Source organism: Phyllosticta citribraziliensis, assembly GCF_038025025.1.
Source record: "Phyllosticta citribraziliensis strain CPC 17464 chromosome Unknown J3D65scaffold_14, whole genome shotgun sequence".
NCBI classification, from domain to species: domain Eukaryota; kingdom Fungi; phylum Ascomycota; class Dothideomycetes; order Botryosphaeriales; family Phyllostictaceae; genus Phyllosticta; species Phyllosticta citribraziliensis.
In genome coordinates, this window is record NW_027117351.1 from 513807 (window position 1) to 636685 (window position 122879).

At 56.4% G+C, this 122879-nt stretch overlaps 40 protein-coding genes across 40 annotated transcripts in view; 23 read left to right on the top strand and 17 right to left on the bottom strand.

Annotated features, from left to right (window-relative positions):
• Positions 1 to 1947: 1947 nt before the first annotated feature.
• Positions 1948 to 5009, top strand: J3D65DRAFT_688100 (altered inheritance of mitochondria protein 21; the record flags this gene model as incomplete). Its single annotated transcript, XM_066803862.1, has 3 exons — positions 1948 to 3026; positions 3089 to 4906; positions 4993 to 5009. Exons 1-3 carry the CDS (start codon positions 2063 to 2065, stop codon positions 5007 to 5009), a joined length of 2799 nt encoding a protein of 932 aa, XP_066650549.1. The 5' UTR covers positions 1948 to 2062.
• Positions 5010 to 5553: 544 nt separating this feature from the next.
• Positions 5554 to 8265, bottom strand: J3D65DRAFT_579477 (subunit 17 of mediator complex-domain-containing protein). Its single transcript, XM_066797695.1, has 2 exons — positions 7901 to 8265; positions 5554 to 7848 (listed from the first exon to the last, which is right to left on the bottom strand). Exons 1-2 carry the CDS (start codon positions 8191 to 8193, stop codon positions 5856 to 5858), a joined length of 2286 nt encoding a protein of 761 aa, XP_066650550.1. The 5' UTR covers positions 8194 to 8265; the 3' UTR covers positions 5554 to 5855.
• Positions 8266 to 8452: 187 nt separating this feature from the next.
• J3D65DRAFT_152664 (IMP-specific 5'-nucleotidase-like protein 1) lies at positions 8453 to 10173 on the top strand. Its single transcript, XM_066794102.1, has 7 exons — positions 8453 to 8504; positions 8557 to 8567; positions 8623 to 8643; positions 8698 to 8712; positions 8761 to 8911; positions 8964 to 9709; positions 9754 to 10173. The coding sequence occupies exons 1-7, from the start codon at positions 8480 to 8482 to the stop codon at positions 10051 to 10053; spliced, it is 1269 nt and encodes a 422-aa protein (XP_066650551.1). The 5' UTR covers positions 8453 to 8479; the 3' UTR covers positions 10054 to 10173.
• Positions 10174 to 10175: 2 nt separating this feature from the next.
• Positions 10176 to 11296, bottom strand: J3D65DRAFT_640831 (acyl-coenzyme A thioesterase-like protein 13). The gene is made up of 7 exons (XM_066801829.1): positions 11183 to 11296; positions 11116 to 11128; positions 10894 to 11002; positions 10766 to 10837; positions 10648 to 10713; positions 10512 to 10590; positions 10176 to 10454 (listed from the first exon to the last, which is right to left on the bottom strand). The coding sequence occupies exons 1-7, from the start codon at positions 11260 to 11262 to the stop codon at positions 10370 to 10372; spliced, it is 504 nt and encodes a 167-aa protein (XP_066650552.1). The 5' UTR covers positions 11263 to 11296; the 3' UTR covers positions 10176 to 10369.
• An 86-nt stretch (positions 11297 to 11382) lies between these two features.
• J3D65DRAFT_640835 (putative TFIIH and nucleotide excision repair factor 3 complexes subunit) lies at positions 11383 to 13084 on the top strand. Its single transcript, XM_066801830.1, has 4 exons — positions 11383 to 11609; positions 11668 to 11755; positions 11803 to 12247; positions 12298 to 13084. The coding sequence occupies exons 1-4, from the start codon at positions 11486 to 11488 to the stop codon at positions 13057 to 13059; spliced, it is 1419 nt and encodes a 472-aa protein (XP_066650553.1). The 5' UTR covers positions 11383 to 11485; the 3' UTR covers positions 13060 to 13084.
• Positions 13085 to 13983: 899 nt separating this feature from the next.
• On the bottom strand, positions 13984 to 15522 carry J3D65DRAFT_607383 (uncharacterized protein; the record flags this gene model as incomplete). Its single annotated transcript, XM_066798501.1, has 1 exon — positions 13984 to 15522. The coding sequence occupies one exon, from the start codon at positions 15520 to 15522 to the stop codon at positions 13984 to 13986; it is 1539 nt and encodes a 512-aa protein (XP_066650554.1).
• Positions 15523 to 16210: 688 nt separating this feature from the next.
• Positions 16211 to 18177, top strand: J3D65DRAFT_640838 (uncharacterized protein). The gene has a single exon (XM_066801831.1). It carries the CDS (start codon positions 16302 to 16304, stop codon positions 18114 to 18116), a length of 1815 nt encoding a protein of 604 aa, XP_066650555.1. The 5' UTR covers positions 16211 to 16301; the 3' UTR covers positions 18117 to 18177.
• Positions 18178 to 19217: 1040 nt separating this feature from the next.
• J3D65DRAFT_640841 (uncharacterized protein) lies at positions 19218 to 19483 on the top strand. Its single transcript, XM_066801832.1, has one exon. The coding sequence runs from the start codon at positions 19296 to 19298 to the stop codon at positions 19467 to 19469; it is 174 nt and encodes a 57-aa protein (XP_066650556.1). The 5' UTR covers positions 19218 to 19295; the 3' UTR covers positions 19470 to 19483.
• Positions 19425 to 21204, top strand: J3D65DRAFT_640844 (alcohol dehydrogenase). The gene is made up of 4 exons (XM_066801833.1): positions 19425 to 19703; positions 19773 to 20557; positions 20684 to 20779; positions 20837 to 21204. The coding sequence occupies exons 1-4, from the start codon at positions 19573 to 19575 to the stop codon at positions 20968 to 20970; spliced, it is 1146 nt and encodes a 381-aa protein (XP_066650557.1). The 5' UTR covers positions 19425 to 19572; the 3' UTR covers positions 20971 to 21204.
• A 747-nt stretch (positions 21205 to 21951) lies between these two features.
• Positions 21952 to 24900, bottom strand: J3D65DRAFT_672100 (uncharacterized protein; the record flags this gene model as incomplete). Its single annotated transcript, XM_066803448.1, has 5 exons — positions 21952 to 22121; positions 22177 to 24007; positions 24053 to 24651; positions 24698 to 24802; positions 24855 to 24900. 5 exons carry the CDS (start codon positions 24898 to 24900, stop codon positions 21952 to 21954), a joined length of 2751 nt encoding a protein of 916 aa, XP_066650558.1.
• Positions 24901 to 25608: 708 nt separating this feature from the next.
• On the top strand, positions 25609 to 33067 carry J3D65DRAFT_152750 (CCR4-Not complex component, Not1-domain-containing protein). Its single transcript, XM_066794103.1, has 5 exons — positions 25609 to 26371; positions 26424 to 26748; positions 26820 to 31810; positions 31859 to 32749; positions 32799 to 33067. Exons 1-5 carry the CDS (start codon positions 25769 to 25771, stop codon positions 32859 to 32861), a joined length of 6873 nt encoding a protein of 2290 aa, XP_066650559.1. The 5' UTR covers positions 25609 to 25768; the 3' UTR covers positions 32862 to 33067.
• A 5133-nt stretch (positions 33068 to 38200) lies between these two features.
• J3D65DRAFT_607388 (S-adenosyl-L-methionine-dependent methyltransferase) lies at positions 38201 to 39216 on the top strand (the record flags this gene model as incomplete). Its single annotated transcript, XM_066798502.1, has 2 exons — positions 38201 to 38301; positions 38358 to 39216. The coding sequence occupies 2 exons, from the start codon at positions 38201 to 38203 to the stop codon at positions 39214 to 39216; spliced, it is 960 nt and encodes a 319-aa protein (XP_066650560.1).
• A 171-nt stretch (positions 39217 to 39387) lies between these two features.
• Positions 39388 to 40371, bottom strand: J3D65DRAFT_152857 (uncharacterized protein). Its single transcript, XM_066794105.1, has 2 exons — positions 39475 to 40371; positions 39388 to 39424 (listed from the first exon to the last, which is right to left on the bottom strand). The coding sequence occupies exon 1, from the start codon at positions 40133 to 40135 to the stop codon at positions 39611 to 39613; it is 525 nt and encodes a 174-aa protein (XP_066650561.1). The 5' UTR covers positions 40136 to 40371; the 3' UTR covers positions 39388 to 39424; positions 39475 to 39610.
• On the bottom strand, positions 40372 to 41374 carry J3D65DRAFT_152846 (uncharacterized protein). The gene has a single exon (XM_066794104.1). It carries the CDS (start codon positions 41283 to 41285, stop codon positions 40608 to 40610), a length of 678 nt encoding a protein of 225 aa, XP_066650562.1. The 5' UTR covers positions 41286 to 41374; the 3' UTR covers positions 40372 to 40607.
• Positions 41375 to 43627: 2253 nt separating this feature from the next.
• Positions 43628 to 48082, bottom strand: J3D65DRAFT_640865 (von Willebrand and RING finger domain-containing protein). The gene is made up of 6 exons (XM_066801834.1): positions 47603 to 48082; positions 47057 to 47479; positions 46322 to 47003; positions 45346 to 46272; positions 44983 to 45287; positions 43628 to 44928 (listed from the first exon to the last, which is right to left on the bottom strand). Exons 1-6 carry the CDS (start codon positions 47814 to 47816, stop codon positions 44036 to 44038), a joined length of 3444 nt encoding a protein of 1147 aa, XP_066650563.1. The 5' UTR covers positions 47817 to 48082; the 3' UTR covers positions 43628 to 44035.
• Positions 48083 to 48478: 396 nt separating this feature from the next.
• Positions 48479 to 48893, top strand: J3D65DRAFT_640867 (uncharacterized protein). Its single transcript, XM_066801835.1, has one exon. The coding sequence runs from the start codon at positions 48590 to 48592 to the stop codon at positions 48824 to 48826; it is 237 nt and encodes a 78-aa protein (XP_066650564.1). The 5' UTR covers positions 48479 to 48589; the 3' UTR covers positions 48827 to 48893.
• A 223-nt stretch (positions 48894 to 49116) lies between these two features.
• On the top strand, positions 49117 to 50086 carry J3D65DRAFT_640869 (uncharacterized protein). Its single transcript, XM_066801836.1, has one exon. The coding sequence runs from the start codon at positions 49222 to 49224 to the stop codon at positions 49717 to 49719; it is 498 nt and encodes a 165-aa protein (XP_066650565.1). The 5' UTR covers positions 49117 to 49221; the 3' UTR covers positions 49720 to 50086.
• Positions 50087 to 50573: 487 nt separating this feature from the next.
• J3D65DRAFT_607391 (uncharacterized protein) lies at positions 50574 to 51338 on the top strand (the record flags this gene model as incomplete). The annotated part of the gene is made up of 1 exon (XM_066798503.1): positions 50574 to 51338. One exon carries the CDS (start codon positions 50574 to 50576, stop codon positions 51336 to 51338), a length of 765 nt encoding a protein of 254 aa, XP_066650566.1.
• A 663-nt stretch (positions 51339 to 52001) lies between these two features.
• J3D65DRAFT_672104 (uncharacterized protein) lies at positions 52002 to 53960 on the top strand (the record flags this gene model as incomplete). The annotated part of the gene is made up of 4 exons (XM_066803449.1): positions 52002 to 52177; positions 52307 to 52528; positions 52588 to 52862; positions 52909 to 53960. 4 exons carry the CDS (start codon positions 52002 to 52004, stop codon positions 53958 to 53960), a joined length of 1725 nt encoding a protein of 574 aa, XP_066650567.1.
• An 801-nt stretch (positions 53961 to 54761) lies between these two features.
• On the top strand, positions 54762 to 55902 carry J3D65DRAFT_152920 (uncharacterized protein). The gene has a single exon (XM_066794106.1). It carries the CDS (start codon positions 54864 to 54866, stop codon positions 55710 to 55712), a length of 849 nt encoding a protein of 282 aa, XP_066650568.1. The 5' UTR covers positions 54762 to 54863; the 3' UTR covers positions 55713 to 55902.
• Positions 55903 to 55940: 38 nt separating this feature from the next.
• J3D65DRAFT_662623 (uncharacterized protein) lies at positions 55941 to 57137 on the bottom strand. The gene is made up of 2 exons (XM_066802637.1): positions 56820 to 57137; positions 55941 to 56796 (listed from the first exon to the last, which is right to left on the bottom strand). Exons 1-2 carry the CDS (start codon positions 56938 to 56940, stop codon positions 56264 to 56266), a joined length of 654 nt encoding a protein of 217 aa, XP_066650569.1. The 5' UTR covers positions 56941 to 57137; the 3' UTR covers positions 55941 to 56263.
• A 2170-nt stretch (positions 57138 to 59307) lies between these two features.
• Positions 59308 to 60083, bottom strand: J3D65DRAFT_672106 (uncharacterized protein; the record flags this gene model as incomplete). Its single annotated transcript, XM_066803450.1, has 2 exons — positions 59308 to 59939; positions 59993 to 60083. 2 exons carry the CDS (start codon positions 60081 to 60083, stop codon positions 59308 to 59310), a joined length of 723 nt encoding a protein of 240 aa, XP_066650570.1.
• Positions 60084 to 63394: 3311 nt separating this feature from the next.
• Positions 63395 to 68481, bottom strand: J3D65DRAFT_640882 (uncharacterized protein). The gene is made up of 5 exons (XM_066801837.1): positions 68083 to 68481; positions 66936 to 68031; positions 66666 to 66888; positions 64325 to 66617; positions 63395 to 64270 (listed from the first exon to the last, which is right to left on the bottom strand). The coding sequence occupies exons 1-5, from the start codon at positions 68325 to 68327 to the stop codon at positions 63586 to 63588; spliced, it is 4542 nt and encodes a 1513-aa protein (XP_066650571.1). The 5' UTR covers positions 68328 to 68481; the 3' UTR covers positions 63395 to 63585.
• Positions 68482 to 68591: 110 nt separating this feature from the next.
• Positions 68592 to 70811, top strand: J3D65DRAFT_640885 (actin-domain-containing protein). The gene is made up of 3 exons (XM_066801838.1): positions 68592 to 68657; positions 68721 to 70161; positions 70212 to 70811. The coding sequence occupies exons 1-3, from the start codon at positions 68628 to 68630 to the stop codon at positions 70697 to 70699; spliced, it is 1959 nt and encodes a 652-aa protein (XP_066650572.1). The 5' UTR covers positions 68592 to 68627; the 3' UTR covers positions 70700 to 70811.
• Positions 70812 to 71407: 596 nt separating this feature from the next.
• On the top strand, positions 71408 to 72891 carry J3D65DRAFT_648417 (fumble-domain-containing protein; the record flags this gene model as incomplete). The annotated part of the gene is made up of 4 exons (XM_066802389.1): positions 71408 to 71647; positions 71712 to 71994; positions 72051 to 72567; positions 72618 to 72891. The coding sequence occupies 4 exons, from the start codon at positions 71408 to 71410 to the stop codon at positions 72889 to 72891; spliced, it is 1314 nt and encodes a 437-aa protein (XP_066650573.1).
• A 4104-nt stretch (positions 72892 to 76995) lies between these two features.
• Positions 76996 to 77927, bottom strand: J3D65DRAFT_640898 (uncharacterized protein). The gene has a single exon (XM_066801839.1). It carries the CDS (start codon positions 77553 to 77555, stop codon positions 77193 to 77195), a length of 363 nt encoding a protein of 120 aa, XP_066650574.1. The 5' UTR covers positions 77556 to 77927; the 3' UTR covers positions 76996 to 77192.
• A 1913-nt stretch (positions 77928 to 79840) lies between these two features.
• On the bottom strand, positions 79841 to 80901 carry J3D65DRAFT_648418 (NADP-dependent oxidoreductase domain-containing protein; the record flags this gene model as incomplete). The annotated part of the gene is made up of 2 exons (XM_066802390.1): positions 79841 to 80251; positions 80305 to 80901. The coding sequence occupies 2 exons, from the start codon at positions 80899 to 80901 to the stop codon at positions 79841 to 79843; spliced, it is 1008 nt and encodes a 335-aa protein (XP_066650575.1).
• Positions 80902 to 81944: 1043 nt separating this feature from the next.
• J3D65DRAFT_672112 (HAD-like domain-containing protein) lies at positions 81945 to 83369 on the top strand (the record flags this gene model as incomplete). Its single annotated transcript, XM_066803451.1, has 1 exon — positions 81945 to 83369. The coding sequence occupies one exon, from the start codon at positions 81945 to 81947 to the stop codon at positions 83367 to 83369; it is 1425 nt and encodes a 474-aa protein (XP_066650576.1).
• Positions 83370 to 85775: 2406 nt separating this feature from the next.
• Positions 85776 to 89388, bottom strand: J3D65DRAFT_561344 (armadillo-type protein; the record flags this gene model as incomplete). Its single annotated transcript, XM_066797512.1, has 10 exons — positions 85776 to 85933; positions 85983 to 86100; positions 86155 to 86318; positions 86366 to 86911; positions 86975 to 87106; positions 87158 to 88347; positions 88399 to 88583; positions 88640 to 89106; positions 89153 to 89231; positions 89299 to 89388. The coding sequence occupies 10 exons, from the start codon at positions 89386 to 89388 to the stop codon at positions 85776 to 85778; spliced, it is 3129 nt and encodes a 1042-aa protein (XP_066650577.1).
• Positions 89389 to 89852: 464 nt separating this feature from the next.
• On the bottom strand, positions 89853 to 94044 carry J3D65DRAFT_640913 (NUC185 domain-containing protein). Its single transcript, XM_066801840.1, has 5 exons — positions 91264 to 94044; positions 90919 to 91216; positions 90669 to 90859; positions 90439 to 90618; positions 89853 to 90390 (listed from the first exon to the last, which is right to left on the bottom strand). Exons 1-5 carry the CDS (start codon positions 93970 to 93972, stop codon positions 89890 to 89892), a joined length of 3879 nt encoding a protein of 1292 aa, XP_066650578.1. The 5' UTR covers positions 93973 to 94044; the 3' UTR covers positions 89853 to 89889.
• Positions 94045 to 94232: 188 nt separating this feature from the next.
• J3D65DRAFT_640918 (replication fork protection component Swi3-domain-containing protein) lies at positions 94233 to 95566 on the bottom strand. The gene is made up of 3 exons (XM_066801841.1): positions 95226 to 95566; positions 95089 to 95167; positions 94233 to 95037 (listed from the first exon to the last, which is right to left on the bottom strand). Exons 1-3 carry the CDS (start codon positions 95462 to 95464, stop codon positions 94414 to 94416), a joined length of 942 nt encoding a protein of 313 aa, XP_066650579.1. The 5' UTR covers positions 95465 to 95566; the 3' UTR covers positions 94233 to 94413.
• Positions 95567 to 95703: 137 nt separating this feature from the next.
• J3D65DRAFT_153255 (THO complex subunit 1 transcription elongation factor-domain-containing protein) lies at positions 95704 to 98234 on the top strand. Its single transcript, XM_066794108.1, has 5 exons — positions 95704 to 96227; positions 96277 to 96474; positions 96525 to 97139; positions 97192 to 97673; positions 97726 to 98234. Exons 1-5 carry the CDS (start codon positions 96003 to 96005, stop codon positions 98117 to 98119), a joined length of 1914 nt encoding a protein of 637 aa, XP_066650580.1. The 5' UTR covers positions 95704 to 96002; the 3' UTR covers positions 98120 to 98234.
• Positions 98235 to 101205: 2971 nt separating this feature from the next.
• J3D65DRAFT_153243 (uncharacterized protein) lies at positions 101206 to 103630 on the top strand. Its single transcript, XM_066794107.1, has 4 exons — positions 101206 to 101888; positions 101956 to 102093; positions 102157 to 102854; positions 102903 to 103630. Exons 1-4 carry the CDS (start codon positions 101347 to 101349, stop codon positions 103286 to 103288), a joined length of 1764 nt encoding a protein of 587 aa, XP_066650581.1. The 5' UTR covers positions 101206 to 101346; the 3' UTR covers positions 103289 to 103630.
• A 4087-nt stretch (positions 103631 to 107717) lies between these two features.
• J3D65DRAFT_153352 (uncharacterized protein) lies at positions 107718 to 108969 on the bottom strand. The gene has a single exon (XM_066794110.1). It carries the CDS (start codon positions 108775 to 108777, stop codon positions 108067 to 108069), a length of 711 nt encoding a protein of 236 aa, XP_066650582.1. The 5' UTR covers positions 108778 to 108969; the 3' UTR covers positions 107718 to 108066.
• Positions 108970 to 109909, top strand: J3D65DRAFT_153346 (uncharacterized protein). The gene has a single exon (XM_066794109.1). The coding sequence runs from the start codon at positions 109163 to 109165 to the stop codon at positions 109850 to 109852; it is 690 nt and encodes a 229-aa protein (XP_066650583.1). The 5' UTR covers positions 108970 to 109162; the 3' UTR covers positions 109853 to 109909.
• Positions 109910 to 110608: 699 nt separating this feature from the next.
• Positions 110609 to 116131, top strand: J3D65DRAFT_640936 (translation initiation factor 4F, ribosome/mRNA-bridging subunit). The gene is made up of 4 exons (XM_066801842.1): positions 110609 to 111644; positions 111735 to 112094; positions 112344 to 115627; positions 115678 to 116131. The coding sequence occupies exons 1-4, from the start codon at positions 111051 to 111053 to the stop codon at positions 115805 to 115807; spliced, it is 4368 nt and encodes a 1455-aa protein (XP_066650584.1). The 5' UTR covers positions 110609 to 111050; the 3' UTR covers positions 115808 to 116131.
• On the top strand, positions 116132 to 117055 carry J3D65DRAFT_640938 (uncharacterized protein). Its single transcript, XM_066801843.1, has one exon. It carries the CDS (start codon positions 116495 to 116497, stop codon positions 117026 to 117028), a length of 534 nt encoding a protein of 177 aa, XP_066650585.1. The 5' UTR covers positions 116132 to 116494; the 3' UTR covers positions 117029 to 117055.
• A 1444-nt stretch (positions 117056 to 118499) lies between these two features.
• Positions 118500 to 119634, bottom strand: J3D65DRAFT_153415 (ClpP/crotonase-like domain-containing protein). Its single transcript, XM_066794111.1, has 3 exons — positions 119358 to 119634; positions 118627 to 119307; positions 118500 to 118568 (listed from the first exon to the last, which is right to left on the bottom strand). The coding sequence occupies exons 1-3, from the start codon at positions 119497 to 119499 to the stop codon at positions 118519 to 118521; spliced, it is 873 nt and encodes a 290-aa protein (XP_066650586.1). The 5' UTR covers positions 119500 to 119634; the 3' UTR covers positions 118500 to 118518.
• A 171-nt stretch (positions 119635 to 119805) lies between these two features.
• Positions 119806 to 121274, top strand: J3D65DRAFT_640947 (rer1 protein-like protein). Its single transcript, XM_066801844.1, has 4 exons — positions 119806 to 120135; positions 120198 to 120315; positions 120380 to 120676; positions 120730 to 121274. Exons 1-4 carry the CDS (start codon positions 120067 to 120069, stop codon positions 120807 to 120809), a joined length of 564 nt encoding a protein of 187 aa, XP_066650587.1. The 5' UTR covers positions 119806 to 120066; the 3' UTR covers positions 120810 to 121274.
• Positions 121275 to 122879, top strand: part of J3D65DRAFT_640949 (uncharacterized protein) — a 3191-nt gene continuing 1586 nt past the window's right edge. Inside the window, exons 1-3 of the mRNA XM_066801845.1 lie at positions 121275 to 121916; positions 121982 to 122512; positions 122558 to 122879. The exon at positions 122558 to 122879 is cut by the window's right edge and continues 193 nt beyond it. Of these exons, the coding sequence (XP_066650588.1) occupies positions 121521 to 121916; positions 121982 to 122512; positions 122558 to 122879 (1249 nt within the window). The 5' untranslated portion in view covers positions 121275 to 121520. The remainder of the gene's footprint in view (positions 121917 to 121981; positions 122513 to 122557) is intronic.

A 122879-nucleotide genomic window follows, 5' to 3' on the forward strand; every position in this document is an offset into this window, starting at 1 on the left:
GGATTAGGAACCTTACTACTTTAGTATTTCTTACTACTTAAAGATAAAGTAGAGGTTTTAGTAGTAGTTTCCCTTATATAGTTAGGAGGAGGTCTAAGAGTCCTTATAACTCTACTAGTAGAAGGATCTTAAGAGAGGGTAATAGGTCTTAAGTACTAAGCTAATAAAAAGGGCCTAATATATCCTTCCCTTAGAACTTCTCTAAGTCTATTAGTATAGTTTAAGAGCATTTACTTAAGAGCCTAGTTTTACCTTTATATATAGTTTAGTTACTACTATACTTAAGACTTATTTAAGGATGCAATCTTAGATTTAAATTAATTAATATCTAAGCGCGGTACCTTTATAAATGCCTCTATAACTAGAGCTTAAACTGTATAAGTTAACCCTAGGTCTTAGGTATATTCTTTTACCTCTACTACTAGGACTAAGTAGAAATTATATAGGAGAATAGGGGTAGGTCCTCTCTTATTATTATTTAATAAGTATCTAGTATTATATAAATCTTTAGTTCCTTTATATAAATCTTATTAGGTTAATTAACTAGTACTAATACCTTTAGTAGTACTAGATATATTAGCTTTATTCTTAGCTATACTATCTTTATAGTCTTCTACTTAGAATGTCCCTTAAGTAGGTTATAGATAGGACACCTTCTAAATATTTATATACTACTCTATAGCCTTAACTAAAGACTTCTATAGTTAATATATACTTAATACTCCTTAGTCCTTAGATAATACTAATGCACCTAATAAAGACGACTTAGATTTACTAAGGAAAAGTAATAAGTAGTCTTATATAAGACTATAGCTATATATAATATTACTTAGGTTAAATATTATAACACCTTTATAGGTAAAGAAGTAGGATAGAGCTAAAACTTAAAATAATCTTTTATATCTATTATAACTTATAGATTTCTTATTATATAGGTAAGAGCTAAAGGTAAACTACTAGAGAATATATATATATTTTAATTAAATCTAATAAGTTAAAAGAATAAAATATAAAAGATACTTACTACCTATATATTTCCTAGTCCTTCCTTTATACTATTCTACCTCTTATCCTTTATATAAGGGTCCTTAGTTATTATTAGGTAAGTTATAAAGGTAAGGTATTAATAGGCTGTTATATAGTATCTTCCTAAGGCTATAGTAGCTAGTACTAGGCTGTAGTAGCTAGTACCAGCCTGTAGGTTTTAGCCTAAGCTATAGTAGGCTGCTACCTAAGGTGAGGCTTATACTTCCTATAACTATATAATACTAGGTTCATCTATACTAGCCCTAGTGCTTATATAGGCGCGTGTATACCTATTATAATATCTAGATAACTTAAGTTCTTACTAAAATAGGTTATAAGGGCCTTAATACTTAACTAATCTAGCTCTATAATAATAATAAGAATGCTGTCTAATTTACTAATAGTATAGAGTTTAATACTGCTATAAAATATATTAATCTATACTACTAGTATATTAAGTAGGTAGTTATAGATAGAACTATAACTATCTCTTATATCTCTACTAATAAGATAATTGCGGACAGGCTTATTAAAGTATTAGTAATAGTTAAGTACTACTACTTTTATAACCTTATTAGGTATAGACTAATATAGTAAGTTTTCTATTTAGTTAATATAACTACTTATATATCTACTCTACTATAACTATCTCTTTTCTTATCCTAGGGGGTATATTAGTAGTCCTATATAATAATACTAAGTAGTCTCCTATTATATCATCTTAGCTACAGTTTACCTAGATAACTATAGCTTATCTAGATAATAACTTACTACTTTAGTTAAGATATACTTATCTATTAGCTTCACACATCTTAATGAGTTTAGGACTTATCAGCAGTTGGTACTAGCTACTGCTCCCCCTGGCAGTTTTAGCAGTATATAGATAGCTCTTAGAGTAGCCTTGAATAGAGTCTTCAGTTCTCTCATCTTACTTCATCAGTCATTGCCATCCTCCAGCATTCGATTCCCTTCATCTCAGCTGTCTTTGCAACCCGACATTTATTCCTCTAGCATATAACCCATCATCGTCACCATCATGGCTGCCCCGACCATCCCTCCTCGTCCAGCTCGCTCCACGCCTCAGCAGCAAAACCCCAACGCCAACGCCAACGGCAACGGCTCGACAGCCATGCCCAGCATCCCTCCTCGTCCCAAGCGCAGCACCGAGCGCTCCATCTCCCCCAACCGTGACAACTTTGCCCGCTCGCCCCTCAACGACCCCTCGTTCATCAACGGCTCGAGTACGAACCACAGCAAGCGCCCCTCCGCTTCCGATCTCCCAGCTCGCCCACCGAGCGTCACATTACCCACCATTGGCCAGGAGGGCAGCGAGTATGCCTCCTTCGACACACCGCCCATCGATGAGAATGCCCCGCAGCAAACCAGGGATGCCGAGGGCCTGAAGCTGTACGCTCCCACGGCGTCGCTGCCGCAGTCGACGAACCGGTCGAGGATTGCCGGCGTGACGCGCGCCGACTCGGCCCAGGTGGCTGCTGCTGGCCTGGGCAAGAAGCCGTCCGAGCCCGATCTTTTCCCCGGCGGCCACTCTCGAGGCCACTCGAGGAGCGGCTCGTCGACGGGCCGCAGCTCGCGTCCGACGTCACTGTACCAGCAGGACGAGGAGCACGGCATCCCCGAGATTGGCTTGCAGGTGCCCATGTACCCGAATGCGGGAGACGTCCAGGCCCCGACGCCCTCGCTACATAGCAACGCCCCGTCGACGGGCGTCGGATATTTCAACAATGGTGGCAGCAGCAGTGCCAAGCTCCATGGTCGCCCCTTTGCGGGCCCGCCTGGTAGTTATGGCATGCATGGCCACGGGCTGAAGCCCACGGATGACCTGGAGAGGAAGTGGTATGCCACTCATCCAGACGACGCGGCGCGGGAGGCGCAGGGCGCGTATGGCCCGGCCATACAGGAAAATAGAAGGGAGTGGACCCTGAGCAGCGAGCAGTTGAATAAGCTGGTGCAGGAGAGTGCCAACAAGGGTGTTGGAATGGGTACGATCAATATTGATTCGGGTCGATCTCGACCTCTGTCCAAGCTAATCGTCTGCATCTAGGCGCGTCCCCGGCTGTCACGGCCACTCCTGGCGAGGAGATTGGCTACATGGCTTCTGAAGAGTATGCCTCGCGCATGACTTCCCCTCGCCCGCAATCCGTGCCGCCAAAGGAGCGCACTCGCAGCTCCCAGACGCACGCCGAGTCGCCGCTCCGCATGACCAAAATGGTGGCCGAGCAGGCCCTGGACGGCGGCGACGACGGCAGCGCCATTGAGCACGACGACGAGGGAAATGTCATTCACATTGACCCGCCCGCGCATCCCCGAAGTGAGATGCACGGCCCTGGCATCGACTACGACGAGTTGGGTCCCGAGGGTGGCAACGGCGAGGAGCACGGCGGCTTCATCACCGAAGACGGCCGCGGGACGCCAGTCCTCGCTTCCGACGAGCTCAAGAGGCATCAGACGCCTGGCGGCGAGTACCAGCAGCCGGCGGTGCCGGCCGAGCTCGAGCATGAACGTAGGATTAGCCAGGAGGGCGGCGAGTATCACCGCCGGTCTGGGAGCAGATCGACCAGCCGGCCCACCAGCGTCTCGCGCTGGAGAAGCCAGGGCGATGCCGAAGACCGCTCAAACACTCCTCTTGACGGCGTCAAGGAGTATGAGCCGCTTTTCCCTGAAGAAGAGGACGAGAAGCCTGTAGAGAAGCCGCTCACGGCTGCTGACAAGTTGAAGCGCCCGGAGCTAGCGCGCCACCATTTCCCCAGCCAGGACGTTTGGGAAGACACGCCGAGCAGCTTGCAGTTGCAGGCGGAGGTCCAAACGCCCGAAGTGCCGTCTCAGCCGGCCTCGGGCACTGCGTCGCTCGAGTCGTCACAGGTGTTTGAAAAGCCTGAAAGGGAGCAGCAGCGCAAGGCTGATGCGGCGCCCAAAGACCAACCACAACAGCAAAGTTTTTTCATTCCTGACCAAGCCAAACGCCTTGCTCACCTGAATAAGGATGTGCTCGCAGACATGCCCTCGCGACCCGGCATGCAGCAAAGATTCCCCAGCCGCGACATTTGGGAGGACACGCCCGACGAGCTGAAGCTCGTCACGACGGTCAACGCGCCGCAGGAGCAAGAGTCGCCGTCTGAACCAAAGTCGGCAGTCAGCGACGCCCCACCCAAACCGCAAATACCGGCGCGACCCGCGCGCGCGAAGCCCGGCGAGTCGCCCGTTGAGAAGAAAGCAGCGCCTATCCTCCCCGACCGCCCCAAGCCCCAGATTCCAGTCCGCCCGGCTCGCCCCGCCCACAAGCCGTCTGACGAAGCGGTCCCGTTGTCCAAGGTCTCGTCGGCCAGCAGCAATAACACGGCCACGGCCGACGATGCAGCCGCTGCCGCCGCGCCGCCGGTCACCAAACCCAAACCCCCTGTCCCTTCGCGCCCTGGCGGAAGTAAGATTGCCGCCCTCAAGGCAGGCTTTTTGAGCAATTTGGAATCGCGTCTGCAGCTGGGCCCGCAGGGCCCGAAGAAGGAAGAAAAGGAGGACGAGGTCAAGGAGAAGGCGCCGCTGGCTGATGCGCGCAAGGGCCGTGCAAAGGGGCCGGCGAGGAGGCGTCCAGGTGCTGGTGCTGGTGCTGCGGCTTCTGCGCCTGCGGAGTCGACCCAGAAGCCCGTTGCGTTGTCGTTTGCCAAGGCTATCACTGTCTTTGCGATTGATGAGGACGGCGCGCTGGATGTCCCCGAGTTGAGTGCTGCGCGTGCGGGCGAGGAGAAGGATGGCTCGGCGGAGGCGAAGGAGATTGCGACGCAGGTGCCGCGGGACCCGCAACCGGCGCCCGGTGATGTAGACGGCGAGACGAAGCCCGTCGTCGATGTCAAGCCGAGTGATGAGGGTGCGGATGACGCCAAACCCGCCGAACCAGCAACGAGAGAAGAGCAGGACGAGACGCGCCCCGCTGCCACCACAGCCGCGCCGCAGTCGTCGACACAAGCTGAATCAGAGACAGCGGCAGGCGACGACGAGCCCGTCGAACAATCTCCCCTCCTCGCCAAACAGCCGACCAACGCCACCGCCTCGTCGACGTCAGACTCGACGACGCAGACGGGCCAGCAGGACATCGTCGTGCCGCCCGCTGCTGCCGCCGCCGCTGCCCCTGCTGGTGCAGAGAGCGAAGGCGACAAGGCGACCCAGACGACCACGGAGAAGATCACGGCGTACCTGGGCGGCCGCGCGCAGGAGGACGGCAGCGTTGTCGTGCGTGAGGTGCTTGCTGGCGAGGGAAAGGGTGAGAGCCGTGCGGTTGGTGAGGGGGAGGGTGAGGACGGGGGTGAGGGGGACGGTGAAGCGGGGCGCGACGTCTTGTTGCGGGAGGAGTTTGTTGGCGGGGTGGGCGAGGGCGGCGTCGTTGGCGAGGCGCGCGTGCAGAGGACGGGGCATGGGATGTAGGGTTCGGCTTGGCTGGGCTGGTCTTTTTGAGGGGTGTGGTGGGTGGGGATGGGGATGGGATGGTGATGGGGAGGTAGATTGTGTGGTTGGACTGCGTCTAGCGAAGGGGAATATGGTGTTGCGCGGCGGTCATAGACGTCGATGGATGGTTGGACGGACGGACGGACGGACGGATGGGATAGGTGGTGGATCTAATCCAATGGAGTGCTCAGTTTGTTTCGTCCTTTTATGGCTTTCGTGTCGTCTCGCCTTAGGCTGGCTACCCCTCACCCCTTACCCCCTTAGCGTCTGTGTTCTCTCTATCTGTACACACGCCACGCACGCCCCCTTCCTGACCATACACCACCAAGAACGCAGACGTTGGAATTTCGATTCCTACCCATCCCTCATCCCCTTCACATCTCCATCTTCACGTGCGGCAGCCCCGCCGCTTCCGCCGTCTCCTCTTTCCCCTTCTGCTTCTCCTGCCGCCGCTGCTTGTCGACCGCGTCGACCGCGCGCCTCGCCGCAAACGCCTTGACGGCGTCGACGAGTGTCGTGCTGCTGCTGCTGCTGCTGCTGCTGCTGCTGCTGCTTTTGCTGCCGGCGGCGGCGGCGGCGGCGGCGTCGTCCATCCGCCACACGGCCGTGTCCTCGGCCTGCTGCTGCTCCAGTGGTGCGCCGCCGCCCCACCACCGCACGCCCAACTCCCTGTCCGCCCACGACAACCACGTCGACAGTTTCGTCTCGGCCGTCGCTGCGTCTGCAGCGTTGCTCTTTTTCCTCGCAGCACCACCGCCACTACCGCCACTACCGCCACCGCCACTCCTATCAGCAGCGGCCGCGTGCAGCAAGCAGACCTCGGCCGCGCGCTCGCTGGGCACGGCGACGCGACCGGGCGGAGCGGCGGCGTGTGGTGCGACGACGGCGTGCGCGAGGTGCACGACGAGGGCGTGGTCGAGGAAGTCGGCGAGGTCGGCGAAGGTGTCGAAGGAAAGCGAGCGGGGGCGGGGGTGTGGCGACGCCGGCGTTGTTGTTGCTGCTGTTGCTGTTTGGTCTGGGTACAGCAGCGATGTCAGTGAGGGGGGCAGCGTGGCAGAGAAGTCGGTGCCTTGGGTGGGTAGGGCGACGAGCGTGCGGAGGGTTATGGTGATGGGCTGGTGGTGGTCGGCGGCGGCGGCGGCGGCGGCGGGGGGTTCTGATTGTGAGGGGTACGGGAGGTGGATGGTTGCGCTGGTAGAGAGCGGGCGTGACAGCGTTGAGAGGAGGGCGTCGAGGACGGGGATGCTGCAGCCGGCGGAGGTGGTGGGTATGGTCGTGAGGGAGGAGGGGAGAGAGGCGTGGGCCGGAGTCAACGCTGTGCTGAATGACAGCCCAGCGCGAGACATGGCTTGCCCGAGGCCGCCGAGATATGCTCGGAGCGCATTGGTGGCCATGTAGTGGTAGACGTAGTGGAGGAGAGTGCGGATGATGGGCGCGGGTAGGTCTGGCCGCTTGCGATCTGTCAGGGGAGGGGGAGGCTGAGAGCGCCGCTTGAGCCGCTGGTTGTATGCGTGTGTGAGCAAGAGGCGGAGCGCCAGAGCAATGTCTTCTGCCAGACCGTCCTGAGAATGGTCTGGAGATGTTTCGTCCAAGTCTTCCAGGCCGACAAGGTCAATGTGAATTTCCTTTTGCGGGCCCTTCAATTCGTCTGCTTGGGGCGACTTGATGGGCACGATGATGACGCGGTCTCGAAGACGGACGTTGTGCGAGAGTAGATGTCGTGATTCCATGGTCATCTCTTGAAAGAGCTCTTGCTCAAACAACGAGTCTCGCGCACGTCTGATCAAGTCTTCGATTTCAAGGTCGCTTTGTGGGGCAAGCAGCAGCCGGTTCTGATGTGATGATCCCAGCGTCTTGCCCTGTTGGACGATTCGGACGCGAATTGCCTTTGGTTTCTGCACGAGCGCCTCATCCAAGATGATGGCGCCGTCATCCTTGGCTCGAAGGGGAGCGAAGCCGCGTGCTTTGAATTGATCCGTGGCTTCGGAGAATCCAAATTGGACGCCCAAGGTCCCTCTTTCGCGAGGAAACCTGCGAAGCGACCAGCCTCTCCCGGTGATGGAGAGTATTTGGCTCCAGTATTGTGTCTCTTTGCGCACCTCCTTTTCCAGCCTCGTGGCAGCTTGCAGCAGCGAGTCTGCCGATGACCCAAGGCCCTCCATAGTCCAGCCCTTAGCCACAAGATCCCGCTGTTTCTTCTCACGCTCCTCCGGTTGTTTCAATGGCCATTTGTCGTACGAAAAAGAGCCTTCCGGCACGCCACTGGTTTTGAGGGCAGGCGATAGATAATTTGCGCCGCGCGGACTGTCTTTGGAGAGTAGGAGGCCGAGGAAATCAATGGTGAAGAGGATTTCTTGCTGAGCATCACTGGGATTTGTGAGACATGGTCGTGTGTACAGTGGAATACTCGAGGACGTACTTGATGTGCCTGAACATGTCGGCCTTGACCTGGCGAATGTGCTCTATCCGCTTCTTGACGTCGTCGGCGTCGTCGTCTTCTTCATCCTGCTCTTCCGACTCGACGATGCCAGCCTCTTGGTTTGCTGCCATTTGCCTGAGCTTCTCCTCGTCCATATGTCTGTATTGCCCAAACTGCTGTGAAATGCGCGCGAGCTGCGACATGAGCGGTTCTTCCTGGTCGCTTTCGGAGGGCAAAGGACGCAAGGCCAGTGGAAAGCTGCCATGGCTGCCAGACAGATCGGAGTCACCCATGGCGGCGCAGACGAGTTTAGTGAAGGGGCAGGTGGGCGGCGCGTTGGATGTCGAGGTGGTGTTGAGAGCGCGTCGTGTCGTCGCAAACCAAGACCAGCATGCCCGGCTCCCGCTAGCGACCAATCTGATGCCTATCGATAAGAGCTTTGGCGCTCGAGGTCAGGGGTGCACCGTGCACCGACACGATCCCTGCGCGTGTGACATCGGTGCCGCCCGATGGGAGAGGCAAAGAGACGTCGACTTCTGTCAAACCCCCCTTCTCTCTCCTCCTAACCACCTTGCCAAAATGACGACCAGATACAGAGTCGAATGTGAGTTCAATTCGCCCTGCGCTATGCTCCGCTGCTAATCAATCCCATTCAGATGCTCTTAAGGTCCGTATAGCTGTCCTGTCCGCGCTTGGCCGCACTGTGCTGATAGTACCGACAGACTCACCGACGAGACCAACTGGTACCTATTCTCTTCCCCCACGCCTCAACACGCTCAATGCTAATCCCTTGGTAGATTGAATGGATCAAGGTGCAGTGCCTCTCAACCAAAAGTTGCGTGTCCTAATCTCCGCCTCAGGGTCTGCTGGCTGTTCCATTTGTGCTGCACTCGCAACCGACCGCCGTCTTTGACCCACACCATGAGGGCAGCACCGACAAGATGGCCTCCATTGCCCATCGCAGATATGCCGAGATTATGCGCGACGTCGAAGAGCTCATCAACGACCACAGTTTGTCCCCATGACACCTGTCAGGTGCTACTCTTTTCTAAACATTGACTAGTCAAGCACCAACGAGCGGGGACCGAGCAAAACTCCAAACTCAAGCTGCTGGTCCCAGCAGTCTCCAAATTCTTTACGCCGCTGCTCCTCCACGATGCCTTCGTCTACCAAGACACTCGACGTTTCATCAGCCATCGCCGATTTGTGGCCCCTTCCTTCAACGACGTCCGCCTCATTCTCAATACCGCCCAGGTCATGTCCTTGGTGCGGGCCGGGCCGCTCGACCTGATCACCTTTGATGGTGATGTCACCCTGTACGATGACGGGCAGAGCCTGACCCCAGACAACCCCGTGATTCCCCGCATTCTCGAGCTCATGCGCAAGGGCACGAGGATCGGCATTGTAACTGCAGCAGGCTACACCGAGGCTCGGCGCTACCACGAGCGTCTGCATGGCCTCCTCGAGGCAATACAGCAGTCTGACATGCCGACCGACTACAAGCAAAACCTAATTGTGCTCGGCGGCGAGAGCAGCTATCTTTTCAAGTACTCTGGAGTAGAAGAGCACCTGCTCAACTATGTGCCAAGACCGGACTGGATTCTCGAAGAGATGAAGTCGTGGACCGACGGTGACGTGGCAGAGCTGTTGGATGTTGCAGAGTCTGCGCTGAAGGAATGTGTCAGGAACATGAGGCTGCCCGCAGACGTGATACGCAAGGAGCGCGCTGTTGGTATCGTTCCTACTGCCGGAAACCGCTTTGCTCGTGAGCAGCTGGAGGAGACTGTGATGGTGACGCAAAAGATATTGGTACGGTCCATGACCGCAATCTGCGCCTCTGCTAATTTGGCCAGGAAATGTCTCCTGTTGGTCGGCGTCTACCATTTTGCGCATTCAACGGCGGCAACGATGTCTTTGTCGACATTGGCGACAAGTCTTGGGGTGTTCTCGCCTGCCAGCGATTCTATGGAGGCATCGAAGGAAACAAGACGCTCCACGTCGGCGACCAGTTCCTATCGGCAGGTGCCAATGATTTCAAAGCTCGCCTGGCCTGCACCACGGCTTGGATTGCAAGCCCAGCTGAGACGTGCAATCTGCTGGACGAAATCAGCGAATTGGATTCTATTGCGCACAGAGCTGCGCAAAGCAAGTAGGGGCAGCTTCTCTTGATGGATCGGCATGATTGCGCTTGGGGTGAGTTGGTCTCCGAGGATATTTGATACCACATCACAGTGGGTCTCGAAAGCTTCCATCTTTCTATTCAATGCCTTGGTTTCTCGTCATATTTCAAAATCACATCTTTTGTAATGCTATATTGGTGGTTTGCTTTTGACTTGTCCCTGGCTGAAAGTTCTGCAAGTGGCACATCAGCATATCTGTATCTCTTGTCAGCATGACGGAGAGAATGCATTTGTTCTCTCAAATAAGCAAACATTGCATCCAGTGCTCTAAGTCTAGTTTGCACACACTCTACTGTTCCTTCTCAGGTTCTGCCTCTGCCGCTTTGAGCTCATTGACCTTGTTGGCTTTGTCCTCCCAAGCCAGTTCCACGTACCTGCATGGCAATCAGCATCTAGCATTCATGAATCTTCCATCAATTTCTTGGACTTACTTGGTGTGGCTGCCCCTTGCAAACACTAGGTTCTTTTCGTTGGTGAAATGGACGGTGGTAAATGCAAGCTTTCGACCGACTGTTGCCATCAAATTAGTCAATCTCAATTCCATCCAATGTCTTTTTGGAGACATACTCTTGTCGCAACGCGCCTCTCCCTGGATGAGTTGGCCAATCGTTCCACCAGAGCTTGGATACGACACTGAGAGAAGTCAATCTTCCCCCATTCTATGGTCGTTACGCTTGTGGCTCACCATTAATGTCCGTCGAAACGCCTGTTGCGAAGAGGCCGCGGGATGCCACTGCGAGAGAGCCGCCGAGATCGACTGTAGGGCGAATCTTTAGCTTTTGACCAGCTTTTGAACTGCTTGAGTATTGTTACCCATGCTGGCAATAGTTCCTCCGTGCAGTGTCTTTAGACGGTTCGTGTGCTGCTGCTCAATCTGCAGTTGAAATTGAACACAGCCCAGGCGGGCGCCGGTGATTCGGAGCTGTTAAGGTGTCAGTCACCTCTGTAGTGGGATACAAAATAAAATGAAGGACAAGCAGTTAATGGCTGGGAGCATTCATCTGATTGTCAAAATGAAGCATTTCGGTTACATACGTTATTCAACAGCCTGTAGGCGCGCGATAAATCAGTTCGCGTCTTATCAATCCAAGAAGCGTCCTACCGTGGCTCAAGCCCTGAACCGGACTGGAATGACCGCCAGACAGATTCCACAAAGCCTTGGATTTTTTGGTTGGATCGCATTTTGTTGTTTTGATGGAAATGGTCAATGGTGTTGAAGGGTTAGACGTCATGGACCTCGGGACGGCAACCGGCGAGGGGAGGGCACGCTAGTCAGGGCACTGCTGGTTCAGCCCTACATGGCGTTGATCCTGGCATCCAGCTCGCGCATCTTCCACCACCTCTCTCAGCCAACGATGATCCCAAGCTAGCAAAACACTCTGAATGAGTTCGCCGTCCCACCGCCATGTCGGCCTCTTCCTCCCAAGCGCTCGAATACCTCGAGCAGCAGCCTGGCCTCACCCACAAGCGGCTCTACCAGCAACCATCCACGGCATTGGCCGTCTTCCGCCGCATGCTGCCGCATCTAGGTCTGTCGCCGACTTGAAAATGCTCTTTTGATGCCAGAGCTGACAGGTTTCTCTGCAGCCAAGACGATCGTCATGGCCATGCTGTACATGACGGGACCATTCTCAGCCGCAGAGCTCGACAATTGGATTCGCCCAGACTCCAAAGGGTTCGTCTCTTGTGCCATAGCATGACCAGATCGCTGACAGCTACCAGAGAAAAAGACAAGGCCATATCCGTTCTTGAAGCCCTCCACATTGTCGCCCAAACTCCGGAGCCGTCTGGTGCTCGCGCCTATCGCCTTTCCAGCGGCTTCCAAAACTCTCTCAGACAAGCCCTCACCGGCGGAGGCAACCATCGTTCATTCGGCGTACCCTGCGATACAGCACCCCACCATAGAATATCCATAGAGGAACTAGACCAATACGCGCGGCGGAAATGGGAGGCCATATTGTATTACATGGTTGGCAGCACCGGGACTGGCATGGCGGGCGGCAGTGGCATCAGTCAAGGCACCAAGACTCTTCTGGAAATGGGGACTTTTGTCGAGACCAAATTCGGTCGCACCGTCATCACAAAGGCTGGGTTCTCGTTCTTGCTCCAAGAGGTCAACGCGCAGGTCTGGAGTCTCTTGATAGTGTATCTGGACTCTGCACCAACGGTACTTGTGCCATCCGTCTCGATTGGCCATGTTTGCTAACGAATGAACAGTTGAAAATGGACCAAGTCGACGTGCTGTCGTTCCTCTTTATGCTAGGTAGTCTTGAGCTGGGCCAGGACTACAGCACCGCACCTCTCTCCCCTACCCAACTCCAAATGCTCGACGATCTCAACGACTTTGGCATCGTCCTGCGTCCCAAGAACCAACCACGCTTCTACCCGACCCGCCTCGCGACGACGTTGACATCTGACGCGGCGGCCCTCCGCAACACCGAATCCATCTCGACCGCGCTCACGGCGTCATCCACCTCGGATGTCACCAGCTCCAGCGGCGCGCCCAGCAAAGGCTACATCATCATCGAGACCAACTACCGACTCTACGCCTACACGTCATCGGAGCTGCAAATCGCCGTGCTCAACCTCTTCGTGACGCTGGAAACGCGCTTCCCCAACCTGGTCTCGGGCAAGCTGACCAAGGAGTCGGTGCAGCGCGCCATCACTTTGGGCATCACGGCGGACCAAATCATCTCGTACCTGGACACGTACGCGCACCCGCAGATGCAGCGGCGCAACCCGGTCCTGCCCCCGACCGTCGTCGACCAGATCCGCCTGTGGCAGATCGAGGGCGACCGCATGCAGGCCATCGACGGCTTCCTCATGAAGGACTTCAAGGACTGGGACGAGTATCGCGATATCAGAGACTACGCCAAGGCCATCGGCGTCCTGAGCTGGGATAGCGATGTTAAGCGCTTGCTCTTCATCACGAAGACGGAGCAGATTGGCCAGTTTATCAAGAATAGGAGTAGGCGGTGACCCTGCGGGGTGGGGCCGGAGGGGGGGAAGAGGGAAGGGGGATGCTGGTTGGTAGACCGTCCTTCTTCTTCTTCTTCTTCTTCTTCTTTTGCTTCTCTTCCGCTTCTTTTTCGGTGTCGTGGCGTGGGAGTCTTTGCTGGTGCTCATTGGGACTGCTGCGGCTTGGGCGACAGTAGCATGGCGTTTTTGTTTGGCGTTTACGAGACGGATCTGCCTGACATGTGGACGGATGGACGGGCGGAGCAGACCACCCGCAGTAGCCGGGCTGCGGCGAGGGTTGCCCCTTCGATGCCCGCGTACCTTGAATAAAAAAAAGCATCCTGCTAGATAGATACCAGACAATGGAGTCTTCGGGCAATGTATCTTGAACAACCTAAACCCACCTCACCTCATCCCATCTCATCTCACCTCACCACAGCACAGCTGATCAGACCAGAGAGAAGAACAGCATATGTCATGTGTCATACGTCGTTTACTCAAAGTATCTACCTGTGTATTTATTTGTTCGTCTTATCTGTGTGTCCGTCCAATAACATACGCCATCCGATCCTACCTGTGTATTCCCACGTATGACGTACCGAAAAGCCGATTCTGCTGTTTGTCTCTATCACGTACTGTCGATGATGTCGGTTATCAGGGGCTCCAAATCGAACCAAGAAGGAAAGCAAGAAAGGAACAAAGCGAGACAGACAGAACAGAGAAAACAGAGAAAAGAAAAAGAACGACTGACACGACAGACTGACGCTCCTTGCCAAAAGCATCCCCTACGCGTAAGAGAGAGGGAGGGAGTCAGAAACCTGCCCCCTCAAAACACCAACACACCCAAAAACAGAAACAGGGACAAACAGTACCGTCGCGTCGCGTCGTCCGGGCCGCCAACAAATAAAAGACTGCAGGCACGGCACGCACGCCACAGCCGCCGCATCAAATAGCGACGCCAATCGGCATCGCGGCCGCCGCATACGCCGCGCTCTCGCCCGCGTACGCGCCGCCATCACCTCCGCTTTCTCCACTCGCATACGGCGGCCGCACCGACTCACACGACAAGCGCGCGCGCGACGGCAGGTGGAAAGCGGCGGCGGCGGCAGCCGCCGCCTGTGGGAGCGTAGGAGAGAGAGACTGCAGGGGCGGGGACAAGGACAGCGATGCGGGACGTGAGGAGTGGCGGGTTGTGCCGTGCTGCTGCTGCTGTTGCTGCTGTTGCTTTTGCTTGTGGTGCGGCTGCCGGTTCTGGTGCTGATGCTGGTGCTGGGGTGCGCGAGGATTGGCGTCGTGGGGAGGGGCGGCGGGCATGGGCGACGACATGGGCGCCTGCCAGTGCGCGGCGAACGTGTGCGCAGGGCTTGGCCACGACACAGTGGCGTCTTCGTCGTCGGCGTCGGCGTCGTCTTGGTCGAGCGCGGCAGCAGAGTCGCGGCGGAGAGCCTTGGTGGGCCAGGGGGCAGACTGGCGGGCTGTGATGGAGGCTGCGGCGGGTGTCTCGCGGTCGAACGGTCCGTCGTTGGTGTAGGCGTTGACGACGTCGTAATAGTCGGGAGTGTCGTCGTCTGGAAACAACTCGGCGAGCGGCGTAGGCTTGGGAGGCGCGAGCTTAGGTGTTGGGCGTCTTCGCGTTGACAGGCGCCGGCGCTGATGCGTCGGTACAGCCGCCGTTTGCATTGCGCTGCGCGGAGCTGCCGGCGCAGGCGGCGGATACAGTTGGTAGTGCCTCAAGCGCCTGACTGGCGACGGCGACGCGGAGAACTCCTCGCGGAACACGGTGCGGTGCGGGACGGTAAAGTGGTTTGCCTTTTGCGTCTCGGAAATGGTGCTCAGCAGGTTGGGCTGCGTGTAGGAGCGGAGAGGCATGGGGCTTTTGGCGAGGCGGCGCGGGGCAGGGGGTGAGTGGTTCAAGAGCCAAGGGGGCCGGATTTCATCTGGCGGTGTTGCTGTTGAGGCTGGTGGGATGGGGGGAGGGCTTGGTGCGGGCGGAAGATGGCATTGGCCCTCCGAGGCAAACTCGTTGGCGTAGGGGAAGCTGGTGAGGGAGCCGCCGCGGCGATGGTGTCGGAGGGGCTGGCGGCCAGGCGGAGGGCTTTCTCGCCAGTCGGCCTCTGCGACACGGCTTGCCAGCTGCGTGATGTCGTTGGTCGTATGACTTCGTGGAAGACCGCCAGTGATGGGGTGTTCGGACCATTTGAGATCGGGCCAGTAGTCCCCTGATGTGGCAACATCAAAGTCGGTGAAGCTCAGCCGCGAGCGGTCTGGCACAGGAGATGGGGGTGAAGGGGGAATCGATTCTTGCTTGGCAGCTCGACGGTAGTGGTGGCTGCGACGACCAAAGGGATTGAGTGGGCTGGTGCGAGAAGCAAACGATTTGAGCTGCTGGAGCTTGCTCTCGCGAGATGGCGTGGTGGGTTGCTTGTTGGAGCTTTGCCTTGCTCCCCATCTGGCTTTGAGAAGCTCGACGGCGTGTACCAACATGATTGAAACGAGTGACTGGAGTGAGGTTATGCAGACGACACGAGAGAGGAGGAGATGGGGCGAAGACGATGATATTGCAGTTATACATGTAGACAGAGAGGAAAGCGCGTGTGCGAGAGCCCTGAGGGTGGACGTTTCCAGGTCTTCATGAGCACGTTTTGGTGCATTTCAGCCATGGTGGAAGCAGGGACTGGACATGGGGATAGTGTGGCATCGCGGCCATGTGGAAAGGGCATTTGGGCGCGACGTGGATCCAGACGGGGCGTGGACTGGCGCATTCGAAGCTTCTTTTGTTCCCAGCTCTTTTTGCATTCTTGCTTCCAGAAGGAGACGTCTGGGCTTCCTGTCATTCCCCTTGAGGCAAGACTGATGTCTGTTAGCGGCAGGCCGAGTTCGTCAGGGCAAGAAGCAGAAACAGCGTCGGCCGATGGATGAATCGAAACGTAATGTTTGGTGGTTGCGAGACCGCATGGCAGCTCCGTCTGTAGCCACCGGAGCGGTATCGGATGGAAAGGTCGCGGTGCCGACGTCGGGCTGGGCCAGTTGGATGGTGGTGTTGATGATGAGGTGATGTTGGTGGCTGACAATCGGCCGCTTGGTGTATGGCTGGCCGTCTTCACAAGCCTAGGGGTGCGCGCGGCGATCCCTGCAACTGTTTTCAGCGAACCTCGGCCGCGTCCGCAGAAATCGTCATAGCGCATTTATCCATTCTCCAACCCACGGCATCCACCTGCGCTGCGACTGATGCTCGTGCCCGGAGCTCCTCTGCACTTCTCGTCATGGCTTCCAGGATAGCTTCGTCGTCGCTCTTGCGCCGCTCCCTCGCACCAGACTCGGCCAATGCCCTCCGCTTCGCTACAAGATCCGCCGCATCAAGATCAGCGCCCGCCACATGCTCGGCTGCAAGATGCCTCTTTCAGTCCTACAGGCCCGCCCTCCGCATCGCTGGCCAGAGGAGGGCCTTTTCGAATACTGCCCGCGCCAGACTTGCCGACGTCGACGAAGAATTCGACCCCAGCTCCATCGACCGTGAAAGCGACCAGGTCGATGTCTGCATCATCGGTGGTGGTCCCGCCGGACTTTGCGCCGCCATACGGCTGAAGCAATTGGCCAACGAGGCTGGCAACGAAGACTTCCGAGTCCTCTTGCTTGAAAAGGCGGGCGAAATAGGGGACCATATGGTGTCTGGCAACGTCCTGCAACCCAGCGCTCTCGATGAACTGCTGCCAGACTGGCTCTCAGAGGACAACCCGAACCGCTTCGAACATGCCACTCCCGCCAAGTCGGAAAAGATGCGCTTCCTGACTGAGAAATACAACGTGTGGCTCCCGGTGCCCCCTCAGATGAACAATCACGGAAACTACATCATCAGCTTGAATCAGCTCGTAAAGTGGTTGGGAGAGCGGGCTGAAGAAATTGGTGTCGAAATATACCCGGGCTTTTCTGCATCCGAGGTGCTCTACAACGCTGATGGATCGGTAAAGGGCGTCGCGACAAACGATCAAGGTGTGGGTAGGGACGGCAAACCCAAGGACTCGTTTGAGCGCGGCATGGAATTCCACGCGAGATGCACCCTCTTGGGTGAGGGTTGCCACGGCAGCTTGACCAAGCAGCTCATCAAGAAATTCGACTTGAGACGGGACTCCGAGCATCAAACATACGGACTGGGGATCAAGGAAGTCTGGGAAATTCCGCCGGAAAAGTTCCAAAATGGTCTCATCGCGCATTCTCTCGGCTACCCGCTACCATACGATACGTACGGAGGTGGATGGATGTACCATTTCGGTGACAACATGGTCAGCATAGGTCTTGTCGTAGGTCTGGACTACCCGAACCCATGGCTTTCTCCGTACGGCGAATTCCAGAAGATGAAGGCGCACCCGTTCTACCGGCAATACCTCGAGGGCGGCAAATGTATATCCTACGCTGCTCGCACGTTAAACGAGGGAGGATTCCAGTCTATTCCCAAATGTGCTTTCCCGGGTGGAGCCCTCATCGGAGATACGGCTGGATTCCTGAATCTGCCAAAGGTCAAAGGCACTCATACAGCAATGAAGTCTGGAATGCTTGCTGCCGAAGCCGCCTATGATGCCCTTAGCGCAAACTCCGATGAAGGCTCGATATTTCTTTACAACTACGAGGACAAGCTGCGCGAGTCGACAATTTGGAGTGAACTGAAAGAGGTTCGCAACATGCGGCCGTCGTTCCACACGCCTCTCGGTCTTTACGGCGGAGTAATGTACTCCGGTCTGGCGGCCTTTGTGCTGCGCGGCAAGGAGCCGTGGACCTTCAATCACGGAAAACCGGATCACGCTGCCACCAAGACTGCCGACGAGTGCAAGAAGATTGAATACCCCAAGCCCGACGGAAAGATCACTTTTGACATCCTGACCAGTGTCAGTCGGTCCGGCACCAACCACGAAGAGGATCAACCGGTGCATCTGCAGGTCAAAGATTGGGATAAGCACGCCAAGATGGAGTGGCCCAAGTACAAGGGCGTAGAGAACAGGTTCTGTCCCGCCGGTGTGTATGAGTATGTCGAGGACGACAGCAAGGAATTGGGCGTCAGGTTCCAAATCAACGCCCAAAAGTAAGTCGAGCGATCCAGTGCCTTCTGCGCAATACTAACATGACTACAGCTGCGTTCACTGCAAGACCTGCGACATCAAGGACCCAAGCCAAGACGTCAACTGGACCTGTCCCATGGGCGGCGAAGGCCCCAAGTACTACATGACCTGAGCTATGAACTCTACTCCTATTGGGCTCGTCGATACACACCACGCCTTATTCGCATTCTGCACATTACAGGCAATGGTTTCCCTATTCTTCCATCTGTTCTACATAGCGCATAGCGGCCATTTGCAGCGCTTTCTGGGACCGACAGAACACACACTTAATACCCGCACTGTTTGGGCATTATAGAGCAAACAACATCTCATTTCTTGGTCTTCCTGCCCGGGAGCTGCGAAGCTTCGGGCTCCTGTTGGTATTTTCCTGCACCCCACTCCTGGTTTTGTGCGTGGTCCGGTCCGCCTTGCAGTCCCGCGGATCTTTCGTTTTCGGTACATGTAGAGGTCTGCGTTGGAACGGAGTTGAGACGGAAAGGATGAGCAACTACCTACTGGAACAGTGGAGTAGGCTCGTGTCGGTGTACTTGAGTGCCCAAAAACAAGTTCAATTTCTGCTACCAACGACATTTTGGGGAACTCCGTTCACGTCCGCTGACCTTCCCATTCGCCCTCTCTTTTCGACTGGTCGTCCTTTTCAGCGCCCGCACTTAACCACCCAGACAGCCAGCAAGACAGGCCCCTTTTCATATGCAGTAACCATGCAGGCAGAGTGCAGATCGACTTCCTCAAGGAACCTCTTTTCCACTTGTTGCTTACCCCGCGTCCACTCCACTCTGCAGAACCTCACCACAAGGAACCCTGCCTCAACAACATCAACAGCTGTACGTACTTCCCTATCCCTCCACATATGTTGCAGCACACTGGATACGGCTCCAGCACCCTGTGCGATAATACCGGTTCCAGTCAAGGTGGCAGATTAGCGCAATCGTACCATAAACCCAGCCCCACAAGAGATACAGGACGATACCACAGCGGCACATCCTCATGTATCGATGTACAGCTACCCATGCCGACTCGGCAGCGGGACGCCTCCGAAAGCGCCACCCCCGGCGCCATCCGTCAGATCCGTCAGCGAGCAATCAGTCTCCTCACACAAAAGCGGCCCCGGGGATATCCCCTGCTCGCCCCACAAACTGCACAAGCATGGCTCATGGCATCCTTGCCGCTGCGCCGCTGTTCGACGGCGTAGTGCTTGCTTTACTCCCCTTCGACCGAGATGCGGCGGCGTTTATATGGTCTGGTTGCGTCTCTTCTTTGTTTGGATTGAGTGCTTCTGAGCTTTTGGTCTCTTTGCTGCCCGTGGCTGCTTGTGGATGATTCGTATTGCTCGATATCGTCACTGCGATTGCAAGAGCTATTTGTTGAAGTTCATCTCGGTCTAGCTGACGCCCTGAATTGAGGAGCATTCGTCTGCGTCGCTATGGCGCCAACGACGGAAACTATGAAGGGGCTCGTGTACAATGGTGTGGGCAAGATTGCGATTGAGGAGCGGCCGGTGCCTACGATCAAGAAGCCAGCGGACGCGGTGGTGAAGATGGTATACTCGACCATGTAAGTCATACGGCCTCCTTCTCTTTCTCAGAGACAGCGGCAAAAACACGCACTAACTCCAAACATCAGCTGCGGCAGCGACCTCCACATCCTCAAAGGCGACGTGCCCTCCGTTCCGCCGGGCCGCGTCCTCGGCCACGAAGGCGTCGGCATCGTCACGGCCACCGGGTCCAACGTGTCGCGCTTCGCGCCCGGCGACGCCGTGCTGGTCGGCTGCATCACCGTGTGCGGCAGCTGCGCCCACTGCCGCCGCGGCATGCACTCCAACTGCACCGCCGACGACAACGACGGCGGCTGGGTGCTCGGCAACGCCATTGACGGCACGCAGGCGCAGTACGTGCGCATCCCGCACGCCGACAACAGCCTGCACCGCGTGCCGGCGGCATCGTCGTCGTCGTCGGCAGCGCACCTCGACGACGAAGACCACCTCAAGGCGCTCGTCATGCTGAGCGACACGCTGCCGACGGGCCTCGAGTGCGGCGCGCTGAACAGCCGGGTCACACCGGGCAGCAGCGTCGCGATCGTAGGTGCCGGGCCCGTCGGGCTCGCCGCGCTGCTCACAGCCCAGCTCTACAGCCCGAGCTTCGTCGTCGTCGTCGACCTGGACGCGGAGCGGCTGGCCGTGGCGCGCTCCATGGGCGCGCAGCACACGGCGAAGCCAGACGAGGCGGTGGCGCTGGTGCAGCGGCTGACGGAGGGCCGCGGCTGCGACGCCGTGATGGAGGTGGTCGGCGTGCCGCAGACGTTTGCGCTGTGCCAGGAGCTCGTGGCGGCCGGGGGCGTCATTGCGAATGTGGGCGTGCATGGCGAGAAGGTGGATTTGCACCTCGAGAAGCTGTGGAGTAAAAACATTGGTACGGTCGTCAAAGCCCCTGTTCCCCTGGTCTTTCCACCCCTTCCACTTCCCGGTCCTGCTTCAACCCAGACCTACAGTAGAGCGGCTGATTGATTGACTGACTGACTCGTCCCGATGTGAACAGCCATTACGACGCGCCTCGTCGACACCGTCACGACGCCCATGCTGCTCAAGCTCTTCGCCGCCGGCAAGCTGCCGGCTGAGAAGCTGATCACGCATAGTACGAACCCCCCTTCTCCTGACAAACCCAAGCCCACCGCTAACACACTCACGCCAGCCTTTCCCTTCTCAGACATCATGACCGCGTACGACACGTTCAGAGCCGCAAGCAAGACGAAAGCTCTCAAAGTCATCATCGATTTCGAGCAGGACGTGCCAGGCGCTGCTGGGGTGCGGGGTGCCAGGTTGTAGGATGGAGGATGGCGTGGCTGGGGTCACCCTTTCAAGCGCGAGGAGTGGAGGTTGGATATGAGGGACATGATGGTGCGAGGAAGGAAAAAGTATTGTTGGTCGTTTGCGAGCACGTAGGTGCCGTCTACGTGCAATGTAGTATTGCGATAGTGCCATCCAAGCAGTCTTGGAAACCAAATCGACCATGTCAAATACCTCCCCACGCTTTCAAAATCGCAGCACGCCATTGGCATAGTCTTGTAGTCTTGAGGCGTGATGCTCAGCTGCCACTATCCCAGAATCTCGTCGTCCAAGTTACGCCACTATGAAAAGGTTCTCGAGCACATCTACGGGCAGGAAAAGCAGCACGATGACGCTGAACGTAAACTTCACATGGACGGCAAGCACCAACCATTCCCGCTTCAAAAGAGCCACGCACATTCTACGACCATCAAAGGAAATCTGCTACACCGACTGCCTTCCACAACGAGAGACAGTCAAGAAACTATGTAGGTACCACGAAGGCAGGCGAAGAAGGAAAAGAGGCGAGAGAGAAAAGGGGAAGCAGTAAAGCAAAACAATCTGTCAACGAAAGCACCTCAACTCCCACCACCCGCGACGACCAACCAGGCCGTCCATCCACTGCACCACTTAACCAAAAGCTCGAATCAGGGGGAATCAAACTGAACACGCAATGGGAAAAAAGAGGGAGGAAAGGAGACTCGTCCGCCAGCCCGCCGCCCACCCGTGCAAAACCAAAAATGCGCTCTCGCTCGAAAAAGTTTCAACAGGAAGTGCCCGCTCGTCGCTGCGTGAAAGCGTGATGAAAAGGACCGTCGTGAATGTGCTCGCTCGCTCGCTCGCTCGGAAACGATGGTGTGGATGGGAGAAGAGTTGAGTTGACGAAGGGGGAAGGGAGCAAAAGAGAAGAAGAGGAATATGAGACAAACCGAAAACGGCGCAAGTGCCGCTATTGCACACCTACCGTGTGCCCAGCGGCATTCAGCAGTTTTGCAGGTAATTGCTGGGCACGAGGCCAAAGGCGCCGGGCTGGCCGACTATCTCGGCGGCCCACCAGCCGTCGTCTTGCTCTTTGATGACGGCGAGGATGTCGTGTTTGGCGAAGCTGAGCTCCTCGGGAATCTGCGCCGCGTAGGGGTACATGGCGCGTGCTATGGCGCAGTGGTGTTAGCAGTGCAAGAAATAGGACAGAAAGGCTCAACTCACCGTAGTGCAGCACTCTTGGGTCGGGCTGGACCATTGTTTGCGGTCGCGCCTCGGCCACGCTCTTGCTCCTCACACGCGTGCTCAGTGCTCCTCCGGCGTTGCTGCCGCCATAGCTACTCATGGGCCTTGAAGCTGGAGGCATGCCTCCGCGCTGACTGCCGCCGTACGTTGATCCACTTGTTGTGGGGGTCAGCTGCAGCGCCATGTCTCCTCCACTGCTGTGGCTGCTGGTCGGTCGTTGAGCAAAGTGTGGTGCAGGAGAGGTGGCGCCTCCGCGGTTTCCTGGACGCGAGAATTGCGGGTTGGGCGACAAGGCACGCGGCACATTTGTGGGAGCATTATTCATCCAGTATGCATCGTTGGGGCGGCCTTTGATTGGGCTGGATGATTGAGCACGAGGTCTGTTTGCGGTAGGCGCTGCAAAATGGTTTGGCGAGGCTCCACGGTGGATCTGCGCCTGCATATGGGGAGGGGACCGCATTCCTTGCTGAGCCTCATGCAGTCCAGGACGAGGGCTTGTACCGCGGTTAATTCCTGGGCTGAGTGCACGCGGGATATCGTTGCTGGTCCGAGAAGCGGAATGGGCCGAGCCGCCTGATGAGCGCGGAGTGAACATCTTTTGCGTCTGGCTGACGTACTTCTGCGTTGTTTGTTGCATTTGCTTGGCCGTGTGGGCACCCGGAGGAGCGCTGAGCAAGCTGACTGGCTGCTCATACGATGGAGGAGGTGTTCCACTTTTTGCCGCATTCAAGCCTGCCTGACCAAGCACAGGAGGTGGATTAAGATCAGGCGCAGGGGTCCTTACGGGCGTTCTGGTGATGCCGGCGTATCGGTCTGCTGTAATGCGGCTTGCGGATTTCTTGGAGCCTCCTCCTTTGAGCTCAGCCAGAGCCTGTGCTAGAATATCGCCGTCGTCCTTTGGAGGTTTTGTAGGAGATTTCTTCGGCGAAGGCGCGACGTCAAACACATTCTTTCCAACGTTGAGCTGGAAGTTCGCTCTTGGGTCGACCGGATCAGGGTCTGGGCTCGGAGATGCCCGGATATTGCCCGCAATCATCGATGCACGAGTTTGACGACTGTAGAGCGGCTGCTGTGTAGACCAAGTGTTGCGACTGTTGGTCACAGGGGCTGGCTCGGGTTCCCTGTCCTTTTTCTTGAAAGGACTGCGGCCTTGGAAAATCCCACTCCTCTTCTTGAGAATCGAACGATCGCCTGGGCCAGCCGGGATAGGATCTTCAAGTTGCTTCACCGGCGAGGGGGCGCCACTGAAGGGTTCGCCGCTTGTGTAAGAGTTTGGATTGGAATAATCGCTGCGAGAGTCTCGACTGTCGGGCCGCACTGGGCTTGGTACAACAGAGCTTCGTTCCGACGGAGGTGCGATGCGGCAAAACTGTGTCATTCCGTCCGTGGGGTAGGCATTGTGAGGAACAGCCGGAATGTCTCCGTATTGGTTCGTGTACTGCTGTTGAAGCGCTTGCGCCTGGCTGTATGAGCGTCTCGAGGGCTCCTGGGCGGGATGGGGTACAGTGCCATGCAAGTCCTTGTGGCCTAGCTCTCTGGCCAGTGGGTTGTTCGGATCGTGGTGAGATTCGAAGACAGATGGCTGCGGCGATGAGCTCCGGAACGCGGGATTCATCGTTCTTTGAAATTGTGCCACGGAGTAGCTGTTGTCTTCCGACGTCTCCGAAACGTCGTCTGCGTCTCCACGACAAAAGTCTATGAATTTGGGTGCATCTGGTATTTCCTGCCCGGTCCCACTGTCCTTGATGAAGTTGGTAATGTCTTTTTGCACGTCGCACTCTTCGAGGGAAAGACGTATCCTTTCGAGAGCCTTTGAATCGTTAGCACTGGATCCACATCCTGGGCGGCTACTTACAGAATCGTCGATTTCGCAGACGGTCGAGGAAATGTTGGCAAATTGCCACAGACTGCTCTTCATAAAGTCAATGCGCTCTTCTTCGAGGTCTTGGAAGCCATCACAAGCTTTTTTCCACTCCCTGTTCCATCGAACGGTGGTATCCTCCAAAACTTTGACAGCCTGCTCGTACTCCTGGCTGCTTGTCGATATTTGTATCTTGGTCTTTTCCAGCTTGGCTTTATTCTTCCGTTCCTCCTGGCCCATGACCATGTGTCCCTGCGCCAGGTAGCCCTTGATTTTCAAACAATCCTGCTCATACCGGTCCCGCGATTTGTTGACGGCGCTTGTTTGCTGCATTTTGACTTTCAAAAGCTTCTCGATTCCAGCCTGGATAATCTTTCGGCGTTCCTTCATGCCTCCGGCAAAGGCCGATAGCTGCTCTTCGAGTTCCGACTTCATTTGACTGGCGATTTGCTGGTGCGCTTTGCCCATGGACTCCATTTCGGATCGTACAGATTCGAGCGACAATTTTAGTGTACCGCATTCGGACGAGCCGAGCGGCTTCCGGGCTAGGTTGAGTAGTTTTCTTGCATAGTCCTCTTCGATTTGAGCGCGGGCTGCAACTGTTAGTTCAGGCTCCGGGCATGGGGTACAAGTACGTACCGGTGTAGAACGACTTCATCTCATCTCCCGTCACTTTGGCGTTGTGCATGCGCTCCAAGAGCGGCGAGACACCAGCATCATCTTTTCCCCAAAAATTGTTGGCAACTAAAAGACGGAGTTAGAGCAGCTGACGGCAGTTCACGGAAAGATGGCGTACAGGAGAGCGTCACGGAGGGCGGATCAGTGAGCGATGTCCCAGCCATGGTGCCGGGAGCTCACGCGGGAGCTTTGGAAGCGGCGCAGTCGAGGTGGTGGGAGGAAAAGGGTAGGAGAAGCAGAGATAGCAAGCTCGAGGCCGGATGACAAGGACGTGGCGTGAATAATTTCAGAAGAGTTGCTGAACAGGTGTGCCAGGTAGAGTGGGCAGCAAGGTGGGTAAACATGCAGCGGCAGGCGTTCGCTGGGTAACGGGACCTGAGGCAAGGAAGTGGCACCGCCACAGTTACCCGGCGTCTCCAGCCACAGTCACGTTGGAGCCGCCACTCCACCGCCACAACACCAGGGCAATGGACGGGAATCCCCGACCACCGACTACACGTGAGCTCGCCCTCCTCGCAGCCCAGGCGCACACCACAAAACACCGCCAGCGGCAAAATCGACGCTCCCGGGGGGCATTTGATTGCTATCCATCTCGAGGCATGTTTGATGCACCGCCAAGGGTCACGGGGCCCATGGACGCGAGACGCGCAATTGAGTTCCAGGCGACGTGGTTGGCCCGCTGTTGCTGGACAAGCCGCCGTCAACTCTGGAACGGGGCGCAGTAGCCGTATACACGGGGCAGCGACGCCATTTGATGGACAATGATAATAAATCTGTAAACGTAGTTCGTGTAGAAGTAGAATACAATGGCCGGGCGTGGAGGTGGTAGCCGTAGCTCACGTAGACTCGACCGTCGGCAGCTGCCGCCAAGAGGCCCGCGCAGCCCGAAGCCAACCTTGCCGTGAGTGAGCCTTCACCTTCCAAGACACATACGCTCCTCATCATCATCCTCCTCCACCATCACGTCCCCCGCCTTCGCCTCCCACCCTTTCCCGTGTCGCGACCTTGCCATCCGATGGAATAGCTGTCTAGATGAGCCAGCAATTCCCCTGGGGCACCTCAAGTCAGCAACCCAGCGGACGCCGTGGCCTTGCTCCCATATCCACTGCCTTCAACTCCTCCAGCAGACCCAGCTCCTCGGCTGCCAACTCGCCCTCACGACCCGCCTTTTCTCCCATCAACCCACCCTCTGCTCAGGCCCCCGCCTCTTCCTCTCGCCGCATCGTCAGCCGCACCTCGTCCGCCTCGTCGACGACCTCGCATTTCTCCCCGTCGCAACCCGGACAGCAGCAGCATACCCAAGGGCCGCTGCTGTCTTCCGCTCGCCGTCCAACCATAGCTTCATCAGGCGCCTCCCAATTCGCTTCCTCCGCCGCGGCTTTGCCTTCCGCTTCGCAAGGTGGTGGAGGTGCGTCAAGCACCAGCGGCGGAGGGAGCTCCAAAGTGGCTCGGGCCTCACCCTCACTCTCACAGCCAGGCAACGTTGGTTCGCCTAGCAGCAACTCGGCTGCATCGGCTCCCTCGGACCAGTCCCTCTCCAGGATCGTCATTGCCCAAGTCTTTCTCCTGCTCAGCTCGCTAAAGGAGGACAAGGACAGGACCAAGTGGGAACAGCAAACCGACCAGATTCGCAAGGTATGTTGTCACGTCGCGCCTCAATTAGGCGTCGCTAACTCGTTGGGTGAAGCTGGTCGACTCGAACGGCATGGAGGTGTTTTCCAAGTACTTCCGCCGCCTGCTCCAGGGCAACGCGTCGCAAATATTCCCTGGCTCTGCCAAGAGCAGCGACAACACCGGAAGCTACCCTTTGCTCGTCGGCGAAATGCAAAAAATCACACAAGACCCCCAACAAGCATACAAGATTGCCGAAGCCATTGACACGACAGAGGGTGATTTGTACAGGGATTTCGACTTGTCCACGTTCATGGAGCACTTCAAGTTGGATCCGGTGGGAAAGACGACTTTGGCCCTGGCGTGCAAGACGACTTCAAAACCCGATTTGCGGACCAAAGGCAAGCTTCTCATCCCTTCCCGACCGCACAAAACTATCGCTTCCTGACCGCACAAAACTAATTCCATCCAGCCGACGCGATTTTGTCCAACAACTATCAAAGCTTTCTCATGTCGCTCGTCAACTCGGCTCCAGAGGCCGTCGAAGACATCCCGCCCAACATTCTGGCCTCCGTAATCGACCGGCTCGCTCAAGACCCGCCACGAACTTGGAACGACGACAGCAAAAACAATCTGCTCTTCGCCATACGCGCCAAGTATGACAAGGCCACGGGAATCGTCCCTTTCGACGTACAGGCAGCTCTACACCTGTTCGAACTGCTGGAGAGCCCCAATACTCTGTTGCGACTCGTGCAGCGCGCAGGCCCTCGAGGAACGTTGACTGTGGACGCTTGCAAGGAGCTAATGGCATCGGTCGACGCACGCGATGTCCGAGACCAGCAAGTCGCGAATGCGCTCCTGTTCATGGCCATCACGCAGAATGGCCAAGCATACAGCGCCAGCAATTTTGTGGCTGCGGTTCGCGAACACCGGGCTGGACAACGCCTAGACTGGCAGGACGTAATCCATTCTTTCGACCGCGAAGGACTCAAGGTCAACTCACAGCAATTCCTTTCCCTGTACAGGGCACTTTTACCACTGGCGCAGGACTATGAGAATTTCGACATTCAGCTACTGTGGGGAGGATCTTGGACGCACCAGGACACGCAGCTGTCCTTTGTCGTGTCCTTCCTCTCTTGCAGCCCGGAGGACTTGGACGTCAACCAGATCCCACGACTTCGGAAATCCTTTACCCTTGAGCTTTTTGCCGACGCTTCACCCGAGGTGAAGCAGAGAGCGCAAGAAGTCACAAAGCACCCACTCGTATCCTTGGACGCAACGACCGCCCTCTTCACCATCATATTCCGCTCGCAGGACACGTACGGTTTTGCTCAACGTTTGCACATCCCCCAAACAGTGATTAATCAACACACGGACATTTTTGTCGTGGCAGCTGCTGCTGTGCCCAAACCGTGGGTGGGTTTGCAAGAAATGGCGATGCGTCAGCTATTTGGTCCATTCGTCGAAAAACGAGTGCACGTTTACAGCTTTGCGTTGCACGGGCTTTGGAAACAGGACAACATTTGGGTTGCCGGCAAATTCCTTGACCTCTACAACTCGAACCCGCTGTCCCTGTCAAACATCTTGGAACACGCGTCGGAACACGGCTGGATCGCCGACCTTGTTGCCCTCAACTCGGACATGAGCTTAGACCTCGCTGCGCTGGCACACAAGGAAGGTCTTTTCGACCTCGATACCTGGGCCCAAGACACCCTCCGCCGGATCCCCGTGTTCCCAAGGGTCCTGCAGACCTTTCTCCAGAACAAGGCCGAGACGGATCTGCAAGCGCAGCGCGACGGCGCGCCACCTGTCAACGTTCCTCTCGCCGTCAAGACTGTGCATCCGCTACTTGGCTTCCTCCAAGGCCATCTTCCAGACGAGGAGCTTGTCTCCCTCCAGAGGATCTGCATCGGTGCTTATCCGAGGTTAATCAACTACGGAGAAGGCATGGACGAAATCATCGACGTGAACGGCAAAGACGGCAATGCGATCTCTCCCGAAGCTGATCGGAAGATGCAAGAGCACTACAGGAACATGTATTCGGGCGACAGCGACGTCCGGAAAATCATCGAGGAGCTTCAGAGGTACAAGTCATCTGAAGATCCCGCCGATCAGGACCTCTTCGCCTGCATGATTCATGGCCTTTTCGACGAGTACAACTGTTTTGGAGAATACCCAATCGAGGCTTTGGCAACCACGGCTGTGTTATTTGGCGGCATCATCCAGTTCAATCTTCTGCCTCGGATTCCTTTGCAGGCCGCGCTTGCCATGGTTCTCGAGGCGGTCCAGGATTACCCTCCAGAAGCATCCATGTACAAGTTTGGACTGCAAGCTCTCATCAACTTCTCGAACCGTTTGCCTGAATGGCCTAGATTCTGCGATCGTCTCTTGCGCGTTCCTGGTCTTCAAGGTACTGAGGTTTGGACAAAGGCGGAGGAGATTGTCAGGCGGCAACGTTCAGGCGAGGTCAACGGCGAAGCCGATGGGGACATTCAAGCTTTGTCCGTTCGGCCCAATGGAAACTCGCAGCCTGAACAGCCAAATCGACCCTTTACTTGCCTTCATGCAGACCCCCCATCTGCTGAGGACTACGAAGATCCCGAAGAGGAGGTTCAGGACAAGGTTCTCTTCGTCCTCAACAATGTTTCGGAGCGTAACCTCGATGAAAAGCTCAAGGACCTGATGGAGGCATTGGAAGAGAAACACCACCAGTGGTTTGCAAGCTACTTGGTCGAGGAGAGGGCAAAGATGCAGCCCAACTTCCAGCAGCTCTACCTGGACATGTTGGAGCTCTTCAACCACAAAAAGCTGTGGGCTGAAGTCCTTCGCGAGACCTATGTGTCGGTCATTCGTCTTTTGAACGCCGAGACGACCATCAACTCATCGACGGAACGCACCCACTTGAAAAATCTTGGCGACTGGCTCGGGTCGTTGACAATTGCCAGAGACAAGCCCATCAAGTTCAAGAACATTTCCTTCAAGGACCTCCTCATAGAGGGCCACGACACTCAGCGGCTGGTAATTGTGATTCCGTTTACTTGCAAGGTTCTCATTCAGGCGAGCAAGTCGATGGTTTTCAAACCGCCGAATCCATGGCTCATGGAGATTGTCCGGCTCCTCATTGAGCTCTACCACTTTGCAGAGCTCAAGCTCAACCTCAAGTTTGAGATTGAGGTCTTGTGTAGAGGCTTGGAACTGGACTACAAGACGATTGAACCCTCCAACTGCATCAGATCTCGGCCTCTCCAGGAAGAGGAACTCATCGCTCAGGGCGTCCCAGATGGCCTCGAAGGTTTCAACGAGCTGTCTCTCATGGGCCTCAACAGGGCCAGAGGCATCAATGAACGTTTCTCGCCCGCCGCCATTCAGGCCTCTCTGCCCGACCTCAGCCAGTCACTCGTCTACCCTCCTGCTTCAGGCAACCTGGGAGCCACAACTCGTTTGCGACAAATCTTCCACGCGGCCGCTCAGTCTGCCATTGCGGAAATCATCGCACCGGTCGTGGAGCGGTCAGTCACGATTGCCGCCATCTCAACTTCTCAGCTCGTCACCAAGGACTTCGCGATGGAATTGGATGACGTCAAGTTCCGCGAGGCAGCCCACAGAATGGTCAAGGCTTTATCGGGCAGCCTCGCGCTGGTAACTTGCAAGGAACCTCTCCGCATGAGCATCATGAACAACATTCGCATCTTGGCCCGGGATTTGCCTGAGCAAGCATTGCCGGAGGGTCTGATTCTGATGTTTGTTAATGACAACTTGGACACGGTCTGCAGCATGGTCGAGCACGCCGCGGAAACTCAGTCTGTGGCCGAGATTGACGTGCAAATTGAGGGTGGCCTTCGCCAGCGCCGCTACCACAAGAGCGCTCAAATACGCGAGCCCTTCAATGACCCTCCAGTCAAACACTGGGCTGGATATATCCCCGAACCTTACCGACAGAGCCCAGGAGGCCTCAACGCCGAGCAACTGGCCATCTACGAAGACTTCGGCCGCCAGACTCGTGGCATGACACACGCCAACAACAACTCGCAGGACAGTGGCCGTCAACTCCCCGAGGCCATGCAAGACCCATACCCGCAGGTCCCCAACCTCCCCACTCCTGCCGAAGCTCCTGCGATTCCGCGTCCAGGCTCGCAGGTTCCCTCTCGTATCCAAAACGCCCCACCGATGTCTGGCACGATGCAACAAGCCCATCTCAATGGATTTGTTGACCCGCAAACAATGGCTGACAGGGCTCTTGGCTACCTAGTCGACCTGCAACGGAGCCTCAAGGAGACTGTAGAGGAGCACGTGGAAGAGCTGCTTCCGCAAGCACCAACGCGAGAGATCTACGAGCAGTTGATTCACCTCGTCGAGTCGTCGGGCGCACAGAAAGACAATCTCTCACTGGGCATTGCTGGCAAAGTGGCTAATAGCCTCATAGCAGAGGTGGATCGTCGTCTCGAATTCGAGGTCATGGTCCAGCTGCTGCTTGTCTTGTGCCACCAATCCTCCCAGACTGCTCGGCAGATTATGATCTGGCTGTCCAACCTCGAGCCCGAGAGGCTCCTCAACGCTCACCTTGCGGTTTGTTTGATTCAGGCCAATCTGATGGATCTTCAGCGCTTGGACATTACAATTGCCAAGGTAATTCACGCGCGCAACCCCCACGCGCTGGACAGCCTCTCTCAGCTGCTTGACGAGACGGTCTTGGGCACCAACGTCGCCGCCTTCCGGACAGACTTTTCCCGATCCCTCGAGGCTTTGACGCAGTGGTTGGTCGAGGATGTTGACCTCGATGCTGGAAAGCAAATCATGTCGAAGCTGCAGGTCCCTGACACTGCCCTTCCTACTCCTTCCGACTTGGTGCAGAGGGAACAGATTGAATACGTGTTTGAGGAATGGCTACGTTTGACCCGTGCAGGACAACCCCAAGCCCCGTCTCAGCAGTTGATTGGCGCTTTTCTCGTCCAGTTGCAATCTCGAGGCTTCATTCGGTCGCACGACTCGACAGCCCATTTTCTTCACGTGCTCATCGAGGTGTCGATCGAAACCCACGAGCAAGAGATGCGTTCGCCATTTTGGAGTCCTGAAGCCGCCTTCTTGTGTGTCGACAGCCTGGCCAAGTTGATTGTCTGCTTGACCATCTACCAGCACGAGATTGTTGACAAGCCAAACAAGGCAGAGTACTTTGACAAGGTGCTGAGCCTTGTTATTGTGGTCCTCATGAGCCACCACAACACTCGCGGTGAGCGTTTCAACGCCAAGGTGTTCCATCGCCTCTTCAACACCATCATTTGCGAGCTCCATGACAGCAAGAGCCTCCTCTCGACTCCTGGACTCGAGACGGCTTTGATGATGGCCTTGGGCAAAGCGTTTACGTTTTTGGTTCCCAAGCGCTTCCAAGGCTTCGCTTTCCAATGGCTGGCTCTCGTTTCCCAGCGCTTCTTCATGCCCGTGATGCTGAGCTTGGCTGATGACAAGGTATGTGGAACAAGCTGCTGGAAGACGAGTCATCTAACAATATCGCAGCGCTGGGATCTCTACACCGAGTTGACCGAGGCTATGCTTGCGCACGCCGGCCACCTCATGAAGCCTATCGAGCAGGACAACAATGCCAGAGTCTTTTTCCGCGGCGTCCTCCGCGTCCTCTTGGTCATCCACCACGACTTCCCTGAATTCTTGGCCGAAAACCACTTCCGCCTGTGCAATGCCATTCCTTCGCAGTGCACCCAGCTTCGCAACCTGGTGGTCAGCGCCTTTCCATCATCGTTCCCAGAACTCCCCGATCCCTTTACGACTGGCTTCAAGGTGGATCGCCTCGAGGATGTGAGGAAGGCGCCTGCCATTCGTGGCGACACTGAGGAGCCGCTGCGTGAGCACGGAGTCAAGAACGCTGTAGACAGCTTGCTCAAGACATCGGAGCAGAGCGCGGACGACCTCCTCAGGGTCATCGACGCTGCCTACAGCCCCAAGCGTGAGGAGACTGGTTTTGGGTTCGCTCCCGTTACCGTGGATACGGCCTTCCTCCACGCTCTTGTTCTCTACATTGGCAGCAGCGCCGTGAGCGCCACCAACAAGGGCCCTGTATTCAACGCGGCTTCTCCACACGCCAAGCTTCTCGAGACGCTTGCTCGGGAACTCCGTCCCGAAGGCCGCTACCACCTGTTGAGCGCCATGGCCAATCAGCTGCGCTGGCCCAATAGCCACACGCACTACTTTTGCTACGCCATTCTGCATCTGTTTGGCTCACGCGGCGATCAGACCAACCTCGATGTGCAGCAACAGATCACTCGTGTGCTGCTGGAGCGTCTTCTCGTCCATCGTCCGCATCCATGGGGCTTGATCATCACTCTGCTCGAGATTCTCAAGAACCGCGACTACCAGTTCTGGGACCTGCCGTTTGTCAAGGCTGCTCCTGAGGTAAGGTTCCGTATTCCATTTCGCTGAACATTGACTGACTCCAAGATAGGTGGAACGTTTGTTCGGTGCCTTGTTTCAGCACATCAACCAGAGCCCGCGGGCCGTCTCGTAAATGCGCCACGTCTTGAAAACTCCAGGCGCATAATCTTCGTCTTGTCGCCACGTCCAATTCCCATTCGACCAAGCAATTTTGGTACCCTGCTGCCGGCCGCAGTTCGGCCGCCAGCATCAAAGAACCAAGACTACACGTTGGTATTCCGTCAACAAGTCTTGGTAAACGTGAGACCGATTTGCAAGCTGGCCAATCCTCCAAAGAGCCGGAGAAACCGGCCCTTGGCCCTCTGGTAGATTATGCTTCTCCGGCTTCGTCGACTGGCTTGGACCACCATCGCAACCTTCGATTCTACCAACGTTTCGATTGATCGATCGTGGGTACTCTTAACACCTTCTCTCGCATGCTTGCACGACGAATGATTTGACACGACACCAAGAACATAGAGGGGCTTCGAGCGGGGCTCACAGCATGCGACCGACAGGTGGACTGGAAGAGTGTATGTGTGTCATCACTAGGAAGCGCACGCCATGCGCAGCTCTCATCCATTCCTCCCCTTCGTCTCATCCGTCTCTTTGCTTTTGCTTCGCTCACCAAAGCCCCACAGCATCACCTTTTACTGTAAAAAGTTCTCTCACACTGGCACTGCGAGGCGGGTCGTTGTTCATGCTCTTTTTCCCTCTTCTTCAAAAACCTTTCTTACATGCTCTTCTCTCTCTCTCTTCTCCAATCAAGCAGTCGGTCGAATTCATCATGACATTTGCATTTTCAGTGCGCTGGGAGCTAGGGAGCTGGTGGGGCGGGCGTGTGTGTGTCTCAACAACTATACAGGGTGGGTGGGTAGGGGGGGAAAGGGAAACTTGGTTGGGTACTACTGCCGCTCTTACCTTTTTTCAGTTTTCTCTCTTCTCTTCATCTCTCTCTCTCCAAAACTCCTCCCTTTTCGCTCTTTCTTTCTCTCTAAAACACTATGGGAATGGAAAATTTTTAATTCTACATGGGCTGTTTGCGGGCCGTTTGCGTTTGTTGGTTGATTGTCGTTGGTTGTCGCCGCTTTTGCTTCTACTGCTGGTGCGGCGGTGGCGGTGGCGGCGCGACTGGTCTGAGGCCGAGCGGCGATGTTGGTGAGCGAAGCCCGTCGTTGTCGTTCTTCAGGAGGGCATGCTGATGGATTGAACGACGATCTGAGTGGTGTACGGGGCTTGGTCAAGCGGTCTGATGAGCGGCAGCGATGATGATGACGATGTTCTCGTTGTCATTGTCGTGGAGTACCATGTGGAGGACGACACCACACGGTGGCAGGAATAATGGGACGGACGGATGGATGGTCGACTTCCTGTCGCAGCGATCTTGATTAGAGGATGCCCGCCCGGCCACCGTATCTAGCTTCTTTCCAGACACGAGCTTGCTGTGTCTCTTTCAGCGGCTTTGAGCGATTTAAAGATTTCTTCATTGTTCGACTTTAGTATGGAAAGGGGGTTTGAGGAATGTGAGTGCTTGGTGATGTGTTTGTTGGTCTTGCTCCTGCTGCTGCTGTTTTTGTGCCGGCCTGCTCTGCTATATGTTGTTGGGGTATGTGGGCACGCAAACTGGAATCGGGCATATGCTGAATCTAGGTGCTTGGGTGCTCAGCTGCTTCCGCGAGTCCATCATGCCTACCTATTTAAACCTCGACAGACAGCCGTTCGTACAGGGCCTCTTCTCTATCCGACGGTCTCACTCAACCTTGCATCTTTGAGGTACCACAACAAGGTTACTGTCGCCGGGTTGGGACCATTCATTCGGCTGCACTGATCTTGTCAGCGCAGCGCCTGGTAAAGTTAGGAACTGTTCTTTCAGGTTAGGCTGTCAGTAGGAAAGCAGAAGGATGGGCATCATTGTAAAGTGATGCAATGCAAATACATCATAACATTTTTGCAAGTGTACAAAGATGCTGAGACTCATCAGTGCGAAGTTTTGCCACAGTCCTTCTTCCGACTTCTCTCAAGGTCAAGTCGACCAAGCGACCTTGGCCCCAAAAGACAGGAAGAAGAAACAAGTAAGTCAGTTCCGGTGTCGACGTTCCCCACCGCCTCTCTAGGAAGAAGTTCTGAGTGTGAGTGCAAAGATTGGAAGAGCGAAGTGTTACGGGCTCTTTGTACCTCCTCCAGTCAGCGCGATACCGGCAAACCACATGTCAGACATGCGCGCGAACAGACGCATTGGCACACGTTGCTGGCAACAGGTTGACGCGCGTGATTGCTCCCTGCGCCCTCACTGGTCGTCAAAGCACGTGACTGCTCCAAGCCATCGCGCGTATATAAAGGACCTGGCCTTCCCACTTTCCTGCCAGTAAGTCAGTCAGGAGCGAGTCTTCTCCAGGAAGGGAAAGAAAATCCTGCCAATTCTGACTGGGCTGAACAGCTCCAGTCATCGACTACTTTTGTTTGGTTTGGTTTGGAGGAGTACGGACATTTTCTGGTCTACGTCAAAGATTTTGTTCGTGGCGCCGTCATTGCTGATCAGTGATGAAGGAGGATGTGGCATCTTTGCTTCTTGATGGCCAGCATCATTGCCTGCCGTAGAGGAAACGACGGCGCCACCGCTCACTCGGGCTGGGGAAAGGAGACAGGGCAGAGCGGAGCCGCCGCCACAGTGGGAACTTTTCAACCAGCGCTGGCCCGGAAAAGCCCAAACAGTTCATCCCTGCCATGGTGGTAGTAGTCGAGAGTGGCGAGGGCACTTGAAGACAAATCTGCCAGACGCGAGAAGAAAAGTGGCTTTTATACCTCGCTGAGTCGGCCAAAGCGCCTTTCACAAGCCTGGAGTCACTTGGCTGGCTGTTGCATGTGTTGCATGTGCTGCGGGCTGCGCGTGATTCGACACGCCTCGCCTCTCCTCATACCCTCTCTCGCTGTCCAGATATAAAAGACGGCTCTTTCTCGCCAGAGACTCAGACACTCCACCGACGTCTTCCGGCCTCCCAAGGCCGTGAGCCTATGAAATACATCAAAAAGCGACTGCTTTGACTGGAGGAGACAGTCGGCACTTTGTTCTTGTTCCTGGTCCTGGCAAGTCACAGTCCTCAAAGTGACCAGGCTGACCAAAATGGCCTTCTGTTCTCGTGTCGGCATGTTGGACGTTCCCATCATCTCATGCCACACGCCCACAGCATCACTGCTTCCTGCTGCATTCCTCGACATGACTTAACGATGAAGAAGACGCTCTGTAGACAATCGAAGCGTCAGAAAGGCCGAGAGAAAGGGGGTCGCGCAACACGGCCGCAGAACGAGTGTGTCGCTGAGCTTGTCTCTGTGAGAGAGCAATCGTTGGCTACATCACGCACTTGCTGCGAAGCTGGCTGGCGTGAGAGAGAAAGAGGAGAGGAGACGCGAGCGACGGCGCAGTTTATATATCGCGTCCGAGCCGTTGAGCGGCTCTCCAGACGACGGAGCGGCAGCACAAGCTTCCGTCGTCGTCCTCGTGCTTCCTCTCGTGTCATTGCACCCCAGACAGCTGCCCTCCGTCAGTGAGAAGATGTCAACTGTCAGTCAAATGTCAGTGAGCTTGACACGGGCAGAGCCGCAGCAAGCAACAACACCCCTTCTACAGCCTCTCCCCTCACAAACCACAGCAGCAAGAAACCAGAACAAAATGAACTCACTCGCTCAACGCAAGTCCTCCACATGCTCACCCAACTCACCCAACCCATCCAACCACCTCTCCATCTCCCCATCGCAGTGCACCAACAAATCGCCAACTAAGCCAAACCGCCCGCACCTGCGCTGCGCCTAGACGGCAGACACGGCACGGAACGTCGCGGGGACGGCGACGGCGCGGAGCGACGCCCCGCGATGCGATACTGGCGTCGGAGCAGCGAGACCGCCATCGCCGTGTTCGCCGCCCGGGACGCCAGCCAGACGGAGCTTGATTGGGTTGGTTGGTTGGATGGCGGGCGTGATAGTGGCAGCGGGAGCGGCGGCGGGAGCGGCGGTGGTGGCAGTGAGTGGTGCGGGAATAAGACGGACTGCCGTATCTTTTGTCGTGCTATCTTTGTCTGTGTGTGGTGGTGTAGGTTAGGGAGCGGGTGGCTTGGAATACCCCCGGAAAAAGCACAGTGAGTGAGTATGATGGGCGCGCTGGGTTGTTTAGATCAATAGAGGAGAGGGAGATGAAATCCTGCAGCTGCTGCCGCTGCTGCCGTGGGAGAAGAGGAAGACGATGCGATTGATTGTGTCTTTGTGCGGTCCACATGCTCCCTCCGGCGCATTAGATTCTTGTGATTTGACGTTTTCGACACCGCCGGCACAGAGTTGACTGCATTGTACTCAGTTGGTCTTTGATCTGTACGTAGCCTCCTCGCTACAAGCGCCAACCGCGAGCAAACCTGTTCATAGCTCAGCAATTCATCAGACCATGGCAAGAAACAAAGATAACCGGCAGCCGCCCCCGTCTCGTACGCTTAACTCACATTGAACGAGTTGACTTTATCTGTTGTGTTTCAGCGCGAGGAAGCTCTGGAAGTAAGTCGATGGGGTGAAGACGGACTTTCTTTCCTTCGGACACAATTGCCACTTGGACTCGAGTGTCAGCAGGTGGATCGAACCGAACCCATTCGTAGCACCAATGGCCAACCAGCCAGCCAGCCAGCCGTGGTTAAGATAAGTGCGCCCGCCTGTCTGGCAATCGAGACGGACGGACGTGCTGTACCGCGGGCAGCCCAGCCCAGCCCAGCACAGCACAGCACAGCACAGCCCTCCCGTCCCTGAGCAAACGCTATATTCCCTGCGCGTCGACCCCGCCCCCGCAATCGCCTGTCTAGTCTGTTGCTGCGTCAAGGTGCTAGCGCTCACTGTCAGCTACCAGCTGTGCTCGAAACAGCAACCAAGTCCTGAACACTAAGGCTAGCTCGCATCTACATTGTACAGTTCAGTACGTAACTGGCAACTGAGATAGCCACACACACAGACACGCGCATCGCCAGCAAATCAACCGCAGCCCCCCTGGCCGGGTGCTCCCCAAGCAGTGCCCGCGGAGTCGCGTCCTAGGGCAGACAGACTTCCCGCGTATCCGCGCAAGGTGGGATGGCGAAGCTTGAGCTCCTCTGCCCAAGACGAGCCAGCGAGCTAAAGCATGTGCCGGGCATTGGCAGAGAGCTGCTGCAGTGGTGAGCTAGTTTGGACGCATTGATAACAGACCCCGTCGAACAGCGGGCGGCGGGGCGGGAGAGAAGTGGGAGGAGAGGGGAGGGGAAGACGGGTTATAAACCGCTCATTCGGTCCCGATTTCTAATCACCGTTATTCGTTCTCTCTTGGTCCCATTGGATTGAAGTTGACGTGCGCAGTGGACAGCAACAGAAGAGATCAGAAGGAAATACCCACCGCTGTACCGCACCGCTTCGACTCGAGGACCTCTCGTCATGGCAGCCAGAGCCGACTCGCCCACGGGCATCCAGGAACACGTCGACACGAAGGAGCGCGGCTTCCACGACACAAAGTCGCCGTACTGTCTGCCAAATGAGTAAGCCAATTCCTCTACCCACCAACCGAACCAGCATGCACTGACGCGCCTCACAGCTCCGAAGAGCACGAACGCCTCTTCTCGCAATCCAATGGCGTAGCCGCCATCTTCGGCGGCCGCATGTCGCACGCGCCAATCTCGCGCGATTCCAAGCCTCCAACCAAGATGCTCGACATTGGGTGCGGCACGGGCAGCGTCAGTCTCTACCTCGGCGAGACGTACCCAACCGCGTACGTTTACGGCCTGGACCTGTCCAAAGTGCCCGACATCTCGCAGCGCCAGGCAGCCGAGAAGCAGCGCAACGTCAAGTTCGTGCGGGACAACTACATGGAAGCCGTCGTGGGATCGCCGGGGCCGACGGACGAGGCCAAGGATCTGTGGCAGCCAAACAGCTATGACCTGATCTTCGGCCGCGCGCTGATCCTCGGCATCGAGAACTGGGACCTCTACTTCCAGAAGGCGTTCCAGCTGCTCAAGCCCGGCGGCTGGGTCGAGGACCAGGACGTCGATCAGACCATGCTGACGTACCCGGACCGCCGCAATTTGGAGGATGAGGAAGAGTGGGAGTGGCTGCGCGTGCTTCGAAAGTATGAGACGGAGGCGGGCATCGATGCCGATGCTGGGAAGAACGCAGCTGAGCGCATGCGCAAGGCGGGCTTTGTCGATGTCCGCGTCGAGAAGTACGTCTGGCCGTTTGTCAAGATTGAAGAACTGCCTGAGACGTGGGCGCTCGCTGAGCACTGTCAGCGCACGCACAAGGACATCATGCAAACCGCCTTGAAGAAACTTATCGAGGGCAAGCTGCCCAAGGAGAAGGTTGACAAGTATGTTGCAGACCTTGACAGACTCATGTTCTCAGCGCCGGGCGTTCACTACCCCTTCTACGTCACCCTTGGCAGGAAGCCGGACAAATGAGCAGCGTACGTCGCGAAGGTGAATTGTTGACCCGAGCTTTGACTTTGAGGGGTCTCAAACCTGGTAGCTCGGCATCGTTGTTGGGCCAGTTGGGCGATCTATTCCACAGTTTAGCTTTCTCCATGGAAATAGATCTAGAAAGAAGTTTGAGTCGTCTCACTTGCGCTGCCCTTAGCAAATGCCGGTACCTGTTCCTGTCCAATTGTTTCTGTTGAGATGAGCGACTGTGAGACACTTTTCGAACCCTCGTCAAAGTACCTTTGACAACATGCCACTGCCGAAAGCTTACCAGTTGAACATCACCAATACATCTGCGTCGATTGCCTGGTATGTCGACTGATGGTTGCCATCAAGCGCTCGTAGTAGCAGTGCAACGAGACGCCACGGCGTCAATTCAGAGCCCGAGACATGGAGAAAGTAGCACAGCCAACGGCAAGAACGCCACCAATCCGATCAAGAAACGAGTACCACGTGGAGCGAAGTAGACGGGCAGCAGGTTTGAACAGCTATGCTTGGAGCTGTCGACGAAGAATCGCAGCTGGTCAATAGAGCAAGCAAAAATGGCTCCATCGCAAGGAAGCCGTCTCGAGCCCCTTCTCCAGGAAAACTGCCTGATTGGGAAAAGTGCCTCGGCTATCTGTATGCTGGCTGAGAACTTGAGATGCAGGGCAAGCATCGACACCCTGACACATGTTCGACGCAACCCTGCGTAACAGCAGCACAGCGCCGCGTTGCCCGTGACGCTCTCGCCGCAACAGCCACGCAATCCTGTAATGAAGATGGGCAGGCCGTAAGGCTGGGTTGACCCAGGCTGACGCCGTTGGGCTAGGGCGCAGGCATGGAGACGGTAGTGGCGCTCAGCATCAGCACCAGCAGGGCACCAAGCCGAGGCAATTTTCACCACCATCTTGTTCAACATCGGTCAGTTTTAATGACGGCGAGCGGCGAGAGCCGCAATCACGACGACACGACTGCTGGGCGACGCAAAGCGGGCAAAGGAAGCGAGCGGTCTTGCTCAGCGAGATGAGCTGCGGAGAGCGAGCGGACGATCACGACGGCGCCGGCCAACGCGGAGAACGGGACGTCAGACACCAGAGACGCGACGGCGACGGCATGCCGTGGCGAGCGGGAAGCGAGCGACGGGGGGCCGCGGACGATCGCTCGCTCTGGGCTGGGCCGGGGAGAAAGAAGTGCCGGTAACGGTGGTGATGGATTGAAGGTCGTGATGGTCTCGAAGGGGGGAGCGGAAGGACAGCGTTTGTTCCCCGGCCGGCCGTCCGCCGGGCTCATGGGCAGGATTTGCAGGCCGAGATGATGACCTGACCATCGCCCCCAAGAAGGAGAATCCGCTTAGGTCCTCTGGTCGCTCCGCTGCGTCTCCACATTGTTAGTCATTCTGCCAGTGAGAGGGATGGAGGAGTCAGCTTGACAGCGACGACGACGACGACACGGTCTGCCTTGGCGGAGACGACATGGTGATGTGCAACGCCTTCTCTGCCGCCCAGAGCGCCACACAGGCGCAGCAACAAGTAGATGTGCAAGCGGCCAGCTGCAGAGGAAGAAGACAGAAGGAAAAGGACTTGTGGGGCCAGATCCACCACCCCGAAAGAGCGGTTCCTGGAAGACACGGTTTTCTCGTTTCTCGGTTTGCTTTGCGGACGGACGACGCGCCGAATGATGGCTTCACCTTGGGCTGCCACGAGCACGGCGAGAAAGAGGACGAACGGCGAGGCGTGCGGCGGCGGCGACAACGACTCGCTCCCCGTTTCATCAGCCGCGGGCATTGAAAAGAGACAGGGAGCTGGCCGCTGGGTGATGGCGATCTTCTCTTGCTGCGGGGTTACGCAATGCCGCTGTGGCTGCGCAGCTGGGCCGCTCTGCCTGGGTTCCTGTTGGCCAAAGCAAGCAAGAAAGGCGTCTTCTTGTTTGCATCTCGTCGTCGGAGCTCCCGAGGCCAAGGCGACGCTATGCTGCTCTGGCGACGGATGATGACGGTCTGCAGCTAACGAAGTAGTCGTTGGTGGTGGTTTTAGGCGTAGCCTTGCTGGGCTGCGCTGTCTGTCTGCCATGAAGCCGCACTCGCAATGTGATTCGCAGAACGATGACAAGGCCGCGCTGCTAGAGCGATTTGAGCAGCTGAAGGACGAGCAACAGCGCCGTCAAGTCGAGGTGCGACGACCGCGGCCAGCGTAGCGCGAGAAGCGAGCTGGTCGAAAGGAAAATGCCTGAAAGGCCCGAGGCCTTCCTTCAGCTCGATGGCAGGACCTGAGGTGACGAACGAAGCGCCCGCTCATCGAGGCAAGCGTTTTCGCCATCGTCGCCGTCGTCGGCGCTGGGCTCGAGCAAAAAAAGCCACATCAGCTCACACATGCGATGCGACCACGAGCATGGCGGGCGGCGGCGACCCGACAGCCAGGAAAAACGACCAAAAGCAAAAAGAAAAAACTCCACCACCACCACCAAACCAACAACGCAAAGAAAACCAGGGCCGCGGCTCCGACCCGAGGCGGCGTATGCGTACATAAATCCGTCCCAAACGAAGCAAAACGACGCCCACCTCGAGCTGCCTGATTGGTTGCTTCACCACTGCGAGCTGCACGACTGCGGCGAAGACGACGTCTCTCCACGCACGCGAACCCGCCGTGTCGGGTGCCAGAAGCAATTGTTTGGTTCATCTAATGCGTAGATTGGTATGTACCTGTGCAGCTTTTGACCCACTCGTCTCTCCTCTCTCTCGCCGTCCCGGGAAAGACGGTGCTCTGCCTGCTTTTTCGCGCGCCCGCCCGCCTGCCCGTCTGCCTGGTCAGCCTACGCCTCCTTAGAATATGCGTGTTTACGCATGATGGGGGGGTTCAGAGTTCAGAGGTCGGATGCTGCAGCCAGTCACTTTGGCATTTCCCGAGGGCCGACAGAACCAATCCACCTATCCACCCAGCCATCCGGTCCATACGTGATGCAGCACGCATGAACATCACTCAACAACAACCATGTCCCGCCCCTCCCCATCCCTCTTTTCTTTTCTTTCTTTCTCATCTTTCCTTTCCTTTGTCTCGACCGACCGACGGCCCGCCATCCGTCGTCTGTCAGGAATCCTGAAACACGGCCACTTGCCTGCATGCCGAGCGCGTGCTTGCTTGCTTGCTCGAGCCCTACCCTACCCACCCATGCAACACACTGCCGTCACGCTCCATGCATGCATGCATGCATGCAGGCGCAATCCCTCGGAATCAGATAGAGTACCCGTAGGCAGGCAGGTATGTAGGCAGCATAGGCAGGCTGACTAGTTGGCTGTGCAGTATAGGAGGCAGGCAAGGTACTGCAGTGCTCGGCTTAGCCTCACTATTTGCTGCAGTTGACCAATCAACGGATGATGGTGAGGGGAGAAACATGTGCTTTATTTTAGGGATGCGTCTTTTGCTCTTGATGATGCTGCTGGATAGATGGCGATAGTGTACAGGAGACAAGTTGAACAACTCCCCCACAATCAACCAACATGCCACTCAACCTCACAAGGCAAACCTCGCTCCCCTCCTCGTGTCTTCCGTCCGCGGCGCGGAATTCTCTGTCGCCCTCCCTACGCCGTCGCAGTCGCAGTCCGTCTCACTCTGCATCAACGACGCGAGTCAAGCACGTCGCCAGGCGAGCAGCGTTCTGTCTTGGCGTTTCAGCGACAGCAGCAGGAGCAGTTCTGTCCGTCCGTTCGTCTGACTCGGCTGCCGAGCGCCGACTGCGGCTGCTGGCAGGCAGTGGACGCGATGGGAAAAGGTAGGAAGGTTGGTTGTAGGTTTGAAGATCACCCGCGACATGTCGGTAGGACTCAGGGTTTGTAGAATACATTAGCGAATAGTGGTAAGGTCGGCGTAGCGTACGTATGCGTACAGGTACAACTATAGATACAAGTACAGCGATGGTAGAAATGAACTGAAGGGGGGGTGCCTGTCGACGAGATGAGGTGAGGTATCAGCAGACGACGCCAGACGTGCGCAAGAAAGCCAACTATGAACAAAATCGAAACATTTGGGTTGGGGAAAGACAAGAAGACGACGCAAAGATTCATAAAGACAGATGAGATGGAAATGCGGCGGCGGCGGCTAGCGTGCCAACCAGCCAACCAGCCAACAGGCCGATTAAGAGAGAATTACGGCGGTAGTAGCTCGTCATCAGTACCAGTCAAGTCACTCTTGGTGTCCACCACACACAGTCCAGTCCGCCCAAACTGTACCACAAAAGACCCGCCATGCCCTTCATCCATGCCCACCAAATACCAACCAGCCAGCCAGCCAACCAAATAAGACAATGCCGCCTCCTTACATACCAAGCCTATATATGTTCGTCCGCCCACCCACGTATGAATACCACCGCCTTACCTACAGACCAACCAAACCCAGTACCGTCCTTCCTTCCATCTATCCATCCATGGCCTTTGAGAGTGATGACTCGTCAAACAGTACAAAGGGACACCAACCAGGGTATAAGACATGCACGAAGCAAAAGAGAAAAAGGGAAAAGAGAAAGCAAATTTTCCCACCCGTCGAATCAAACAGAGGAGGTCGTTGCGCCATGGGACCAATAAAGGGGGGGAAAGGAAAAGGTTGATGTGCACAAATGAGAGGAAAATACAAAAATGCGCGTGTTAAAAGATTCCAAGTGACGTTTTGGGCAACGACGAACAAGAAGAAGAGGGACGGGCAAGACAACAAGAGAACTCGTCCACAGTCGTCAAGGGGAAATGGGATGGGATGCCAGACAGTCTACGACAAACAAAAGGGGGAAGAAACAATCGGGGAAGGGGTAAACGTGCGCTTTACAAGCAAAAGATCTATGCCTCTTCCATAAGGGCTTCGTCGCCAACCTCGCGCCACTCGCGCGAGCGGTCGGCAAGACGTTTGATGCCCGTGATGCGCTGCGCCCAGAGCGACTCGGCGGGCGTGCGGAAAGTGTAGCCGCGCTGCGAGCTGATGGTGCCAATGGCCTGCAGGACTGCCTTGCGCGAGTCGCGCCCAAAGACGGCAGGGTGGTTCATCCACTCGAGCGCAGCCTCGAGCTCGGCGTCGAGCGCCGACATGGTGTTGGGGTCGATGCCGGCGGCAGGGTGGAAGTTGCTGTCCACGTGAGGAGAAGGCAAAAGGGAGGGGGTGTGTGGCCTGTTTTGCACGTCCGAGGGAGTAGGCGAGGGCTGCGCTGGGGTGTCGGAGCTAGGGTTGCCGGGTGTGGGAGGCAGGCCGGATGGTGGCGGACCAGGCGGTGGCGGCAGTGGCGGGAGTCCACCCTTTGCCAGACCCTTCAAGATACTCCTCGTCTCGCTGAGCAGGTGGTGGGCGCGCTCGTGCTGACCGCGGGACACTAGAGTAAGCGCTCGCGTGAGCATGTCTGACGTCAAAAGCTCCATCCGCCTCTGGACGACAGAGGGATGCGGCGGGATCGGAGGTGTCGCAGGCCTGTTTTTGGAATGTCTCCGAGAAGCGGGAAGAACCGTGATAGCCAGAAGAGATGGCCTTGGAAGGTGAGAAAGGGTGCCATCTCGCATAATGTCGCCAAAGGTTAGATCCGCTTGAATCAGAGGCACTTCTTCCACACTTAGGCTGCGCTGGTCATCCTGGTCAAGCGGGCCTCCGAGTGCCTCGAGTCCAGAAACAATAGTTTCCCAAGGATCCTGAGGGACGTGCTCCGGCGTGCTGTTGTCGGGCGTTATGGCCAACTGGACGAGAATGTCTGACCAACGTTAGCTGCGAGTTGTGCATGCGCTCAGCCCAACGGCCAACTTACCCCTCTTGTCGCCAAAGCGCAGGTCGCCAAGGGCTGCTTCCGCATCTTTGCCAGTTGCTCGCTTGGTTATCTGCAGAGCCCCGCTGATTTTTACAAACTTGGCCGGGGATCCTTCGGGTAGCCGCAACTTGAGCTTGACGTTTTGGTGGGAAACGGTCTGCAGCGAGCCGAGGGTTCCGGCGACGCATTCGCGCAGCATCATCCAATCCTTGACGTACGTGTAGGACGCTTTGGTGCGGGTGGATAATTCAATCATCGTGTCGGGCTTGTGGGTCAACCCCAGCCCAAAAGAGTGGATGGTGACCCTGGAGAATGTCAGCGCGCTATTCCTTTCGAGGCAAGTCGGAACCAGGGGTGACCTACTTGGCGGCTTCTGCTCTAGACACGACAAAGTCGACGCTCTCGCCATCCGACGTCGAAGAGTCGCTAATCAGCAGGATGCTGGCGACGGGATTCGACGATCTCCGCTGCATGAGTAGGTCCATGGCCACGTTGGCGCCTTCGACCACGTCGGCGCGCAAACTCTTTTGACCAACCGGCCTTACGGAATCCAGCACTTTGGACCATCCGCTCCATTTCTTCGTTGTCATGCCCACCATTGGCACCCCTCCACCACTGGACCCAAACGAGACGAGGCCCATGCGATCTCTGTCGCCGAGATTGGATACTAGAAATCTGAGCGCATCCCGCAGCAGCGAGATCTTGAGGCCCTGCATGGACGACGAGACTGGAATGACGACGACAATGTCGATCGGGACATGGGGCGATGCGGGTACTGCGCCTTCTTGGAAGCCTGCACGCGAGCTCGTGTATTCCGTAGGTGCGGTAATTGTCGAACGGGCTCCAGCATACGAGTTGACAGATGACACCCTCCTCTTGGTCGACCGGTAGTCTTCATCGTCAGTGCCCGAATTTTCTTGATCCGCGTCTTGAATGCGCACTTGCGGTTCGCTGTGAATTTCGATCAAGGCGCGCTTCCACAGCTCGAGTTTCTTGGGATCCTTGAAGTGCAGGTGGAATGCGGGGAGTTCGGCAACGGACAGGGACAAGGTCAAGATGCCGTCTTCAGGGAAAGATTCCACGTGGTTCAAGTGCTTCTTGATGAGAATGGAGCCCTTTAATGTGCATTTTGCGCGCTTGCTGTTGGAAGGGTCGTGTCCATTATACGAGTGGTGCTTCTTCTCCTTGACGCAAATGAGCATGTCAGAGAAGAGGTAGCACTCCAAGTCTTGCCAAGCTTTGCGGTCTTTGCCCACGCGAATGTGGCCATGCAGACGGAGCTTCCCGAACCTATGCTAGTGAGCATCATGCATCTCATGAAGAGTAAATTTAACCATACCTGGAGAAATCCAGCCCATGCCAGTTGTCCACGCGCGCGTGCAGCTCTTCGGTGGCATCTTCGAGCAGATCGGGATTTTGGTAAATCGGCTCGCGCGAGATGGTGGGAGTCTTGCTGGCGCGTCCATAATCGGGAGCCCGCGGAGAAGGCGTTGGCGGGACGTTTGGAAATTCTTCCGGGTCAGCCCTCCACTTGCCGCCCGGCACCTCGACAGTTACTAAACATGTCAAGCTCTGCTGCTGGCGAGAGCGATTGACGGTTGGAAATTCGCTGCGCACAGTGACGGTCGGCGGAGGAATCGGATTCTTGATGCCCGAACGCGGGCTGAGGGTGCTCTCCATGGAATGTACATCGTAGTCGTGTCGCCGTCCTGCCGGGTCGTAGGACTGTTCCGCCGATGAAGCCACACCGGTTGTGCCACTGTCGCTCCTTGCGTGCGCACGCGAGCGCGACCTCATCGGTTCTCGCACATCTCGGCTATAAGAGCTGTGGTGTCTCCCCACCGTGTCGGCGGTTTGGGCAGTCTGGGCGGTGTGGGCTGTCGCAACGGTTGCGGCGGATGGACGGCGGTCCCCAAAAGCGGGTGGTAATGTTTGAGCGTCCCATGGCGAGGGAGTGATGGAGTTGCTGCGAAGGCTCTGGTTGTCCTGTTGGGCGGTACGGACTATGGAGCTCAGCTTCTCTGCAAGGTTGTCAGCCACAAACAGGTCCAAACAATGACGCAGCAGGTCGTACCCAAATCCAGCACGTTCCCACCGCGACTCGTGTCCAGCGCCAGCGGCGCATTGCAAGTCGGGCAATATTGCGAGTCGAACTCGCGGATGTATTCCCAAAAGCAAGCCTCGTGCGAGACGTGTCCGCAAGACAGCTGCAAAATGCGTTCGCCGCGGAGAGTGTGCTCGAGGGGTTCTTCGCATACGGCGCATTCGGTGCCGACAAAAGTTCGATCACGACGGGTGCGATTGCGGTCCATTTCGAAGACGCCGGCCATGTTTCTCGAGGAGCGCGCGGGCGGGAGGTCCTGCAGGTACACAGGACCGGCCGTGCTTACGGGCGTGGAGAGGGAGCGGACCGAGGCAGAGGAGGGCGTGGGAGCAAAGTCGTCGATTGATGGGCGAGAGGAGCGGCTTTGACGGCGCGAACGGGGGCGCGAGGAGGCTATGCGAGACCACAGGTGGTGAGCCATGGCCTGGTGGATTGTCGTGGTGGCGGCGGTACGGGTGGTGGTGGTGGTGTTGTGGGGGAAATGTCGGGGGAGGTGGAAGGGGGAGGGGAATATACTTTTGAGGCCGAGAGCAGAGATGACCGTGGTGAGGGTGAGCAGCGAGCGTCTGTCGAATGGGTGGGTATGGTTTTTTCGTTTTTCCCTCTGGCTGCAGATGGATTGGCTTTTTGGGATTCCTTGACGGGAGGCCCAGGTCATGCAGGAAGGGTGGTGGAAGGCCTGTGACACGGCGGGACGTAAATAATGGCAGTGGTTTTGAGCAACGGACATGGACCTTTCAGTAATGAATGCGACGCACTGGGATCCGGCTTGTTCGCTTCGTCAGTGTGCCGTTTCAGCGCTGAGGTGGGCTCTGCGCCGGGGAGGGCGACGGGCACGACCAGGGACGGGGACGGGGACAGGGACAGGGAGCCAGCGCAGATGCGGACAGCGACGGCCATTAAGCTCGTCACGAAACCGTTTCACCAGCCAGAGGACACAGGCCAAGGACCGTGGCATGGCATTTGCCACGGCCCGCGACGAGACGAGACGAGAACAGAAACATTCCCATTGATCAATGAGGTTGTGTGTACTCCAGCAGTACGGTAGCGCAGCATAGGGGTCGCGATTGGCAGCCAGCAGGCCCGGGAGCCGACAGCCAGGGCAGGCCAGGGCAGGCTAGGGCATCGCCAGGGCGAACACGTCCAGGGCCAGGACCAGGGCCTGCCAGCTCAGGGCACTGCAGTTCTCCGCTGTGGCTGTGGCTCCTCCGGGCCCTCTCGCTCTTCGCCCACCGCCCACCGCCCACCGAGCAACCTGACCTCACCACAACACCACACCCGACCACACCACACCGCTAGCTTAGCCGTCGTCATCACCACCTTGCCTGTGCTGCGCTACACCCGTTTCCGCCTGGCACTTCGCCTGGTCCGCCTGGAGATCCACCAACCCCGTCTCAACCTTCCCATCCTTCTCGCGACCTTTCCGCCTTTCCGCCTTTCCGCCCTACCAGCCACGCTTCCGCTTCTTTTTCCGTCCATGAGCTTAACAGCTTTGCCCCAGACATGGTTTGCCGCTCCAGAAACCTGCTGCCCATACCTTGTGTTTGTTTCCTCGCTCCTCAGCTGTCTACTACACATGTCCCTCTGCGACACCATATGCCTGGACTTCGTCCCATTGACGCACCACGGCTGACGCTTTCCGCTTCTCTACTTCCCGCTGACCCAGATCTACACTCCCGCCGCCTCTTCTTCCAAAACACTCCGGTCCGCCCATTCGGTTTCTCGTTTTGCCTGTGGTAGAGTCCAATGCTCCCGTACCCCTCGTGTCATGGCGACGGCCTGTTTAGCCGCCAAGACAACTCTGTGCAGCCAATGTTTGGCATGTTCAAGACCACACGGCCTCTTGCACACTCGCGACTTGTCCAGGAAACGCCAACATGCACCATGCGTCTAAATCGAGACCCTGTCATCTCACTACGGACAACACCAAAAGTCCGAACAGGGAAAGCAATCGTCGCCCCGCAGCCTAGCTAGGCATCCCTTGAATTCGACGTGTCCCAAAAGGGATTTATACTCAGCCAGCAGCAGCACAATGGTTATGTTAAACACGTGCCAAGGTGTACCTGGGAGCATAAGCGCGCCAAACCAAGGTCTCGCACACTTAGCAGGCAACACTTTATTGCTTTCCACACAAAATGACAACGCCTGACGTTGTGGATGATCCAGGACATGTCATGCATCACCTCAGAGGTTTCCACGGAGCAGTCCTTATCACCACAAATGCTCCCACGTCGCTACCACATCTCTTGACACCCGTTGTGCCATCCCCGCAATTAAAGGTACCCCTCGCCGAACTTAGCAGTTTCCTAAAACCACACCATTGCCATATTTCGCCAAATACTTGTCCTGTCTCGGCACTCTCGCCTGTCTTGGAACGACAACTCGCTCATTTCAAGTCCGCCAAACTCGGTCAAAAGCTCAGTCCAGAGCTGCAGTCTCACGGGCAGCTGCGATTGCGTTTGAATGCTGCGTACTATCTTACTACGGCAATGACTGTTGATAGACTGTCCATGTCCATGTTCATCGTCGTCGCTGTCGCGACAATTACCAGTTGTTTTGCCGAACTTTTTTGGGCCTTAGGCGCTGGACTACGCCCACTTCACCCCATATCTTCAACACTCAGGTGGAAATGAACGCCGACTTCAAGACACGACAGCGACCTGTACTGCAGCACTAGCACAAGGTTGATCTATGCATGTACAACCATTGACGTGCGCGACGTCTCGCACAGGCGTGTAGGGCTGAGCAATAAAAGCAGGGCTGTCTAGCAATGCTCATTTCTGCGGGCTTCCAGGCCATGCTTGATCATCTGAAACTTATCCTGGGACTTATGAGCATATCGCCAACTTACGACGAGGATGACGTGGGAAGCACAAAGACATGCAAGCAATTCCACGCTCTTGGTCCAATAGTGTCGCCGGTACAGAACTGGGAATAGTCCTCCTTTTCGCCAGTCGCGTCAGGAACGACTCCGCTATTTCTTTCTCCTGTTTTTACGCCACAGTCGATGAGAAAATGGATCGCCGCAGAAATTCCACTTTTGAGGTTTGGCACGCCGAATAGCCGTCTCTGGAAGCGCCAAATGCTTTCAAGGTCCGGAGATTTCAAAGCCCGCTGATCATTGGCACGTCCACGGTGGGGATGCAGACAGCGCGATGCCTTTCGCCGGATATAACGGGGCATGTTGCACTTCTACTTCCGGTTCCCAGAATGTGGTAGGATACACGGATACAGACACAGCACGCGCAAGGAACCGAGACAGCCGTTGCCACGCTCAAACCTGTTGTCTCTGGTTCAACAAATCTCAACAGAGCTTGGGACAAGAATTTCCATGCCCTGATCTGCCCTTGTTGACCATACCACAGCCCTCCACTTTCAACGATGCACTCTGCCCGCGCATCCGTTTTGACGATCTCGCTCCCATCATTCTGACCATCGCTCCATCACCATTCGTAGCGTTTCAACTCGGCTCCCACACCTGCTCTTCATGACGAACCGTCCGTGGATCCCGCCGATCAGGGACCTACGGGCGGTGAGCTGCAACAGGCAAGTCGTCGTAGCGGTGGAGATTACACCACCTTCTGCAATGAGCATACACCAGTTTGGATCAGCGCTTTTGAGATTTTATTCTTGGATCAGATCTGCCCGCCCTAGGACCACGCTTACGCTAGAGTCTACGTGTGCAGCCTACGCGCTTCCCATCTCCACTTTCCGATTTACGAGTACGCAGAAGGGGAACGGCATAGCGTGGTGGTCGACGATAGGTACGAACAGGAGGCTGCTCACAGAAAGGAGGCCCGAGCATCCCCCGGCTATGCCATTGTTCTACCGCGTTCAGGGCAAGTCGAGCTCAGGCAACAATCGCAGCCGTAAGGCAGAACAACGTGATCGGGATAAACGGAAGCTCCGAAGGCCCGACGACAGAGAGGAGGCTGACCTGGACCGTCAGCCTGGCTCTCCACCACAAAATGTCCCATCAAACCCCGCCAGAATGGACTCGTCGGCGCATCGAGAGTCCCCAGGCAGCGCGGGCGGAAGTACTGCTTCGCCCGCCGATACCATAGCGCATAATCATGCCGCAGGTGCCTTGGTGCGCGCATGCCGGAATTGCGCCGTGGCCAAGACAAAATGCGTGGCTAGGGGCGCGGACTCGGGCGGTGATTGTGAACGGTACGCTCCATATTCCTTGCTCCCGTTCGCATTGAGCACCTGTGCTCCTCGTGGGAGTGGACTGGGCGTCGGATGTCGCTAATCTTGCACGTTTGGTTTGCTCGGGCACAGATGTCACCGCTTGAAGAAAGCTTGTTCTCGGGATACGGCAAAGGTGAAGAAGAGAAAGCCTCCGACGGCAAAGTATGTTTTTTTGTTTGACTTTGTCCTCTTTTGGTCCGTTGTCACTTATCTCGCGCGGCTGCAAAAGTCGATGCGATTCACGCGTCTCTTAAAACTTCGAACAATGCTTGGTTATTTCATGTCGTGACAAAGTCACATGACTTGGACACTTCACCAAAGAGTCGACATCTTTTGATTCAATTTCTTCAGTGAAGATCAAAGATTGGATCGGGACTCATGCTATCTCAGAAATGCGCGACTCGAACAAAAGTTGGATCAGTTGGTCACACTGCTTGCCAATGGCCACCACCGCCAATCTTCATCGTCCGCCACACCAGAGGCGCAACACATTATACAAAGTATTCGACCGACCCCGAATACTCCTTCAAGCGACCATGACGTTCGAATACCGCCCGAAAATCGGGAACCAGTCCCACCCTCTCAACCACCTTCGACACCTTTTGAACCAATAGATCTTGACCCAGAAGATAGAGATGTAGCCACCCGTCTGCATCACTACCAGACCCACCTAGCACCACAGTTTCCATTCGTTGTCATTCCTTCAGGTATAACAGTGGCTCAAATGCGGCAAGAAAAGCCATTTCTGCTCCGGGTCATTGTAACTGTGGCGTCTATCCAAGATCTCGTTCGCCGAAAAGCGCTAGGGGAAGAAGTCTTGAAGGACATTGCCCATCGACTTTTGTTCCAAGGGGAAAAGACTCTCGATCTACTGCAGGGAATACTGGTTTTTGCAGCATGGTGAGCGACATTCCGACAGGGACCGGTTTTGACGTCGTGCCAACCGTCAACGTTGTAGCACAATTGACCGCTAGCCGCCAAGTGGCTGCACCTGTCTATATCTAGAGAAAGCTAACAGCTTCAATGCAGGTACCACCACCATCTGTTCACCAAGCCTCAGATGACCAATCTGCTGCAGCTCGCCGTCGGTCTGGTGATTGATCTGGGACTCAAAAGGTCGGCGCGTGCATACGGAAACGACCGTCTTGAGTTGTCCATTGCCCGATCTGCTCATGGAGAAGAGTCCAATTCGGAAATCTCCACATCTGAACAGAGACGGGCACTCCTTGGCTGCTTCTACCTGACCACCATGTGCGTAATTCCTGACAAATCTCGCTGCCCCTGGATTGCCCGCTGATGCAAGATCTTAGACTGACCCAATGGGCCAAACGCTACGATTCGTTGCGTTACAGCGCCCAGCTCGACCAATGCTGTCGTCAAATCGAAGAAGCACAAGAGTACTCGTCGGATCGATTTCTCGTCCAACTTGTGCGTTTGCAAAGGATAGTGCAGCGGATCGAGAGAAAAGTGCCCATTGATGACCTCACGCCCGAGACAACAATCCCAATCGCAATGTTTGTAAAATCACTGCATGGAGAGCTTCTCGAGTACAAGAAGTCCCTGCCGCCGGACATGGCCAAACATCGTACGTCGAACCCCCCGATTCCATGACACTTGTTGACGGTAAACAGCATCCATTCTCCTCCACTACGACAGCGCCGAAGTCTACCTCTACGAAATATCCCTCTCATCCCTCCCCTCCACGAGCCAGTATGGCGACTACACATACCGCCGCCTCGACCTGCTCAACGCCTGCATGCTCTCCGCCATCAAACTTCTCTCGCACTTTACATCGCAAATCCCTGCCGCCCTCTTCGCCCACATGCCCTTCCTGCACTTCACGCACTTCACGTCGACGGTCGTGGCCCTCTCCAAGCTGATGCGCCTCGACTGGCCCGGCTGGGACAAGGCGTACGCGCAGTCCACCATCTCGCTATCCGCGCGCATCGAGGAGGCGGCGCAGCGCTTCGACGCCGGGCGCGCTGCCGCCGCCGCTGCCGACGGCCCGCTCGCCGACAACCCGTTGCTCACGGTGCTCGGCCGCAAGATGCGCTTCGTCGCGCTGTGGAATGAGTGCAAGATCAAGGGCATCGAGCACGTCATCCCGGCCCGCGGCACCATTGTCGACGATATCAACGCGCAGGCTTGCGCCAATGCTGTGGCGGAGCTGGTGCGCAAGTTGGAGTCGCGGGTGGAGGGCGCGCAGACGTTTTTGGAGCAGCAGCAGCCCAGGCTGCAGACGCTCATGCAGGGCGTTGGTAGTGGTGGTGGTGGCGATGGCGAGATGCAGCAGCAGCAGCCGCCGCAACAGCAACAGCAACAGCATCTCACGCCTCTCCCCCTGACCCAACAGCACCAGCATCAGAACCAGCATCAGCACCAGCAAACCCAGCCCTCAAATCCGACACTACTAACCCAACACCAACAACCTCCTCCCACATCATCGTCCACCGCAGCCGACAATTGGGCCGTCCCGCAAACGCAACCGGCCGTCCCCGGCGCCTTCGACATCATCGACCAGCTCGACCCGGCTTTCCTCGACTCGTTCGTCATGGGCGACATCGACCTGGGCGACTGCTGGGACGTGGGCATGCCGTCGACATATTGGACGCCCGCACCGCCGCCGCCGCCGCCGCCGCAGTCGACGAACGCTGCCGCGGATCAACGGGAACGCGCTGCGTGAGTGGATGCCTCCGGTGGGCGTGCCGAGGCAGATGTAGAGGCAGTGGCAGAGGTGATGTGTCTGGTGGGTAGGTATATAGACTGGTATAGAGCGCTGAAAGAATGGATTCTGCCTGAGCTCGAACTCGAACTCGAACTCGAACGCTGTGCCAAATGCATGCCGCGTAGATTGGATCGTGGCGTCGATTGGACCGTCCGAGAAGTCAGTCGCAGCGTCGAATGGCTCGGCTTCTCTCGCAGAATGACTTCCTGGATAAGGGGTGTGAGCTACGCACCTGTCGCGCGCGCGCGCACGCTGGCCTTGAGGTCATGGCCATGGTGGCTGCGTGCTTGGTCGTCTGCGTCTGCGTTGGAAGGGCCAGAGCCACGAGGCTGGCTACAAGGTCCTGCGGCCACGCTGCTGTCGCGCGCGCATGCACGCTGGCATCGAAGTCAGGCTGTTTCTTGCGACAAAGGCTCGCGCGAGCCACGCGCCTGGCGGGCGTGTCACACACCCCCTGATAACGTTGCTTCCCCTGATACGCCGAAAGGGCGCGCCTGGTGCGCTGCCCCCTGACGCGTCGCCGCCCCGTTGCTCGCGTCGTGTGGTCTGTCTCTTGCGCACGACTGCACTCGTTCGACGGAGGTGGCCAACCGCGCGGTCACCTTGGTCGTTACCTTGAGACCAGCGTGCGCGCGCGACAGCTGCGTGGCCGCCCATGTGGCCGGTCCTGTGGCTCTGGCCTTGGGGTTGAGTCGGCTTGCTTCCTGCGCTGAAGGGGGCGTATATGATGGTGCCTCTGGCTTCCTCTTCCCTCCTCACTTCTCCGCTTCACTTCTTCACTTCACTTCTTCACTTCACTTCTTCACTTCACTTCTTCACTTCACTTCTTCACTTACATCTACCGACAAACCTTGATTCGACATGCCTTACTACATCTCCAACACTCTCCCTGGCTTCGACCCGAGCGAATGGGACATCCTCCCGCCCTCCTCCCTGGTCCGACAAAACGAGCTCCCTCCGGGCGTCGAAGCCCTTGCGTTCTCCGTCGCCGCACAGGTCCCCGGCGGACGATACTACACCACGCAGCTGCTTGAGCAGTCGCCGAACTCATGTCGGGAAGCCGAAGAGAACCTACACCATTTGACGAGCCGTGAAGACCTCGAACTGGTGATCTGCAGCACGAATGCTTCCGGTGCCTGGTCATTCAAGAGATTCAAGAACGAGCTGGGACCGTGCCCTGTCCTGGTCATGCGCAATGGTGGCTGGCGCGCAATGATCAAGAAGATCATGAGGGTCGACGTTTACTTGGATCCGTTGCCGGGGTGGGGGATCGAGGCCGACCCGGGACAACGACGCATCTTCCGCGAGCGCACGGCAAACATGACCATACCGGCCATTCCCGCACACGGTCGCCCTCGCTCGCAGTCCCTGTTGGTTCAGCAAGTCGCGCAAGACTACGCCGAACAAAGAGTTGATCCCCAGACGTACCAGATCTCCGACTACGACATCAACAAGCTGGTGCGGTACTGGAAGCGAGACGTTGATGCTGGGAAGTATCGACCGCTGCAGTCTTGGGTTTTCCACTGGCATGGGTTCTTGTCGACTTTGACGCCGAGCCAAAGATCGAGGCCTTTCGATGTTACGATTGAGGGGCTGGACAGGTTGCAGCTTTGGGGGAAGTGGGATGCGGAATTTTTCGATCGATCTGGGGGGTATCCGATGATTGCGGCTATGAACTTCCCGGGGAGCATTCACTTCGTGGAACAATGAGGCTGGATAGAAAGGGGAGCGAAAGGGGAGTGGAAGGTGAATGGGATTGACAAGGGAGTTTGAGATTGGCTTGGTCTGCGAGTGGCTTGGTCTGACACAGTGGAATGGATTCTGAATTGATCATTGACGTGGTGTTGACGATGAAATCAACATGCTGGATCAGAACTCAACGCCTTGACTCAGAACACATGACGATGGTGAGAGACGATAAAATGGGTAAAACTTGTTTCTGACTCTACCCGAGCAGTACCGTCATTTTTGATTCAAAAGCTGCCATCCTTCGCAAAAGCTTGTGTTCCAGTCAAGTCACACTCGCGGTGCTCGCGCCTCAGGACTTTGACGCGGAGGCGGGCGAAGTTGTCCCCATTGATCTTCGCCGCTTCCTCCCGCTTCTCTTCCTCAACCTCGAGGTCGACTGGAGGATGTCTCAGGAAACTGAACCGGGTGAGTGAAGAGGGAGCTCTAGTCTAAGAGGAGAAGCGAGTGGCACGGCTGACCATCCGTGGCGCGTCCCTGAGATCGAGTTGGCGGCTGCTTATAAGTACGGGAGCCTAGTGGACGGAGCGCGGCAGATGGGGAGCAGCCGCGGCGGCGGAGAAGATGGGGATCTGTTCTTGACAGGAGAACCCCAGGACTCTATTGCGCCTCAGGCGTGCCTTCTCGAGGACGCTCTTCTCCTGAGCCTTGCGAAAGGCATCGAGGCGGCCAGGCAAGGTCTTGTCGCGGTGCTTGCCCTCGAGGACCCGGACAAGCAGACGAGCGAAATTGCCTTCGTTGATGGGCTTCACCTCGTCGGCAGGAGCAGCAGGCCCGAGAAACCCGAACCGAACAAGCGAAGGGGGGCATGGGGCATGCCGAGCGACTGTAGGGGCAGGGGTCAGGGGAATGGGTGCCTGGGAGGAGGGCGAAGGAGAGCCAGGGCGACGGGGAACTGAAGTAACGGAGGCGGGACAAGCCCGGGAACGACTGGATGCGGTCGACCGCATGTAAGAGGGAATTGCAGGCTGAATGACGGAGCCGGCAGAGGGTCGCTGACCTTTCAAGGCGCGCAGGACGACCCGGTTGGGTAGAACAGCGAGTGAGACTGGAGGGCGTGGGTCGACTGACGGGGAGGAAAGAGAAGAAACGGAGCGTCAGCGTATCTTGAGAACCGGGCTTCGACAGCAACGCCCGAGCAAAGGATTGTCGTAAGGAGGTCGAGTAGCCCCTTCAGGCTGAGAGGATCCATCTTGGCCGAGGCTCGAAAGGGTGTCGCAGAAGTGTTCCATGGAGCTCGATCCAGAATTTGCGTGTGCAGACGCGGCGATGTGGGTCAGGCGCCGGGACCAACGGAGTGAGGTGAGGAGGCAAAGTCTGCGACTGAATCGGCAAGACGGTGTGCCTGGTGGGCGCGAAGAGACAGGAGAAGACGCCAGACGAGAAGCCGTTTCGCGAGGCAAAGGGAGGACAGGAGAGAGGGTGAACTGATGGCTAGGTAGACGAGGGAAGTCAGTAATTTGCAAGACCTAGTCGAGATTCCAGTACTTGCCAGTCACATCATTTGTGTTGAAGGTCCAGCTGCGGCGTTGCATTTGGAAATGAGCGTAAATGCGGAAATGCGAGCATTTTGTCGGTAGGGAATCGAGGCAAGACTCAGAAAGTGGTTTAATAGATGAGGCCGGAGCTGCGCCAGACGAGGACAAGTAGAGAAATGGAGGTTGTGGAGAGAGTGCATTGGAGAGAGAGAGAGAGGGAAAATGACAAGGGATGGGGAGGACCGCCTCTATATCACTGCGGATCGAATGCGACAGCGCGGCAATAGCACCTCCGGTCGCAAGAACCAACCCGAGAAAGAGGCTGTGCACTGCCCGGCTGGGTAAGAGCCTCGGGAAATCTGGCGTCAGGATCCTGCAGCAGGCACCCATTTCTTCAGAAAGACCGTCGAGGGCTTCCTTCGGGTCCCGACATTGCTTCCCAAATTGGTGATCTGCCGACGTATTTGCTACCCTTAGCAAGTTCCCTGAGGGAGTTGGTCAGGCAACGAAGGCGTCACTGGGGTGGTAGACAAATGCTTCCAGGGCGTCGCGAGATGGCGGATGACTGCTCCCACGGGCGAAGCAGAATTGCGACTTTGATGGTTTGATCACTCAAGCAACCTGGCACATATGTACTCAGACACAACTCTGTCATTACAATGCTGTAGTCTACAATACAATGAACAAAGAGCAAACCCTACCGATGATGGGTATCCACCGAAGACTCGGCTGAATAAAGTGAATGACGTCTCTGCGTTGGCCAGGACTTGCTTGTCCTGTTTCCAGCCGACACCACGAGGAGGTGCAGAGTCCGATTTCGTCGGCCTGGGCGAGAGGAAGGTGAGGAAGCGAGCGTGTGTAGGAAGAGCGAGCGAATGAAGGAAAGGAGGGTAGCGAGTGACGAGGACCGAGCGAGCGAAGGAAGGAAACCAGGCCAGAGGACAGAACGAGCGAAGGAAGGAGACCAGACAACGAGTGGCCAGAGCAGAGGACAGAGCGAGCGATTGAAGGAAACGAGGCAATGAGTGACCAGGGCGGGAAGGAGAGCGAGTGAATGAAGGAAAGGGCCAGCGAGTGACAGGGCAGAGCGAGCGAATGAGGGAAAAGGGGCAACGAGTGACAAGGGCAGAGACCAGAACGAACGAATGAAGGAAGGGGACAACGAGTGACAGAGTGCCAACGGAAAGAGGAAAACGAACGACCCATGCCTTGCCTTCGACACGAGCGAAGCTGCACAAAGCGTGAGCGCAAATCAGGAAGGGGAATGAAGTCATGAACTTACCACAAGCATGCAAGGACCCCGCGTTACCACCGCTCCAGCACCAACACTCGCAAAAACCAACCCAAACGAAGCTGGAAACGTGTTAGCAGTGGGCAGTGAGCAAGAGACGGCGAACTTACGACGACCAACCGGTAACGAGTGACCCCCAATACACCACCCAGCTCCCACGAGCCTTTTTTAGCCTCCGCGATTATACCTTTTGAACTTTTTTTGGTGGAAACCAGAGGCTTCCGAATACCGATGACCAAGCGTTTTAGAGGAATGGCCATCGGGTTGAGCACGTTCGGCGAGTGTCGAAGAAGTCCTTGGGACGGTCTGCCAACCGATGAATTGTCGGACTTCGACGACGAGGTTCCGTAACGATGCTCGATGTGCGCCGGGTTGAAGGACGGGCACGGGAGTTGTGACAAGACGCCAGGGTTCCGTTGCTCGGTGGCGAACGGTGACTTTGCGCCTGTCGTGACGAGGTAGAGGACACGCCAGGGTTCCGTTGCTCGGTGACAACGATGACTTTGCGGCCTCTAGAGGGAGGTGACGAGACGCCAGGGTTCCGTTGCTCGGTGGCAACGATGACTTTGCGTCCGTCGGGATGCCGTGGATGTCGAACGGCTGAGGGAGGAGAATGTCGAGGATGACGAGACGCCAGGGTTCCGTTGCTCGGTGACAACGATGACTTTGCGTCCGTCGGAATGCCGTGGATGTCGAACGGTGAGGAAGGAGAATGACGAGGATGACGAGACGCCAGGGTTCCGTTGCTCGATGGCAACGATGACTTTGCGTCCGTCGGAGGCGAGGGAGCTCAAGCCTGAGAAGAGAAGCGGGTGGCAGCACGTCTGACCATGCGCGGCGCCTCCGTGAGGTCGAATTGGCGGCTCCTTGTGAGTACGGGAGCCCAGCGGACGGAGCGCGGCGGATGGGGAGCGGCCATGGGAGCGGAGAAGTCGAGGATCGGGTCTGGTGAGATCTCCAGGTCGTCCTCGTGCACCTCGCGTGCTTCGCCCACGACACGCGCCGCGTCTTTCTTGATGAAAGCGTCGAGACGCCCTGGCAGCTGCGGGTCCTCGTGTTCGCGCTTGAGGACCTCGACGCGGAGGCTGGCGAAAGTCTCCCAGCTGACCTCCCCCTCCGGTTCCGAATGCTTGCGCTCAACCGGAGGATCCCTGAGGAAACCGAACCGAGTGAGCGACCGAGGTTTCGGGCGACGGGCAGGAGCAGGGGCAGGAGCAGGGGTGGGAGGGCGACGCAGAATGGGACGAGGCTGAGGACGGGGCTGAGGGCGGGCTGGGAGATGCTGGGGCTGGGACTTGGGCTGGGGCTGGGGCTGGGGCTGAGGACGGGCAGTGGGCTGTGACCGGGCCACACTGGAGACCGTTGGGCGGGCGTACGAGGGAACGGCAGGCTGGGTAACGGAGCCTGCAGAAGGTCGCGGAGCTTTGCAAGGTCAGACGAGTCAAAGCAAGACATGCACGCGACAGCATTCATACCCTGACCAGTCTTGCGGGCGCGTGGCAGCACGCTCGCTCGGACCGGTCGGGCAGAAGCAGAGGACGAGGACGAGGTCGAGGAAGACGACATGATGACTGTTTGCAGGTAAGCATCGCTGTCTGTACTGTGAGAATGGATTCTGATGTGAAAATGTGTGTTTCATTGTCTACATGAATGTGCTGGTGTTGGGAGATGCTGTTGCTGGGGGATTGCTGTGTGGTGAGCGTGTGAAACAAAGAAACTCAACAAACCAACCGTATGTCGCTTGAGAGGCGGACGGGTACGGTCGGTCGGATCGACTGAAGAGTCGAGTGCTCGCAGCGAGATCAGAGGCTTTCGAAGCTGGCAGGCGACGGAAGCGTGATCGGATCGTGATATCGTCAAGAGCAGGCAGCAGGCGACGATGAGCGATGCGAGCGGGAGGAAGAGGAAGAAGAGAGGTCGCGGCGGGGGGAGAGGAGACCTTTATATACTCAGAGGCATCGGCACTACGACCGAAAGAGAGTAGCGTTGAGAGAGCGAACTACGGCTCGTTGCGTAAGAAAATCACAAGATGAAGAGGAGAGAGGGGGTTGGGAGAGCAAACCACGGTTCGATGCGCAAGAAAATCACGAGATGAAGAGGGGGAGGGGGCGTTGTTTCGTAAGAAAATCACAAGATGAAGGAAGGGGCTGAGCGTTGGGAAATCAAACTGCGGTTCGTCGCGTAAGAAAATCACAAGACGAAGAGGGGGCTGGTGCGTTGAAAAGGCGAGCTGCGGTCTGTTGCGTGATAATAAGGTAGAATCATAAGACGAATAAAGGGAGTGGAGGGGTTCCGACTTGCCGACCGGGCTGGAGTCATAAGGACACCAAGGGGTATGGTTCCGCAGGCGCAGACTCCCCGCACTGAACAATACCCATGAATGTCTCTCCGAGGGCTGGCCATAGACATGTGCTTGCGCAACAACTTGTCAGAAGTTGTATGTTCGAGGCGTCTTTTCTCCAGTTCGCAATTTGACACGTTGTGCAAGCGAAGGTTTTCCATGAGATTGTTGCGTCCAAGACTGTGAGAATAGCAATGGAATGGAGAAGAGAAGAATGAAATAAGGTGACATGAGCCAGCATAAAGCAGGAAGTTTTTCTTAGCTCGAAACGACTGTGAAAATTGTAAGTGAATTGTCGAGAAGAATGAAAAGGAAAAGGCCTGAAGATGGCGCTTGTCGAAGCAATGAAGATGAAGTCCCGGATGACCACAAGCCGTCGGATTACAACGGCTCCAGGATTCGAAGATACGGCAGTGCAATCATCGAGAGCTCTTTGATGTCTTTGCCACGCTCTGGTCCGATTGATCATGGAAAGGCGCCGTTCTGCCAGCGTTGTTCCGAGAGTCGCAGCATGCTCGCAATTTCTGCATTCCGGTTGCCGCCGGTCGCATGTTGCTCAGTGCTCGTAGTCCGCGACCGTGGGAGCATGGAACACCAAGGTAGAGGTCGAACGCCCACAACACGACGTCTTTGGGCGTGGAAGGAAAGCAGAGAGTTCACGATACGTCGATTCAAAGTTTGGAGAAACTCGCTTACGTGCTATTTTAAGAAACATCCCCTGCAAGTGTGACGCCACAACCGAGCCGGCCGCTGCATTCCTTCCTGCTGGCCCGCCAAACGACGCCTTTGACCAACTCTGATCCAGCATCTCTAGACCCTGTTTTTGTGCACCTCTCTTCCAATAAGGTCTGCGAAATTCATCGCGTTCCGACCGGCTCGAGACACGTTCCACCGAGGAGTCTTCTCATACCCTGCGACCTTACAAGTCGACGGAAGGATGCAAGCGGTGCACTATCGGCTACAAAGCACAGAAACTACGCCATCCAGCGTTTCTTTCTCTTCCTACGTCGAGATCGCATTGCTACCGAAAATCGAGGTCCTGTTCCACAAAGCCAGCGTGGCCGACCGTCGGTCTCAGTCGACGCAGACAACTCGACAACAACGGTGAGCAGAAAGAGTCGTGTCGTAGGGCTACCCTGTCGATGATGATTACGAGATTCACGTTTTGCGGCAAGTCCAGGCCGTCTCATCTCGCGATTGACTAGCAACGATGACCACACTCGCCCTCCGCTCGAGCCTCATCTCGTCACCAGAGTCGACGTTCACTCGCCATAACACTGCGAATATGACGACCGCGGGACGACGTGTAGTGGCAGAGCGAGAGTTCGCGTCCATGACCTAAAGGAACAGCACTAAGGCTTCATGTCCCTCACATTGGTGATGACAGGACGGCCTCAGGCTTCAAACCCTTCGGAATCATGGTGACGCTTCAATACATGCCATACTCATTTCCACTTCGCGGAGCGTTGGCCTTATGCCACTTTCTCTTCACTGCGTGCAATACACACGCGCTGCAAGTAGACTTGTATCCCGTTGCCATGGGAACCGGACGTATTGGGGACGCTTGCCCCTTTTCCGAACCTCACCTTGGCTGCGCTGCACGAGTCGTGCAAGTTTTGATGTGATTTTTGGAGTTTTTCTGATGTGAAATATTCATGGAGATTCGCCTATAATTATTTGATGCATTGGATGTACTTTGCAGGGTGGAATGTTGCGTTGTAAACTTTTTGAATTTTTGTTGCAAAACTTGGTAGATTCAGAAATTAAAAAAGATCAAAGAATACTAAGCATCAGCACAACGCGCTTCAGGGGATGGAAACTGCTGCGAATTCGTCTATATTTAGATTACTAGAGAATAAATAAACAAGCAGCTACTTGGTCATCAGAACTCTGCGCCCAAAGCCTGTTGTACATCAATCACCCGGTAGCAAGATGCGCAAAAAGCCCATAGAGTGACGCCCCTGACCAATCCAACCATCTGCTCCTGCCATATCCTGCAACTACCAGTCTACCATGCCTCTCAGTTGTCTCAGCGATACCATCAGCGCAGTCAGCCCACGGCACCATCTGGTGCTAGATCCTACACTCTACCGCGCACCCACCGCATCCCTTGAGGCCCCATCGAAGACCACCAGCATCACCACTTCCTCCACCACCAGATTACGAATCTTGTCTACGCTCCTCACATCGCACACGAATACGCGTTGACGAGCGAAACTCGCACGTTCTGCGACTGCTGGCAATAGGGCAACATGGTGGAGCAACGCCGACGAAACAGGCGTTGCGGTTCGATTATTTCGCAATACGTCACGGGTGTCCGACATCAGAGAGCGAGGACAATGGACTTGCATGGGCGAAGGCAACGAGCGATTTTGAAAGGTGCAGGGGCATCTAGCATGGCCAACTCGTCTCGTCTGCTCGTCTCAGGGGGTAGCTGAAGGCACGCAAGAAGTGCCGCGCTCATGGGTAAGCTGGGACGAACACAGGGGCTTACGGCAAGACCTGCAGCGCAGCAACAACGGCAAACAGCTTGCATCCAGCGAGAGAGAATCCGTCGTTTCTAATACATCAAACGCAAGCGTCATCTACCTTTGCCTGGGCGAAGCCAACCCACCACATACATACGCACCTCACGCGATCGCAAGGAACCAGGGAATCACAAAACCAAATCGACAAGTCCACGCCGCACCCTCTCACCGTCGCACCGACCACCCCGCAGCGCTCAATCTAGATACTGGCTCTACGAGGCGCCATGGTGCGCCTCAGCCTCTTCTCCTTCTCGCCCTCCTCCGCAAGGCCCAACGTGCCCTCCTCCCTCAGACGCGCCAGAAACTCCTTGCCATACTTGTACCCGACGTCGTAGATTTCGTCAAACTTGGCAAAGTCAAGGGTGCCGTACGCGTCGATAGGCGGACGCATGTAGCGGCAGCCCTTCATCGTCTTCGCCTTTTCGAGCGCATCGACGGAGCTGACGTACGCGAGGCGCGCCTGGATGTCGGAGAGGGTGGGCGGGTTGGGGTACGCGGAGAAGGGGTTCCAGCGGTTGATCAGCGCCCAGAAGCCCGAGAGGCTGTCGCCAAACGCCTGTGGTGTGTCGTCGTCGAGGCTGCCCACGTCGATGGCGAAGATGATGTCGGCGCCCAGGCTCTTCATGTGCGACACGGTCAGGTTGTCGACGTAGCCACCGTCGACGAGCATGGAGCCTTCGTCGCAGAGCGGCGGCAGCAAGCCCGCTAGCGTCATCGAGGCCCGCACGTACCGCCACACGTAGCCTGAGTTGTGAATCTCGGAGCGCGACCGCGAGATGTTGGTCGTATTGCAGTAGAACTCAAGCCAAAAGTCTTCGATTTGGCTGTTGCCGAACGTCTTGAAGATGCCGCGGTTGAATTCGTGACCGGTGGTGTACGAGGCGCTGTGGGTTTGGTCAATTATCTGGTCTTGGAAGCAGAACTGATGAAGTACTTACGAAGGATAAGTCAGATCCAGGGCGAACCGCCACATACTTCCCATCCGTCCGGCAAACTTCTTTGCCCTGCCGTACATGGGCACAACGTCTGCATCCCAGGCATATAGGGCGCCAATAAAGCTGCCAATGCTGGTGCCTCCGACGATGTCGATCGGGATGCCCGTCTCTTCCAGCGCTCTGATGATTCCCACGTGGGCAATACCTCTTGCGCCACCGCCGCCCAGCACCAAACCCACGCTCTTCCCGCACAGGCGGCGCGCAAGTCGATGAAAGTCGCCCTTGAACGGGGTTTCGGCAGAGTACAAGGGTGTCTGGCGCATGCGTTTCGAAGTGTACTTTTGGATTTCTGCCTGCAAGACTTGGACTCTGTGTTTGAGGGCAGTGCCGAAGCGTCTATGTGTCGGATGTACAGGTTCTGGTGCCGTTCGGAATGCCATTTGAATGTGGTGATGGCTGCCGTTGATCCACATTCGATTGCGGAGCCATTTGCGCGTGAGACCAGGGGGGCAGTACCGCTCGGAATGCAATAGTACGAGCTCTTTTCTTGCCGTCGTCTTGGTTGTGAGGAGAAAGCGTTCGTATTCGCCAATGGCTGGTGAGCTCTCTGCCAACCCGACGATGAGGATACAGTCAGCCTGGCTTATGCAGGTTTGCGTCCAGGGCGACTTGACATTGGTGTCAGCCACGTAGAGCACCATGCTGTACTTCTCTTCAAGATCCGCAAGGTACTGAGAGAGTTTGAGCTTTCCCATTCGACTAAAGGCATGTCTGCCCAGGTGATTGAGGATCGCTGCTTGGTTGAGAGAAACAACTCTGTTCGGAAGGCCTATTTGCTGTAGCGCATTGACAAGTCGGCCCGCAAAGTCTACGACAGGAATGCCCGTAGTCACAGGCAAAACAGCCACAGTGCGAAGGTTGGCCGTCGAAGAAACATTCGTCTTCAATCCGGCTGTCCGTTCAGCTGCTTGCTCATGTGGGTCTTCCATCAGCTTGCGCATTCGACTTGCGATAATCTTCGAAATTTTGATGGTGATGCCCGGATGCTCCAGCGCGAGACTGTTGAATAGCGTCTTGGGGAATTTGGCCACCTCGGTGTCACGGATAGCGTGGAGAGACGCCGGGCGAGTGGATTCAGTCAAGACCTCGAGCTCACCCACGCTGTCACCTTGGCCATATTCTCCAATGACCGTCATGCCCTTTTCCTCTGTTTCCTTGATGGCTCGTAGACGACCATTCAGAACAATGTAGATCGAGTCGCTCTCGTCGGCTTGATTGTAGATGATTTGACCTGCATTGACCTGCACCCACTCAAGGGCAAAGTCAATGTGCAGAATCAGTCGAGGAAGCAAACTGGTCAGGCGTTTGGCCATCGTCAAGAGAACAACAGGATATCTGTCCACGATGCGCTCGATCGAAGCGCGCGGCAAGAAGCCAACGTACACATCTGTCTTTGCAGTAACATCGACAAACGATCGATAAGAGGAGACTGTCCCAAGGTAGCCAGCCAGACCACCGGGCTTGGTGAGGAACAGACTTTTTCTTGTCTGCCTTTTTTTCTTGTGGTCGGGGTGCTTTCCAGTAGAGCCAATCGACGATCCTGTCGTCGTCTTGTGTAATGCTGACCCAAAGATATCGGAAGAGGTGACTCCAGAATGTCCGGCAGCGCTATCGTGGGAGAAAGTGCCAAGGATGTCGTCGTTATTCTCCCCTTCGACCGGCATTCCCACATCCAAGAATCCATCAATGACGTAGTATAATCCGGGATTGCGCTCGCCTTGTTCTACAAGAACAGAGCCTTGGGGGAAAAAGACGATTTCGACATCATTGACGAGCTCTTCGTGAATGCTCCGCGAGTCTCTCATACTCATTGATGAAAGCGGCACCGATGCAGCAGACTCCGAGTCACCATCAACAGATGCCTCGTAAGGGTCGATGAAGCCAAACGCATTACTAAACGTCGCCCTTTGTCGCTTCGAATCAAATGAGACGAGACGAGGGGACTGCTCGACCGAGTCGGCCTTCATTATCGGATTCTTCGTGTTTGTCAACCCTATTGCTTTGAGCATGCACTCGAGGACAGATTCGCGGAATATTGCATCCTCATCGAGTGATTCCTGGCGTTGAAGAGGCATGCGGCTTGGAGCGGCGACAAAAGGATTGAACTCGCCGCCAGTCAGGGGCGTGTGGGCCGGCTTACGGCCAGGAGCAGGAGAGGTCCCAGAGGGTTGTGACAGAGTCGTCATTGGACTGATTCGACTGCTTCTTCCGCTCGACAGATTCGTCAAGAGGTCACCTTTGCAAGGTCAATACATTTCTTACATGATTGGATTGAGAGACAGACCTGCGCTCACACCATGTCGATCAGATTCTTGTGGGCTCATCGTAGCGCTCCGCCGCACAACTTCTGGCGTAGAAGCCAAGCCCGTCGATGGACGTGGTTGAGGTCGGGATGAGGCCAAAACATCCTTTCTCAGTCCACTGCTGGATCTTCGCCTGCGAACAGCCCCTGGGTTGTGAAGAGCAATTCCGTTCGTCCATTCCCCATCCCCGAGCCGCTGACGTTCCTGCAGGAATCAGCATAATCGATCATATCCACAGGGGAGTGACATACCCTCGCAAACTTTTCTTTCAATCGTTGGAGAGCAGCATCCCGCAGAAACCCCGGCAAATCATAGGTGGTGTACTTGTTCATGAGTCTCTCTGTTCGAAGGACTTCACTAGTCAGCCCCAGGTAGGTGTGACCTGTTGAGAGAGTCACGCGTTGAAGCCTTGTCAAAATCACCTGCACAATATGCGCAGTTGCCCTTGGGTACAAGCGTGTCAAACGTTTGAAAGCACTTGCGGGAATGACGGCGATTGTTGTGTCGACAGTAGCTCTTGCGACAATATCCGGATGAGCAGACTTGAGTTTCCTAGTGCGCGAGTCGGATGTGGTCCTCTTGTGCCTCATCGGCTCTTCTCCATCTTGAGCCGTGTCCAAAGAAAGGGACGGTATTCTTGGAAGGCGGCCACCCACAGTCGGACTGGCAATCGAGGATGCGCGCGTGTGTCTATAATCCGTTCTGGGTGACATGTGAGGACTTGGATGACCTGATTGTGGAGTACTGGCCCCGGTTTCGCCTGGTTGTTGAAAGGGAACACCGCCGGCAGTGGTCGGCGTTGAGTCTACTCCACTGTCTTCGTCATGTCGAAGTTTTACATCTTCGGTGAACAGCGAGAGTATCGAAAAGAGCGAGGACATGGGCGCTCCGTTCTTAACCTCGGTGAGAAGCTGATAGCCCTGTTGGTGTCCCTGACCTTTGCCGTCATCCTCGTCGGAGCTCTCTGATCCAAGGCCCGAGTCCACTGATGCGTCGTCGCGATTCGATTTCACAAAGATTTGAACCAAGCCGTCTACAACCAGGCAAAATCCCTTTTCTTCCTCTAGCAAAAGTGTTTCTCCAGCAATCAACTTTCGTGTTTGCATTGTTCTCGTCAATTCATGAAAGACGGGCCGTTCGAGATAACCAAAGACCTTGATGGCGCTAAGAAACTCGTCCAAGTAATTGGACAGTCCCCGCTTCGAATCTCCCTCTTGTGTATCCGGAAATACTTCGACGTGGGGCTCCTCGCGTTGCGGCTCGGGGGGCAAGCGGGTGTACATGTTGAGGAAACGATAGCGGACGATCCAGCTCACGGTGGAGCCAAAGGCGAGGAATATCATGACCCTGAGGAGAGGTTAGAAGTGTCACCAGAAGAAGCAAAAAAATCGGTCTCACAAGGTCGTAGCGTTCATCGTCACAGTTAGACTCATGGAAGCCACGGTGAAGATCCATGTTGGCAAAGTGATGGTGCCAAAAGTAATGATCCAGAAGAGAAGGCCAGGGATGACTTTAAGGATAGCGAGGAGCAAGCGGCCGAGGAGTCCAAGGCTGGACGACGAATTTTGAGCTTCGGCAATAGCATTAGTCGCAGCGGTGCTGGTCTGCGCCGCGAGGGCAGACCAGTTTGTCGACGCGTCCATGTCCGAGACGGTGCTCGAAACGGGGCAGAGGCGGAGAGTGAGTATGCATCAGCCGGGCTACCAGGACAGCAAAAGAAGAGACATGACTGTCAGAATTTGGCGGGTTTCCTGGAGTCCAGAGCAGCTCCCACCAAGGAAGCCGGACGGAGCTTGGTGACGGCGACGCTCACCCCGGACTAACGTGCTGGCGCCTCCATGTGGCCCGAGCTCGGAGGTCGACTTTCCAGTCCGTGGCCGCCGACGCGTACCAGTAGCTCTCCAACAGCACCGCGAGCCTGCATTCAATTCTTAGCTTTCACCATGCCGCCATTCAAGGATGACCAGCTCATCGTATGTGTCGCCGCCTGAGCGCAACCACTCGCCTGTTCGATCCGACTGACAAGCGCGCCGCAGCTCATCGCACCAGGCTCAGAAACCACCCTCGCGCAGCTCGGTCTGCCCGAGTCGCTAACGCCTGCGCGCCTGCGCATACGATCGCGCATGTTTCCGGCCGAAAAAGAGGGCGAATTCGAACCGTACAAGGTCCGTAGAAAGGGCGGCGACAAGCCAACATCACAGCCGGCCGGAGACACCAAGGAGCAGGACAAGAAGCCCGACGGAGCAGAAGAAGAGGTTGAATATGAGGAAGACCACAACTCCGAGGAAGGCGCCGTCTGGCCAATTGTTGGAGGCAGGATTGTCAACTGGCCATGCTTCTACGCGCTCATGACGCATGTCTACAACACGCTGAACCCGCCGTTCCACACACCCATATTACTAGTCGCGGAGCCCGTCTGGACGCCCAAAGAAAAGGAACGCCTCACACAGTTCTTCTTTGAAAAGTTCAAGATGCCGGCTTTTACAATTGTCGACTCGGCAACGGCCACAGCGTACGCATACGGTACGCACACGGCAACTGTAATAGACGTGGGACTGCAAAAGGCAGACATTACGGCCATTAGCGACTTCATCATGCACGAGACTGGCAGGTCAATATCAGTCCCGGACTGTGGGGGAGACTCAATGACACGACGTCTTCAGGAGCTTCTAAAATCCAAAGGCTTCTCGTACGAAATGTGCGAACAATTGAAGAAGAACCCCATCTGCGAGGTATTACCGCCTGGCACACCGCTTCCCGGAGCTGGAGAGGGAGCAACAGAACAAGTCACGAATCCAGCTGCGGCGGCATCCACTGGTGCGACTGGGTCAGGAGCCGAGGCCGCTTCCAACATCACACAGGCTCCTCGAGGGCCAGGTGCCGACACCGAGGTTGGCGACGAAGGTGAACGGGATGATAATGAGGATGGTGTCCTGGATGTCGCCAACATTGTTACCAGCGGAAAAATGAGCGAATACCTGGCCAAAAAGGAAAAGGAAAAGCAAGAAAGGGCTCTCAACAAGAAAAAGGGGCAGGACGCTGCCAAGGAGGCTGCCGCGAAACCCATTCGCCAACCGAATGCCAAGCGGGAAAAGACTACTTTCATGTACGAGGACCACGCACTGCTCACTGCTCTGAAGGACATGAACATGGGCGAGCAGAGATTAGCAGAAGCGCAGGCTGCCCTTGACGAAGGCCCTGCCAAGAGGGGCGCTGACGGTGAGATACTTCCCGGAGAGGCCATGGAGGGCGTCGAGACAAACGGAGCATCCTCTGCCATCCAAGGGCAAACGACTCGGGGTGCTATCCGGCGTGAAATTGAAGTTGGGACCGAGCGTTTTCAAGCTGCGAGCGGAGGCATACTTGAGCGCATTGCAGACGCCGTATATCGAACCATTTCGTCTGTCGATGAAGTCAACAAACGGAGCGAGCTGTGGGAGTCGCTCATTATTGTCGGCAACGGCGCTAGACTGCGAGGTATGACAAACAATGACCATGGCAGTTTGCGGTGCTAACAAGACCAACAGGCTTCAAGGAGGCGCTTGTTGCAACTCTTCAATCCAAATACCTCATCTCCCCGTCATCCGCCACCATCTTCACCTCGGAGCTTCCTTCAAACCTCTCGACGCCTGTCGGCACGGGGGCTAATACTCCCCAGCATCCGGGCATGCAACCCATGGGGCCCAGTGGAGTGAATCCGCTCTTGTATGCAGCTACCACGGCTCAGAACCCACAAATGATGCACGCCGGAGGCACGCCAGGCCCGATGGGCAGCCTGCACTCTCACAACACGCACTCTTCGCACGGCCAGTCTCCGACCAACATCAGGCTTGTCAAGACGCCCGAATACTTTCCTGAATGGAAGGAGGTGGGTATGGACGAGGCCATGTTCTTGGGTGCGCAGGTGGCTGCCAAGGTGCTTTTCATCGTAGACCAGGGTCTGGGCCAGGGATACATGACGCGGACGGACTACAACGATCAGGGTCCTTCTGGCATCCGCGACGTTTGCATATGAGAGCGCGGGACGGACGGACGGACTGGTTGGAGTTTTGGATGGAGCAATGGTCAAAAGTCCACGGATTTGATTGGTCTCAGCTAGTTATTGGTCGTGTGCTATCAAGACAATCCTTTTATGAATGATGGTGTTGCAGTGGCTGCCCCAACAAACAGTGCAATGCCCATTGGCCGCCGAGTGGAACGGGCTCTCCAACGGCGGAGGATCGGATATTTTTGGGGTGATAGCAACCTAGAGCAGCAAAGAGTCGGGGACCGACAGAGGGCGTCTGATGAGCCGGCGGTAGTTTTGGCAGCGGCGGACGAATGGAGTCGAGGATGGCGTCTGCAGGCTGACGTCGGGTGTCAGGAACACAGCTTCAACTAGGCGCTTTGTCGACCCTTGGCGCAACCCGGCTCATCAGCGCTGAGAGGCGCCCGATGCCACGCCACGGCCATTCCAAAGGCTCCGCAGCAGCTCCAAGTACAGTCCTGTCCAGTACAACAAATGCCCGCCATGTCCGGTCGAAGGGAGTCGTCGCTGTTCCTTGTCAACCCCGAAACCACATGCGACTTGCGGCCTCGGTAGCTCCAACGCTAGACAATTGCTCCGCCGTCCGTCCAGTCGCTCCGCCTGGGCTGCTCAACCTCGACTCCGCCTCGACCTCCGCCGTCTGCTCAGTCCGCAATGGCGTCACTGCAGCAGCACGGCGACCGCGACGCCCTGACAATGAACACGCAGACGCAGAAATTCCATTCCGTCGGCCCAGACGACGACAGCGACGCCGAGGAGGTGAACCGCACCATCAAGCACCCTGGCAATGTCTACATCAATGTTCAAGGCGCCTTCATAGTCGACGACAATGAGCCGCGTACCCCCTTGACTCCCAACAGCGACGACTACGACTACGAGACCAAGGACATTCGCCTGCCAAACCACACGGCCGTGGTCAGCCATGTCGCAGTCGACGTGAGTCACTCTTGGCGCCCCAGCTTCCACCTTTCCCTGGCTGACTCCAGTCGTGCGCTCGCAGATTGGCGGCTCGCTCGCGAAGCTCGTCTACTTTTCGCGCGACCCAACGTCCAAAGAGCTGGGTGGCCGCCTCAACTTTCTCAAGTTCGAGACGGACCGCATAGACGAGTGCATCGACTTTATGCGCGAGCTCAAGCTCAAATACCAAACCATAAACGGCTCCCCCCCGTCTGACATTACCGTCATGGCTACCGGAGGCGGTGCGTTTAAATACTACGACCGCATAAGGGAAGCGTTGGAGGTGGAGGTGCTGCGAGAGGACGAAATGGAATGTTTAATCATTGGTGCGAGCCGCCCAAGCTGAACCACTTCACAGGCGGAAGCTGACCCTTTCCGCCAGGCCTCGACTTCTTCATCACCGAAATACCCTGCGAAGTCTTTACATACAGCCAAGATGACCCAATGCACTTTGAACAAGCGCGGCCCGACATCTATCCTTATCTCCTCGTCAACATTGGCTCGGGTGTCTCCATGGTCAAAGTCTCTGGGCCACGGCAATACGAACGAATAGGCGGAACCTCGCTCGGCGGCGGCACGCTCTGGGGCCTGCTATCGCTCCTCACGGGCGCCCGCAATTTCGAAGACATGCTCAAGCTGGCGGACGCGGGCGACAACACAGCAGTGGATATGCTGGTAGGCGATATTTATGGCACCGGCTACGGCAAGATTGGCCTCAAGAGCACCACCATCGCAAGCAGCTTCGGCAAGGTGTACAAGATGAAGCGGCAAGCGGAGCGCGAAGCCGAGGACAGTGGAAACCTCAAGGAAGTCCCGGGCGAGAATGGTGATGCGTCGACCACGTCGAGTCGCTCATTCAGACCCGAGGACGTCAGCAAGAGCCTGCTGTACGCTGTCAGGTAAGCTTTCCTTACCCTTTCGAAAGACTGCAACCTAATTCCCACTTCAGTAACAACATTGGACAAATCGCCTACCTCCACGCTGAAAAGCACAATCTTGAGCGCATCTACTTTGGTGGCTCCTTCATTGGCGGCCACCGCCAAACCATGAACACGCTCTCGTACGCCATCAAATTCTGGTCCAAGGGCGAAAAGCAGGCCTACTTTCTGCGCCACGAAGGCTACCTGGGCGCGGTCGGCGCGTTCCTCAAGCGCCAGCCGCGCAACTGGGGCCGCCGCAACAGCATCGATGGCCGCCCCGTCACGTCAGACTCGAAGGCGTGAGCAGCGCGCGAATCTTGCGGCGCGAGGGGCGACATGTAAACGCCAGGACAAAAACGTTGGAGAGGGCGCGCTGCGGCGGCGTGGGGTCAGGGGGCGGGATCGGAGCGGCTGAGGATGCTGGCAAGCTCCCGCTACCCTCTCCGTTCCTCCAATCTCCCCCTGTCCCGCGGGAACACTCATAGCAAGGACTGGCCCTCAAGTCCGCGCCAGCTTCTCGCTGCAGCGTCGCTCCCTCCATTGCGTCGGCTTCCGCCGAGTTGCCGATTCGTTGGCACTGGGAGAAGCTAGGGAACATGTGTGCTGTGCAAAACAGCTCCATCGTTTGAATACGGCTTGTGTGGGTTTGAAGCGCTCATGCAAGGGTACATCTACGTCTACCGACGAGGAGAAGGTCTTGCCATGTCGTCGGTGTTTACATCTATTCGGAGAGACGAAAGCAAGCGAGCAAGGCAAATTCGTCGTAATGTCTCAAATGCTTGACGCAGTGAGGCAGTCAGCCAGCAAGCTACCTACCAGCTACCTCCTTTACCATGTAATTCTGTACGCAATAATGTAACCTGGTAGCCATTCTGTTCTTTTGTGGAGCTGCGTCAACCTGCTTGCAAAAGCAAGGAGGCATGATGCTTTGTTGATGGCCGCACCTTAGGTAGAATGGTGCCGAAGCATGTACGACCTGCGGATGACATCCAGGCCGCGACAGACACCTCCATCAGTCCCAAAACCAACACTAACGCATCCTCTTCCTCTTGCATCTCTCACGTATTGCCACACAATCCAGGGCACTCCTCGCGTTCAGGGTATTGCGTCCATCTTCTGCACTGGCAGCCATCTTCGCACCCTCCTGTTCATGCCTTTTCCCCTCAACTTTTCGGCATCTCCACCTTCTTCTCTTGCATCGGTGTTACCGCCTTGGTTTGAGGAGATGTGGGTCGGATCGCAGGGAGTCGATAATATGGAGGCAGTGGCCCAACCAAGCAACATGTTTGGTAAGTCGAAGAGTGCGTAGCAAGGGAATCGTCGTCTTGCTTGTCTGGTGATTCTACAGGGCGACTGAACACGAATTGTACCATGGTACATTCGAAGCGACGTCCTCTGCGGTTGCTGGGAGAGTAGGGTTATGGAACCACGCATCTTCCATCCCTCGCTGCCCTTTGCTATAAACTTCCACTTCACTCTCTTTTCCATTTACCACCGCTTTTATCTTCCAAGATAATCCGACAATGAGGACGCGCCTGCAGTTCTTCGCCCTGTTGGCCGTACTTGGCCACCTCGTCTGGCTCTTTGGAGGTGTGTCGGCCGCGCCTGTGGCCGTCAGCGCCTCGGAGTCTGAAAATTTTGTTGGCAACTACTCTCAACATGGAAAACGCTCTGGATCTTCTCGGCCACAAATCGAGACCACCCCGGAGGATCAATTCGTTTCCAATCTCGTCAAGCACCGGGAGGAACCGCTTGCCTCTGAGCGGACCGCTGCTCACGCGTTGGACTCCACAACCTTTGTCCACGACGGCTCTCACGTTGGAAAAGACGCTACATCTTCCCCGTCGCCAATCCAGATGACGCGAGAGAAACATGTCTCTAGATATGAGAAGCGCGAGGCGGCGGCGAAGAAGAAGGAGAAGAAGAAGAAGAAGAAGAAGAAGAAGAAGAACGGCAGCAAGAACGACAAGGAGAGAGAGAAGAACGACAAGGAGATAGAAAAGCAGCAGGAAGAGGAGGACAGAAGAATCGCGGCATCTCTACCGGACACGGATCACAAAGCGCCAACCCCGGAGCAGACGGAAGCGCTCTCGCTCCTGCAGAAAGAATTCATCGGAAGAAACCTGACGGCGAGCGACGAGCAATTCATCAGCGGGCTGCCGCCGCACCAGCAGAAGGGCGTCATCGACCGGATCGTCGAACTGCGGCTCGCCAAGGCGCTCTCGTGGCTCACGGACGCCGAGAAGAACGCCATCCTGATCGAGATCCCGGACGGGCTCGAGGAGAAGCTGTTCCTGGAGCGGTTCCCCATGTTCGCCAACCCCTCCAGCGCCATCGGTTCCACGCGGGAGCTCAGCCCGCGCGCGCTGGCGCTGTGGAACCGCATCCACGGGATGGTGGCCGACGACGAGTTCTTCCTCAAGCACAAGGGCAGCCAGGGCAAACACCCGCGCTGGCCGGACAGCATGAAGCCATCGAATATCATCGGTTGCTGGGCTTTAGGTAACTTTAATTGCATACCACCTTAGTTGCAAAATTCAAGGCGACGCAAGCTGTCCACCTACCCACCGCCCACCCCACCTTGCTGAGTGCCAACGCAATCAATCATGTGGGTAATACTGCGTTGCACTGGTTGCGCTGATGGCACCTAGCCATGTGCCCTTTGGAGGTGATGGCGGGAAGTCGTCGAAGAAGAACGAGCCGCGGTCTGTGTGTGGTTCCGCCCCCAGGGAATGGTGGGAATGTGACGGACCACGGTGGTGGAAAGCCAAAAGAATGAGAAGGACAAGCCGAAGAAGGAGGGAAAGGGTTGTCTCGATGGCGAAGGCAGACCGGAGTAGAAACACACCAAAACGTAAAAGAAAAGATGGACTTGGCTACGTTGGCTTCACACCACGCTATCTCACAGAGGATGTTGCAAGGAAATAAGGCGGACCTCCTGGCAGCGCGAGTGCACTAGGGAGCAGACATCCATTGCCGCAGCTAGACCCAAGGAGTCTCATTTCTCTCGAAGCCCACCGTGATAGCATTTCCGCAATCGAGTTTCCTCGCTCTTGAAACACAGTATTATGGCAAAGTGACGCCCTGTGGAGGACAAATGGGATGCAGGAATGGGCAAGAGGAGAGTTTGGGTTTGAGTGGTAGAGATGGGTGGGCTACAGACGGACAGAGACAGAGATAGGTGAGCGAGGTACCAAAGTACATAGGTAACCAGTAAAGTTGTATAGATTCGCCGTTCATAACGCAAAAGCTTAGTCCAGCATCGTCTGCCACGGTTGACCAGAAGGTCGTCTTCGCAGCACCATGACAGACGTCGTGGACCGGCTGCGTATATCTGTAAGCAATGCAATCATAGTAAACAAGTCAGGAGAAAGTGATCCGTCATCCTCCTCTTTCTAGTCATAGAAGCAAGCGAACGGCGAGCTAATGACCGACAGATAGACAGGCAGCCAGATGCTTGGATGGAGTGCCCAACCATTTAGAAGCACAGAGGCCGCAACGGAAACTCAGCGCAGCATATCATGGTACGTCAAGCTGCATATGCACGCCGTGCAGATTTAGCTCAAGTGCCACGGCGGCAGCGCCGCCCGTCCGTCCGCCCGCCCGCCTGCCGTGCGCCTCGAGACGAACTTGTCTGCGCTGGGTGGCTGGCTGGCGTCGTGGTTATCTGTATGCATGCATGCACGTATGCAGTAGCAGCGCTGCCGGCGTACAGTACATAGGCGTATAGTGTGTGGTGGGATATGAGCTGAGCCTTGCGTCTGGAAGGGAGAGCGGCACGGCAGCTGCAGAAGGACAGACAGACGGATAGATAGACAGGTCCACGCTGTCAGATGTCAAGAGGAGAGGTAGAGTGCTGTGTAAGACCATGGTACAGAAGCTTCTCACCATCCCCTACCACGCTCTTCACACAACAAAAGAATAGACAGACAACCAGCCAAAAAAGCGCCAACGCGAGTAATAATGCCGACGCGCTCGTGCCTGCGCCCTGTCAAGCACCTCAGGAGCGTCAGGTTGCGTCATAGGCTGGCTGCATGTGAGAGAGAGAGCTTGGCTGCCTGCGCCTAGTCAGAGTATGAATTGAGTTTTTGCTAATCGATGGTGTCGTCAGCGCCACCACCACAACCATGACAACCATGGTGGTTCGTGAAAATTCTCAACGCTTCTTCCGGCACTGGCCTTGTCTTTGCCCAAGCAATGACGAGGAGGCGGCGGCGGCGGCGGCGGTGATGGCTTTTGGCTTCTGGCTCAGAGACACTGCTGGAAAGTTAGAAGAGATTGGGAAGATGTGATGGGCCGAGGGAGTTGGTTGATTAGTTGGTTGGTTGGGAATGTCCGTTGAGTTGATGGATGGACGGTTAACGGTTGGCGGCGGTGGGTGTGGCGGTGCGGTCGTGCTGTGGAATGGGAAGGAAGGGAAGGAAGGAACCACAGCACCAGGCACCGGTACAGTAATATGAAATAAGCCGTACTGTGCGCGTTTTCAGCCAGCTTTACCAAACCAACCCAAACCAAATAAAACTAGCTCTCAGGTCCCTGCAGACGTTAGGCTCGACAGCGGGCAGGCAGGCAGGCCGTCTTCAGGCTCCGTCAAACTAAATGAATCAGCGGCAGCCAGGGCCACAGCAGCCAGCCAATCGAGGCATTACTTGGTACCTATCACTGCTCTTGTCCAAACCAAATGAGAATCTCTCTTCCGTGTACGTACCGAGTATGTACCTAGTGCGGCATTTCTGCACACATGGATGCCGCTCGATGCCTCCCCCGGCCGCACGTGCATGAGCTAGGTATAGTATCCATCTACAGGAATCAACGGACGCGGTCCAATGGCCATCGATTGCGGAATCACTTCTGAGAAGTGATGGAAGGACAGGCGGGCGACGTGGATCCTGGCGCTGACGGCAGGCAGGGAGGCAGGCAAAACAGCCCAACCAAGTTGCAAGGCAGACCAGACCAGAGACCACCATGGCGGCGGCGGCCGCCGCGGCCGACGACACACGACATGCTAGCAAGGGAAGGATACATGTACAACCCGCACATGTACCCAGGCACCTGTACTCTTGCCTAGGTAGCTGTGCCTAGCTGACAGCCTCATAGCTACCTATCAGCCAGACGCGGCCCGTAGCGGAACGCCTTCAAACCAAAACCTCAAACCGCTGAGGACAGGGCGCCTGGGGGTAATCCAACCAACCGTCCAGGCCTCGGCCTAGATTTCATTCTGCATATTGTTTCCCGAGTGCTGACGCTGAGATGGTGCGTTGTGATGGGTATGTAGGATGGGATGTGTTGGCGAGTCGATGGCGGGTGTGTCGAGTCGAGGCACGTAAGCCACGCACGAGGCGAGGCAAGGCACCCATAAACGACACGCACTCGGCACGCTTTAGTCTGCCTGTGTGTACGTCCGGGTAGGCATCGTTTTTCGCTCTTCAGGGTCTTCGTCTGTGGCACCCCCCCCCCCCCCCCCCCCCCCCCCCCCCCCCCCCCCTTCCACCTAATCCCGCATACATACATACATACGTATCTGCCCGCCTGGCCTCCGCGCACCGCGTGTCGTCTTTGCTGCTGGTACCACACACTCCTACCCACCTACCTAGACGTCCCGTATCCTCCCGAAGCGATCGCCCACCGCGCATCTCGATACACAGGCGCCGAATCGAATCGGTGGGCCGACATGCTTGGCTGCGGCAGGGTGATTGGCTGATGCGCGGCGGAGCGGAGTGGAGAGCGACGAGCGACGAGCGACGACTGACGAGTGGAGAAGCGACAGGAGTGAAAGCAGAAAGGAGGAGCGGCAGCGCGTTCGAGCGGGTCAGTGAAGGGTCTCGGATGAGCTGTGGCCCAGTGAGGAAGCAACAGGAGTGATCCATTCGTTGGAATGGGGTCCGTCGTGGTGGTAGTGGTGGGTAGTAATGTGGTTGGCAGATAGGTAATCAGGGCGCGCTGTTTGGTCGACGCCTCAGGCATGATGGTGCCCCCTTGCCCTCTCCACCAGGGGGTAATATCAATCCGCAAGGAACCTCACCTGAATCCACCTGGCCAAGTAGGTATGCCTGAAAAAACCATGTCGTTTTGTTTTGTTTCGTCTCGTCTCAGGCAGTACGTAGGTAGGTGTCCCACACTTAGCATTCTTCGTCGATGCTAGTCAGACAAGAGCTGCCCACTCGTCCAGACAATTCTTACTTGCCCTGCGTGCCCTCTACGTATCCACACGCCTGAAGCCGCGCACCATGACGAGGGCGCAAGAAGCGCGCTCCTGACACCTTGCCTCGCAGCAAGCAAGCAGTACTCCTACGTTGGTCCGAGAGACTCTCAAAAACCCCCCACCCGCCAGGCGCACACAGGGGCCAATGGATAGACAGGCGCCCCACGTGCCGGCCCCACGCAGCCCACCCACCGCACCTCACCATCCATCGGGCCAATGTGCTCGACCAACGGCGTCATCCGTCGCTACGGATGCCGTACGAGTTGAGTTGAATTGGACGACATGCATCCCCCCTCCTCTCTGCCTCTTTTTGTGTCGCTGCCTGCACAGCGTGCACAGCACAGATCCCGTCGTCATGATGAAACGAGCGATGCGTGCATGCATCCCAGGTATGCATGCACACACCCACATAACACAAGGTATGCACCCATTGCGTTGTGCGAGTACGACGACGTCGTCTTTGTGCCGAGAGACCGAGCGAGTGAGGTGGGTTGGTTGGTGCCATGCATGTGCTGCCATGGATGCTGCAGAGCCCCCCAGCCCATCGAGGGGTCGTCGACCCGAAAGAGGAAGTGTGTTTTCCGTGCCCCTCCATCACGTGTCGTTGCTGGGGAGCCTGGGTGGGCTGGACAGACAAGGACGAGGAAACGGGCGGGACCAACAGTGTCAAATAAATGTCAAGGTGAAAAAACAAATGGCACGCACTTCACGACGAATGGAATCAAGCGGTTGCGAAAATTCGCAAGGAGCGTCGCATGTTGATGTTGCGACTGCGGCATCGCGCCGACGTCGGACAGGAACACCACGCACCCCGCGCGTACAGCCAGCAGCAAAACAGCAGGAAAGGACGCAAGTCAAACATTCGTGGCGGCATTTCAGCAGTCTATTTACAATGAAATCATGCTTCTCGTCGTTTGTCTGGATATCTTCATTATTGCTTCACCAGGAAGCCCTCTAAACAACTCGCTTTTGTTGAATATCCCCCCGCGGGAACGGAAAGAAACTTTTCTCGTAGAAAGGATAGTCTCCGCATTTCGGAATGGCCCCCATTTAGGCAATCGAGGTGCCGGCCTCGCGCGACTCCTCGGGCCAGACGTTGTAGCCAAACGTGTCCTTCATGTTGACGAAGCGCGTGTGGCGGCCCTCGGCGACCTTGTTGACGGCCTCAAAGTCCTCGTCCGACAGGTTGGGGATCTGGAAGTTGCTCTCGATGCGCGAGGGGGTGGAGCTCTTGGGCAGGACGACGTAGCCGCGGCGCAGGCCCCAGGCGAGCAGGACCTGGGCGAGAGTGTGGCCGCTGCGGTCGGCAACCTCGTTGAGCGTCTTGTTGGTGCGGACCTTTTCGCCGGTCGTGGGAACCTGGTCCTGCGAGCCAAGAGGAGAGTAGGCGGCGGGCAGCACGTCGTTCTCCTGGCAGAACTTGACCAGAGCCTCGTTGGGGAGGAAGGGGTGGATTTCGACCTGTGGCTCGGGTTAGAAACTTGTCAAATGACCGGGGAGCAGTAAAAATTTACCTGGTTGACGGTAGGCTTGACCTTGGCAATCTTGAACAGCTGCTGGAGGCCGGGGATGGTCCAGTTGGAGACACCAATGGCCTTGGCCTTGCCCGAGTTGTAAATCTCCTCCATGGCGCGCCAGGTGGGCTCGGGGTTCTCGGTCAGGTCCTTCTTGAGGATGTACTTGCCATCGGGGCCGATCTTGGGCATGTACTCCTCGTTCTTCTCGGCGGCAATGGGCCAGTGGACGAGGAAGAGGTCAACGTAGTCGAGGCCAAAGTTCTTGAGCGAGTTCTCAAAGGACCACTTGACCTCGTCGGGCTCGTGCAGGTGGTTCCAGACCTTGGTGGTGATGAAGATGTCCTCGCGCTTGACCGAGGGGTTCTCCTTGAGAAAGTCGCGGACGGCTTGGCCAACCTCCTCCTCGTTCTTGTAGAACCAGGCGCAGTCGAGGTGCCTGTAGCCGACCTTCAGGGCGGCGATGACGGCATTGTAGGACTCGCCCTTGGAGCCCTCGTTGGCAAAGGTGCCAAAGCCAAGACCGGGGATCTTGACGCCGTTGTTGAGGGTGAAGGTGGTCTTGTTTGAGACGTCCTTGAGCTGAGTGAAAGGCATGGTGGAGCAGAAGGATCTGACAGGGATGGTGGAGGGTTGAAAGCGTGCAGAAGATGGAACAGCGGTCAGGATGCGGTGGGAGTCAAAACGGGCAAAATGGGACGAGAAGAGACGGGCACGAGGCAGCGCCATGGCTGATATAGCAGGCAGGTCGATGAGGGCAACGGCGGGCGGCGGATCGGGTAGCAAGGTGCAGTGCAGTGTACGGAGAATGGTTGGCCTCCATCGTGTTGAGCTTGAGCACCCACCAGCGGCCGATTGTCTGCACAAGCGACCCGACGTGACGCCCGGACAATGGGGCGACCAGGGGGAGGTGATGTCACTGGGTGGATCGCTCCGAAGTGCTGGCGGCAGGAAGCCCGCTTTTCATGGTGGTGACGTGACGTAAGAGGGATGCGAGTCAGACGGAGGGAGAGTGAAGAGGGAGAGGCAGCGAGAAGAAGAGTTGTGTTTTCTCGCGTATGTATGTATGTATTGAACGACCTCAAGGTTTGTCGTACGTAACGAATCCTCGGCAGGGATCCGATGGGATGGGCGCCACCACCGCCGCGCCGCCTCAGCACCACCACCTCACCGCGTCCATCCCATCCCGACATCCCTCACCGTTGCAACACCACAACCGCACCTTGGTCCTCCTCTGCATTACTCTGCGGACGCTCTTCGGCCCCCCTACGTCAGCCTCCTATCGCCCGCTGAAACTCATGCACACTAGTCATGACGAAGCGTCCACCGCCCCGCCCCTCAGGGACCTGGTTCTGCCCAGGACCAACCACCGCTCCGCTATTGGTCCCGCTTTTGGCTGACCAAGGCCCTCCGGCGAGGACCCTTTTTCGTGATACGGCACGATGATGTCGCTGGTGGGCCATGGCTCCAAACACTGCCGGAGCTATACGGAACCGCCCGTCGTCCCTCGAAACTACACTCGACCGTCAATATATACCTCGTCCGCGCCTGCTCTGCCGTCCGTCTTCTCCACCTGACGTATCCCTTCACACTACCTCGTCTCTTCTCCTCTCCACCTCACCACTCTCACCACCTTCACCATGCCTGCCGAGGAGCAAAAGAACACCAACGGCGAGAGCCACCTCGCCATCCCTGGCGAGAACAACGATGGCCCCATCGAAGTCCCTGCCACCAGGTCCTCCATCTCCGAGGCCTCCAAGTACATGCACACCCTCAGCGCCGCTCCCTCCATGAAGGATAGGAGAGGCTCGCGCAACTCCTTCGGCGTCTCCCTCCCCATCCCCAGATCCAAGAGGCAGTCGAGGCTGTCCTCTGTCCACTACCCCGATGGCGAGCGCCCCGCTAGGCCCGGCATGCCCGTCATCCAGCCTTCCCGTGACCTCCTCGCCTCGCAGGTCCAGTCTCTGTCGCTCGACAAGGTCAACAAGGCCAAGAACATGGCTTTCGCCTTTGACATTGACGGTGTCCTGGTCCACGGCGACCGTCTGATTCCCGAGGGAAAGCGTGCCCTCGAGATTCTCAACGGCGACAACGAGCTCGGCATCAAGATCCCCCACATTTTCCTGACCAACGGCTCCGGAAAGCCCGAGAAGGCCCGTTGCGACCAGCTCACCAAGATTCTCAAGAACCCCGTCTCCATCGACCAGTTCATCCAGTCCCACACGCCCATGCGTGCCCTGGCCGAGTACTACAACACCGTCCTCGTCGTCGGTGGTGAGGGCTACCGCTGTCGCGAGGTCGCCGAGGAGTACGGCTTCAAGGACATTGTCGTCCCCAACGACATCGTCGCCTGGGACCCCACCATCGCCCCCTACCGCGTTTTCACCGACGAGGAGCGTGCCACCTCGAGGCCCCGCGACTTCTCCAAGGTCAACATCGAGGCCATTCTCGTCTTCTCCGACTCGCGCGACTACGCCACCGACATGCAAATCATCATGGATCTGCTCCGCAGCGAGAACGGCCGCCTGACCACCCTCGCCAAGGACCCCGTCTCGCAGCGCATCCCCATCTACTTCTCCCAGGGCGACTTGCTCTGCCCCAGCGAGCACTGGTACCCCCGCATGTCGCAGGGCGCCTTCCGCGTCGGTTTCGAAGCCATGTACAAGGCCCTCACCGGCGTCGACCTCGAGCGTGTCGTCTATGGCAAGCCCGAATTGGCCACGTACAAGTACGCCGACGAGGTCATGGCCTCGTGGATGGAGCAGCTGCACGGCGAGGAGAAGCTGCCCCAGAACATCTACATGGTCGGCGACAACCCCGCGTCCGACATCATCGGCGGCAACATGTACGGCTGGAACACGTGCCTTGTCCGCACCGGTGTCTTCCAGGGCGGCGAGAACGACGAGGAGAACCCGGCCTCGTTTGGCGTCTTCGTCAACGTGCTCGAGGCCGTCAAGACGGCGCTGCGCAAGCAGCTCGGCGACGACTTCAAGTTCGAGTTCGACGAGAAGAGCATCAACCCTGTCCTTCACGCCGAGAAGGCCGCCGCCTCTGCCATCGAGTAAGCAAGAGCCTTGCTCTCGGCTTTGCACCCGTTTGGTAGTGGCGCGCACCGCTGCGCGGTTTTGCCGCTTTCTTGGCTTCTCCTTTCGATACCCAGCTTCCTTGTTGGTCGTTGCTCTCTCCCTCCCTCTCCCGCTGCCGGGCTGAGCCTGGCACTCGAACCGCACACCCACACCTCTCAATAATGTCGCGCCGCCGCCGCCGCCACCACCTCGACCACGCGCAAGCATTCGACGAAACACGCAAAAAAGAAACACGATCGGGATTGATCGACGCAACGAAAATCTTTTCTCGTTCGATTTTATCATCATTGTCATGATTGGCTGCTGTTGTTGCTGTTTTCACGACACACACGCCGCAGCTGCAGAGGGAGGCGGGGGACAACCAGAAGAAAAAAAATGCATTCTAGACTGATAGACTGTGTTTGGCGTTTTTTGTTGTCCGTTCTGGTTCTAACGTCTTTCCGTTGTTGTTTTTTCTTTTTCATCTATACCACACGCATATCCACCTCACCGACGCACACGCCGCTTTCGGTTTTGGGGCAGCAGTAGAGCCAAAAGTCTTGTTCGTCCAGGACTATTACTTATCTAGATAGAATTGGAATCAGAGATGGTCTCTCTCGAGTAAACGTGTGTTCTCTTTTGATTGGTTGATTGATTGTGCGGTTGAGTCGATGTGTGGCTTGCTGTCTATCTCTCACCCACCTCTCTGTCTCCGTCGCCCTAATGCTGTCCGTGCTGTCCGTACCTTCTCTCGGAAGCTCGACGCGCGCCGCGCTGTTTGGAAATAGAGACGCGTCTGTTGGCAAGCGTTGGTTTCGCTTGATGCTGATTGACAGACTGATGAAGTGATGGACTCTGGTGGACCAATCACAGCGTCTGCACTGGACGAGAGAGAGAGAGAGTAGCTTGATGGTGTGGATACATCTTGCACACTACAATACAACAGCGTGACGGTGGTCGTGTGTGCATTCTGCCTGTCTGTGTGTTGGCCTGCCTGCCTTTGAAAGCTGTCTCTAGGAATGGATGGTGCTTTGACGCGACCTCACCACCACGCTCTCGTGTCGTGCCCCCATCTCACCCCCCCCGCAACAACCCATCCATCCAATCAATCAGTCAGTCAACGAAGCATTCTCCCGCCACTCCCACGCCTCACTCTGCGCTTCCTTCACGATCGCATATTTAAACCCGTCTCCATCTCACACTCAATCAACTATCCCTCATTCTCACGTGTCCTGTGCTGTCATATCCTGTCCCATTTCCTCGCCGCCATACGTGCGTGCATGCATGCATGCCTCTCTTTCCAACCTTCCGCAGATGGGTGACATGTCACGCTGCTGATTCGGCCGCTCGCGTGCCGTGTGCTTTGCGGACGACGGACGGCGCGAACGCAAGATTGACCGAGCGGAGCGGGTTGAGTCGACCGTGGCAGATTAGACGGACTGACAGACTGACAGATAGACCGCGTTGCACCAGCGGCTATCGTTGCTGTTACTCATCCGGCCGTCCGTCTCCTTCACGGCACACTAGTTCTTAGTCGTCCCAGCGTCCCTGTCTGGTGGACGCGTTGTCGTGCCGGAGGTCAGTCAGAGACGACAGCAAGGCGACGAAGCCGACGAGGGACACCGAAATGACCGCACACATGCGCCCAAGGCGGCGTCCGCTTAGATGCAACGGGCGGACAGATCAGAAGCCCGGCCATTGCCGCCCGCGCGCCCTCAGACCATCAAAAAGAGAGCAGACATTCTCGACACAGTCTGGCGGCCAGACGACGCACGACGCACCATCAAGCGGCGTGATGGGCGTCGTGACAACGGTGTCAGAAAAGATATATATAGAGAGAGAGAGAGAGAGAGAGAGAGAAAAAGGGGAAGATAGTAGAATTTGGATTTCCTGATTCACGCACTGCCCTACTGGTAGCCCATCACCAACCAAATGAACAACAAGAGAGGAACGGAAAAGATGGGGAAAAGGGGAGGAAAACCACAAGAGAGCAGCATGAAATAAAACAAAAACGCCGGGTGGATGTTTGGAGTCCGGATGCATCGCTTTCAAGAGGGACCAGAGAGAACCTTTGTCGTTGTTGTTGCTCGTGTTGCTGCTGCTGTGATTCATGACTCGGGCAACGACGGTGACGGTGACGGTGACGGTGACGGGGTTGGGACTTGGGGGGGGAATATTTTGACCTCGCAGTCAGTTGGTGGGATGAATAGTCTTGAAAAAAAAAAAGTTCAAACGAGGCAGGGCAGGGCAGGCGGGGCAGGCAGGCAGGGAGGGCGGACCCCGTGGCCTGGCTGGCTTGTGATCGTGCAGGTTGTAATTGATTGAATTCGAACATGATCGCCTGCGCTGATTCTGAAGGCGTGCTCAATTTGCACTCGGACGGCGTCTCAAGCGGGTGGATCCGATTTATGCGACGGGCGGCTGTTGGTGGCCGTTGATGAGGTTCTGGCGCTCGACGGCGAGAAGATCCGCCTGGTAAACCGCTCCCTGCACGACCTGCTGCTCCTCCTGGTTGAGGTCCTTGGTCAGGGTTTCGTACAGCTGCGGCTGCTCCTGTTGAAGTCCTGCCCATTGCTTAGCCTGGTTGTTTCTCAGTTGCAGGAAAATACTCACTTTGAAGAGTGCCCTTGAACAGGCCGTATGGCTCAAGCTTGTCAAGCGGCGTCTCCAGCAGACTTTCCTCCTCCAGCTCGTCATCGTCGTCTTCGTCAACGATATTGAACTTATTGGCCTGCATTGTGGTCAACTGTGCTCTCGTGGGACGAGTCATGGTTTTGCTTGGTACCTCCTCGTTGAGGAACTCGAGGTAGGCGGTGCTCTCGTCCTTGACGTCCTCTGCCTCTTCACCCTCGTTGTTCCAGTCGCCCTCGCCTTCCCACTCCTCGTCCTCTTCCTCGTCATAGTCTTGCGTGAAAGAAAAGTCCTCCTCGCGCTTGGCCTCTTCACGGTCTGCTGGGCGTCAGCGGAGAATCGCAATGCATATCGTTTTGACTTACTCTTCATGGCGGCTGGCAGCGTCTGGAACAGCCTGACAATGCCATTGAGCAGGCGAGCCCAGCCAGGTTGCACACTGACCGGCACTTCTTGTGCGTTGAGAGTAAGCAGAGCAGCGATGGCAGCGATGGAGAGCTTCTTGTCGTGGACGCGGGTGAAGCTGTCGATGCTGGAGAACCACAGCGAGAAGAACTTGTTCGTCCAGCCGTTGGTCTCCATGACGTGCAGAGACAGGCGCGGGTTGTAGTAAATGGTGTTGATGACCATTTCCATCAGGTGGATGCGGTAGGACTTGACCTTGGGCTCGTCATTCAGCAGGACAGCCATTGGCAGCGTCACGAACTCGGGGACAAAATCGTCAATGTGGCCGCGGAGGGTCAGCATCAGAATCTCGGCCAGCTTACAACCGCAGATGCGGTCCACCCCGCCGACCTTGTCGTCCTTGAAGATGGTGCGGATCATGTCGACGATGGCCTCGAGGTAGGCTCTCTGGGTGATGAGCGCTTCGTAGCCGTAGGTGACAAAGTTTTCGAGCGCCGGAAGCATATCTTTGGTGTATAAGTATTTGTATGGTTCATCCGGCTCTGGCACGTTGATGCCTGCAAACATACCTTCAAGGTACAGCTCAGCGCCAGCCTTGAACGTTCTGTGAATCAGCTCAAAGGCTTGCCACATTGTGGGCGAAATGCTCTTGGCGGCGAATGTGCAGCTGTCGATGATTTCAAAGACCTCATTGTACAAGTCTAAATATGTGTCAGCTCTGCTCGTAGTCAATAAATCAGGGCTAGGTTTACCGTAGAGCTTGTTCTCGAGGGTGATGGAAATTACGGGCATGAGGATGGTTTCCAAATGAAGCAAGAGCTCCGGCGTGCTCTCCAGAGTCAGGATTAGAGTGCCAATGGTCTGCAACACACCAAGAGCAGTAATGCTCTTATCGTCCAAGTAGTCGCCGTAGGTGTCGTCATCATCCTTTTGCTGGTTGCGCTCCAGGAGCTCGCGGACAATGCGGAGGTAGGTATCCCGGAGCTGCTCGCTAAGCGCAACGGCAAAGGGCGTCAACTCGGCCGCAAAGACTTCCACAAAGTCTTCCATTACATTTGCCAGCGCATCCACGTCGACCTCGTTGGCGAGCTTGAGCAGCTGCTGCATGACTTGAGGAATATTCTGCTGCATCCGGGTGCGAATGACTTCGTGACGGATCAAAGGCTGAAGGGCGAGCGCAGCCTCGACACGAACGGGAAGTGCAGTATCAGCCATGGATTCCAAAATGTTGGAGTAAATGACTATCAGGTTGTTTTGGTCCTTGAAGTTGAGCTGCTCAAACTTCTCCAGAGTGTCGCAAGCACGGGCCCTCAAGAAGCCATGCGGGCTGCGGAATTCGGGGAAGACGTGGCGGACAAAAAAGTACTCGACTTGATCCGCGATAGGGCTCTTCTTGCCCAAAATCACATTCGCAAGCGTACCAATCATGCGCAAAGCTCCTTCCTTCAGACGCGGGTTCTTTTGGTCATCCGGCGCCGACTCGTACTGGCTGACGATGCCGTTGATGTAGTTCAGAATCACGAACGTCTGCTTTCGGCGAGCCTTGGTGAGAGTGACGAGGAAGTTTGTTGCCGCGACATCAGGCGACGAGACTTCTTCGTAAAAGTTGAGCTTGCGGTGGAGGTACTCCTGGGGGTCCGTCTCGAACAACTCAATGTCCTCGTCCGATTGGCACAGAACCGGGAAGATGAGATGCGAAATGAGTCCTTCGATGTGGGGCTTGAGGTGGTTCCACATGGACTTTGGCCGCACACACTCGTCCAAGAAGGCCAGGGTATACGAGAGACACGCCTTGCTTAACCACGTCGTCTTGGCGACCCATTTCTCAACCTGCTGGAGATAGCCCTTGAGGATTTCTGGCGCAAAGTTCTCGAGGAAGGTTTTGGCGACAGCAGAGTAGTCGACCTCGGCGCTCTTGCTCAGCGTTTGCGGGTTGCCGTACCTGGTGGCATTTGTTAGAGCGGGGATGTGCATCGTTCAAACGGGACCATACCTAACGAAGAGCCTGTTTAGATTAGCGTAAGCCCACTTCTTTGCCTTCCACCAATGGTTTGTCTCGCGCTCTTCCAGATCTTCGGGCAGCGCGCACAGCGGCGCTTCCTTGGCGACCACGTTCAAAAAGAGCGTGCACCATCCGACCATGGTCTGCTGGTCGCGCAGCGGGGTGGGTAGCTCGAACTGCGGAGAAGGGTCAGAGATGTACAAGGGATCCAAATGACGGGGACTGTGCTCACGTAAATGGCGTGCTTGTAGACCTTGAGAATAGTTCTCAGCATCTCGCCAGCCTCCAAGCTAGTTTCGCCAACCAGTCTAGTACCAATGTTCAAAAGCTGGGGGAACGTGACCTGGACGATGCCGTCAAACTCTTGCCGATCCTCGGTGGCCTTGAAGCGATATATCCTGCAAATGGCGAGTAGACATTGTATGCCGGCGAAGACGGAGTTTGCGTCTCCGGCGTTGAGGAGCTGCTGGGTGATGTCGAGGAATTCGGGCCATTTGCTAGGAAAGTCGTAGGATAGGATTTTCTGCAGAGTGGGGATGAGTTGAGCGCGAATGGGCGGGGCCGAGGTGGCAAGGACGGGGACGAGGCGTTTGCGAAAGTTTGCCTTTTCGTCCTCCGGTATGGGCTTCGCGTTTGTCTGCGAGTACTCTTCGGAGACGGACCAGCCCTTGGTTATGCGATTCTTCAGGTAGACGACGGCTGGCAGGGTCAGCGCGGAGGGGCAAACAGAGCGGGGAGGACGTACTGGAGAGGCGCACGCCAGCCTCTTGCTCGGCTTCGAGGATGTCGAGGAGGGCGTCTGGAAAGCCGGGCTGGTCTTCTGCCTGGGAGGTGTTGGTACTCAAATTTTCGCCGGAGCGGGCGGTGCGGAGATTTTTGGGGGGAGCATACATATTTGAGGTCGATTTCAGCCTGGCGACGGGCATCGGCGTTGCTCTCTAGAGTCGCGGCGATGCGACTTCTGAGTCCAGCGACATCCATGGTGTTGAAATTCTTTTGGGGGTGGATGCCGGGATGGAGGGATTCGTCGGCGGCCCAAAGGCAGGGCAGGGCGGATGCAAGACGCAGCGCAGCGCAGCGCGGGCGAACCAGAGCAGGTGGGAGCAGCCCGGCGGGACGTGACGGACGAGGCGAGGGAGCACGGAAGACTCGAGATGAGGTGCAGGACAGGGCAAGGCACAAGGCGCGCGTGTGCGTGTACGTGGGCGTGGGCGTGGGTGTGGGCGTGAGCTTTGCGGTGGGCTGGGCTGGGCTGGGCGGGTGCTGTGCGGTGCTGTGCGGTGCGGTGCGGTGCCCTCGCTCTTGGCCTCGCCGTGCGCTGTGGGGAGGGGTGGTTCTGCCTGCCTTGTGCGGGCGGTGAGAGGCAGAAAGGGTGGCTTAGGTTGTGATTGGACCACACACGAGACCACACGTGTAGATGGATGTATTTGTTTATTTTTTTTTATTCCCCCTACTGCTAACTTCCCAGTACCTAGACTCCCACTACAAGTACAAGCTCGCCGCGTTGCAAATGTCCCGCTTGATCAGCTCCTGGCACGTCTGCATCTTCGTGTACAGCGTCGGGTCGCCAATGATGCGCGCCGCATTCTTCACCTCGCGGCACGTCTCGTCCAACCGCGTAATGACGCGCACAATCGTCCCCTCCATGACATCCGTCAAGTCCGTGATGCGGTTGAACGACATGCCCCTGGCCCACTCGTAGACCACCTCCACCATGCCGAACCGCGGCCGGCTGACAAAGTCGTTAGAGTCCTCGGCCGACAAAATCACCTGGTGAAGCGTCTGCATGTGGTTGACCTTTTCCGAAATCTCCACAATCTTGGCCTGCCCTTCTTCCAGCCGGGGCGTTAGCGTTGGCGTCACGTCCGTCTTCTCCTGGAAAACAAACGCCGACAGCAGCGCCGCAATCTCCTCTGGCTCAAAGTCTGCCAGCACGTTTTCCAGGATGAGCTCCGTCAAGACCAATTCGTCCGCCGAGTGAATCTAGCCTCGTTAGTGTCTGCCACCCACCGAGAATCCCAAAGTACTTGCCTCGCATGCGACCTTGCCCTTGAGCTCGACCCGCGACTTGTCGTCAATGAACCCGAGGTCCTTCAACACCGAAATGCGCTGCTCATAGTCCGGCAGCAGCTGGAGATTCTGGTCCGACATCAGCTGACGCAATTGTGCAATGTTTTCCTTGATGAGCCATTCGTCGTGCTGCATAGCAAACTGCAAATGTCTGTCAGCGAAGAACGCCACGACGAGGCGTCACAACTCACGTGCTGAAGGAACTTGGGACAGTCGAGGCATTTCCGATGCTGTGCCGTTTCTGCCTGCTTCTTCCGCTCCTCGAGCACCTGTCTAGACGCCAAATCCTTGACGAATTTGTTCAGATTAATTTCCTCCCAGTCTTCAAAGGACCAAGATTCGCACAACGGCTGGAACTCTTCCCGAGCCAAAGTGAGAGCGTCTAAGTCACTCTTGAGCACTTCAGCCAAATCAACCTGGGGGACAGCATGTTAACGTTACCTCTTTTTACTACACTGACAAGTTGATGATAAGAAATTTTTGGGGCGGGTTGATTGACCTTGATGTGGGCGACTGTGATGCTCTCCACGTCGCTGAGTGGGACGGTAGTTGCCTTGAGATTCATGTCGGATGCCTTTTGCGGCAGTGGCGCAAAGAAGCGCGTAAACTCCGTGAGGTACGGCAGCAAGTCACTCGGCTGTCGCTTGACGTTTGTACCAATCTCGAGAACTGACACGGTCGGCTCGTGGCCTTTGCTGATGCCGAATCGAAGCAGCATACCGGCGGTACGTATGCCATCCTAGCAAAGGTTAGCCTTTCAAGTCGAGCAGGTTGTTGCGTGCTCACCTTGGTCTTGTAGACAATGAGACGACGAGGATCAAAGAGTTGCTTGCCAACAGGAGTGGCCAGCAGAGCCAAGTAAATCTCCGTCGTGAGTCTTTGGTAATTCATGCAAGCTTGGTGGCATATTTCAAGATCGACGTCGCATATATCGCATGGCTCGCGTTTGATCTTTTCCAAGTCTGCTTCGGATAGCTTGACAGCCTTCTCATGTTCAGGAAGCAGAGCTTGCGTGGCGTTCTCGCTGAAGCTCCGTTTGATCATCTCTTCAATCTTGAGTGCTTCCACTCTCAGCAAGTTGAGAATCATGTTGTATGTCAACCTGAACTGAGAACGCAGCTTGGTTGGCTCTCCCAAGATCATTTGGCGTAGGCGTGCAGCAGGAGGCGCTTCATCTGCTCCCGGCGTCACGATAATAACGGATCCTACTGGATCAAGACCTCTACGGCCAGCCCGACCAGCCATCTGTGTGTATTCTCCAGGCAAGAGGTCTCGGAATTGTCTGCCGTCATGTTTGCGGTAGCCTGAGAAGACAACGGTCCTGGTCGGCAGATTCAGCCCCATGGCAAAAGTCTCGGTTGCAAAGAGAACCTTGACAAGAGTCTTCGCAAAGAGAATCTCAACTACCTCCTTGACGATGGGGAGCATTCCGCCGTGGTGAACAGCAATGCCGCGACTGAGGAGTTCTCGCAAACGTCGGATCTGAGGGAGGATTCTGTCCTCGGGCTTGAGTCGGGCAATGGACTTTTCAATCGTCATGTGGATTGCGCTCTTCTCAGAGGCTGTGCAGAAATCGAGGTTGGAGAGGGCGTCGGCATTCTCTTCGCACCGTTTCTTTGAGAACACAAAGACGCAAGCGGGGAGCAGATTCTCCTTGCGAAGGTGTTGAACGAGATGAACCCAGATGTTCTTGTCCTGGGCAGCTGTGGTTCGTCCTCCACCACGGCCAGTGCGAGCAATATTTCCCCGTCCACGTTGTGCTGGTGCGCCCCCTCTGCCGCCTTGTTGGCCTCCACGTTGAGCACCACCGCGCTGTCCACCTCTGCCGCCGCGCTGGTCCTGGCCGCGTCCGCCCCTTGAACTGCCGCCTCGGGATGCGTTGGAATCTTGAGATGTCGACGCTTGCTTGACCTTGTCTTTGCCTGAAAGTATGTCGTTTGCGTCCTTCCAGCCCTTTTCGATGAAACGTTTCTCCGAGTCGACAATCTTGTGCATGGCCTTGTTCGACCACAAGTAGTGCTCGAGGGGCACCGGACGCTTGGGAGTCGATATGACGTAAATGTTCTTCTTCTTTGTGCGTCCTACCCACGACGCAAATTCATATGTGTTGGGAACTGTTGCCGACAGCAGGATGAGGGTGACGTGCTCTGGTAGCATAATGATCACTTCTTCCCAAACGACACCACGCTCCAAGTCATTCACATAGTGAACCTCGTCGAAAATCACAAATTCGACGTCGCGAATGAGATCGGCACCGCGATAAAGCATGCTTCGGAGAATTTCCGTCGTCATGATGAGGCAGCTAGCCTCTGGACGGATCTGCACATCGCCCGTCAGGATGCCCACGTCGTCAAACTCAGTCTTGAAGTCTCTGAATTTTTGGTTGCTCAGAGCCTTGATGGGAGACGTGTAAATAGCTTTGGTCATGTGCTTGGCTGCCAGAGCAATTGCATACTCGGCCACGACCGTCTTTCCGGCTGATGTGTGAGCCGCGACAAACACAGAGTCTCCGTTTTCCAGGTGGTAGATGGCTTCCTTTTGAAAAGTGTCTGGCTCGAAAGGCCACTCACGGGCCATGTCTGGCACCAATTCTCTAAAGTTTGGCATGTCTCTGTTGACATCGACCATGTGCGCCCATTCCTTGCCGCTTCTCTTGTTGGCAGCAACTGAAAGAGATCCCCGTGGTGCTAATGCTGGAAATTCGACAGGCAGAAGCGCGTCAATGTCCTCTTCCTCCTCCGAAGCGTCGTCACTGTCATCACTAGCATTCGGGGGCTTTTCGTCATTGTCAGGAGTCGCGATGCCGTCAATCTTTGGAGCAGGTGATGCTTCTTCGCCGAGCGCCTTCTCCACTTCATCGGCATTCTGACCGTCTGAGACTGGTTTCTTGCTGAAGTCTAGACCACGGTTGAAGCCCGGTGCAACCTCGAGCAGGCCTCCTTCGACGCCAAATTGAATAACCCGGTCAAGGCCACCTTGTTTATTCACCCTGTCCAATTGTTGTCCCTGCAAATATTCGTCTTCGGCGGCGGCGACAGCCTCGACACCGTCCAGACCTCCGGGGGCGAACGGGAAAAAGCCCGCGGCTCCTCGGACGAAGTTGGCTCTATTGGCAGGCTTCCGAAGTAGCGAAGTCGAGTTCTTTGCAGTCGCGCTACTCGCAGGCACCGTTATCTCTTGATATCCGGTGACACGTCCTTCAAGACCCTCACGAGTGAAACGAGTGATGGTGCGCGTTTGGGTCGGGGCAAGCTCGAACAAGTCGGCGTAGTTGGTGGGCGCATCCCATCTCTGTTGTACGTCATTCAGCCAGCGAGTGTTGAACGAAGTTGACGGCGTCAAGAATTCCTCTTCAAGCTCTTGCTTTAGTTCGACTGTGGATCTTCGTGAGCGCTTCCGGGGGCGTCGCGCATCGAGTACCGCGTCAATCTCGGCGTCACCCAGTGTGCTGGCAGCGAGGCTGACTCGCTCAAAGGATTGGACCAGCGACTCCATGTCGGGCGTGCAGAGGCAGTCTTGGGCGTTGTCGCAAGTGCTGGGTTGTCAACAGAAGGAAGTTGTTCGTGGATCATGTCTGCTGGCGTCATCTCGCCGACCGCCGACAGATAGGCTTATCGCTTATCGAATGGCGCACTCTCGTTGGCTGGATCAAGCGAGTGCCAACGCCCAATCATCGTGGGCACCTTAACCAAAGCCTCTAAGAGCAACCCAGCCCGGTCGCTGTTTGGCTGGATTGGGATTGGCATTGCCAAATGCCGTTCTTCATTCTACCACTGCCGACATGCTGTTCTGCAGGGAATAACAGGAACCAGCCGCTGCATCGCACGTTTCGCGCCACGCGGGACCTGACAGGCACAAGAATGGGATATTCCTTATCCTAGGTACAACGAAACCCTAGCGTCAACATGTGCATGAGAATTGAAACAACCTCGGGCACTACCACTCCTCCAACCCTCTCATGGCTTCCATCTCATCGGCAAACTCGTCATCCTGGTCGGGCTGCATATCCCTCTTCTCGACTGCGGGTTCCTGCGGCCTGATTGGTGCCACTCCGCTCTCCTCCGCTGCGAAAAGGGCATCTAGCTCATCCTCGTCAGGCTCGTCAGGCTTGGGAGAGCTTGGTGGGCGGGGTTGATAGTCTCCGCCGGCTTCTTCGCTTGCCTCCCCAGTCATGAAGACGTCCAAGTCATCCTGGTCAAGTTCTGTACCTCCCAATCCAGGCGAATTGTTTGCGTTTTGGTGTGAAGCAGACTGAGATGCAGGGTGCCTGTCATCTCGCCGGGATTCCATTGTCCGATCCTCCACGTCCTCGTGTGCACCACTCTCCGGCGTGTTGGCCTTTGTTGTTTCATGGTTTTGCGCTGGCTCGGCTGGTTCCGTCTCCTCCTCGACTGTCGGTTTCGGCTTGCTTTCGTCGATCCAAGCTTTCCGCATTATTTGCATGCGTTTCTTGTGTCCAAGTTTCTCGATAATGGCTAGTCCATCGGCGAATTTAGCGCGGGGGTACAAATCGTCCAGCCAAAGTTGATACATGTTGAGGAGTCGTGCGACATCTGAAAACTGTGACATCGGATTAACAAGTTATCCTAATCGCAGACACGGAGTCTATACCTCATGTCCTTTGCCCCTGAACCTAAGCTTCTCCTTGCTTATCCTGCGCAGTTTCGGTATTCCGGCCGAAGAGAGAAGTCTGCAATCACAAAGGTTGAGTCAAACCAGCTCACCGGAGATATTGGGAAAGAGTATACCGTTCTTGATCGAGTTTGGGAATTGGAGTCCGCTTTTTTGCGATTGTAACTTCATCGTCGATGTTGATGTCGATGCCAGGTCTGGGGTTCCTCTGCTGAGTGGCTATTGCTGGCCTTTCGTCTCTTGCGGGCCTCTCTTCTACATTATCAAACACGTCTTGCATCTCCGAGTCATTGCCAAAGAGGTCGTCGAGGTCATCGCGTTGACGTGATGGTAGCTGTGCGGCCGGCGAAGGCATTGTTTGCAGGAAACAGTCGAGTGTGGAATGTGTAGTAGATTCGTGGCCTGATGAAGCAGTTCTGATGATGAATCCAAGTCAGGAAAGCTTGGTTGGTGAGCAGATGCAATGTTTGGGAAGTGAAGTGAGACGCGCAGCCGGGGAGACGCGCACCGCGTCTCGCTTAGCGCTTGCGGCGGTGGCCCGTGCGCAAAGCTTGATTCCGCCTCGCCGTCTGGAAACCTCCAGGACGACAACATCTTATCCGTACATCACGACAAAGGAAGCTGGATCAGTCGACGACTGTGCCCAATCCGCTCGGATCGACTCTCGCTCAACGCTGGGCTGTCTACCATCGCCTGTTCGCATTTTTATCGACTCGCTGGCCTGGCGCAAACTTGACCCGGCTTCATCTTCAGCACCAAACGACACCCCCTGCCAACCAAGCTTCGTCACGAGACGGTCCATCCGACGCCGACCTTCCTCCGTCTGAAGCCTTGAGCCTGTGATCTCCCCCGGGTACCCTCTCCTAGAGCTTGCTCAATTCTGGCTGGCTGCAATGGCGTTTCCCGTGGTAGAGTCGGTCGAAGCCGTGACTGCTCGCTTCAAACACCTCCTCCAGCAAGCCCGTCAGATAAAGCCCAGTGATACCATTGAGCCGCCTATCTCGGTAGCAGATCTTCTCAAAGAAGAATCGCTTTTGCTGAGCGAAACCATTCAGAATCAAAGTTCTCACAATACTGTGGCCGAGACGGCCGCCAAAAGCTTACTGCATCACCTTGTCGTACGCGTGTCATCGCGTCCAATGCCGTTCATAAGCTGATTTCGTGCAGGCCACTACGACCATTGATGATCCAGAATTCGTCCAAGTCTGGAATCTGCTTGACATTGTCCTGATCTGCATCGAGCGCGGCCAATGTGACGGGCTCCTCATTTTTTATCTCGCGGAAGAGCTGTTGGATAGCCAGAGCATAGACGGCTGTCGAAAGGTGTTTGACTACCTCGAATCCAGAAGAGAACGACTTGTTGCAGTAAGTTCAAGGGGTTCTCCACCTGATACAGTTGAGCTTACATTACTTAGGGCGATTTCCTTCAAGGAAAAGGGGCGAGCAAGCGCATCGTCGTGTTGAGATTTTGCAACGAATTGCTCCGCAGACTTTCAAGAGCAGAGGATGCGGTTTTCTGCGGTCGCGTCTTCATCTTCTTATTCCAGACGTTCCCGCTCGGTGACAAGAGTTCGGTGAACTCGCGGGGAGAGTTTCATGTTGAAAATGTCACCGTCTTTGAGGAACAAATGCCATCCCAGGAAGAGGAGCCGGATGATATGGAGGTTGACTCTGGAAATCAAGACCCAGGTTCCGAGGAAGCTGCGACAGCGCTGGAAAGCAAAAAACAGGCCACTGAGAAGGAGAAAGAATCCAAGGTGCTCGACACAGAGACCCTGTATCCCATGTTTTGGACGTTGCAGCAAGCTTTTTCCAACCCGCCGAGGCTCTTCACAGAAACACACCTGGCCGAGTTCAAGACTGGAGTTGACCAGACCCTTGCCAAATTCAGGGATGTCCCCAAAGTCATCCAGGCCAAATCCGGCGAGGGCCATCGCAGTGCAAAAAGAAAACATGACGATGTGGAAGGACAGTTTGTCAGCAACTACAATCCAAAGTATCTGACCAGTCGGGACTTGTTCGAGCTGGAGGTAGGTTCTCTTCCCGTCCCGCACATGTGTTTTCCGTTGACATCCGTACCAGCTGAGCGACCTTGCCTTCCAAAGACACATACTCGTGCAAGCATTAATATTGATCGACTTTCTGCTATCCTTGACCGAAAAGTCAAAAGAAAGGACGCAAAAATGGCTTGCCCAAGTTACATCAGCAAATCGCGCTGTGCAATACAACTACACGTTGAGCATGCAGGACGCGGAGTGGGCAGTCAACGCCAAGAATGTGATCGCCAACTATCTACAAGAGCTTCCGGATGGAAAGTTCTACTATAGGATGGTTGACACGGTCTTGTCCAGGGACAAAAACTGGGTACGGTGGAAGATGGAGAATTGCCCTCCTATCATCCAACCGCCCATCTCGCCTCCAGATTTCCTTGGGGCAAAGTCAGGAGCGCAGAAGGCATGTGCCAACAAGCGGCTCCGAGCCACGCCCATGGGCTCGCTTGACCTGTCATTCCTAAACGATTCGGCTACGAACAGCGGGGTGGACAGCTTGAAGGACCCCGACAGGTAAGGACGCGTCATGCGGAGCATGTCTTGGCGCGACACTAACGTGGGACAGGTACACGTTCCCGACGGCCGAGAACCTCTACAACGCGGCTCAGGAAGACAATGACAAGGCGGAAGAGGCTGGAGAGGGCGAAGATGCAGCGAGCGCACTGCGCGAGGCCCGTGCAAGCAAGACTTGGAGGGCGCTCCGGATTGCGTCAAAGGACAAGTTAAGCATGTTCGACAAGATCGACGATTACAAGCAGCTGGGAGCATTGTTCCAGCCCGAGGCGGGCGAAGAAGGAGGAAAGGATGAGCGGGCTGGGGTTACGGAGACGGAGACGGCGGAGGGCAAGGGTGAAGCGGCAGCAACAGGACCAGCAGCAGCAGCAGCAGCAGCAGCAACATGGCAGGCGGATGTGCAGGAGGAACAACGGCCCGAGCAAGAGAATCAGATGACGGGGTAGGGCACGGCCAAGTACTTGCGATCGGCTCAGGCATGCAGACAAAAGGCAACCGAAATGATGGAGTTTGGAGGGCGATCCAGTGTGGTGGGTGAGGTGTGTGTTTGCAGTGTTTTCTCTGGACAGGGGCACGGAGCTGTGGCTGACACGAGTCAACACCCGTGAGGATGAGCGAGCGGAATGGCGACAGGATGGGGGATCATCTCGACGACCTGAGAGAGGTGTGGTCGACATGCCCATTCGGCGAACATGTCTCAGCCCAGTGCGGGCGGCGAAGGAGGGCCAGGCCGTGGCTTCTGCAGCCTGCACTGCGCTGCGCTGCGCTGCGCTGCGCTCTGCAATGCTCTGCACCCAACAACTTCGACGTCGTCCCGGCGGATGGCAAGGCCGTGGTGTGCTGCAAGCTTCCGCGCCCACGAGTCCACTGGCACTGCAATTAATTAGTCGAGCTCGCCAGTCGTTGCTGCACGCACGCATCCGAGATGAAACAGCAGAGGCAGAGGCAGAGGAGAGGGCGCGCGCACCCGCACCGCAGCACACCCACCTCTCAGCCCAACCGAGGCCTATCCCAGAGCACATCAAACCACGGCGCAGCGACCCTGGAATAATTTCCGCAGGCGGAGAAGAGGCTCCTTGATTATTTCCCAAGCCCTCTGGACTCTTCGAATTTTTATTTTCCATTTTTCTTTTTTCTTTTCTCTCTCCCTCTCAGTCGTCGCGCCCACGTCGTTGGATTAGGCCACGGCAACAAAGTCCTGGCCGCTCGGCCCGCTGCTTCGGTCTCTGAGCACCGCACCGCCCGTCGAGCTCAGGTCACCCCGGAACGTCGTCCGTCTTCAATGTTTTTGGCCCACCTTGCTTGGCCGGCGAAACAGCCAGCGTAAGAGTCTCTTCTGCACTCTCCGCTCACCTCGTCTCCGGCTGTGCTGTCACGCCTGTCACTGTCCTGTCGGAACTGCCCTGTGCCTGGCATACATCGTACATAGCCGTTCCCTGCCCACACTTACCTGGGCTCACCGTGTCCAGCCTCGTCCAAATCCGTCTTGGTTCGTTTCTCCCCGGACCTCGTCAGGCATGCCGCACGGCCGCCCATTGCAACCACCGCTACCTTAGCAAGCTGGCTCCCCTCCCCCCTCCAAGCATCGGGCCCTGGCCGCGGATCAGCTGCCAAGTTCCAGCTCCCTCCCCTCTCCCAGTCGCTATTCTGACTTACCGCCATCATCTGCAGCGATCATGGTCCGGAGCAGGTGGATCGCTGCTGCGTCAGGGCGCGCTGGACAGGTATCCGCCTTGAATCGCACACGTGCCCGCCAAGGCTCCCCTTCGCAGCGTTCCCTCGTCTCCTCCTGCTGGAGAGCGAGATGACGGCTCGTTTCGTGGGAGACGGGGCGTGGGGGCCGTCGTGTGCTGTTTTTCGTCCTTCTCCCTGTGCGCTGGTTCCGGCTCGCATGCAAACTCTCAAAACACGCCGTGGCGGCCCGGGAGTGCCCCAACCGCTAAGATCTGTCGACAAGATCTGTGAGCCGCCAACAGTACGGCAGGTCTAGCCTCTCCCAGCACAGAGAATTCCATTTGGCAGGGGTAGGCTTCCAAGAGGCTTCAGGGCTTATGCACGGGTTTCTTGTTCCTGACGCAATCTCTCGCGCTGCAGCTCTTCTTTTTGCATTTTTGGACGGAGAGGTTCCGAGCACCGAGAGCGAACCAGTTTAGTTGGTACGCATCAGCAACAGCAGCAGCAGCAGCAACATCATCATTCGCGCCTCTGTGCATGTGCGCCCAGGTGTGGTTGTGGCCAGCCGGGGCGGCATCCATGACCATGTTCATGACCATGACCTTGACCACCATCAGAGGAAGACCCCGCAACATGCGTTGCCGAGCTCTGCTTGAACCCAGCGGGTCCCATGGAGCTCTTGTGTCCTCCTTGGGCCAATGATGCGCTGCACGCCACGGATCACCTGTGCTCTTCGGCGCATCCCGTCCACCACCCTGCCCGAGTGCCTGTCTTGGGCCCGTTCTCTGCGCTGCTTGGGGCCTCCCAAGCATCTGTCGATTCCTTGAGCCTGTCATTCACGGGCTGCTCTGCTTATGCGTCACTCCCCTTCCTCTAGGAGCCCGTCCCGAGGAACCGCGTGCTCGCCGCCGTGCCGCCTTTTCCTTCACCACCGGGTCATGCTCCCTCTAGGCCGACTGCTCCAATGTTCCTGCGCCGTGTAACGCCCGCTCCTACCCTTCGTCCAGCCTTTCTTTTGTGAGGTTTGTTTTTTCCCTGGCAGTGCCTTCAACGGCTAGTCGTCCGATCGTTGTCTGTTCTACGACCTCCTGCTGGTGCAGCTTCTACGCTGGTGACTGGATTTACCCGGCAAGCCACTTGGTCGACCCGTTCTGCCACTGCCGCCGAACGTTCTGTACGTAGCCACCCTTCCCGCTTGTCGTCAGTCCGCAGAGTTAGCCGCCGCTGATGTTTCGCTCCCCGCTGCCTCAGGCTTCCTTTCGTCGCTGGACAACCCTGACCCACCGAGACTCGAGCCGCTCGATTAAGATATCTAGTCTCCTTAGCACCAGTCCTCACTGTTTTCTTTGATTTGGAGCTACTGCAAACCTAATCCTCCACCTGGCCTGTCAATTTGACACTTCTACCTCGACTCTCTTGACAGCAGATCCTGTTGCATACAGGGAACCTCGTCTCTTCCTTCCCTCCCGAAGGAACATCGGTGTTCCACGTCGAGAGAACGCCGACTTTTAATTCCACAAAACACACGGCCACCCTGCCACCCTGCCGAGGAAGGAGCGCCGTTGGAAACGTAACAGGCGTGGAACAGGACTCAACGCCACGACATTGACCTCGCACAAACATCCCCCGGACACGCCCCGTCCACGAGGAGACCACCCCACTTTGGGACTTGTCTTTTGTTGCTTTTGTGCTGTGCATTCTGGGCTTCGTCTGCATACTGCAAAGGCTTGCGCGCCTCGGGGCACACTGCACGATATCTGCGACCTACAAGGGTTGCCAAGGACGCCTCTAGCCGCTCCCGCCTGCTATCCTTGTTGGTTGGTCATTCGATCTTGACCACCCCGGAGTCTGTCCTACAGACAGCTTGTGTCTCTTTCTCGGTTTGGAGGGGGGCACTTAATCCTTCTGGATTATCTGACCTGCAGGCCTCTGGTCAGCTCTGCCGAACCACGACCAACAACAAACATCAAGACGATTGGATTCCAGATTGGGGTTGCCAATGATTGACGGAAGCCATTCCGTACCGCTTTCTCCACCCAGCTCGCCGCGAATGTCTGCGTACACCGCGACCCACCCCGACCCTGAATGGCATAGCCAACCCGTCAAGCCAGGTGGAGGAGTGCGTGCTCCCTCCGAAACCGCTGGAATGGGCCTCTTACACAATGCTGTTACCACTACCCAGTTCGATATCAAAGATCGACCTCCGCTACATACACATAAGAGTTATCCGTACGCTCTGAACTCAGTCAGCCACTCTCAACATGATCACCATATTTTACCGCTTGGCCAACGGGACAGAGGGAGCATCGGAAACACGGAACCATCGGATTCAGCATCCCTCAGCGTCAGTTATGGGGCATCCGCTCCGGCCAGTCCATCTTCAAGGCTGACGCCCGCTTCGCCCGGAAGCGGTGTCAAGCACGAACGGGACGATGATCTGAATGATCAAAATCTATCTGGCAGCGCTGAAGAAGGAGATCATGACAAGCCAATGACGGCTGCTGAGCTGAGAGCGCACAAACGAAAGATGAAGAGGTTTAGGTATGCCTTACACAACACCATCAAGGTTAAGGACTCTAGAGCTAGGACACCGAGTTGACACTTGCAGGCTTACCCACAATCAAACCCGGTTTTTGATGAGCGAATTCGCTCGACAAGCTCATCCTGACGCGGCCCACCGTGAACGTCTGGCGCGAGAGATTCCCGGCCTGAGTCCACGACAAGTGCAGGTTTGGTTTCAAAATAGGTTCGCACTGCCCACATCGACATAAAATCGATTATCCTAGTTGTACTGACTTGAATCTGTTAGACGAGCAAAACTCAAACGCCTTACTAGCGACGACCGCGAACGGATGATGAGGTCCAGAGCGCTTCCTGATGACTTTGACATGACGCAGGCTCTTCATTCTCCTTTTGGAACCGCTGGACACCAAAGCGTTGGAGGAACTCCAATGGCGTCTCCTGCAACATACTCTCCCAGTTTTCCTGAAGGCAACATGGTCCGACCGTTAACCGTGGACACTTTTCGACGCTTTCCTGACGGCGCTCAAATTCCGCCTGGCGGAGTCAATCCTCCTTTTGGAAGCTTCTCCTTCACGCCGCCGCAATCTGCCACTGATACGTCGTCTCCCGTGTCTGCAACCGGTGACGCCAATGCGTTTCCCTTTTCCTCACAAGGCCAAGGCATCGACGGCGCCAATCCAAGAAGATCCAACCCTTTCATTGGAGGTACTGGGCCAGCTGCTTCAAGCTTCTCATCTTTCTCGCCAATGCCCCGTGTGCAGCTCGATCGCATGGGTCGAAGCAGGGCAGAATCACTTTGCTCGCCTCTCAGGACCAGTATGTCATACAGCAATGATGGAAGCCTGAGCCAATCCACCGCACAGCCTGGAGCAACTCCCGAAGGTCCTGGGATTGGAGATCGCCAAATTCCTCAATCGACCGTGGCCGGCGGCAGTCTCCCCGGGGTGACTTCTGGGAACGTGCCCTATGGATTGGGCTATTCATGTGAGTTTTGCTGTGGCGCTTGATGATTCCCTACTGACCATGCGGTAGACAATCAGATGCCTGGGTTTGAATCTTCGCGGATGCGCTCGATGAGCTCCACCCTGCCCCGTCGGATAGAACTGAGTCAACAAAGCGCACACTATAATGCCAGCCGTACCGCCCCCACTAATCCACAGTCGGCTACTCTTCCTAATTACCAGACTTCGCCGCTGGGAACACCGAGCTCTTACCCAAATCCTTCGATGATGAGCACTCCACACAGCGTTGGCTCTTTCAATAGCTCTCCGTCGTTTACCGAGCCAAACTACAACGCCCCGTCTGGGTCACAGGGCGACCCGTACGCGATAGGGAATATACTGGGTGACGGGATTGCCGACCCTCAGCATGCTGAATCCAAGGGCCCTGCCGGTGTGCAGATTCCTCAGCATTACTAGATGAGCGAGGGTCAGCATGCCCTTGCAACTCGAGTCGAGCACCAAATACGAGCGTAAACGACAAGTGTACCCTCGGTCTCTTCCGACCCAACCCTCCGGACGACGTCTCTGCTTTCACTTGTACGAATCCCTTTGGCCACGAGTAAACGAGGTCCACACCTTGTCCGCCATCGATACATCCAAAAGCATTGTTTTCAGGACATATATATCGTTTCCAATCGAATACCGTGTACAAACCTCGGCCTTTTCAAGCATACACAGGAGCATCACCAGCAAAAACCCCGTACAACATCCGTTGCGTCTCCGGGCATCTTCAGTACATCCATTGAGCTGGAACTCTCGCCCGTTTTGGTGGCTTCACCATCTTCGATCGGGTGGAATTCCGGACATTCGTGACAATCTTCCGGATTCTTCCATCCCTGTCCGTTCTCCTTCGAACAACCTCTTTCTGGCGGCAGACTTTATTATCCTTCGACCTCGAAATCCCTTTCTCGACTCGCCCTTCTCTCTGCTTGCCGTGTACAACTAGCTTGTCCTTCTTCCATGTTTCAGCCGTTTCCCCTCGTCTTCAACTCTTATTTTCGGCGCGGAGCGTCATACCCCTTTATCTCCCTCGCCAAACTCCTTGTTTGAATCGGAGATTTCACCGACGCTCCGCTCCTGGTCTTTCTGGTTTCGAGCGCCTCAGTATCCATCGTCGTTTGTTTCGGGCTTTACTTTTGGCCCTGTCGTATTTTTCCTGTTTGGGTGTTTGTTGCGGTGAGCGGACTTCTCCCTGTGTGAATTGGATTGTCTCTTCTCTCGGCCTATAGTCCCTAGTGCACATACTACGGTATTATATTTGTTTTTGGCAGGCCGAGCTGTATTTACATACAAAAATACAACAACAACAACACGCGATGACACCTTGTATTGGATTGGATGGCTTGCAATTTCAACCAATTGAAAATAGCGAGTTGCGAACAGCAACAAGAAAAACGCCTTTATCAACAACTTCTCGGCTGTCCGGCCCCGCTCGTGTTGGTTACAATGACATTCCTTGAAAACCTTCGCGGGTATAACTCACTGACGTCGTGCCGCTGCCGCTGCCGCCTCCCAAATCTTGACGGCAGTCCAAGCGTAACTTTTTGGCTATTCGCAGTCTAAAAAAGCAGATGCTGAACACATAGCTTAGGTACGTCCCGCCGCCGCCGCCGTCCGGCAGCGCTCCCGAATCCGAGTACATCTCCCGCCGTCAACCTTTCGCACGTCTTCTCTTTTGTCGACTTGACTCGTCCTCCCGCGAGATATCAGCTCGACTCGCTCACCACACCACTCCCTCCCTCCGTGCAACGTCGTCGTCTCTGCGGAGCGGCCCTCCCACCCACCCACCAGCCAACTCAACCCATGCCAGTCTTCCAGCAGCAGGTCAGCAACCAAGCAGACAGGCCACCCATCCCATCCCAAGTCGACGGCCTCACAGCGCGCACGCACCACGCCTTGACTCTTCCATGCCGCCACCGCCGCCCGTCTTATTTTTTCCCTGCCTGCTTGTCCAGTGTGTCCGCCTTGTTCATTTCTCGCCCCCCTATCCTTTTTTTTTTTTTTTTTTTTTTCCTCCTCCTTCCTTTCGTTCCCGTGCTTCTTCGGCCGTTGCCGCTCGCATCAGTCACATCACACAGACACAGACACAGACACAGACGACGGATTGACCGCACGCGCCCCGCGCCCGGCGCCCGCGCACGCGCGCGTTTCGAGCGCGTCTTCCCTGTCTTCGACTGCATATTTGTCCCTCCCCTTCTCATTCCGTGGAGGGCTCCAATCGCAACGCCGCCCCCGACGCCACCAGCGAACTGTGTTTCTTTCCTTCGTTCCTTCCTTCTATCCGTGCTTCATTCGATCATGTACGGCGCCCCGCCGGCACCAGTCAATCCTGCTGCCATGTAGTTAGTCAGATGTTGGCAGCCGTCCAGTCCAGTCCCTGATTCTGGCTCTTCAAGGCACGCTGTCGTCATTGTCACGCTACGCGCCCACTTGGCGCGCGGCGGCGGCGGTGGCGGCGCGCTGGTCGCATGTGGGTGTTGACTGTCTACTGCCGCTGCTGGTGGTCCTTCTGGGCAGGTCCCCATCGTGCTGTGCTATACTTAGCTCCGAATGTCTCTTGTACCTGCAGTAGTGGCTGCCACTTGACTCGGCCGCTCACGACCGCTGAGTAGCCGTGGAGCACCAGCACAGCATTGAAGACTCGTACTAGACAGCCAGCTAGTCAGACCGCTTGCTCCCGGCGCAATAAACCGTACTTCACGGCCTCTCTATCGTGGCCGTCGTGGCCGCGCGTATCCACCTGCCATTTTAAACACGGATCGAGCTAGGCAGAGGAGGGACGTTTGCTCGTCCGTCCGTCCATCTCTCGTCTCCTGCCTCTCCAGGCTTTTGCGTGATCCTCGCCGGGAACGTGGACGCTTTGATCCGACGTCGTCTCACAGGCGGGAGGAAGACCCTCGCCTTCCCCCTTTTCCTTCTCTCTCTGCATCTGTCTGTCTCTCGTCAGGGTTCCCCGATAACGCCAGAACGTCTTCCCAGCTCCGCCCTGACCACCCGCCACATGCTTGTTGCGCCAGAGGTCCCTTGGTCGAGATTGCTGACGGGCAGCACGGGGGACAGATCATGAGACGGCGACGATGCTGCCGTGCGGGCGGCAGGCTGCCTGGCATCCTGAAGCCCCCCAGCTCGTCCGCGGCATCGTTGCTCTCCATCCGCCGCCGATTGCAGGGTGGTTGGGTTGTTGGGAACGAGGAAACGGTCGTATGTACTGCGTTGGCTGGTCGTTGATCAACGAGAAGGGAGAGAACGGATATCCATGTCTTGCAGCCACGGAACCAGACTGTGGAGTCTTTGATCACCATTGGCGGTGTGGGTGAATACTGAGGGCTGTGATGGTGAGTGGGAGTGGCAGATGAAGTTGGTGGATGGTGCGTGTTGGCTGGGTGGTTGGCGGAGTGGTGGCGGCATCAAAAACCATCATGGCGAGTCGACTGGCTGCTCTAAGCTGCATTGGCGTGGTTCAGTATGCATTGATGAGATTTACGATCGTGGCCAGCACTCTCACGCGCGAGTCCAGTCGTTGGAAGGCAAGACAGCTTGAACTGTGCAGGCTAGAAGACGAATGACGTCGAAAAGACTGACACGCTTCTCTTCCTTTGTTTTGGATTTCTGGATACTTCCATTGTTGTCCATGTCTCCTTGTCCAGAGCAGAGAAGCCAAAAGAAAGGCATTGATCGGCGTGGGCTACGGTACACTTTTCACATATCATTCAGAAGTAGCGTCAAGACTTGTGATCACGATGTGCCAACCTCGTCACTTCCAAAACACAACATCAACACTCAAAGCCTGCCTCCTCATGATAGTACAATCGATGGTACCACACCAAAACAACGGCCCATAACTCTATCTTTCTTTTCCTCCCCATATCTCCAGCCCTCTCCTACTCCTCTCCTTTCGCGGATGAACACCGCGACACCAGCATCACCTCACCCAAGCACGCAGACACGAGGTGCATGGCGCGAGAAAAAGCATATTGATTCCACTCCATCCACATCCACATCCACACATCTCGACAGTGCGTGCGGTGTGGAGACAGCAGAAGGAGGGTGTCTGGCTATCTCGACTGGCTGAGACTACTACCGGAGGAGCAGACCAAGGGGCAAAGACGACAAGCAAAACTGCAGAGGCGAGCACCCATGCAGATATCCCGCGGCCCTCCGCAGACGCAGTGGCCGCTGGCGCGGCGAACCGCTTCGAGATGCTGTACTTGAGGGAGGAGAGAGCGTGATGGGCGTGGGCGTGACGCAGAGCAAGGGACCGTTGGCGCCAGAGAGACAGGCAGACAGACAGGGAGGTAGACAGACAGACAGACAGACAGGGAGGTAGACAGACAGACAGACAGACAGACAGGCAAGCAGGTCGTTGGTAGACAGCAGGGATGGCTCTTCCGCGAAAGAACTTCGGCTTTTCTAGAAACTTATTATTTCCTTTTCTTGCGTTGCTTGTTCTTCTCCTATGCTGAGGGGGGAGGAGTGTGTGGCGCAATGGACGGACGGCCTGATGGCTGCCTGCGTACATGCACGCATGCATGCATGTATGGCACGAGCAGCAGCGAGCGCGAGCGCTTCGTGATGTGTGAGAAGAGTGGCTGCGTCTGATCTGCTCCTGGGAAGGATTCGAGTATGGTGGTGGTAGGGCAAGTGATGGTCGGCGTGATTGATGGAATGATGGACAGGAAGTGCATGCAGGTGTCTTAGCAGGACGAACCGGCACATCTGAGCTTGTTGGATTGGACGGTCTCAAGAAGTACTCGATATTCAAACGTCGTTGTTGTCATTTTCTTGACTGTAGTCGCTCAGCTTGTCTCTGTATAGAGCCAGTGTAGATACGAAAGTGTCTTCATTTTTCCAACTGACGCCGCGTAAAGCGAGCCATGCGATTGGATATAGACTAGGCGAATCCTAAATCTGCCATCCTGCGTACCAGTCACATTTTCTCCAACGATCAACGCAAGACCCAGAAGGGGGGGCGGGTACCTTACAGCCCGTCCGCATTGCAGCTGCGCCTAAGAAGCGCTACTGTGTAGAATGCAAGGCGACGAGTTTTCCCCTTGCTTGATGGCATTCCCAGGGCAACGTCCGCTCAATCTGGCGTGCCAACACAACCCCGGGAGCGTGACAATATGCGTCCCGCGGCGGTCGAATAGGCAGTAGGCTAAGCATTTGCCGCCGTGGGGTTTGCGGGAGGGTAGCTGTCAATTAGGGTTTGGTAAGTAGATTAATGGGTTCCCCATGCGGAGACCTCGACGCGATTCGGCTGCGCTGCATTGCGTCAGCGGCGCAGACAGGTAGCGGAAACACTCTTTTTTCGAAGGGACGGAAGAAGGGGATGTGATAGACGCTCGGGACAAGCGTTGAGAGAGCAGTGGGTCTGGTCGTGATGTGAAATGCAAAGGGATTGTGGCGCTCGCAACGGGGGCAAGCAAGTGGAAGCGAGTTTTCCGGGCGCACTGGCGTAGGGCTGGACAGCTTGACTTTGGTGGCTGCTTGGTTGTGGCGACGCGCAGGATGTGGGTGTACAGACAGTGCTTCCCGTACGACACCAACGAAAAGGGGGCGTTGTTCTCGAAGGCGCCGGGAAGCACTTGGCCTTGTTTTCCGTCTCTACGGGCTGTCGTTATCGCGCTCGGTGCTTCTTTTTTGTCATGCATGCTCCGGGGTGGTTGATGAACGCTGGAATAGGCGTCCAATGGTGTTCTTTTTCTCGCTTGTTGGTTTCGCGCGTAGACGTTGTTTCTCTTCACCTCTGATTCCTTGCTTCTCTGCGCCGTTGCTTTTGGCTTCGAAACGGTGTGATGCTTGAGCCGATCATTGACCAAAAGTGTTCTTTGCTCGCTTCGATATGCGTCGTGGTGAGACAGACCTACGTATTTGACCAGGCGAGGTGTGAACGACCTTGGCTGCATGGATTTCTTTGGAGGCTTGCTATAGCGACCGACTCACAACCTGATTGTCATGGAGCCCGGTACTAAAGTCCAAACAGTCCTTTGCCGGATACTAGAAGGGCTGAAGTGCCAGGTTCGAGCTGCGCTGTGCTTGTGGAAACCGGAACGCTTCGCGTATCATCACGTGCATCAGCCATGCATCAGCCAGTCGGGCGAGTGCACGCTTGCTCTAGAGTTCGACCTTGGATTGCCTTTTGGATGGTGTTGCAAGTACGGCATTGCGGTCTCGGGGCTTTGGCCCAAATAGGTAGCGCGACTTGGGTTGGCCGAGACTTTTTCACTTTTTATCGTTTTATCTTTTTGCCGTTTTTTTTAACCTTTAATTTTGTCGAGCTGCTTACCTCGTATGGCATCGACAGCACATGTGGCTTGGGTTTGGTCGGACATTGCGGTTTGTCTTCTTATAAAGACTCTTCAAGCACAGCGGCGGGAGCACAAAAGGGTAGGACGACCACGCGAAACACGACAAACTTGCTGTTGTGCCAGCGAGGAACGCAGCGCTAGTTGCATGGCCCCAGGCGGCAACGAAATGCGGTGCAGGCCCGTATTCAAATATCCCTTGTTCTGGAATTCTTTCACTCTTTGGGACGACAGCACCGCCCCTTGGTCGCGCAAAGATCGGAGCTGTGCAAGCTTGCGAAGTAAGCACTCGGGGGCTGCGCAAAATGTTTGTCGCGAGCATCACGTTTTCAGCGGCGGAGCGTTGACGCGCCCATGGCCAAGGAGCGGGTCGGAAGGGCCGGCGGCAGGGCGCAGAAGCGTGGGGTTAATTGACGGGAAAGTAATGGAAGCTTGCCCGGATTGTCAATTAGCTGTTCAGCCAAAAGGGCGGCGGTCCAGCCTAGACTTGGTTAGCCAGGCGTTGGAAGGGCGGGGATGTTCGCTGGGAGGGAGAGCCACGGCAGGAAAATTGCAAGAATTTTGCAGCGGCGGACAAAGCTTGGCTCTCAGCGAGCAGGCAAAGAGTGGTACGGTAGAGAGAGAACCGAAGCTGCCCGTGGTGCATGGAGTGACGGGAGTCGATGGGATGATGTAAGCACCGGCAGACTGGGTGCATGTGCGTCTTGGAGATGGTTGGAACTGGAGCCTCATGGGTTGACGTCAACCGCGTGGGGTGTTGACGTCCGCCAAAAAACGGTGCATGTCGGCCTTCAGCCTGCCATGGTAGTCGTACGGCGTAGGTCGGGCACATGTACTGTAAGCAGGCCGTGACTCATGCAATGGTACATGGTGGGTGATGGTGCCCAGTGAGGCGGCCAAGACTGGGGTCGAGAGGGGTGTTGGGTAAGGTAGTCGGTGGCGAGTCGAGAGTGGGAGAGAGAGAGAGAGAGCGAGAGTGGAGTGGAGATGGGGTTTGCTGTCGACGTTTTGTTTCGAGCAGTAGGAATGAACGCGGGGACAATGCCAGACGAGACGGGATCAAAGTCGACGGTTATTAGCAGAGACTGGAGTAAGGTATTGTACCGGGATGGCGGGAGAGAGGCGTTGCGAGCGAGCGTGTGGGTGTGGGTGAGGGTGAGGCGGGGAGAGTACCCATGAGGGAGGGGAGGGCATTGTTGAATCAAAGAGAGAAGGAGATGGAAGTAGAAGATTGTTGGAGAACAAGTGCCGTGGTCATGGTGGTGAGGACCTGAGTGAGGCCTGGTCTGGTGGTGGTGGTGGTGGTGCTGCTGCTGCCGTGGGCGTCGTCTGATGAGTGTGCAGTGCAGTGCAGCCAGGTGGGTGCTAGCCGAGAAGCCGGAGATGCTCAAAAACTTTCGTCGACCGAACGCCCTTTCATCATCACCACCCTCTTCATTCTACGAAGAACCCAACCACCCTCTCCTCGCCGCGACGGTCCTTCTGCCCCTGCACGAAGAGACCGCCCCAGACATTTCGATCAGCCCTTCGTCTGTCGAAATCGTCCCTCCGCCACTTCGGCAGTCCGCGCGCTGAGCACGTCGCCCGCGTCCCACACACGTCGGTCCAGCCCATTCGTGCGCTCCGAATTTCCATCACCCAGGTGTCGACCAAGGTCCACGCCCGTCCCTCTCTTCATCGTCCGTTTAGCGCCCTGCTTTTCGTCGCTACCCTCTCCGCTCCGCTGTGCTGTGACGGCCTTTGCTCCTCGCTGCCGCTGGTTCGACCGCATTTTTGCGCATTCGACCCGACCCTCGCCCTCAACCTCACCTCGTCACCATCTCGCACCTCGACCACCCACTCCTCTCTCCCCGCAACAACCGCCAAACGGATAAATGACAAGCCCTAATCCAAAGTCGGTTCCCACAAACAACGCCGCGCAGACCGCCAACGCCGCTTCCAACAACCCTTCCGGAACGACGTCGCCCTCTGTCGCTGGCGCCGCTCAGCCCATCGCCAAGTCCTACGCAAGTGCTGCGACAAAGAAGGCCGCTTCGCCTCCCGCGATCGCCTCTAGCAGTCCTCAGGTGGCGGTGGGTAGCAATGCGGCAAACGTGAACGGCAAGGCTCAGAACCCGTCTGCCGGTCCCCCGCCCATCGCCAATGGAGCACCGTCCCACGGACGCAAATCCTCAACCATGACCATCAGCGCCGCTGGTACCACGGGTCCTATGTCCAACAATGGCAACGCTCGCCCCAACATTGCATTCGGTGCCATCAATGCTGGCGGTTCTCCTGCCATCGCTCACAGCGCCCCCCACGCTCCTCAGAACAACGCGACTCCCAACCCGAGGATCACATCTCCTGCGACATCCCCCTCGCCCATCCCTCAACCTGCTGCCAGCGGTGGTCGTCCTCCCTCCGGCTTGCAAGGCCAAGGAAACGGCCTGAGCTTCGGTTCCATGGGCGGTGAAAACGTCGGCGCAAACGTAAGTCGTAACCCTCTTTTTTTTTTTTTTTTTTTTTTCTCTTGCAGCCTCGCTCGTGTAATCGCACACGCTGACACCCAATCCTCGCAGCCTCGACCCGTCTCAATGCCCCCGCAGGGCCCTCCTATCCCGCAACCGAACCACTTGCGCCGCGAGTCTTCGCAGTCTGCTCACAGTGACATGAGTAACGCAGCTAGAAACTTTGTTCCTCAAGCTGGCCGTGGACGAGGCTACAGCCAGGGCTACAACGCACCTTCGCCTGGCCCACGGTTCAGTCAACCGATGCGCGGCCCCATGCCTGGCCAGTTCCAGGGTGGTGGTCCCATGGGATCACCCTACCGCCAGAACCGCAGTCCTGCCATGACTCCGGCAACCATGACCTCTCAGGCCCAGTTTGCCAACCAGCCGCAAATGCCGCATCCTTATTACCCGGGACAGTTCCAGCCAAATGTAACTATGCCACTTTCCTCAAACGTCTCTGAAGTCAGCGTTTTTCAAGCCGCGGTCGATTCGACGCCGGCTAGTCACCAGTCTCAAAACTCAACCATTTCAACTTCAAGTCTCTCAGCAAAGTCTGCTTCCTTCAACTCAAGTCAACGTCAAAACCAACTTGAGCAAGAGCTTTCGACTAGACTTGATTCTGTTCCCGACTTTCTTCCAGAAAACGGCGGTTTCGAAGACTTTCTGACAGTGTTAAAGGCGCAGAACTACTACGGTATGCACCCACCAGCGCATCTTGACCCGACGTCGTTCGGCCCCTACTATCAAGGCGGCTACACCATGCACCCGGGCATGGCCTACCCAGGCGCTCCCGCTCCTCCCAGCCCGCGTCCGATGAACCACCCGACGCCCCACGGGCAGCCGTTTGTCCCCGGCGCCCAGTACGCGCCGCCACACGCACCTGTCATGTCTCGCAACAGCTCGCAGGTTTCTGAACGCCCTCCTTCGACTCTTGGCCAGCCTCAGACGCCCTCGATGGCGCCCGCCAGCCACTCATCGCACACTCCGACTCAGAGCTCTTCCTCCCCCGCACCCTCTTCCTCGAACTTTACGATACCCGCGCGGACCAAGAGCAAGGGGATTGTCATCAAGAACCCCGAAGGTGAGGTTGTGACGTTTGAGAAGAAGACTTCATCTCCTGCACCTCCGGCTCCGTCCAAGTCGCCCGTCGTCGTTTCTTCCACCCCTACTCCTCCGCCGCGCGCCCCTAGCGCCTCCGACTCGAGCAAGTCTCAGCAAAAGACTGAGGCAGAGAGGCGGGCCGAATTCCAAAAGGGCTTCCAAGAGCAAATGCGCAAGACGATGGTCGCCGACGAGGCAGCGGAGAAGGCCGAAAAGGCCAAGGCTGAAGCCGAGACGGCAAAGGCCACCAAGGAGAAGGAAGAGGCCGATGCAAAGGCTGCTCAGGAGGCCAAGGACAAGGAGGCCGCTGAGATCGCTGCAAAGGAGGCCGCTGCAAAGGAGGCTGCAGCAAAGGAAGAGGCCAAGAAGGCCGAGGAGGAGCAGAAGAAGCAGGAAGAGGAGAAGAAGCAAGCCGAAGAGAAGGTCAAGGAGGAGGAGTCCAAGAAGGCTGCTGACGACAAGGCCGCCGAAGACAAGAAGGCCGAGGAAGAGCGCAAAGCCAAGGAGGAGGAAGAGCGCTGGATTGCAGAGCTCGAGGCCGCCGAGCGCGCAGAGGAGGAGCGTGAGAAGGCGTACCAGGAGAAGAAGAACAAGGCAGCCGAGGAGGCCAAGGCAAAGGAGGCTGAAAAGGCCGCCATGGCCGACGAGGAAATGAAGCGTCTCGAGCGCGAGGCCGAAGAGCGTGAACTCGCCAAAGAAAAGGGCACCGCGTCCAAGGACGAAGAGGAGGCCAAGGCCGAGGCGCAAAAGCTGTTTGCCTCCCTCAAGAAGCCATCTCTCGGTCCCGCAGCCGATGCTGCTGCCGCCGCCGAGTCGCAGACAGCCACTCCTGTGTCTGAGACAGCTTCCATGCCACCTCCAGCCCAGCCTGCGTCAAAGGTGGCTGCCGCCATCAAGTCCAAGCCTGCTGCCCTCAAGCTCGAGACCCGCAAGCCCATTGAACCCCCTGCTCCAACTCCAGGTATGCAGGCTCTCAAGTCGGCTCGCTTTTTGCAGGTCCAGAGCCAGGATATCAAGTACCCCGATGGAATCAAGTCTCCCAACCCGGCTCTGAACCAGAGCACCAAGGGCGGCCGCGGCTTGAAGTACGACAAGGACTTTTTGCTCCAATTCCAGGAGGTGTTCAAGGAGAAGCCCTCGGTCGACTGGGACACCAAAGTCAGGGAAACGGTCGGCGACGGCTCCGACTCGGCCCGTCCTCAGTCTGCGCGCACCCCCTCCGGCATGGGCGGCAGGGCAAACTCTCGCCCCATGGGCATGCCCTCTGGTCTTGGAGGACCTATGGGCAGCTTTGCACAGGGAGGTCGCACTCTTCCACCGGGCACCTCCTCGCAGCAGCGGTTCGAAATGTCTCAGGGCATGGGAACTTCTCGCCCGCCTGCTGTTGCCAACCCTCTCGCCGGCTTTCCTGGTCGTCCTGGAAGCTTCCCCATGGGTGGCCCCGTGCGCTCTGCATCTTCATACAACCCTGCAGCTAGCTCGCCTCGCTCTGGAAGCGGCCGTAAGAACGCCAGTCGTGCGGGCGGTCGTGGCCCGAGCAGGCGCGACGAAGAGCAAGCCGCAAAGAACATGCCGCTCACTGCTGGTTTGGATCTGAAGCCTCTGCAGAGGTCCCAGTCTGGCTGGGTGCCAACTAGCCTTACGCAGCCCAACACCACAGTCAACCCCGGAAACTTGGCTCCTGATGTTGTCCAGAGGAAGGTCAAGGCTGCTTTGAACAAGATGACGCCTGAGAAGTTCGACAAGATCGCCGACCAAATCCTTGAGATTGCAAAGCAGTCTGAGAATGAGAGCGACGGCCGTACGCTGCGTCAAGTCATTCAGTTAACCTTCGAGAAGGCCTGTGACGAAGCGCACTGGGCATCCATGTACGCCAAATTCTGCAAGCGCATGTTGGAGACGATGTCTTCCAACATCAAGGACGAGAACGTCCGCGACAAGAATGGTAACCCCGTCGTCGGCGGCAACCTGTTCCGCAAGTACCTCCTGAACAGGTGCCAGGAAGACTTTGAGCAGGGTTGGGAGTCCAATCTGCCCATGAACAAGAAGGAGGGCGAGACCGAAGAGGTCGCCATGCTCAGCGACGAATATTACGTTGCTGCCGCCGCCAAGAGAAAGGGTCTCGGTCTCATCCAGTTCATCGGTGAACTCTACAAGCTTGGCATGCTTACTGTCAGGATCATGCACGAGTGTGTCATGAGACTTCTCAACTTTGAAGGCATGCCCGACGAGTCCAACGTCGAGTCTCTTGTCAAGCTGCTGAAGACTGTCGGTGCCAACATGGAGGCCAACGAAGCTGGTTCACAGATGATCCGCGCCTACTTTGAGCGCATCGAAAAGGTCAAGGACATGTCTGGTCTGCCCAGCCGTCTTCACTTCATGTTGCTCGACCTTGTTGAATTGCGGAGGAAGGGCTGGAGATCGAAGGACGACGCCAAGGGCCCGAAGACGCTCCAGGAGATTCACGCAGAGGCCGTGGCCGCTCAGCACGCTGCCGAGCTGGAAAGGATGCGCAACCCCCCGCGAGGCGGCGGTGGCCGCCCTCCTGTGGGCCGCGGCGATGCTCGTTCGTTCTCGGGCGCTGGCAACATGCCTCCGCCGGACTACAAGCACAACACCCTCGGCATGGACGATCTGAGGAAGCTGTCCAAGAACGCTTCTGGCCGCACTGCCAGCTCCGGTCCCAGCTCCTTTGGCCCGTCCTCTTTGTTTGCCGGCCGTAGCAGCAGCGGTCGCAGGAACCTGGGCCCTGGTGGTGGACTCAACAGGACTGGCGATGAATCTGGTGGCTCCTCTCGTACCGGAACTCCTCCTGTGAAGGACAAGGAACCCGCTTCCACGCACCACGTCAACTCGTTCAGGTAAGCTTGACACCATCCAAATTTCCAACATATAGCTGACATGTCAATAGTGCGCTCGCAGCTCTCGAAGGCGGTGAAGATATCGCCAACGAAGCCGCCTCTCCGGAGCCAGCCAAGGTCCAGTTGGCGACCGATGCTGAGAAGAAGGAAGCTGGCCAGGCTTCCGCCAACCAGTCTTAAGTTCTTCATTCGATTCAGCATCCGCTCTTCTACGGAACGGCGGCATTCGTGTCTGGTAACTCGATTCCCTATTCTGTTGCATAGACCGGCTTGCGCATCTGACGGGCTGCATTTCCTGGGGTCTCCTTCAATTCGATGTGTTTCCAAGAAAAAGTTTCTTCCCTTTTTTCGGCACGGGCTGGGGTAAAAAGATTGGTCGCTGGTTTTCTACACCTTTCATGCACCTTTTTCTCTCTCTCTCTCTCTCTCTCTTCCTCTCTGCGATGAATTCATGTACGATGGGCTCCTTGGGGGCGTTAATGGCGGGTTGGTTTCTCTGCAGCTTCTTTTCTCTACACCCTTTGCCAATAATCATGGTTTCTGATTGATTTTGCTTGCTTGCTTGTTTGCCTGTTTTTTTCTCATCATGCAGAGGTGGGCAGTCGTCTTGAGCGGTCAGTGTATCAGACGACGACCCGAGAAGCAAGCGCTGGCCCACCAACTAACGTGGTGGTTTGCCACTGTCTTCTTCTTCTGTTTTTTCTCTCTCAGACCTGACACGCATGCCAAATCTTGTCTTGTCTGACTCGAAGACCGCACACGTTCCGTTCATATGTAGGTAGCTGCCGCAGACACAACAACAACAACACCACATCCCCGGTCACCCATCTTGCATTCGCATCAGCATCAGCTGCACACCCCCCACCCATGGCGCGCCGCATTCTTCTGATGCACTGCACGGTCTGGAGCTTTTGCAATTGGCTTTCTCTCAACCACGCCGGTTCTCCCTCGCCAGCCAGCCAGCCGGCGACTGACCCGCGCTCTGCCTGGCTCCTGGCTGCGTGTTTGCCGGCAGCAACTGGCCACGTTTCCTTCCTGGCCCCCTTTCCTCAGCCGCCCCTTTGGTACGCTCCTCACCCACCTACCCATCTCACAACCTCCAACCGACTTTTCGTCGCGTTGGGCGCGGGTGGGCGGGCCCGTGGATACGTTAACCAGTCTACTCCCGCCCTTTTTTCCGTTACCGCTTTTCGCGTTCCAAGATCAAAATGCAGTGTTCGACCGTTCCATCCCCGGCTCGTCGTTTCCTTACTTGCTTGCTTGGGCCTGTGTGCCTGTGTGCCTGTCTTCCGCTGTATAAGGCTCTTGTCTTCGTTGCTCCTGTGTTCTCCTGTTGTCCCTTTTTTTTGTCTAGTTGTTGGGCTGGTTAGCTATTACGCATATATATGCATGTATGTATGAGATGTTTGTCTGCCATGATGCGTGGGCTCTTGGTTTGTTGGTGTGGCGGTGTGTGGTGAAATGACGATGAAATGATAATGACGATGCCTTGTCTTTACTGCATCATGAGCAGCAACCCACGTAGCAGGCAACAGGCAGACAAAAGTCAACTCCACAGACTGCTACAAGTAGCGGTCGACGCAAAGTAGACCGACGTCACTGTCGCCACGATACACGTCTGACGTCCGCCCGGCACACACGCACTAGCTCCGTCTCATCAACCTCCCTCCTCCTGTCTGCCCTCCCCCTCCTATCGCGCCTCCCCTGCCTTTTCGAGGTACGTCACACAGTAGCAGCCTGGTCATTGCCGTGTTTCGCCTCGGATGACAACGTCATTATTGTACGTTACCGCTGCACCTAGCAGGTAGGTAGGTAGTCGCCGATGACACCAGACGTTTGCCTGGATGCATCACCACGCACGCAGTCACTCACTCATTGCTTCGATCGATTGTTTCGTGTTTGAAAACCAGGCCAGGCTACGAAAGAGTGTCTAGTATACGAGAGGGTACGAGCGAGGAGAGTGTGCCAGGCAGGCAGGCAGACGAGCTAGAATGACGGCAGAAGAAACAGAGAGCCAGAAACCGGAAGCAGGGCTGATGACGCTGCCTGCTGCTGCTGCCGCCGCTGCTCCAAGGTGTCAGTTTAGTCGATGCTGAGTGTATAAAGTGGTGTGCGGAGCCGCGAAACGTGTTTATCTCACTCCTGCCTGTCTCCTCTTCTGTGTGCTGTCTACCTTACCTACGTATCTACCTACCTACTTTGCATACTTTGCATACCATTGGCTCAAAAATTTTATTCGACTACGATTCACAAACGAATTGCGAACCTCAGAGCATCATTGCGAGCCTCAACAGCGGCTTTATTTTGACTCGATTCGACCAAAAACAACGAATTCATTTGTCCAGTAAACGAAAATGAGCCTGACGCAACAACCCAACGTCAACAAGAAACACCACCACGGTAGGCTGCTCCCTTGTCCCTCCCTCCATCTCTCCGACGAATACATCGAACGTTTCAATTTTCTACATGTGCCTAGCTAACACCACCAGTGCCGTCGGTCATCGCCGTCGCCGTGGGCGATGCAGTCACCGTCGTGTCGAAGGGCAGGAAGAGTGCGTGATATCCCCTTTCACGGTCTGCATTTCCTCGCTCTTGCGGCGCTGCTGCCATGGGCGAGCGAGGCGTGCGGAATGGCGATGATGACTGACGATGTGTAGGTGTGGAACATGCGACGACCAAAGCTGGTTCGAGAGTCGTGAGAGGGGGTGTGAGGGAAAGGGGGCATGCGGTGGGAGTGTGGATGGACAAGTTAGAGTGGAGGGACTACGCATAGGGCGTGAATGTGCTGCGGTGGCTGGCTTGATTGAGCATTCCTGGAGCGCATGGTTTTCCAGCGGGATGTCTTGGAGTTAATGGATTTTTAATTGATGCTGATGAAGTGTTTAAGCGCTTTATTCGTGCGACCACTGCGGCTTCTCCTTGTTCGCAAATGCCGTCATGCCTACCAAGCCACAAGTCAGCAAACGACAAGCCGCCCAGCTGCCTTGAAGTAGACTCACCAATCTTCTGGTCCTTGCTGCCAAACAGCCCGTGGAAGAGCGTCCGCTCGTGGTCATAGCCGTCCCGCAGCCCCAACTCCTGGCTCTTATTCACAGCCTCCTTTGCCGCCTTGACCGCGATGCGGCTATAGCTAGCAATCTTCTCCGCCGTGGCAATGGCACCGTCGACGCACTCGGCGGGGGTTTCGAACACCTTGGCCGCCAGCCCCCACTGCTCGGCCTGCGCGCCGGTGAAGTTGTCGCCGGTCAGGACCAGCTCCATAGCCTTTGCCTTGCCGATGGCGCGCGTCAGGCGCTGCGAGCCGCCCATGCCGGGCAGCACGCCGAGCTTGATCTCGGGCTGGCCGAAGCGGGCGCCCTTGGAGCAGTACAGGATGTCGCCCATCATGGCCAGCTCGCAGCCGCCGCCCAGCGCGTAGCCGTTGACGGCCGTGATGACGGGCTTCTTGGTCGCGTGGACGAAGTCGGTCCACATCTGGATGAAGTCGCGGCCGTAGGCGTCGGCGAAGCTCTTGTCCTTCATCTCCTTGATGTCGGCGCCCGCTGCGAAGGCCTTCTCCGAGCCTGTGATTACGGTTGCCCCGATGCTGTCGTCTTTTTCGAAGCGCCGGAGCGCGTCGCCCAGCTCGAGGCCGAGGGGGGTGAAGAGGGCATTGAGGGCTTTGGGGCGGTTGAGCGTTACTGGAACTTGTCAGAATTTTGATATTTCTGGGTGGATTATGGTTCAGTACTTAATCCAACACCTGGCTTGGGCGTGGAGACGGTTATGTGCTCGAAAGATGGAGCTGCAGAAGAGTATGGGCGAGCCACTCGCGGCAGGGATGCGGGGATGAGCGTGTAGCCGGCGCGAGTGGAGATTCGAAAGGCAGACATGTTGCAAAAGCGACAGAGAAGCGTGAACAGAGGTGGACCCAGAATGAATTGAGGACTAGCTAAGGTAAGATACGTGAGAGCTCGGGAACGGCCAAGCTGGAGCTTGTGAAGCTCAGGTCTCGAAGGAATCCCGAGGCAAGCCGACGTGCACTGGCTTGCGTCATGGTGCCGGGGCCCGTTTGGCCGCCCCGGGCACCAGACTGCCTTAGTCAGCCGTCGGGGATGCAAACACTGCAAACTTGGCGATCCATGCCCCAGGCACTCAGGCACTCAGGCCAGGGTCGCTTGTGCTGCGACTGGCGACCTGGCAAAGTTGGGGGGCAGCTCCAACCAAATCTCTCTGCTGTAAACGCGTTCGCATCTCATCCCCTCGGTCGTGCTTGCGGGAGTAACGGTCTATTCTTCTTGTCCAACCTTTTTGGACGCTCGTCTCCGCCGTCACATCCAGTCCTCCCTCTCGCCCGCCGTCCGACGAATCAACTACCGCACGCTGTTCCAAACCCGGCGCAGTCTCGATCCATCCGCCCCCCCAGTCGGTCGTCGACGATTTTTCCCACTCGCGCGACCATGATGGATGCGCCTGAGCCCGACACGCCCTTTGCGGCTGTGAGCGCGCAGACGACCAAGTTTGGCCAGGTAAGAATGGCTTTGTTCCCGACGCTGCTCGGCGCGCGCTGACGGGTCGGGTCGCCCAACAGATTTATCAAGCCTATCTCGACAAGTCGACGCCCTTCATCGTGCAAAGATGGGTGGGCACCGCCGTGCTATTCCTCGTCTTCGGCCTGAGAATCATCTTTGCTCAGGGATGGTACATTGGTAAGGACGCGCGCATGGTCGCTTTTGTAACTGGAGGGCGCGTGGCTGACGTCAAGCGCAACAGTTGCCTACTCGCTCGGAATCTACCTGCTGAACCTCTTCCTCGCCTTCATCTCGCCCAAATTCGACCCCGCGCTGGAACAGGATGAGGGCATGGAGGACGGCACGGCTGGCGGACTGCCGACCAAGGAAGAAGACGAGTTCAGGCCGTTTGTGAGACGGCTGCCCGAGTTCAAGTTCTGGTACTCGGCGACCAAGGCCATTGCCATTGGGTTCCTCTGCACCTGGTTCGAGATGTTTGACCTGCCCGTCTTCTGGCCTGTGCTCGTCGTCTACTGGTTGATTCTCTTCCTCTTGACAAGTAAGTGCACCGGGGGACTAATCTTTGACATGTCTTTTCTAACCATGTCACAGTGAGGAGGCAAATTCAGCACATGATCAAGTACCGCTACGTGCCGTTCACGGTGGGCAAGAGGCAGTTCCGCGGCAAATAGGCGCGTGGCGCAGGAGCCGAGCTGGTCGAGTGGAGTGGTCCCAAAAGCGTAATTGACGGAGTCGAGTTGGGGCTACCATGGAGGGAGCACGGCAGCGTTGACGAATTTCCGACTTCCCCCGAGGCATGGCACGGAGTAATTGGAGTGTACAACAAGCTAAGAGCCGGACAGTGGGAGGTGTAGGTACGACAATTTATTCTGCGGAAAAAGAGACGCGAGGATAATTTTGCTACTTCTAGGATGGTGCGATGCGATGCAAGAGATGTTCGTCAACAAAATGACGGGCGCACAATTGGCCGTTGGGCGGGTACAAAAGTCAGTCAGTAGATGAAGAGCCGCAGGGACTTTCAACGTCCGGTCGTGGGTGGTCCAAGTCGTGCTCTGGCCGCACGTCCTCATTGGCTCGCGTGGCAGACGATCCCCCGCCAGGCTGCCCCTCAACACCAGGCGGTCGTGCACATGGCATCTGCGCTTGCTTTGACAGGCCCGAAGCCCTGGAGCAGGTGGCCTTCTCGCCGTCTGTCCCCAGCCCCAGCAGAGCCTCTCCATGTGCTGCCGATGATAGGCCCTCGACTCAACCGCTGCCCATCATGTCCTGTGATCTTCTGAAGATTCGTCCTCCACGCGCCTGCCGACCATGTCAAATATATCTGCCTCCGCCTCCGCCTCCGGGCCCTCTTGATACTCTCTCCTGCATCGCTCTTCAACAACATGGCGTCCACCTCCGTGCCCTTCTTCCCCGGGCTCAGCCTCCCCATCGACCCCGTCACCCACCTTCCCTTCATTCTTCTTGCTCTGGTCCTTTTTGTTCTTCTCGTTTTCCTTTATGCCTTGAGAGATACCCAAGATACCCGTCAAAAGCCTTCCAACTCCCTCCACGCCTACATCAGGTTTGTCTGGGGCTGCTTCCTCAAGCCCCACACCGGAGACGGCACCCGCAACCAGCAGGACGCCCTCGAGAGCTTCTACCAGGCCCAGGCCTCCGTCTACGATGCCACTCGCGCCAGGCTGCTCAGCGGCCGCGACGACATGCTCGCCCTGGTCGCTGCTCAGCTCAAATACAAGGTCGATGCTGGCATCCTCCCGGGAAAGCCAATATGGATCGATGTAAACACTTGCTTGCCCCTCCCCCATCCCACCTTTTTTTTTTTTTTTACTGACAAGCCCCCCAGATTGGCGGCGGCACTGGCTGGAACATTGAGCAAATGGCCAAGTTCCTCGACGTCCCCGAATTCTTCCGCTCCGTCTACGTCGTCGATCTTTCCCCCTCGCTGTGCGAGATTGCCCGCAACCGCTTCGCTCGCCTGGGCTGGAAAAACGTCAAGGTGGTATGCCAGGACGCGCGCTCGTTCCGCGTCGAAGACCACGAGGTCGTGCCGTCGGACGAGCGGTCATTGGTGCGAGTCAATTCGGGCGAGTACGCTGCCGACGGCAGGAAGAAGACGCTCGGCGCCGAACTCGTAACCATAAGCTACGCCCTGTCCATGATTCCCGAGTACTACTCGGCCATCGACTCCATCTCGTCGCAGCTGTCTCCCAACGGCATCGTCGGCGTCATTGACTTTTACGTCCAGAGCCGCGTCGAGTTCCAGAGCCGCAACTATGTCGGCGGCGTCATCGATAGGCACTGCATGTGGCTGTCGCGCGTCTTTTGGCGGACTTGGTTTGAGATTGACCGCGTGAATCTCGAGCCGGCCAGGAGGGTATGTTTTTGAAGCCAGTCTGACGGACATTTCTGACTCGGCCAGGACTATCTCGAGTACAAGTTCGGCACCATCCTCAACATCAACGCCCGCAACCATCTCCTCGGTGTGCGCATCCCCTACTACGTGTGGATCGGCTGCTCCAAGGACAGCGGCACCTCGCCGTCCAAGCTAGCCGAAGTCGACGCTGCTGCCACCGAGTCCCCCTTCCTGTCCGCTCTGGACCTCCAAGCACGCACCTCGGGTCGGCTCGACAGTGGCGTGGAGCTTCACTCCAAGGCGTACGAATCGGCCATTGTCAACTTGGCCGCAAGTCTTCCCCTGCCCGCTAGCTGGTACCAGAACCACCACTGGAGAATATACTACG

Excerpts from the sequence above, each read along its gene's own strand:
- J3D65DRAFT_640831 (XM_066801829.1), bottom strand. The coding sequence starts at position 11,262 with ATGCGATCCAACCAAAAAATCCAAGGCTTTGTGGAATCTGTCTGGCGG. Across the intron at positions 10,714-10,765 it reads CGTTTCGACGGACATTAATG|TGTCGTATCCAAGCTCTGGT; the intron begins GTGAGCCACAAG and ends GACTTCTCTCAG. Across the intron at positions 10,591-10,647 it reads AGAGGCGCGTTGCGACAAGA|TCGGTCGAAAGCTTGCATTT; the intron begins GTATGTCTCCAA and ends TGATGGCAACAG.
- J3D65DRAFT_153352 (XM_066794110.1), bottom strand. The coding sequence starts at position 108,777 with ATGCAGCCAAGGTCGTTCACACCTCGCCTGGTCAAATACGTAGGTCTG.
- J3D65DRAFT_640947 (XM_066801844.1), top strand. The coding sequence starts at position 120,067 with ATGATGGATGCGCCTGAGCCCGACACGCCCTTTGCGGCTGTGAGCGCG. Across the intron at positions 120,136-120,197 it reads AGACGACCAAGTTTGGCCAG|ATTTATCAAGCCTATCTCGA; the intron begins GTAAGAATGGCT and ends GTCGCCCAACAG. Across the intron at positions 120,677-120,729 it reads GATTCTCTTCCTCTTGACAA|TGAGGAGGCAAATTCAGCAC; the intron begins GTAAGTGCACCG and ends ACCATGTCACAG.
- J3D65DRAFT_640913 (XM_066801840.1), bottom strand. The coding sequence starts at position 93,972 with ATGGAGTCGCTGGTCCAATCCTTTGAGCGAGTCAGCCTCGCTGCCAGC. Across the intron at positions 91,217-91,263 it reads TCATTGTCTACAAGACCAAG|GATGGCATACGTACCGCCGG; the intron begins GTGAGCACGCAA and ends AACCTTTGCTAG. Across the intron at positions 90,860-90,918 it reads TGTCAGTGTAGTAAAAAGAG|ACGCTCTCACTTTGGCTCGG; the intron begins GTAACGTTAACA and ends AGAGTGACTTAG.
- J3D65DRAFT_640869 (XM_066801836.1), top strand. The coding sequence starts at position 49,222 with ATGACAACGCCTGACGTTGTGGATGATCCAGGACATGTCATGCATCAC.
- J3D65DRAFT_640835 (XM_066801830.1), top strand. The coding sequence starts at position 11,486 with ATGTCGGCCTCTTCCTCCCAAGCGCTCGAATACCTCGAGCAGCAGCCT. Across the intron at positions 11,610-11,667 it reads CCGCATGCTGCCGCATCTAG|CCAAGACGATCGTCATGGCC; the intron begins GTCTGTCGCCGA and ends GTTTCTCTGCAG. Across the intron at positions 12,248-12,297 it reads ATCTGGACTCTGCACCAACG|TTGAAAATGGACCAAGTCGA; the intron begins GTACTTGTGCCA and ends ACGAATGAACAG.
- J3D65DRAFT_640838 (XM_066801831.1), top strand. The coding sequence starts at position 16,302 with ATGGCTTCCAGGATAGCTTCGTCGTCGCTCTTGCGCCGCTCCCTCGCA.
- J3D65DRAFT_153346 (XM_066794109.1), top strand. The coding sequence starts at position 109,163 with ATGGCATCGACAGCACATGTGGCTTGGGTTTGGTCGGACATTGCGGTT.
- J3D65DRAFT_153243 (XM_066794107.1), top strand. The coding sequence starts at position 101,347 with ATGATTGACGGAAGCCATTCCGTACCGCTTTCTCCACCCAGCTCGCCG. Across the intron at positions 101,889-101,955 it reads CGAAAGATGAAGAGGTTTAG|GCTTACCCACAATCAAACCC; the intron begins GTATGCCTTACA and ends TGACACTTGCAG. Across the intron at positions 102,855-102,902 it reads CTATGGATTGGGCTATTCAT|ACAATCAGATGCCTGGGTTT; the intron begins GTGAGTTTTGCT and ends ACCATGCGGTAG.
- J3D65DRAFT_640882 (XM_066801837.1), bottom strand. The coding sequence starts at position 68,327 with ATGGACGCGTCGACAAACTGGTCTGCCCTCGCGGCGCAGACCAGCACC. Across the intron at positions 68,032-68,082 it reads ACGATGAACGCTACGACCTT|GGTCATGATATTCCTCGCCT; the intron begins GTGAGACCGATT and ends ACCTCTCCTCAG. Across the intron at positions 66,889-66,935 it reads TGAAAGAAAAGTTTGCGAGG|GAACGTCAGCGGCTCGGGGA; the intron begins GTATGTCACTCC and ends TGATTCCTGCAG.
- J3D65DRAFT_152664 (XM_066794102.1), top strand. The coding sequence starts at position 8,480 with ATGACGACCAGATACAGAGTCGAAT. Across the intron at positions 8,912-8,963 it reads AGAGCTCATCAACGACCACA|TCAAGCACCAACGAGCGGGG; the intron begins GTTTGTCCCCAT and ends AACATTGACTAG. Across the intron at positions 9,710-9,753 it reads TGGTGACGCAAAAGATATTG|GAAATGTCTCCTGTTGGTCG; the intron begins GTACGGTCCATG and ends TAATTTGGCCAG.
- J3D65DRAFT_640918 (XM_066801841.1), bottom strand. The coding sequence starts at position 95,464 with ATGCCTTCGCCGGCCGCACAGCTACCATCACGTCAACGCGATGACCTC. Across the intron at positions 95,168-95,225 it reads CCCAAACTCGATCAAGAACG|ACTTCTCTCTTCGGCCGGAA; the intron begins GTATACTCTTTC and ends TTGTGATTGCAG. Across the intron at positions 95,038-95,088 it reads TCAGGGGCAAAGGACATGAG|TTTTCAGATGTCGCACGACT; the intron begins GTATAGACTCCG and ends CCGATGTCACAG.
- J3D65DRAFT_640865 (XM_066801834.1), bottom strand. The coding sequence starts at position 47,816 with ATGTCCGTTGCTCAAAACCACTGCCATTATTTACGTCCCGCCGTGTCA. Across the intron at positions 46,273-46,321 it reads CATGGGCTGGATTTCTCCAG|GTTCGGGAAGCTCCGTCTGC; the intron begins GTATGGTTAAAT and ends TCACTAGCATAG. Across the intron at positions 45,288-45,345 it reads TCTAGAGCAGAAGCCGCCAA|GGTCACCATCCACTCTTTTG; the intron begins GTAGGTCACCCC and ends GACATTCTCCAG.
- J3D65DRAFT_640898 (XM_066801839.1), bottom strand. The coding sequence starts at position 77,555 with ATGGTGGTCTCTGGTCTGGTCTGCCTTGCAACTTGGTTGGGCTGTTTT.
- J3D65DRAFT_640844 (XM_066801833.1), top strand. The coding sequence starts at position 19,573 with ATGGCGCCAACGACGGAAACTATGAAGGGGCTCGTGTACAATGGTGTG. Across the intron at positions 19,704-19,772 it reads AAGATGGTATACTCGACCAT|CTGCGGCAGCGACCTCCACA; the intron begins GTAAGTCATACG and ends TCCAAACATCAG. Across the intron at positions 20,558-20,683 it reads GCTGTGGAGTAAAAACATTG|CCATTACGACGCGCCTCGTC; the intron begins GTACGGTCGTCA and ends CGATGTGAACAG.
- J3D65DRAFT_640936 (XM_066801842.1), top strand. The coding sequence starts at position 111,051 with ATGACAAGCCCTAATCCAAAGTCGGTTCCCACAAACAACGCCGCGCAG. Across the intron at positions 112,095-112,343 it reads CGGGACAGTTCCAGCCAAAT|GCGCAGAACTACTACGGTAT; the intron begins GTAACTATGCCA and ends ACAGTGTTAAAG. Across the intron at positions 115,628-115,677 it reads CACCACGTCAACTCGTTCAG|TGCGCTCGCAGCTCTCGAAG; the intron begins GTAAGCTTGACA and ends ACATGTCAATAG.
- J3D65DRAFT_152920 (XM_066794106.1), top strand. The coding sequence starts at position 54,864 with ATGCCTTACTACATCTCCAACACTCTCCCTGGCTTCGACCCGAGCGAA.
- J3D65DRAFT_662623 (XM_066802637.1), bottom strand. The coding sequence starts at position 56,940 with ATGGATCCTCTCAGCCTGAAGGGGCTACTCGACCTCCTTACGACAATC.
- J3D65DRAFT_640885 (XM_066801838.1), top strand. The coding sequence starts at position 68,628 with ATGCCGCCATTCAAGGATGACCAGCTCATC. Across the intron at positions 68,658-68,720 it reads TCAAGGATGACCAGCTCATC|CTCATCGCACCAGGCTCAGA; the intron begins GTATGTGTCGCC and ends AGCGCGCCGCAG. Across the intron at positions 70,162-70,211 it reads CAACGGCGCTAGACTGCGAG|GCTTCAAGGAGGCGCTTGTT; the intron begins GTATGACAAACA and ends CAAGACCAACAG.
- J3D65DRAFT_153255 (XM_066794108.1), top strand. The coding sequence starts at position 96,003 with ATGGCGTTTCCCGTGGTAGAGTCGGTCGAAGCCGTGACTGCTCGCTTC. Across the intron at positions 97,140-97,191 it reads GGGACTTGTTCGAGCTGGAG|CTGAGCGACCTTGCCTTCCA; the intron begins GTAGGTTCTCTT and ends CATCCGTACCAG. Across the intron at positions 97,674-97,725 it reads AGCTTGAAGGACCCCGACAG|GTACACGTTCCCGACGGCCG; the intron begins GTAAGGACGCGT and ends AACGTGGGACAG.
- J3D65DRAFT_152857 (XM_066794105.1), bottom strand. The coding sequence starts at position 40,135 with ATGTTGAACAAGATGGTGGTGAAAATTGCCTCGGCTTGGTGCCCTGCT.
- J3D65DRAFT_640867 (XM_066801835.1), top strand. The coding sequence starts at position 48,590 with ATGGTTTGCCGCTCCAGAAACCTGCTGCCCATACCTTGTGTTTGTTTC.
- J3D65DRAFT_153415 (XM_066794111.1), bottom strand. The coding sequence starts at position 119,499 with ATGTCTGCCTTTCGAATCTCCACTCGCGCCGGCTACACGCTCATCCCC. Across the intron at positions 119,308-119,357 it reads CAAGCCAGGTGTTGGATTAA|TAACGCTCAACCGCCCCAAA; the intron begins GTACTGAACCAT and ends GACAAGTTCCAG. Across the intron at positions 118,569-118,626 it reads CAGCAAGGACCAGAAGATTG|GCATGACGGCATTTGCGAAC; the intron begins GTGAGTCTACTT and ends GTGGCTTGGTAG.
- J3D65DRAFT_579477 (XM_066797695.1), bottom strand. The coding sequence starts at position 8,193 with ATGGGTGACTCCGATCTGTCTGGCAGCCATGGCAGCTTTCCACTGGCC. Across the intron at positions 7,849-7,900 it reads GACATGTTCAGGCACATCAA|TGATGCTCAGCAAGAAATCC; the intron begins GTACGTCCTCGA and ends CACAAATCCCAG.
- J3D65DRAFT_640938 (XM_066801843.1), top strand. The coding sequence starts at position 116,495 with ATGGCGCGCCGCATTCTTCTGATGCACTGCACGGTCTGGAGCTTTTGC.
- J3D65DRAFT_152750 (XM_066794103.1), top strand. The coding sequence starts at position 25,769 with ATGAGCCAGCAATTCCCCTGGGGCACCTCAAGTCAGCAACCCAGCGGA. Across the intron at positions 26,372-26,423 it reads AAACCGACCAGATTCGCAAG|CTGGTCGACTCGAACGGCAT; the intron begins GTATGTTGTCAC and ends CGTTGGGTGAAG. Across the intron at positions 31,811-31,858 it reads TGAGCTTGGCTGATGACAAG|CGCTGGGATCTCTACACCGA; the intron begins GTATGTGGAACA and ends ACAATATCGCAG.
- J3D65DRAFT_640841 (XM_066801832.1), top strand. The coding sequence starts at position 19,296 with ATGGCTCATGGCATCCTTGCCGCTGCGCCGCTGTTCGACGGCGTAGTG.
- J3D65DRAFT_152846 (XM_066794104.1), bottom strand. The coding sequence starts at position 41,285 with ATGGCAGACAGACAGCGCAGCCCAGCAAGGCTACGCCTAAAACCACCA.